At 39.3% G+C, this 129,179-nt stretch overlaps 7 protein-coding genes, 1 non-coding gene and 1 pseudogene across 17 annotated transcripts; 5 read left to right on the forward strand and 4 right to left on the reverse strand.

Moving 5' to 3' along the window:
• Nucleotides 1–688: 688 nt before the first annotated feature.
• LOC148059947 (translocating chain-associated membrane protein 1-like 1) lies at nt 689–27,923 on the reverse strand. 3 transcript variants are annotated; one of them, XM_087780752.1, is made up of 11 exons: nt 27,751–27,923; nt 7,320–7,547; nt 6,448–6,699; nt 6,104–6,220; nt 5,971–6,029; nt 5,806–5,890; nt 5,543–5,613; nt 5,175–5,279; nt 4,958–5,101; nt 4,705–4,865; nt 689–3,845 (listed from the first exon to the last, which is right to left on the reverse strand). In XM_087780752.1, exons 2-11 carry the CDS (start codon nt 7,437–7,439, stop codon nt 3,772–3,774), a joined length of 1,188 nt encoding a protein of 395 aa, XP_087636878.1. In that variant the 5' UTR covers nt 7,440–7,547; nt 27,751–27,923; the 3' UTR covers nt 689–3,771. The 3 variants fall into 3 exon arrangements, with proteins under 3 accessions (XP_087636878.1, XP_087636879.1, XP_087636877.1); XM_087780753.1 differs by lacking the exon at nt 27,751–27,923 and having other exon boundaries at nt 6,448–6,566; nt 6,639–6,699; nt 7,320–7,728; XM_087780751.1 differs by lacking the exon at nt 27,751–27,923 and having other exon boundaries at nt 7,320–7,728.
• Nucleotides 11,025–11,097, forward strand: trnak-cuu (transfer RNA lysine (anticodon CUU)). The gene has a single exon. It is a non-coding gene; the product is annotated as a tRNA-Lys (tRNA).
• LOC148059949 (MYND-type zinc finger-containing chromatin reader ZMYND8-like) lies at nt 11,353–27,474 on the forward strand. 8 transcript variants are annotated; one of them, XM_087780749.1, is made up of 21 exons: nt 11,353–11,555; nt 11,656–11,894; nt 15,809–15,879; nt 16,238–16,401; nt 18,103–18,246; nt 19,173–19,286; nt 19,364–19,456; nt 20,252–20,339; nt 20,415–20,470; nt 20,529–20,606; nt 20,689–20,804; nt 21,249–21,724; nt 21,799–21,927; nt 22,047–22,208; nt 22,732–23,235; nt 23,304–23,729; nt 23,819–23,952; nt 24,025–24,105; nt 24,168–24,246; nt 25,215–25,454; nt 26,534–27,474. In XM_087780749.1, the coding sequence occupies exons 2-21, from the start codon at nt 11,881–11,883 to the stop codon at nt 26,704–26,706; spliced, it is 3,342 nt and encodes a 1,113-aa protein (XP_087636875.1). In that variant the 5' UTR covers nt 11,353–11,555; nt 11,656–11,880; the 3' UTR covers nt 26,707–27,474. The 8 variants fall into 8 exon arrangements, with proteins under 8 accessions (XP_087636875.1, XP_087636872.1, XP_087636870.1 ...); XM_087780746.1 differs by having other exon boundaries at nt 11,354–11,555; nt 18,028–18,246; XM_087780744.1 differs by lacking the exons at nt 11,353–11,555; nt 11,656–11,894 and adding an exon at nt 12,333–13,245 and having other exon boundaries at nt 18,028–18,246.
• Nucleotides 27,924–28,219: 296 nt separating the features above from the next.
• Nucleotides 28,220–52,162, forward strand: LOC148059950 (uncharacterized). The gene is made up of 16 exons (XM_087780741.1): nt 28,220–28,301; nt 28,965–29,024; nt 29,102–30,191; nt 30,261–30,471; nt 30,944–31,210; nt 31,288–31,441; nt 41,057–41,537; nt 42,454–42,613; nt 42,688–42,804; nt 43,786–43,866; nt 43,932–44,061; nt 44,129–44,687; nt 44,750–44,903; nt 44,967–45,056; nt 45,138–45,333; nt 45,767–52,162. The coding sequence occupies exons 2-16, from the start codon at nt 28,991–28,993 to the stop codon at nt 51,877–51,879; spliced, it is 9,837 nt and encodes a 3,278-aa protein (XP_087636867.1). The 5' UTR covers nt 28,220–28,301; nt 28,965–28,990; the 3' UTR covers nt 51,880–52,162.
• Nucleotides 52,163–52,622: 460 nt separating this feature from the next.
• On the forward strand, nt 52,623–56,608 carry LOC148059951 (uncharacterized). The gene is made up of 7 exons (XM_087780756.1): nt 52,623–52,704; nt 53,072–53,562; nt 53,622–53,679; nt 54,920–55,019; nt 55,093–55,195; nt 55,860–56,001; nt 56,220–56,608. Exons 2-7 carry the CDS (start codon nt 53,078–53,080, stop codon nt 56,346–56,348), a joined length of 1,017 nt encoding a protein of 338 aa, XP_087636882.1. The 5' UTR covers nt 52,623–52,704; nt 53,072–53,077; the 3' UTR covers nt 56,349–56,608.
• A 104-nt stretch (nt 56,609–56,712) lies between these two features.
• On the reverse strand, nt 56,713–67,588 carry col9a3 (collagen, type IX, alpha 3). Its single transcript, XM_087780750.1, has 32 exons — nt 67,370–67,588; nt 66,899–66,967; nt 66,069–66,104; nt 65,916–65,987; nt 65,790–65,843; nt 65,259–65,294; nt 64,740–64,763; nt 64,609–64,662; nt 63,671–63,724; nt 63,556–63,597; nt 63,394–63,450; nt 63,265–63,318; nt 63,153–63,206; nt 63,028–63,081; nt 62,901–62,954; nt 62,736–62,789; nt 62,619–62,672; nt 62,505–62,558; nt 62,376–62,429; nt 62,258–62,302; nt 62,134–62,187; nt 61,994–62,047; nt 61,658–61,711; nt 61,505–61,576; nt 61,274–61,309; nt 61,137–61,181; nt 61,041–61,073; nt 58,985–59,131; nt 58,872–58,926; nt 58,615–58,797; nt 58,472–58,549; nt 56,713–57,519 (listed from the first exon to the last, which is right to left on the reverse strand). The coding sequence occupies exons 1-32, from the start codon at nt 67,433–67,435 to the stop codon at nt 57,335–57,337; spliced, it is 2,037 nt and encodes a 678-aa protein (XP_087636876.1). The 5' UTR covers nt 67,436–67,588; the 3' UTR covers nt 56,713–57,334.
• Nucleotides 67,589–70,331: 2,743 nt separating this feature from the next.
• ogfr (opioid growth factor receptor) lies at nt 70,332–74,511 on the reverse strand. Its single transcript, XM_087782129.1, has 7 exons — nt 74,232–74,511; nt 73,807–73,872; nt 73,637–73,718; nt 73,482–73,560; nt 72,414–72,480; nt 72,136–72,284; nt 70,332–72,070 (listed from the first exon to the last, which is right to left on the reverse strand). The coding sequence occupies exons 1-7, from the start codon at nt 74,361–74,363 to the stop codon at nt 71,104–71,106; spliced, it is 1,542 nt and encodes a 513-aa protein (XP_087638255.1). The 5' UTR covers nt 74,364–74,511; the 3' UTR covers nt 70,332–71,103.
• Nucleotides 74,512–78,533: 4,022 nt separating this feature from the next.
• LOC148059954 (potassium channel subfamily K member 15-like) lies at nt 78,534–81,646 on the forward strand. Its single transcript, XM_087781198.1, has 2 exons — nt 78,534–78,990; nt 79,064–81,646. The coding sequence occupies exons 1-2, from the start codon at nt 78,693–78,695 to the stop codon at nt 80,008–80,010; spliced, it is 1,245 nt and encodes a 414-aa protein (XP_087637324.1). The 5' UTR covers nt 78,534–78,692; the 3' UTR covers nt 80,011–81,646.
• Nucleotides 81,647–94,787: 13,141 nt separating this feature from the next.
• Nucleotides 94,788–96,143, reverse strand: LOC148059955 (uncharacterized; annotated as a pseudogene).
• Nucleotides 96,144–129,179: the final 33,036 nt, after the last annotated feature.

A 129,179-nucleotide genomic window follows, 5' to 3' on the forward strand; every position in this document is an offset into this window, starting at 1 on the left:
TCTCAACAGATTCATCCTCATTTAATCAACTTCAACATAAATTAGATACATTTTGACCCAATTCTTTTTAGAAAGATGAGTGTTTTTGAGGGCTAAGAAAATGATTGTGATATAAATGTGTCCTTACATTTAATTCAGATTGTTGAGTGTGTTGAACATTATATATTTAGGACTTTTAAAAGCAAAAAACAAGATGAATTCTTGTCGTTTCTGTATTCAACCCTGAAAGGATGTTCATCCGTGTTTTGGACTTCAGGATGTGTTCACTACTCCGTGTGTGTGATGGAGAGCATGTGTGTGAACTTTTGTCCTTGTGCTGACCCTGCAGAGCTCCAGTCTGCCTCTCTGGTTCACGCTGATCCATCAACCTGCCTGGGTTCCCAGGAAAGAGCCATTACACTGGAACAGAGATCTGCAGGTATTTCACCTTCCACCGGAGCTCAAATCATGCTTAAAGCTACATTTCAACCGTCCATTGATTTCACTCTCATCTGCCAACTGTCCTCTTTGTCCCGCTTTAGTTCGATCATATACACATGTTGATGTCTCTTTGTCTTATCATTTTTGGTTGAAACCGCATTTCCCCTTCAAAGTAGAAAGCTCATCTTTGCCCCCTAGTGGCTGCAGCTAAACGTACGCTGTGGTCATTTTTCAAGGGTCTTACACAGATGCAGAAATAACACCAAACTTGTATGTTCAACAAAAGATTTATTTAAACATGAAATAAAAAAATAGACAAAGAAAATATAGACAAAGAAAGGTAGCAGAGCTTACAAGACCTTTCATAAATATATATTCATATATAGCATTTCAAAGACTCTTTTGAAACGAGAACACAATTAACAAGCAGCAAAACGGTTAAGGAAGGTGCAGAAAAGTAGAACCAACGTGTCCTCTAATGATCTTTTTTTTAAGGACTGGGAGGACGAACAACAATTGTTTAAAATGTATTTTTAAGTTATTCCATTTTTTGTTTAGACTTGTGTGTCTTTGTCAGGCAGGAACAGTCATGAAAAAAATACAAAATGATCCCTTTTTTTTTTTTTAATAATCAAGTAGTAACTCCCCAAGAAACAGACAGAAAAGAAAACATGTTTTTTTTTTCAGTAAGAGATTTCTACACATTGATGTAAGAACCTGATTTTGGTTGTTGTGATTATTATAGAAATATCTAAATATTAACTAAGCTTCCAGACAATTTATATTTCTCATCAATCTCTGTATGTTAGTGGACTGTTGGAGGAAACCGGAGTACCCTGACACAGGGGTTGTAGCAAGCAAGACGTTTTTTCATGACTGTCTGTGGCTAATAATTGCAAGATATTGGAAGAGAATCGTTGACATGGAACTAACAGGAAATGCTACAAAGATAGAGCACAGATAGAAGTATCTTAGTTCTAGCTAGCTGTAGCTTAACCACAGCAACTGTAGCCCTCATAGATTGTCACCTGTTATGCGGGAGTTGCAATCTGGGAATCTCGTATAAGAGCTTTAACTGTTGCAGTGCCAGTAGTAGATTGGGAGCTACGATGATACATTATTCCAGTGTTTTTGTCATTACGACGACGCATTAACACGACCTCATGCTGCATGTCACCGCGACAGTTTGTTGTGACTCGTCAACGTGTATGTGCTAATAAGGCAATCAAGTCCAACAAAACAGCAGCTCAGAAAAAAAACAAACTATTAAAAGTGTTAACAGCTTATTTTTAGATGACAACACATGACAGAGTGAACTGCAACAGTTTAACTCACTAGTCTTATAAAAATAGCTTAGAAATCTGACTCTTTTCAGTACAGTGTGAGGTTAAGTTCTCTCCGTCTTCCGTGAAACATATTCAAGACCAAATCTTCAGCTTTTGCTCAAACGACATTGACGCACACACCTTCAGGATTTAAGCAGATGCCAGCAGTGCTAGAGATGAACAGAAAAGATTCCTCTCCTGCTTCCTCTGATAGAAACACAAGGGTTGGAGACTCGTGTGCGAGCGCGGCGTCACAATGTCAAGATCACTGCAAATCGAGAAGCAAGTAGAATTTAAAACATGCCGAGGTTTGGCCGGCGGTTATCACAAAAATCTCTCACGCAGCAAATATGACACAGTGAACACAGAAGCACTAGAAAGCCCTTCCACCACGCTGGAAGCCACAAATCAAGACGGAACCAAAGTGGGTTTTAAAAGACGAGATAGAAGTGTGAAACACAACAGTCAATAAATAGATTGTCACGTTTCATGCTCTGCAGACAAGCCGTAAATCTGATACAGGACGAGCATTAACCATCCTACACATCATCATCATTATCACCATCATCACCATCATCACCATCAAGAGCGAGAACTCACAAAAGGCATAACATGTTGCACCAAAGAAACTTTGTTTTGCATCCCCTCTGACACGGAGGAGGAATCATAGCCGACCTGAAAAAAGTGACACGAACCAATGACATCATAAGGGCACTTGAAGGACGATTGTAGTTTCAAAGCAAAAAGTGTGGCTGTGTTTGCTGGTTCTAGCTCATCAAAGCATATAAACGCACGAGTGATCCGTAGTGATGCGGAAAAGAAGAAAGCAAAGAACTCTTGCAGCAGTTGTAAAAAAGGCCACTGAATGCTAGTGTTTGTTTTCTGAACAACTCAGACCAACATGCAGTGACCGTAGAAAACACTCGCTGTCTTGCGCAAACCTTGCCTTTACCTAATGTACCCGTGCACAGAGAGCATCGCCGCCACGGTCACGGTCGTGAGAGCGAACAGATTTCGTCAAAATGCCTCAACCCAAAGACAAATTGGATTTCAAAAGCAAATGTTTGTGATTTGAACCTGCACTATGAGATTTTACTGCTAATCTTCTGATACAACTGACCTGCATATGAACATTTGAATCAGTCATAAAATGAAGAGCGACTCTGGCTACATCTACACTTTTATCTGACGAGAATTTGAGACTTCAAAGTGTTCTTTCCAATGTCAAATTCCTTTGATTGATGGCTTTACTAGATATTTATATTTTCAGCCCAACTCTGACCAAACTGCTACAAAAAATAAATAAAATAAAATAGGAATAAAACAATTATTTAGCTCTGCTTGGTATGCAGAATATATATATATATATATATATATATCATATAATTACTTCCATTTCTGCAACTCTAATTTAAGAGCTTAATACCTAACCTAAAATAACGAGGTTATACAGTAGTTACATTACATCGGCAGGGGGCGATAGATCCCCACTTTTGACAAACGACCATCAAATCTGAACGTAGTAATGTGAAGTAGTAACGGTGATTAAAAGGCAAATATAGTTTCGTATTACTGAATGAATGGAAGCAAGTTAAAGGAAAAATGTGTTATTTAAATAAAGAACTATTCCTGAGGCACCATACGCTTCATTTCCTCAATCATCTGATCTTGAAATAGGGTAGTTCAATCTCCACTTTAAACATACATTTAAAGTTTGTCCACATAAACACAAAGTACAATATTAGTTTGGTATGAGCTTGAATTTGACACGGAATGCAAAAATGCAATAGGCTGAGAGAAACTGTCGTGTTGATGCAGCCAGTGTCAGAGTCCTCCAGAAAAAAACCCCAATAACTTCATTAAAGCATCTGAACCAGCATGACCAACGCCCTGTCTGAACCCAAGCAAAACAAATCACAAGAAGCATATCTTGCTGACAGATAGACCTTCCAAGAGGTGAGTTATGTAAAGTCGCTTAGTTTGGACTCGTGTGTATTATTAATCCATTGCCTGACGTGATTTTGCTTTATGAGGTTTTAGGTTTTCTTGCCCTTGGTGATGTTTTATCCTCAGACTTCACAACGCCATTTGCAGAGCCTCCTATAAAAAAGGAAAATAAAGAAGTCTTGAATCAGGAATAAAAATGTTTGGTTACTAAATAAAGCTTTATCCATCTATCCATCCATCCATCCATTTCTAAAACATCCTACACAAGTTGGACCGTTTCCCTGTAAATAATTATCTTTAAAAACTCACAATTTTAGGCGTTTCATTTACTAAAATGTATGAGGTTTATGATCACATAAAAATTAAAACTTGGTGTACTGTATACATTTATTATTAATTGAATTCAAATAATGTCTGGTACAATTATTTTTTTTGTATTTTTTTTTTTAGTAGGTTAGAGATAATATCTAAAATTTCCCCAAGATAATAACCAACAGCTTTTACATTGTACTGACAAAAACAGTACTTTTAAACATTCCATGTCTTCTTTTCTGTCTCATATTATAAACAGGTACTATTCTATGAAGAAACAACAACACACACTAAAGTAATGATTATACTTATGTGCCGTTTTTGGTGGCTTGTTTAAATTTTTAGTTTGCGTCTATTCTTTAGGTCAAGATGTCATTTTATTTATGCATTTATTGGAATGCAGTGAAAGGTCATTCTTAGTTGTTTTTTCAAACTAGGTTTAATAGGCTCAATGTTAATGAAGACCTTGAAACATAGTTTTTATTTTGTAAATGACTTTGAATATTAGTTCTATTTGTCAAAAAATATTGCATTAAATATATAAAATGATTTAACTTTATGTAATTATTATCTTATGAACAGCTATTTACGCTGCATTTCTAACCTATTTTCTTGAACATGATGAGGATTGTTGACTCATTTTGTTATTATTTTCACATTTAAGAACGACAGTAATGACTTGAATACTTCCGGAACTTACCCTTTCCCGTGTCTCTTTTATGAGGCTTGTTCTTTGGACTGACTGACTTTTTCTTCGACGCTTGGTTCTGGCTGTGTTCCCGCCATTTTTTCAACTGGAAGTTGATAAATTTCCACATCATCCAGGCTTGTGTTAGGCAGATGGCTGCCAGACAAGTCATCCTGAAGGGTAGAAACGATATTTTAAAGTGACGGATTAAGAACGTCCATGTAAATGAGAAGCACAATTGATTCAAGATGATTCATTAGCTTGCCTGATGGTCAGCACATTAAAGTTGCCTTCTGCAAGAGAAAAGCCTTGGTTGTCTGTACGGGGTAACCCAAAAGCGAAGGTGAGAACGGACACTGTGAGGGTGAGCAGGCGAGCGATGACGAACAGCAGGGCCCAAAGAGTAAAACTGCAAACCAAACAAGGATTTTATTTGAATACATTTCACATCTCAAAAATAAAGTCCAAAGTTCTACTCTTACCCCTTTTGTTTGTTCTCGTCGCTGAAGTAGAAGAGGCGGGAAGCGTGGAACAGAAGCTCCACCAAGTAGTGAGGAACCAGCAGCACCAGACCCAGGCGGTGGAGACTGGAAACACAAGAAGAGAGGAAGCTTGGTCAAGGTGTCTAAAAATAGTCCGTCATGTAGATACTTCTACAGTACAAAGTAAAATAGAAAGCAATTGATTTCCCTCAAAATGACTTCATATGACAGGAGCTGCTTCATCTGGACTTGGAGATGAATTTGGTACACTTTTTTAAATTATTTTTAAATCATGCCTACGAAGGCTGCAGAGGTCATTTGTACCTTATGACACTGGATTCAAATGTCAGTGGTAGAAGATCACTTACTTTAAGATGTAGGCACCAGTGATGTGAACTACATAAAGGCAAATGTAATAAAGTTGACGTGGAATATCCTCCTGTGGACAGACATCAAAAGTGTGTTAAGGCCACATGTAGGAACATCTTTTTACTTTAGTTTAATATTTGAATTGGCAATAATATTTTAAACATTGAAATTGATTAATTCAGCAGGAAAAGGGGTTTCAAAGTTGTACACAAGTTCATTAAATGAGGATTTTATTTTGTGTAACATGATAAGTAACACGCACCTTTCGTATCTTCTGAAAGTAAAGCTCCGGAAGCGCGTGGAGCCAATAAGCAATTTGGCAGATGTAAAAGAACTTTACCTGAAATCTAGACCAAAAAAGAAAGAAATGAATCATTTTAATCACTAAATCTAAAATCTATTTATACAAGTTTAAATGTCTACATACACCATGCGAGTGTGTGGGTAATCTTCCCATAGAAATGTTGGGTTTGTTGCAAAGTCCTCCTGCCAATATTTAAAAAAAACAAATCATTAAGAGTCCGTCAGCTTTTAAAAGACGCTGATGTTGAACTGAATACCGCAGTGAGGATGCTGCAACCCCAGATGAAGGAGAAAAGGTAGAATGAAGCCAGTTGACCAGACTCATTGAACTTGCTGTGCTTGGTTTTCGACAGATGTAATCTCCGGTTCATTTTCTGCAAGAAGGAAAAAACTGAGAAGTCCAATTAGAGCACAAGCAAAAGAAGCAGCCACTAACGCACTTCAAAACCATGCCTCATCAAATATAGTGGTAATCTATAATACATTCATGAACGTAGTCTTTTTTGCATCATATTTTTCTTTTGAATTAAGCACATGTTTATTGTAAAAATGTGGATTTCTGTCCACATTTGGGAGTTTTCTTCTTGTGTTAAATACTCACATCAAGAATATATTCCTGTATCAAGGCATGAAGGATGACGGCTATAAGCAGGTAAAAAAACACGGTTGCCACATCTTTGGGGCCGTATTGGTAGAAGTTCACAGCGTCATGTTTGTTGTCTAAAAAAAAAAGGAAAGAAAGACAAACATTTAGAAGCAATATTTCCAAAAGAATAAAAGTAGCCTGCTCACCTTGAACTTGTGTAACGTTGTATTGGACTGTGATGAACATGATGGCAAACTTGGCTGTCACCTGGAGTAAAAGAGAGGAAAGAAATAAAGTAGAAACATTAAACACTACATTTTTTTCCCCCTAAATATCACAATATTAACTAAATTTATTTCAAGGGGCATGTTCAAAAAAGAACAAAGAAAACAAATAAAAAGGTTATCAAAGAACCTAAGAAATGTATATTTATATTAAATAAAGTCGAAGGCCACACTTTACCGAACACTGGTCTGACCTGTCTTGGGTGTTCATAAGGTGAATCATACATTTTCCAAAACATTCCATTATTGATGGATTATACAAGTTTATGTTTGGCTCCTTGTTTTGAAAGCATATCACAGGCCTATCTATGCCTTCGTAATGTATCGACTGAGAACTGAATGTTTATTGCTGGTTGGCGACTTGATTCTGTAATTTTAAAGGAAATTCAACCAGCTGCTAAATAGAATCCTGACAAAAGCACATGTCATCATGTGGCTAAAAACAGGTAGGAGTTAGATGATTGGAAATAAAGCTGGTAAAACGAGCCTGTGTCAGCGGGCCTCCTCACCATCTTCTTTAGAGACACATGAGAAGCGCCCCTGGAGCACCGCTGTCATCTTAGCTAACAGTTAGCACACGATGCTAGCACCTGCACACGGTACCTCAAACATCAGGCCGAGCAGGATGATCATCGCCAGACATGACACCATGTCAGCGTGGTTCTGGATCACGAACTCGTGGCTCAGCACCGGCGGGCTCTTGTTCTTCTTGCGGAAACCCATGTTTCCCGGTGTGGTTCTGGTCCAGTCTCCTCGGCTCGCTGTCCTCCCGACGCCGCAGAGAGGATGCACGACACGGCCCGGCTGTGTGCACTTGTACCGCTGCTGGTGCTTTTAGAAAACATTCAAGAAGATGCTCGCAGCCCCAGAGACTCGGTCACAACTCTATCCCACTTCCCTCCAGCCTGGTCCAGTCAGCTGGTGGATCCTCCCACTCCGAGCCCATTCATGAACCTTCCAGCGTCACCGACGTAGAAGGAAAGCCTTAGGCCCGTGCTGCGTTCACGGACCCACGATAGATTCTTTTATTTTCACTATTTCATTTTTGATTGATCCATTCCATTTTTTTTTTATTTGAATTTGGAAATGTTTTTTATTTCTAAAAATAAAAGTTGTGTAACTTTTGCTGATTGGATTTTCGATGCGAGAGCATATGTTCAAAAACGAAAAACGAGTGGTTATTCAATTTTCATTTAAAAAACAAAAAACGAAATACAGCGCGTTTTTTTAATTATTTGAATTCAAAACGGATAATCAGAATTGAAAAATCGGTCGATATTTAATTTGTAAGATAAACAAGAAAAAATAGAATTACTGACGCACTGAAACAAAAAAACGGGTCGTAGTTTGTATTACCCTGAACCGGATGTTAGGATTTTCAAAATAAGAGAATCCCAATTGAGCCAGTGCAGGTCAGCATTTGTGAAGTTAACGGGAGAGAGAATGACTCTGGAACCTAAAATGCCTACCCTCAGTGTGTCAACAAACTCTACCCATAGTCACCTTGACATTGATAACTTTGTGGGCAGTTTCACAGACTCGTTGCATAACATGCTTGACTTAATTGCACCACTAACTCAAAAGACTGTTCACAGAAGTAGTCGTGCTCCCTGGTATACTCAGGAAACACGTAAATTAAAACAGGATTCTAGATGACTAGAGAAGAAATGGCGTTCATCAAAACATAATGAATTCTGCCAGGACTAGCAGGATAAGTTAAAAATATACAAGGCATCTCTTCAGAAAGCCAGAGCTAGCTATTACTCATCACTTATAGAAGCAAATAAGAATAAGTTCTTATTCAGTACTGTAGCCAGGCTGACACGGAGCCATCAGTCCATTGAGCAGTCCATCCCTCCTCATCTCAGTAGCAGTGACTTCATGAACTTTTTTAATGAAAAAAATATTAACTATCAGAGGAAAGATTCAAGACCTCCTAGATTCTTCTAATACAACCGGTGCAGCCTCACCGGACACAGACACTATAACTGATCTATATTTTGACTCCTTTTTACCAGTGAGTCCTCGACAGCTGTCCCGGGTTGTTTCCTCCTCAAAGTCCACAACATGTCTTCTCGATCCTATTCCCACATGGCTACTTAAAGAACTGTTCCCTTTTCTTAGCACTTTCATACTTGACATTATTAACTTGTCAATGACATCAGGCTATGTGCCTCAGATTTTTAAAGTTGCAGTAATTAAACCTCTGCTTAAAAAACCCACTCTTGATCCAGATGTTCTCACTAACTATAGGCCTATCTCTAATCTTGTCTTCATTTCAAAACTTCTGGAGAAAGTGGTAACTAGTCAGCTCTGTGATTATCTTCATGACAATGATCAATTTGAGCTGATTCAGTCTGGTTTATGGAACACCACAGCACAGAGACCGCCCTGGTAAAAGTTAGTAACGACCTGCTGATGGCCTCTGATCAGGGCTATGTTTCAGTTCTTGTTCTTCTAGATCTCAGTGCTGCATTCGAAACTGTTGACCACCAAATCCTTCTACAGAGGCTAGAAAACTATATAGGCATATGTGGAACCGCTCTTAACTGGTTTAAATCTTACCTGTCGGATAGAACGCACTATGTACATGTCAACCACCTCTCATCGACACACACTAAGGTCAGCTATGGTGTCCCACAAGGTTCTGTTCTTGGTCCAATCCTATTCACAATATATATGCTCCCACTAGGGGACTTGATCAGAAGACACCTTATAAACTTTCACTGTTATGCTGATGACACCCAACTCTACTTGTCAAGGAAGCCAGATGAAAGGAATCAGCTAACACAACTACAGTCCTGTATTACAGATATCAAGTCCTGGATGACCAAAAGCTTCCTCCTACAGAACCCGGAAAAAACTGAGGTTTTACTAGTTGGTCCGCAACATCTCAAACAATCATTAACTAATGATCTAGCTTTACATAATGGACTTGCTCCTGCCCGCTCGAGGTTTCTGCCTTCTAAAAGGAAGTTTTTCCTCGTCATAGCTAACTACAGTGTTTCGCTCATTGTTGAATTGCTGGGATCTATTTTTCCTTAATCAACTATAGTCTTACTTCAACTGTAAAGTGTCTTGAGATAACTTTGTTATGATAAGACACTTTAAATAAAATTGAATTGAATTGAATTGAATTGAACCTCATCTGCAGAAATATCTGCACACATAATGCCTGAAAGTGGAACGCAAAGAGGATTTTCGGCCAGAATATATTTTAGTAAGTGCGTGTTTGTGCTAAGAACTATTCACCAATCTTCCCACGAATAAAGGCGCCAGGTATTACTTACTCAGGCTTCAGTTGTGACATCAATGTTGTGTAACTTTGTCTTTAACGACCAGTGAAAATGCGATTTGAAAGGGACAGAATAGGTATAGAAAACCCATCTGACAAATATTTACTCCCGATCTAAACGTGATGCATCATAACCTCAAATACAACAGCATTTCATTAAAGCAGTCTATTTTAGTCATGTGAAAATAATGTAATATATTTTTTTAAACAGTTAAAAAAAATATTATATATATATATATATATATATATATATATATATATATATATATATATATATATAAAACTGTTAAAAAAAATATATTACATTATTAAATATAATATTTTTTTTTTTTAGAGGAAAGATTCTAGTATCGGTTTTTACTTAGGTTGTAGTAACCGGAAGTTGTCATTGTAAACACAACTTGTTCTTCAGCCGCGTGGAATTAAAGCTAATCAGCTTTTGTCGAAAAGTGTTCTTGCGATAAAAGGGTAAGTTGTTCAACATATTAGCACATTTGCTGTATTTTATCATAGGCTTCCACTACGACTATGTGTGAAATACGAAAGAAAACATCAAATAAACAAGAATTGAGAACACGGTAAGATGAACATGTAATTGGACACACACCTGTTGACCGAGGGCTTCGCTGCATTCAATGTTTTTGCAGTTATTCTTAGATGCATAATGTTACTGTTTGTTTTTATTTATTTAAGGCAGCCGTGTATTTTACAGAGAAAGAGTAGCGAGTGAGACGGGTGCATGTCGAAGTAGCATTTCACATTTATCCACTAGAGTGCAGTATTGGACTTGTTGTGCCCCTCACGTGGCCATCTCCATTATTTATCTGTTACTTTATCAAAAATATTATATGAACTATTCATCAGTTTTATCAATTCGGACTATTATATAAACTAATATATCGAGTTATTTTATCTAAAGGCGACACATCAAACATAAATGCGACTGCCTATAATAGAAAAAGCATTTTCCAGCCTAAACGTACTTATAGACATCAGTAAAAAGGTGCATCCCAGCCCGGCTAGCTCAGTCGGTAGAGCATGAGACTCTTAATCTCAGGGTCGTGGGTTCGAGCCCCACGTTGGGCGCACAACTTTTTCACTTTTGTTCAATTCTACAAACATAAAAACTCCGACCAACATATTTTAAATCTATTCATTCGAGCTTGACAACAACAGTATGGGGAATATATGAATGTATATATTGATAACAATGTAAAATACCAGCTGTTAATGGCAGGTACACTAAACAAACAGGGCATTATTTGTATTGTATTTTGTACTCGTGTCTTTGTTGATATATTTGTAGTGTGATGATTGTGTCTGTGTTTTTGCAGAGTAGGTGAAGAGCGGCAGCTTCTTCCCTGAAGACAGCAAGGAGGAAGGGAGGAGTTTAAACAAAGGCCCTCTCCACGGGAAAAAAATGCAAGCTTGTGCAGTGAAGCCATGGTCTCATGCTTCTCGGCCTCTGCTTGCTGCCTTTCATATGTCTAGAGCCTTCAAATAAGACCACCGGCGCAGGATCCTGAACACAGATGTCATATAGGGTTAGTATGTCAAAATTGTTGTCATTGATTGTGTTCTTTTGGGGTTTTTTAAGCTGTGTTTCAACGCTCATTTTGCTTTCCTTGTGCCTGACACTCGCAGTGCTGCCCCTGCCTGCACTGAACAAAGATAATTACTCAGGAAACATTCTGACCAATCAGACGCGGCCTTACATCCTGCCTATGCGGAGAGCAGCCATTCAGGATCGGGCTGTCACCGCCGGGGCCTGATCGCCTCGCCTGAAGAGCGGAGCCTTCCCTCAGCTGAACACTGAGAGTGTCCTCCATGTTTTCTAAGTGTTGACATTAACAGTGTGTTGAGGCAGCCATGCATCCACAGAGGTAAGCTCTGTCTTTTCTTCCATATCAACTCTCATAACCAACATGGCGCCCCTACTCGTTGTTGTGACCGTTTGCGTCTCCTGACGACTGTATACACCTCAAAATCTCTTTAGTGTGCAGGAGGAGGAGCTGGGGTGGAGTGGAGGCCTCGGCAGGGCCGCCGTGCTGGGGGGGGAGGGGAGAGGGGTTGGATAACGACTCTCACCTCTGCTCTTTATCTGTGTCTCAGGGTCACATGGTGCCCCAGACTACCAGGCTGCCACACAGGGGACAGAGTGGAACCATGGCAAATCCTTGTCCTTGTTTTATAATGCTAATAGTTGGATTTAAAAATGGCAGCCTCCTCTACCACTGTTGCAGCCTGGCAGAGAGAGGATGGGGGATGGGCAGTGGAGGTGGGGGAGGAAAGGGGGAGGAAGGGTATCATGTACCCTTTGTAAGTCGGTGTGTATCGTGGATTGAACGCACATGTCACAGATGTGCATGTTGAGTGCACGTGTGACATTTTCTGCCACGTCATCCACAACCCTCCGTGTGTGCACAACTCGTCCACCTTAAGAGGAGAAACTCGTGAGAAAGACGTCCACGGAGCTTTCAAAACGCACCAGAGTGCGTCAGGGTTTCTTCCCCGGAGCTCGAGCGCAGTCAAGGACGAGGCAGTTGTTGTGAAACTGCTTCCTCCTCTTGTCAGAGCCGTGGCCATTTTATATTCACCCAGCCCTCGCTCTCTGATTCATAATGTCGTCTCCAGTCGTGGCAGCAGCTCAAATCACATTCTTTAGCCTTGTCCACGTAGATTTTTGGAGAGAAAACAAGTCCAGTGACTGTCTTGTGATTTGTAGAAGGTGTTGCTAGATGTGTAGAATCTGAAGTCTACTTGGTTAACAGTTTTTTTTTATGTTTAAATACCTTTTAAACTGATGCAGATATCCTCATGAAGCCACAAGACGACACTCCCCACACATGCCTCATGCCTGTGCATGTTTGGTAAATGCTTAATTTCAGAAAGAATGAGTTATAATTTAATTTAAGCGTCGACGTTGTGCCTCTTTCATATTAACACCGTACACGGACAAATGTCGCAGACGTTAAAATTAATACAAGTGCATGAAGAAATCTCTGCATTGCAGCAAAAAGTGTTTTAAGGGGAAGAGGGTAGTCTGCTCTCTGTGATCCGTGTGGCATAACTCGCTCCACCAATGACAACCCAGCCTGTTGGCCCTGCAGCCAATTGCAGCTGCAGTTGAGGTTAAAGATTGACAATCAGGGAGAGAGCAGCAGCGAGAAGGGCCTTCTGGAAAATTCCACAGCCTTCTTTGATGCAAGCTTTACAGCCGTGTAAACAATTAAGGTCAATTTTTTTCTTCCTATTTGAGCTCACGTTGTCCATATATATATTAATATACACATCGAGTGTTTACTGTTGTTGCTGGGTTTCTAAGGGTGGCATGCTGGAATCTGCTGTTTCATTTCCGCCTGTATTTGTGTTGAAAGATTTCCAAACATAATGATCTCTTCAGTGTCTGTGGCGCGGCCGTGGATCTTTCCAGTCTGCTGCATTATTCCCGAGAGCAGCTTCATCTTCAGCATGAAAATGACACAATGGCACGTTTCTGTCAGACAGAATCCACCCTCTTTGAAAATGTGCAGTTTAAGGTACAGTAGCTCCCTGGACACGGCAGCTGTGGAATTACTCGACGTTACTTGTAGAGGAGGTGGAAGCGGCGACGAGATCTTCCCTGGCATGGATTGTGTTTCACAAGCACCGGTCGACGTGGTTTTGTCTTGAGATGTTTCTCTATTTTTAATGTGGAACTGTGATCTCCACAGAGCTCTCTTGGTTCTCCCGTATGGATGTGCCAGTGCCTGAGTCTGAGCCTCGGAGTGGGGGATGGGGGTGAGGGGGGAGGGGAGCAAGCTGTGGCCTCCATTTTCTGTGACGAGGGAACCCTGCTCGGCTCTCACAGGAGAGGAATATAAAGAGTCAGTATTGTTCATTTCTGTCCATCAGGTAGCACTCGCCAAGAGGAATGCTGTTGAGGAATATTCCCCAGAATCTGCTGTGGATTAATTTTGCTGACTCTTCCTGTGTGATGGATCACATCTAATGGAACTGGGAATACTGTCTGGATAAATGGTCATTATTGTGTTTTGTCACTGCTTGTGTTGCACTCTACTCGCAAGTTTTGAGTCTCTCTCCTACAGCGTGTACTTTCTCTCTAATGGCGACGGCTCTCTTCTTGTTTAACTTCGAGAAGGACTTGTTTTCACGTGGGCCCGGTCCTAACTGTCCGGAAGAGGAAGGCCCTGAAGGGGTTTTGGATGTGTGTGGGTGTGTGTGACTGTTTGCGAGTTGAAACCAGACACCCATGCCTCAACGTCTTTAGATGAGACTCTGCTCAATCCACGTCTGCCATTTTAGAGCTGCCGGTTCATCCTGGTTTCAGTTTAAAAACAAAGGACTGAATTCAGAGCAAACATGGCGTATGTTTGCTCAGTTAGAGGAAGTGGTCTTGTTGTGGTTGAACCAACTGAGTTGGACTTGTTGATACAGTCAAAGTGAGCAGGATTGTCTTCCCGATGTGTTCACGTCTAATCTAGCCGAGAGGTGTGTTTGGTGTCATCAGTAAAATTACTTTAAATCAATATACAAGTTGATATGTTATCGACTCCATTCATGTGACTCTGGAAGTAGGTCAAATGTTCATGTCAAGAAAGGCTTGACCTTTGAGTCATGTGGCCAGTATGGCGTGGGGAGAGGCAGCAAAAGAACAGTTTCAAAGTAGGAATAAAAAACATATTTTTGGGCACTGTTACAATTCAAAGTTCCCTCTTGTTTCAACAAGTCTTAAAGTCTGGTCCACGCAGTCTGTTTCAGGAAATTCTTTAATCATTTCTGAATTGAATCAATCATAAGCCTTCATGCATTCCATTCCCTGACCTCGGTTTCTCTTTAAAAGAAATGAAACCGACTCTGCACTGCTGGATTGTTGTGGGATGTGTTTCAAACTCAAGGCCCGGGGCGCCAAATGATTTTTGTGGCCCATGAATGGTCAAAATGAAAGGTGAATAATGTTGATATGAGTAAGCTTTATTTTTACAATACCAGTGTCTAAGATAAGGGAACATGGTTATTGATTTTAAAAATACAAGTAAAAACTGGACTGACTAAATACAGAATTCATCATTTTAGCCTCAAAGAATGAAAAGACAATATGAAAATCAGACTCAAAAGTCCTGTAGTGTATTATATTTTGTTTGGCTTAGCTTTATTTACGCTTGTAAATTTATCTTACAGGTATAATGCATTTAACCGAGCAACTGTTAATAGACGGTCTCCAAAATCATTGAGGTGTTTCTTGCTCTCTGTGTGATTCTCAGCCAACAATGGCCTCAATTCCTCTGGGTGTGTTGTTGTTCAGAGACCTAGTCCCTTATAGTCGTGTGGATCAATCCCATCGTTCCTCTTGTTATTCTGGGTTGTTATTCAGCGAACATAAATCTAAGATCAGGACCTGTTTGTGACTAGACGTCCGTGGTGGTGTGCTCTTAACGAGGCAGTGTTGGCGACGCAGCCAATGTGTTGCTCTGAATATCAACTTGCCTTCAGCGATCACAGAGCGTTGCTATGGCGATTTAACCTCTACTCTTTTGACAGAAAAAATGTTGACTAATTAAATTGAGTCTTTCTCTTTTTTTTTTTAATGGAAAAAAAAAAATCAGAGCTGGAGAAAGCATTAATGATAGAAACATCAATCCCCACCGGTGGGCCATTAGGGACTTGTGCTTTCCGAGGTGTTCCACTTGTTTACTGTTATGCTGATGTGGTTTTTCAGCACCCTCTCTGACTTTGTGTTTTGCATCTCTTCCTGTGGTTCTGTGTGCTGCATGTGTGTGTGTGTGGCGCGCTGCAGTCTGGCTGAGGAGGAGATAAAGAACGAGTCTGATGTGGTAGAGGGGATGGATGCATCGGCGCGATCCAAAGGTAAGTCTCCAGGCCTGATGACATTTTGGAGTTGAACCTTTTCTACAGCTCTGTTTAAGAGGAGGATGAGACGAGTAGGAACGCGGTTTTTCTTTTTGGCAGTGTATGACTATAGTGTTGGCCTTTTGCAATGCATCATGCAAGATTTAAACACGTTAGAAGCTATACGTAAAATTCTTCTAATAGATTGTGGTTCAAATGTTGTTAATTAATCTGATTCATTTAACAATCCAGTTGATTTAATTAGCTTAATCTACCCATAATGCCTCTTATTGGTTGTGTTTTGGTGATGGGGAAATAGAAGAAAAAAAAAACCTTTTTGTATCATATTTTGACTTGGACCCATTTTGTTCCCAAGTCCCTGATCCACCGGGGTCAACGGAACGCCCGGTGGTGCCACAGAAGAGAAAAGTTTCAAGTCCATCCCATTCCTCCAATGGACACTCTCCCTCAGACAGCTCCCCCAGCCCGCACAAGAAGAAGAAGAAACCTGGAGCGCTGAACAGCGGCAGTAAAGACCAGGTAAGTGACCGAGGAAGCTAACATGCGTGGGGTCCAGTCTCAGGTGTGACTCGTACGACAGCGAGGCTACATCCACACGACCGTGTTTCCAGGGAGCAGAGCTTGTTGGTTTTTTTTGGACTAAAATGAATGAAGTTTTTGTGTCACCGCTTGTGTGTTAGTATTGAAAGAGCTCTTAAAGAAATTCATTTTTATAAGCGTCAGATGGTGCAAAGACCTGCTCAAGGTATTGCATGTAATTTCTTGCATTGGAGTTTCTAGGTCATCATCACTAGGAGAGTAAGAATAGCAATATTTATTGTAATGATAGTGAGTCCATATTCAACAGCACTGTACTGAAGTCATCACTGTTCTATATCTATATCAAAAATTAGAACATTTTATTTAAAAGTATCATTCAAGTATTCACAGCCTTTGATCATTTTTGTATTGCAATCGAACCTTTGAAAGAAACAAACAAACAAGAAATCCTGTGAGATCCTGGCTACGACCGGGAACGAGAGGATACAGATTGGACATATTTTAGTTTCAAAATAAATGAAAGTAGTTCAGACTTTTTCAAGAGTCATGAGGTCTGTAAATTCTGCAACACAAGAGTCATTATCAGGTAAATACTACAATTGTATCTTATTTCCTACAGTATCGCAATATATTGTATTGTTGCTCCTATATCGTGATGCTTATCGTATCGCCAGAACGTTGCCTTTTGGGAACACATTTGTTATAGACAAGTGTTACAACAGTAGCTCTTAAAGATATATACATACATTTAAAATAAGGATGTAGTTCAAACTCAAAAAAACCTCTACATTCATTTAAAAGTATTGTACAGATAAAAAATGTTATTTTATGTGGCTTGCTGGCTGAAAAATGTAAGTCAATAATATAATAATATAATACAATGATGATGCTTGGATTGAACATAAGCTATAAAGGAACTAGTATTATTGACGCCAGCGATCTTTAAAAAACTTTAAACACTGTGAAAGAAGGACATTTGATAGAAAATAGGTGAATTATTGTCCAAAAAACATTTTTTGTTGCACTAAAGCAAATGTACATTTATTGACAAATAAGACAAGGCCATCGGCATTTGGCACCAACAAGCCTTGTCTATTGTTGAAGAACTGTGTGACAGACACTGAGTTTCACGCTCCCTATATTAATTTTTAAAAGACAGTTACAGGAATACAAAAATATCTTTAAACATGTCTGCAAAAACAGTTTGCTGCATAGACGTTCTGAATGTGAGCTTTGGTTAGTAGTAGAAATGCAGTTGTGTGGATGTGGTCTGCGTTGTCTCAAGTACATTAAAGTCAGTTAATAAGAAGTTAGCTGTGTAAAGTCTAGTTTGATTAAGTTAAACATGTACATAAATGTGTTAGAAATTTGGCTGATTTTGATTGTTTAATTTGCCTTTTAATAGTGTGTTGGAAGCTAAAGATACTAATGATAAAAATCTAATTTCATTATTAAGCGTTTAGTGCAAACTAGTTGCATATATGTTGCTTTTTTTTTACCCTGCTGACCCCGCTGCATTGCTGCCTTGTTTTTGTTTCACTGCACCTTTGTGTTCCTGCGTGTTTTTGAAACCTGCCCCCTTTGTTTCTCTCACCTGCATTTCAGTCAGAGCTAAGACATGGTCCCTTTTACTATATGAAGCAGCCACTCACAACAGACCCTGTTGATGTTGTACCGCAGGACGGCAGGAACGACTTCTACTGCTGGCTGTGCCACCGCGAGGGCCAGGTGCTCTGCTGTGAGCTCTGCCCCAGGGTGTACCACGCCAAGTGCCTCAAACTACCAGCCGAGCCCGAGGGCGACTGGTTCTGTCCAGAGTGTGAGGTATCACATCGGAGAAGTGTTTTTGTGTGTGGATGTGCAACAAGGATGTGCAGGAGGGACACTCGACTCCTAATTATCCTCCATGAGGTTTAACTGGTTTTAAGTCTCCAGTCTGACGAGCAAAAAATCCACAAGACATTTTTATTTTTTATTGGATATTAATTTAAGAAAAATAATTAGCAGACACACAACACACACATTTTATGTTTACTGTATTGAAGGCAGATTTATTTTTCCCACTAAAGATCCAGTAGTTGAGAATCAAAGATCTGATTTTTCTGAGCTTATTCTTAGAGCTGAATCGATGAAAGATTAAAAGTGTTTAGATTATTTAATTTAAATGAAGATTATTAAACCATCTACGTGTTTTAAAATTGATTTATTTACTGTACTAAATTTGCTCCAAACATGAAAGCTGATCTTTTCAACTAACATGTTATTTTTGTTAATATAAATGTAATTAGGATGGGCTTGGTTGTAGAGAAAAGTTTTAAGATAATACTTTTGAATTTATATTTACTTAAACTGAATTAACTCCATCGCAATGAAAAAAAACATTTTTTAAATTCAAGACATCAATTGTTCCTCAGAAATGTTTAGTCTTGAGGTCATTCAAGTTGAGTGTCCTTGTTGCACGTCGTTTTCACACTCAAATCCTATTCTAATCTTCTGTTGATGAAGTGGGTGTCGCACTATGTGTTGTGACTTGTTAGCTTCACATCAGGAAAATGTTTGCACTCTCTTTTGTGCTTCTCCCAAAACATATTGGATCTTGGCTCAGTGCAACACATAATGTGACATCCTTTGAAGTGTTAATGATTTTAAACTCAGTTTGAATTTAGATTTAAAATCAACACTACTCAAAGAATATTCTCTTCACTCGACTTGTTATTGATCATTTGTGTTGCTTTTTTTTTTGTTTACAGAAAATAACGGTTGCTGAATGCATAGAAACTCAGAGCAAGGCCATGACAATGCTGTCAATAGAGCAACTTTCATACTTACTTAAATTTGCACTTCAAAAGATTAAACAGCCGGGGGTAAGAGTGCTCAAGCATGCCAACTGCTGATTAAATCCATGATGAGAACCATCTAAACCTTTGTTTCAACTCTGCAGACGGAACCTTTTCTGAAGCCAGTGTCTCTGGAACAGCACCCAGATTACGCAGAGTACATCTTTCATGCCATGGACCTGAGTACTTTAGAAAAGGTAATCCTTATTCACTGTGGCGTAAAACGTTTGTACTTCACACTCGTAATCAGTGAGGAACAAATCATGCAAGCCTGGACCTAACCCGTGAAGAAACTGGAATTAAACATGATGCTAGTTTAATAATGATTAATTTACTTGTTCTTATTGAAATCGTTTTGTCTTTTCCATAGGTTTACATTGCATTTATATTTTAAACATCATTGTTGTTTTCAATATATCCTCCACATATTTATTTTTTTAAACAAAAAAGTGTTCAACTGTAATCAAACAATTTTAAACTGTAATCAAACTACTTTAAACGTATCAACTAATTTACTAACTAATCTAAAACTGTAGTCAATGATAAAGAAAAAAATATATTTTTTTAAAGATAGAAAAGCTGCAAGGATAATATTTTTCCCTCTTATTTCTGCCCCTTATTCCTGATGTTCTTCTTCACTGAACAGAATATTTACTTTGTCCTTGAATTGACGTTTGTTATTGGTGTTACAGAATGCTGACTTTATCAGGATCCTTTCATCATTTATGTCTGTCATATGAACATTAATGTGGTCTTATTAATTGTATTAATGTAATATTTTTACACTTAAACTAATTCTAAACTAATTGTAATCGGTCCTTTTGACCAATCCGTTAATACATGTTGTCCTTAATGTATATTTATATTTTAAATATATCTAATATCTATATATCGAAATTCAAGATCTTGAGTATTCTCAATAAGTAGTTTGTTTGACGTGTCAAGGTGGTTGATAAGAATGAGTAACTAACAATGACTCGTCTTCTCGTCAGAACATCAAAAAGAAGTTTTACGGCTGCACCGAAGCGTTCCTGGCTGACATGAAATGGATATTACACAACTGCATCATCTATAATGGAGGTGAGATCCAGATCTACACATCCTCTCGAGTTTCCCCCTCAATACCTGTAACTTTTAAAGGTATTTTTGACACAGGTAATCACAAGTTAACAGCAACTGCAAAGGTCATCGTTAAGATCTGTGAACATGAGGTAAGATGTGAAGAAAACAATACTGTGGAATAGAAAGAATCATCATATTTCCCTCCAGATGAACGAGATTGAGGTGTGTCCAGAGTGTTACCTGTCCTCATGCCAAAAACGAGACAACTGGTTCTGTGAACCTTGTGTGAGTAACTCAAGATAAACCAATATTTATATGTGTTGAAGAGAAAAATAATACATCACAGACTCCATTTTACTGTTAACAGAGTCAACCTCACACGCTTGTCTGGGCTAAACTGAAGGGATTTCCATTTTGGCCCGCTAAAGCACTTAGAGAAAAAGATGGACAGGTGGACGCAAGATTCTTTGGACAACATGACAGGTGAAATTATTATTAACCTTCACGATATTCCCCTAGAATCATTCTCAGACCGGAAAATACCTTAAAAAGAATTCAACGTACGTAATGAAATAAACTTAAGCCATTTAGAAATCTGATTTATGTGGATTTATTCAATTATTAATCTTTTAAACTAAATGTAATGGGTAATAGCTTGTAATAATTCTATAGATAGTTTAGTAAATATTAATACTAATTGAACATGCACATCTGTGTCTTGATAAAAAACAAATTTTAAAAAACATTGGGTGGGGGGGTCAAATTATGCCATTAATTTACAATTGTCATCATTTCTCTATTTCAATTGCGTTATTGCGCCTATTTTTAAATTCTTCACCATTTGTCTTTTTGTCGTCCTGTGGGACTGTAACTGGATGGCTGTTTAATTAACCTGGTCTTATAAGTGTGTTGCTGTTTTTTGTGCAGAGCTTGGGTTCCGATCAACAACTGCTATCTCATGTCCAAAGAGATTCCCTTCTCTGTGAAGAAGACCAAAAGCATCTTCAACAGTGCTATGCAAGAGATGGAAGTATACGTTGAAAACATTCGAAAGAAATTTGGCGTCTTCAACTACGCTCCTTTCCGGACCCCGTACACGCCAAACAACCAGCTGCAGATGCTGCTGGACCCGTCCAATCCCAGTGCGGGAACTGTTAAAACCGAGAAGACGGATAAACTCCGCTTCAATTTCGATATCACCGCGTCCCCAAAGATGGTCCTCAGCAAAAACTCCACTCCCAGTGGTATGAGTCGAAGGGTCTCGATGACGGACATGCCTCGCTCTCCGATGAGCACCAACTCCTCAGTTCACACGGGATCAGATGGCGAGCAGGATATGGATAAATCAAGTAGGATTTCTGGCTTCCAATATAGCACTGGAGAGGAGTCAATGGACTGCACTGGTACAGTTCACTTCAAATGGTTCTATTGTGGCACTTTGCTGAAGTTTCCAATGAAATGCTCTCTTAAATTACAGCCTCTCCCGTGTCTGGAAAGCCAGGCCATGCCGCGAGTGTCACAGGCAGCCCGAAGCCTTTTAGCCCAGGACTTGTGCCTAAGCAGGAGAGAACTGGACCCACTGGTGGAATCCTTAACCTCAACCTGGGTCAGTGTCAATGTCAACAAAAAAAATGGATTGAAACGATCCTCCACAAGTTATCGCCTGGTGGCTTTTTCAAAATGTCTCTTTTGTTCCAACACTGAGTTCAGGTCTGTTTCTTCTAGACCGGGTCAAGGCTGAGATGGATCTTAAGGAGCTGAGTGAGACGGTGCAACAGCAGCAGCAGCAAAATCAGCAGCAGCATGGAGCCCCAGCTCCTCCACCAGCCCCCAAAAGACCTCTCAGGAGTCTGGACAAGACTATTGAGAGCTGCAAGGCTCAGCTGGGTAAGCAAGTGTCTCAGTGTATGACTGGCTCCAGCTAAATCTTAAGAACATGGCTATAGTGCTAAGCTAATGTGGTGCTCTATTGGTAAAGGTTTAAAATAAACATAAACCACACTTTTCTCAAGGAGGGCCACATTTGACGAAGTGGAAACGAGAGCGAGGCAATTGTGAAAAGTGACATCATACCATGAGTTAAGACATTCAGGAGGACGAAATAAAAGCGTTTATATCTTTGACCAGTTCAACTCAAAATTGAGAACTTCAAGCACATTCTGAAAATTTGCCTCAAAGACGGTGGATCTATCCATTAAAAAGTTTTAATTTTACTAAAGAATATTCAATATTACAGTATGTAACAGAGGCAGCAAAGACATAAGTAACATTAACCATCTAAAATGTAGATAAAAGTATATCATTAATTTCAACATAGTTATAATTAACATTTGTTGGCTAAATATCTGCATTATATGATGACGAATACTAGTTTAGTAACTGTTAGAAATGTTGCCTTGACTTCCTGCAGGAATTGATGAGATTTCTGAGGACGTCTACAAAGGTGTGGAACACAGTGACTCTGAGGATTCGGACAAATCTGATTCCAGTGACAGCGAGTATCTGAGTGACGAGGAGCACAAGCCAAAGAGCACCAACCAGGACGTCAAGGTCAAAGTGGAAAGAAAACGACGGAGGCCGAGCATCGAAAGTGACACTAAGGAAGGAGTTGCAGCCCCAGTGGAGAAACTAACTTCTGAACCCCAAAGCAAAGAGAAGCAGAGTAGCGGCGGCCAGGACAAAGAGGTTCCAGACAAGTTGCGGACGACCCAGGCCCACTCGGACAAGGCCAAGAATGATGAAGGCAGAGCCACTGGTGCATCATCAGTGGCCGAGCAGGACTCTGATTCTGAGAGGGAGCTTGTGATCGATCTTGGAGACGATCATCGTGGCCGCGACTCCAAGAGGACCAGACGAGATGCAGGAGCTTCTACTACAAAAACAGTGAAAGAGTCAAATGCTGTCAAATCTGAAGGTTTGATTTTGAAATATTTGTTTTATCGTTTATGTTAGTAATACTTGACAATTGTTTTTCCTGCTCAGGTAAATTGTCGTGTTCTTCTGCAGCAGCTAAAGACAAAGACTCAAACAATAAAGATTCAATACAATCTTCCATTCAAGCAGCTGTAAACCTTGTATCATCCGCACCGTCTGGTCAGACCAGTTCTCCCACAAATGCTAGTGCAAACGCTTCACCCGCCTCCACCCCAGTCCCTGCACCCACACAGGCTGCTACAAAGAAACAGCGCCCCCTGCTGCCTAAAGAAGCAGCCCAGCCTGTGCAGAGGGCAGTGGTTTGGAATCCCACCAAAATCCAGACGTCCTCACAGAAATGGCACATGCAGAAGGTGCAGAGGCAGCAACAACTGGGGGATCAGACACAGAGCCAGAGCCCGGGTCACGGACCAGGTTCTCAGCCACAGAATTCATCCTTAAGTAGCCGCTACCAGACAAGACAAGCAGCAAAAGGTAGACCCACCTGCAAAAAAAACAACTATATATATATATATATATATGAATGAATGAATGAATGATTTTTTTTCTTTAATCCTCCACAGGACAACAGAAAGATCCGAGTACTTCAACTTCCCAGCTCAACACCACTAGCACTTCTTTAGTTGGATCTAGTGACATACAGATTCCTACTTCCTCAGCAGATGTAGCTGCAGATATTGCCAAATACACAAATAAAGTAAGTAGATAATATTTTAAATCATTCAAAAACATAATATGTGGAAATAACAACTACATTTATTTGTTTCAGATCATGGACACAATAAAAGGAACAATGACAGAAATCTATAACGACCTCTCCAAAAGCACGTCAGGAAACACCATTGCAGAGGTGAGATGACCAGTGTGTTCAGAAATGTATTCAGTCATTCACCTGTTTTAATTTTTTTTTAGATCCGGCGATTAAGAATAGAGATCGAAAAACTTCAGTGGCTGCATCAACAAGAATTATCAGAGATGAAGCACAACTTGGGTGAGTTGATGCATCCAAGAGTGACTAAACCTAAGATATTATAACCCTTGTACTTGATTTAACATGCAGTAGTTCTTAGTGCTGTCAAGACATACGGTTCTTGGAATAATTACATCAATTTCCGATCAGGATTTATTTGTTTCTCAATTTGTTACAAATAAATTCATGAAATCATCAGATGAAAATATTGATAATTAATAGTGCAAGTTCATAAAGTCACATTGTTGTAAACAGACTTGTACACATTCAGTTCTAGTCGTTGACATTCTGCTGTATTTGAGACTCAAGCTTTGCTGCAAACTTAGTTTCATCACCGGGGCTGTATATTGTCTTGTTCTTTTGTCTCCATCATTGGAAAATGGATGTCAAATATCAGTTGGTTATAAAGTGATACAAGTGAACACATAAAGAAACGAGTATTATACATTCACCAGAACAAATAATGTCCACTTCATCCTCTTTTTAACCCTGACAAGTCAAACGCAATAAGACCAACACCCACAAAAAAAAAGATTTACAAAAAGGCAATTTGCAAACTGAGACTATGAAGAAAGAATAAAAAAACAAATGGATGAAAATATAAAGCATTAATGGACATATCAGTGTGGCTGTAATATATTAATTTCTTATTTTCATAGATGTTCTATTTCTTAATATTTGTTTGTATGATGTAGATCTGAGATTGTATTTTCATGCTTTTATTTTAACCACAAATACAAAAGTCTCGACAGCAAGTTTGGAAATTAATTTTGGATCTTATACTCGCATATTTAAACTCAAATGACACCATGTCATTTAAGATAAATTATGCTGACCATATACACTAAATTCAGGAGTCTATTTTGGAATGAATGCTTGTGTATAAACTCTTGTCAGACACTGCTGCATTTGGTCTTAATGAAATTCAACATACAAATGTTCCCCTCACAAGTGGGCTCTGAAAATTCTTGCTGTCCATCATTTGACAGAGCTGACCATGGCAGAGATGAGGCAGAGTCTGGAGCAGGAAAGGGAGCGGTTGGTTGCAGATGTGAAGAAGCAGGTCGAGATGGAGAAACAACAAGCAGTTGATGAGACCAAAAAGAAGCAGTGGTGTGCTAACTGCAGGAAGGAGGCCATCTTCTACTGCTGCTGGAACACCAGTTACTGCGATTACCCGTGTCAGCAAGCCCACTGGCCAGAGCACATGAAGTCGTGCACACAGTCAGGTAAAAAGGCTATTTATGGTCGACTAGGAAGTACTTCTTAGTCTTAGGAATCAACACTTTCTAAGGAAATGCTGTAGAAACGATGAAGAGATGAATGCATCCATACATCCTTCTAGATGAGGGGTCACCAACTTTTTTGCAAATACGGGCTACTCTAAGAAACCCAATGACCCCAAAGAGCTACCATCAGTTTGATATACACTTTTGAAATATCCAAGTATGTGTTCTTATAGATGGTAAATTATATTTCTCTAATACACTAATCACATTTTTTATTTCCTCAATCATTGCCAATAGGGCAACAAGAAGGGAACACAAAATCAAACATAATAAGATGGTTATTGTATGAAAACCTTTGAACAGGCCCAGGGGCTGTTGGTAACCCCTGATCAAGATCAAGAAATCTTCTATTAAGGGTCCATCACGGGGTCAACCAACTCTTCTTCACCTACAGTTTTGATGTGCAAAGGAAGTCTGTTCTGCTGCCACCTACTGTTTGAATGTGTTAATTGTAACAATGATATTTAAAAAGGTACTTTGTTGCTCAATATAAAAAATATCAAGTGATTTTTCTATTCATGTACACTTTTTTTTCCATCAACATCAAGATCTAAATGGTTATTTGGATAATTTGTCAATTATAAATGAACGTTTACATTTCAAACCGTATTTATAATATTAAAGCAGCACCTTGTAATATTTTGACCTTTTTTTTTCATATTATCTGCAATTTTTGCTTTGGTTGGTTTTTGATTATAGTCCTAAATACTGCAGTGAAAGACTAGTCATTATTTTAATCTTTACTATGTAACTTGTCTGGACAAATCCATCAGTCTGAGTGTCATGTGACCACCAAACTTTTTTACAGCAGTGGGTCAGAGACAGTGTTTTCATATGAAGAGCTGAGAGACATTTTCAACTTACCAGGAAGATAAATTGGGAAACCGACCCAACAAGGGTATGTGGTAAAAGTGCAACCAAGGTTCTGCAAAATTGCAGTTGCACTGTTCTTACACTTGGGGGAGCTAGATTTGATCAGATCATCAAACATACCTGTTGGATTTTTTTTTTTCTTACAGCAACCGCATCACAGCAGGAGCCAGAAACGGAATCTGTGTCAGACCCGAAGCCTTCTGGACACTCTCCAGCCACTCAGCCACCGGCCCCAACAGCAGGGACCATAACAGACAAAAACAATTCGCCTCCATACGTAGAGAAGAGTAAAGACAATGCTGCTGTTACTGTGACATAACTGGAACACTACACTCCTGTAGATATTGGCATGGATAACCGCTTGTCAAAGTGGTTCTTTTGACTAATCACTTTGTTTTTATTCCCATAATCATGGTGGACATGTGAGTTGGTTATTCTGGACAAATCTGTCTTTTAGTGGATTTATCTGAAGTGAAGTTGGTCTGTCTCAAGAAATAAAATGTGAGTCTATTTGTTCTTAACAGTTTAGTTGTGTGATGTTGATTGTTTCCACTGGAAATGATCGCATCCACCAACAAGTTACAAATCTTGAAAAATGCTCCCTTCTAAGCACTTCATCATTTTATGGGTGCCATCTGGGCAGTTCTAACTCTGCAACTTGTTTTCTTCAAACATGTCCTCCTCAGTGGCTTACACTATTGTTTTGTATTTCAGTTGTTCATTGTATAGGCCTTCATTTTTCAAGGTGTGATTTATTAAAAGGAAAGTTTTAAATGTACAGAGTTTTGTAAGATACTGAAACAATATTTATTGTGTTATATGTTTTTATAGTATGCAAATTCAAAATACATTTCTATGTGTCTAAAAAGTTATTTGAAAAGATTTTACTACCATGAATGTCAGTGATGAGCAAAGTCTGTTAACTGGTGATCCAAAGCTGACGTAAACTCTGGTTGTTCTGTGTCTAAGCGGTGCATAGACCTAAATAGGGCCTGTATTATTTCCTGTGAGCATGTCCATGTGAGCTTGTGTCCTGTTCTTGTTTACATATTGTAAACACAATAAATCTATATACATGTCATCAAAATACATCCTGACAATCCATCACTTTCTTTTCAATAATACAACAACTCATTTGTATAGACATTTATCAAAGAATGACAACATACTTGATTGTTATATGCTGTTATTGATATCAATCCAAGATCAATAAAAAATACTGTCTAATCAAAACGTATTTCCTTTTACCACTTACACAATTACAAATGATAGTTCCATATATTATATATATCCGTTTGTATTCTTATTTGGACTATTGTAACAGTTTATTTTCGTGTGTAAAAGAAAAAAGGAGCTTTCTCACCTGCAGTTAACGTGTATGTTTGTCACCGCGTCGTCTTGGCTGTTTTGTTGTTTAAGCAGCTGTGTAATTCAATGTACAAATAAAGCTTACTTGCGTAGCCGAACAATATTTGCAACTGAAATAAAAATCCAATCTTTGGATGTCAACATTTTTCGTTTTGGAGGTTTTAAAAAAGCGAATTAATTTGGTCAGGAACATTTGAAACATAAAGCATTTTGTCAGACAGTAATTCAACATCAACATCCTTCGAAACCAAGAATGGTATTTTCTAGACTGGGTCGTCATAAAAGCCGACTTTTAGTTTCAGATGTTCTTTCTTTGTTTAGCAACAAAGGACTATGCGTTAATAAATGCTATATATGATTTTTTATTTTGTGTTGTTCTTATAGATTTTGATCCTCCGGGTAAATTAAAAAAAAAAGGAAAACGTTAAATCTCGTGCCTGACTCTCGCGATACTGCGTGATCACAGGGTCGCAAATGGAGGGCAGCGCCATGTATCTATCCTAGCACGACAATTGCAGCGTTACATTTGAGCAACTGAATTATGAGGTATGGTTTGATTTGTACTGTTTTCATCACCAAAACAGCAAAGCGTAATATAGTTGCCACGTCTTGGTTTAAACGGATAGCTTCTTTGATGTTGTTTTGATACAAGCTCTAACACCAGCTAGCCGCTAGCTGCAAACAATGTCTGCTGTAATCGCCATGTTTGCATCCTTTTAAGAACTTGAGCGGGTCTGGTTTTATTGAAACCTTTTGGCCACTAAGCAGTCAATAATCATTATATAATGGAACATCTTCGATAAAACGCTTCAGTGCAATTTTAAACCGCAACAATCGAATAGTATTCGAATGAGCTATAACAACGTCGACATTAGCTTTAGATAATAGCCTTTAAAATGTTGTGTATCTATTGGAATTTAAACTGACAACGTTTTTTTCAATTGTCAAGTTTACCATTCATACTTATGATAACGACCCTGTTCTCCATCTTAACTTATTGTTTCAATCAATGACTCATTCGCCAAGCTTATTGTCACAATGTTGTAGTTAATAAGAAAAAACAAAACACAAAAACGTATAGAATCAAAGAAACGAGTTGCCTGACCCCAAACCATTTGAAGGCAAAAGCTTGTCTTTTTTCCTCTTGCACATCTCTTCGTTTTGGTTTATTGACAATGAGAGTCTTTATTATCACTGTTTGTTCGATAGTGATATCCAGAAAAACTGAATGGAGCATGGACAAGAGAATCGCAGTCGATGAGAACTCAGGTGTTTATATTAATTTTCAAGTTTTAGAGTTTTACTTTGGATGTGCGTTTTAAAAAAACATTTTCTTTTCTTTTTAGATGAGTCCCACAGCCAATCGGGGGCTACAGATTTGAACATTAGGCCATCACACTCGCACGTTACTAAGTCGTGGGGCTTCAGGCAGTCGACCATTGCTAAAAGAGAGTTCCTTGAAGAAGTTGGGGAGCTAGGCCACTCATCCTCACCTGTCAGGAGAACAAGAAGTCAACAATCCAATGCGAATGAAATGAACACAGCCGATGACTCAGATTTACAGCCAGGCACATTTCATAATATCATCAATGATCTTGAGTGGTCTGCACCATCCTCACCTGTCTCGGATGATGTCCAACCTGCCCCATTGGCATCTGCAGGGGGAGGTCTGGACCCCGTTATGTGGCAGGACTTTGGGTCTGCTTTTGACACAGCATTTTCCCTACTTGGTGGTAATGATGGCTTGGATATCTCTGATGTATTCACAGGCCCCAGCAGTTTTCAAACAAATTACATTAATAAGCCTAATTCTTTAGAAACTGCTCATCATCCCATCGTGCCTGAGGTGGTTGACTCTATGGATGATACTCCTAACTTTACTGTACCATACAATGTGACCAAGCCGGAAGTCGATGTAAAGAAGACCAATAGTCAAGAGGAAGACAGTGATGAAATGACTCTAATGGCTATAAAAGAAAGACTAGCATGTGTAGACTACTTGAAACCGACCAGGGGTAGGGGAGGAAGAGGCAGAGCTAGAGGCAGGGGAAGAGGGCGTGGAAGAGGAAGGGGCAGGGGTAGAGGGCGCGGTAAGGCGGTTGATATACAGCCCATTATTTTAGATGATGAAAATGGTGACAAGGAGCCATTATTGATTAATTTAGCAGAACAACCAAATGCTGATTCCCCTGACACATCTCATGAACCGCTACCTTTACACTCTAAGAATATAAGCCCAGACAGCATAGTCGTAGACACAGATTCAGACCAGGTTGAAGAAATAAATGCTGGCCAATTTGATGATGCACCAGAAGAGGTTAATGAGAAGATGCTTAATGCTGAAAAGAGCTTGGAATGCTGCTCAAAAGAAGTGGCAGCATTCAGTTTTGACCCGAACGCCTTGCACTGCATCTGTCGGCAAAAACACAATGAAAGGTTTGTTGGTCATTTTGTCAACGTGTCTTCAATCCCCACTGTTATATAATCAGAGTTATCTGCCTGTAGGTTCATGATCAACTGTCATTCCTGCCAGACGTGGTTTCATGGGGACTGTGTGGGTATAACCCAGGAAAAAACTACAGACTACAAATGCTCTTCCTGCATCATCAAGAAGCAGAACCAGTCTGAAGTTATCACTCTGCCAGAACCTGAACTGGACTTCCTCAAGTCATCCCATAAAGTGGAACAGGTTCACCCTACCCTGCACTCTGATGTGGTGAGGATTTTATTTTTTAAATAATAGACGGTCTGTGTACTGTTTTTTTTTTTACAATATATATTTTATTTATGAATATTTGTACAAATAATAACCACAAAAAGTTACAAAAAACCCGCAAACTACAAAATAAATAAAAGAAAGGAGGAACATTTTTAAAGTATGGTGCGATGGGAGTTTTACTCATGGTGGACAAAAAAGGTCCTGTTTACATCTCTTAAATTGTCACTGTAATAAAAAGAGATCATAAATCATGTTTTACGAATTATAGTGACACGTTTGTTATTTTAGACAATTTCGTATTCAAGAGCGGTTATAACTCATGCATATCATGAAGTCAACTATTGGTGAGATTTCTGATAGTCTGGAATGTTTATTTACAGAGAAAGCTTAATTTATGTGACTTTACTTTTTTTTTTTTTTTTTTTAGCTAGTCTGCACCTCTGATAAAGAATCAAAACTCTAATTTCAGGAATGCACAGCGGTTGTAAAGCAAGAGGAGCTTCCTGTTGAGATCACGAAACCTGCATTACAAGAAGAGATTGTGCTCGGCAACTCGCAGCCTCTCTGTATTGGGCCTGAGTGCTCCAAGTCCGCACTAGCAGGCTCGGTTTACTGTGGTAGTGATTGCATTCTTAAACATGCAGCTTTTACTATGAAATCAATCTCAGTTCCAAAAGTGCAGAAAACCAGAGGCCGGCCAAAGAAGAATTCCAGTGAGATTAAGGGCCCTGTTACGGTGAGAACACATTTACTTATTTCTTTTCACTTTCTTTATGTGATTTATTCATGGTGATTCTTTTTTTTCGTTGTCAGAAATCAGGTAGGATCTCCCAGAGGTTGGCAAAGACTGTCAAGGAGTTGAAGAATGAAGAAGCTGAAACGCAGGAGGCTGCGTCTTCAGTCTGTGACCCTTCTCTCACAGATGTTCAGGCCACTGCCATACCATCATCTAAGTTAAACACAGCGTGTATGTACCCAACACCACTCATACACTTTCTATTAATTCTGCAATTCAGACACAATTCTAATGACTATAGTGGATAATAGCCGATGGTTATTACAAGCATACACACAAAACACAATGTGACACATGTTTATTAGAAAGCTTCTTATTGCAGGAGTCAGCCATCGGTAAGTATCTGAACCTTTTTAATTGCCATTTTAATTGATCCTACATCAAAGGTCAAACGTTGCTGGGAAGAAAAAAACGCCAAAAAGAGCACCACACAGACACACAAAAGTGTTCTCTTGACAAACCTAAAATGCAAATACTCGCCTAAATGACACGTGTACAAAAGAGACATGTCTGAAAAATATGGTGATGTTGTCAATTCTGACGTAGCATCAATCCATACAAACTGAACAACGTTTTTAAATTAATGAGTATGGACTTGTTTGCTATATCACAAACCCTCAAAACGCCTGACTTGGTATCTGATTCACATTCTCAACACAATTTTCATACAGGCTTTTTTTTTAGCATCACAAACATACTTGGAGCCCAGTTCCCTTTTGATTTGATCACCTCAGACAAGACAAAGGCACAAAACATTTCCACGTTTCACTTTATTAACTTAACATTCTCACAATGCTTAAAATGACAGTTGATCAAAATGTTATTTTATGTTTATATACTGTATGTATGTATCTATATATACATATTATAGTCAATGCAAATGAATCTTAAGGTAAATTAATATGATTCCAAAATCTTATTTATAATTACCATAGATAAACTACAGAATCTAATATAATGCAGACACCAAAATCTCTGATCTCAAACTTCATGTGAACTTGGACTGGCTATGAAGGTTTTCTCAACAAACTGGTTTGTCTTGCTGCTTTTTGCAAAATAAGTGCAAAATACTCTTAACCAATATGTTCAAGGATGACCTCACCAAAGCACTGCAGCGTGATGGACAGATAGATGGATGGATGGATAAACTTCATTAATCAATAAGTTAAAGTGCAATAAAAAGATAAAGGGCAAGATAACTAAGTCTAAAGAACAAGAAAAATGACACAAAGATTAACATAGATCCATCATCTTCTCACTGCGCTCCTGCCCCTAAACTCAGAATTATACAATATAATGGCATGAGGAATGAATGAGCCCCTAAGAATATTATTGTTATGTGTATATATATATTCACTGTTGGATTAGATTCACTTTATTAACCCATCTGGAGCTCTTCTGAAAATTAGGTTTACAGTTCACAGCAGACAAACGCAAAGATCTTAAAAGGATAGAAAGATTAACCTAGAATAGAATGCATCCGTTAGGGGCACATTCTCATCTTCCCTCTTGTGCCAATGTGCATACCAAGTTGTTCCCATTTAACATACACAATTCACCTTCACGGTCCAGTTTCTCTTGTAGTCTGCACCTCTCATGGTAACCCATGCCCACTGAGTGAAAAACAAATCAAGAATCACTTCAATGCAAATTATGTTCAGTTCACTCCACAAAAACGCCAAAGCTTCTGGTTTTACTGTCTGAACACTTGATCATGGTAATGATTAAGGATGATATCTTTTAAATGAAGGAATTATATCTCTGCAAATATATGCACGTGTCGGGTAACTCTTGTTGGGCTCTTTCAAAGCAGATACTCTAAAGAACTATTTAAACAAGGATTCTTTTTCATTACAGAAACAAAACATTATTTTGTTGGAAAGCCCACAGATATTACACCTTCTGATACTGCACTATTAATTGATGGTTAAACAGACATTTTAATTATTTTGAACTTCTCTGTGCCCCTTATCCCTGCACGCACCAGATCTTCTTTACGTGAAATGATAAAACGATGAAGTTAAAGAAATTCTTAAATTAATTTATTCATCTGATAAATGTTCATGTTCTTGCAATATTATCACATATTATTAATGTAATTATTCAAATGTTATTACTCACCATATACGTCAAATTAAGTTGATTCACATAAAATCTGACCATTATATATATTACATTTTCTTTTCTTTTTTTGACATTCTATGTACCAGTACTGGAAATGGAGGCAAAATAGTATCTGATGCCTGGTAATGACAGCAATATATCAGCATAAAAATGGTTTCTTGCATTCACCCCTCACACGGATCATCGCCCCTCCTTCGCTGTTCGCCAGTCGTAGCATACAAATCCACGTGGGTTGTACCATGAATTTTCAGTTCTTTGTGTGTTTGTTTTTCAAACTATTTGTCTTGTATCATTGAACATTTATGAGGCTGTGAGGTCTGGAACTGACTGCAGTCCAACAGCACATCAAACAAAACATGGGCAACATCCTGGAGCAGGATGGAAGAAGTCCTGAAGTAGGCATCAGTCTATACAGGGGAGTGTAAACCGTTTATCCGGAAGAGTGATTCCAAAATGTTGTTAGTAAAGCAGGTTCCTTGTTGTTGAAAGCAGAGATTCTTGCCAGGATGAGTATTTGCCGCTCTGCTAGCATTTAACTTCTCTAGCAAGTCAGCCCTCTTGCCACTCTTTTGTCTCTTTGTGAAATAGACGAGAGTCTGCCAAGTTTGGTTCAGAGCTCATGAGGAGTTTTGTCCAAATAGAGTTGGAAAAAGTGAGTGAGCTGATCCGTATGTTTTTGTGGTCTGACAAATGAGGATCAAGATAATGCTGCCATCAACCCAGAATCTCAAGAAACCTCTGCACTACTGTGCAAAGACATCCTGGGGAAAACGGATGTTAATTCTAATAAGATTTTACCAGTGTACAGCTGAACATTAATCATGAGTTAAGATATTTTACTTTTGACTGACACTAATTCAATATTATCTTGGTCATTGAAGCGAGAGCAGTGTGCAAAGGTATATTTGGTGCCCAAACAATGAACCAGTCGCATACAATTTTTTTTTCTTTGGTCCTCGCGATGAAAGAACCACTGGCTCAGGCCTGGTGATGTCATGTAAGCATGCCAAAAAGAGGTATGGATCAAAGCAATCTCAGAACAATGAAACTGATTTCTATGTATTCAATCACAAGTTGGGAAAGCTGACCAGTTCCTCTAACTTAACTTTCTCACGCACTCTGCTGTTGAGTCAGTAAAGTTATTAGGCCTTGTGATGTAAACAAAGCAGACAAAAACATTGCCTCGAGGCTTAAAAGTCACATAACAACAACTGAGTTTCTGCTCAGTCCTGTCAAGCGATTATCAGCTTTGTGCTCCATCATAACAGTAACTGGTCCACCATTCCAAGTCGTTCTAAAGCTGATCACGCACGCAGTGCCTTTGTGAACTCCCAATGATCAAAAACCTGCTGGACATAAGGTGGACCACCAACATGAACCAGTGTCAGTGCATCTCTAGTCAAAGAAATGTCCTGCTGCTGAAACCCTCCATTCAAATACAGAGGAACTCTGTTCATGCATGGGCCTTCAAATACAACAGCCAAGTCTGGTCTTTCAAAACTGGACAGTCACGTGCAGCCAAGAAGTCTGCATGTGGTTTCATGGAGTCTAACAGGTTCTTCAAGTTTCATGGAAAACAAGGTCAACAGCACTTCCAATGGACTTTCTCACCTACAACTCAAAGTCTGATGGTTGTTGGGTCCACAGGCTGACATCGGTCTGTGTGAGTGGACCATGGATATACTGACAACCAGTGTACTGTGTTGTTCTCCTCCAGGAAACCATTCAATCACAGTTTCTGTAAGACAGAGAAGGATCATACAAGACTCTTACCAATCCACTGCACACATGTACTTGCATGTTTGCCTACCCTGGCATTCATGTGTGGATAACCATACGAGAACATTTTCCCCTAATTTCCTCCACCATTCAAGGCTTCCCACTAAAATGTCTTATTTTGGAGCTTACCAACAGCCTTGCTTATCCCCAAAATCTACTTTCACCTTGATTTCAAAAAAGGGAATCAAATTCAAACAAGGCAAAAAATATGTTAAATCCAACCTAATGCTTCACTTAAAATATATTCAATTATGTTTCTTTACTCTATCCTTGGACATTGACCAGCAAATCCATCACTTCCTTGTACCACCACTCAAGAATGAAAACATGGCTGCTCTAACTTAACAATGCTAATACCTAAAATAGCCACAACATCAGAATGTTGATGCTCTTAAACAAATTTACATTTAAATGCTTATTTATTTGTAAGATGTGGTCCTATGACTCAAGTGTGCTTTAGCTGTGTCGTTTTGACTATTATTGAATGATTTAAATTCTTGTCACCAACTCTGTTCTCCTTGTTGATGCCATTTTGGGCCAGCTCATCCTGTGGAAGAATATTTGTTATAGCTTCTGTTGATACTTAATTTCATTTTAAAGAATAACCTTTCAAATCATTGCAAAACATGTGTAATAACTCCCTTGTTAATGGCATCTAACATTCAAGCATCAAGATATTTTTTTAAAATGTCAAAGGTCATGAAGGTCCAGCTAAAAACTAATTTTCTAATTAGGGAAAATATAAAAAAAAAATTCCCAGCCATATTTGGGTAATGTTTTTATCTTCCTAGTTGCTGGTTGAATTTATGTTTTAATCCTTAAACAACAGTTATGTTGAGTAATAAAACTTACAGAAAACTATTTCTTAGGCTGGAATACAGTTCACACTCAGTGTCTTTTAATGGCCTAAAAAGATGGTAGATAAAGCTTGCTTTCAAAAGCTAGCAATATTTTATATATTATTTTACTTGGGTTGTAGATTAAACCAGCCATTTAAAATGTGAACGAATCAGACAATTTTGTTGAGTTTGCTTTCTTTATATGGCATGTTTTCCTTCTGCATCAAAATGAACATTGCTTCTACTGTGTGGTCATACATCAACACCTCAGAGAAAGAAAAGTCCTCTTTCTTACTCCGATCAGATGGACAAACACATTTTTGGTTTGTTAAATTAAAATAATAAATACCTGAACTGATTAGTAAAACGGATAGAAAGTCGTTTGCCGGGTGGAAAAAGGAAGCTGTATGCAATGTTGGTGTTGGTTGATTTGGATTTTGTTCTCTACCTGACCTTTATTTAATTATTTGGCGTGGTTGGGTACATGGATGTATTATTGATGTGTTCACACAATTTGAATTGTTACACCAACATATTCCGTATGAAAGCAGACGCCTGCTGGTATCTTACTTGTGTGAAGATGATTCTGACTGGTATATATGCTGAGAGTTAACAGTTTTTTACTGGTTTATTAATGAGCCAGGCAAGAAGGGCCTGTCACCAACATCCTAGATTATCTTGAACAACTGAATAATGTCTTTAGCTGTACCACCTTAACATCAAACTCTTCTACTAAAACGTTCTCTTGATCCTAATAACAAAAATTTTAATACCTTTTTGATTACAATTAATTAGCTCAAGCAAAACATGGGAACAAGAAATTATTATTTATGAAATTCCTTTAAAAGCCTATTTGCATTAGTTTAAACAGAATTGTATATATATATATATATATATGTATATATGTGTGTGTGTGTGTATATATATATATATATATATATATATATATATATATATATATATATATATTATATGTATACTTATGCCCTAGAACAAGGGTGCCCAATACGTTGATCGCGATCAACAAGTCAATCGTGAAGCTGTTGTGAGTAGATATTGGTAGATATGTTATTGCGCCAATTGATTGATTTGATTGAAATGCACAGCACTCTGCACGGCAAAGTTCATATGCATCAGGAATGAAAAGAGCACAAAGTGTGGACTTCCCGACAGGCATTTCACACTATATAGAAAAATGAGTAGGAATTATAAGCTTGTCTTTATAATATAACGAACAAAATCATGTGCGTTTGCTCGCGTCAGATCTCTACGAGAGAGAAACATCGTGTCAGTTCTATTAAAGTGAATTTGCAGGTTCAACTGAGCGTTACAAAAGATTTTTTTTCCTGATGTGATCATATGATCGGAGATACTTCCTTAAAACCATCGCACGATGACGATTTTGTCAACAAAGCACTTTTATCCTATGAATATAATGAATCGCGTTTGTTGCGCAGGTAAGCAACAAATTCTAATAAAGCTCAGAAAGCGCAGAGTAGTGATGATGTTAAGATTAATAAGTTACTGATCAACAGTTTTATTTTCGTTAAGCTTCATCTTATGATGTTCTAAACAGTCCACTGGTTGCCGCTGTAAAAACCGTATTCTTGTTTTTAACCATGTTTGTAAAATATCAACTACAATACAGGCTCCCGATCTTGTCTGTAGTGGATTTAATACTACAGGCTGACACTAAGATTAAAGCCGGGTCTCATGGGTATTTTTGAAAGTTGCTCTCAAAGGAAGAGAATCCAAATATGCTCCTTACTGACTGCAGTATTTGGATTGTATCCAAGTCAGCATTTTTATGAAGATTACTAAATCCACACATCCTTCCATCATGACTGATTATCAGTCAATTTAGTGCAAGTCATCTACTAATGTTGAGCAAATTTGATGAAGGTAGATCTTTTGGACTTGATCATTTTAAAAGTAGCTTGCGTACCGAAAAAGTTTGGCACCCTTGCCCTAGGATGATTATTTTTTTCTACTTATTTAAACCCTTTTCTAATACAACTTGAAAATGAGATCTGTTCCATCAACTAATTCATTACAGCACCGAAGACTTTTCATAGTTAAATTCAAGAAGCAAATACCCATGACTTCTTATCTGAAAATTGTGTTCCATTTATTTTTCTTTATTTCAATCAATCACTTATGATTTACCTTTATGTTGATGTGATAAATATGCATTAAAATGAGGTTTATCTGTTTTTATGACCTACTGGGACATGTTCAAGCTACACTACATTCAACAAATTATTTTGTAAATTGGTTCTTTGTCATGTAATAGAACTGTTTCAGGACACTAGCCAGCACTTTCTGTAAACATCACAGTAACAATTGCAGTCCTACGTATGCAACTATTTTTCCTTGTGTTAGTAAACCACTGCTCTGAAAGTACTAACTTTTAGTTTGCAAATGAAATGTGCATCTTTAATTTCCTTGCATAATGCTGTTCCCTACATGAAAACCATTTCTGGGAATATGGTCTGTGTAAGATCCAGTTTCATACAGTCCACCTTTACTGTTTCATATACTATATCCATGCTACTTACTTACTTTATCGCACTCAAATATTGATCCTCTGCTTGTAAACTTGAGCTACTGTAATGCATTGAAAAATGTCACTCTGGCTCCCCCTCCTGGTCATATTTCACAATGGCAACAAGCATGAATGTGCAACTTTTTGTCTTATTATTGATATGATTATACTATTGATTATTATTATATTATAGAAATGTACGCTTAAAAGTGGAACTACTCGTTTTAGCATTTGGACAACCTTTGACCGCAAAAGTAGTTGGAGAGGAGCTGGCATGTATGCCCCTAAACAATGAAATACTTTCATGAGGTTGACATTCACTATGACGTAATCCATGCAATTATAGTTTTGCAAATTGTTGAACAAAACATGAATTACGTTTTAACTATGATCTTGAGTTACACAAAAAAATGTTTTTTTAGAGACAAATGCAGTATAGTGTTAAATGAAAACCCAGAACAACCCAGTGATTCCCATCATAGCAATTTATTTGAAAATAATTAACATTAATTAATTATCATTTAAAATCCCTTTTCACATCAAAGACATTGTGTCATCATTACAGCACACAACAAACCAAAATGAATAATAATCTGCATCAGACTTTGTTCAGATAAAAATGGCTGGAACATTGACCTTCACTGTGTAGAAATATTTGCATGATCGAGGAGAATAAGATACGCTGTGTGCACAATTATTAGGTTGTATTTTTGAGAATTTGTTTTGTGTTAACAGTTTTATCTTGCCCTTTAAAGTAAATACTTTATTGAATAATGTTTTGATTGTTTAAGTGCTTTGTGACCCTGGTCTAGAAAAGCGCTATACAAATAAAAATTACTTACTTACAATCGACTACAGTGCTCTTGCTCAATCCAAAAATATTAATGAACGTGAACTTGAATGTGTAAGAAGATTTTCTTTTAAATGAACTAAATGAACAACTAAATGACTCACACCTCACTTGTTTATTTAAACAAGTTGACGATCAACTTTTTGTGCAGCAGCAACCACAGCCTCGCTCACACTGTTGAGAGAGCTGTACTGTTTTCCTTCAATGTAAATCTCCTGTTCAAGCAGGGCCCACAGGTTCTCAATAGGGTTGAGGTTGGGCGAGGAAGGCGACCATGTCATTATTATTCCATCCTTAAGGCCTTTACTAGCTAGCCAAGCAGTGGAATACTTCGACTTTGTCCTGTACCACTGCTTAAAGGAAGTCGTAATTGGCAGTAGATTTGTGAGTTGATATTTAGGCCATATTCAACCCGAAAAGGTCGAACTAGCTCATCTTTAATAATACAAGCCCATACCAGTACCACCTTCACATTGCTGGCATCTGTGTCAAAGTGGAGCGCAGTGTTACCGTTCCAGCCAGGGTTTCATCCATCTGGTCCATTCAGAGTCACTCTCATATTATTAGTCCATAAAACCTTTTTTTGGTCTGGTTTTAGCCTTTCTTACCTTAGCCAAGTCTCTAAGCACTGACACCTTGTATTTCTGGGCACTCTGTGTAGGTTGCAGTTCTGGAATAAGGCAGCACTGGAGGATAATGGGTTCCTCATAGCTTCACATTTGATTCTTCTCAAATATTTGGCGTCTTTTGTAACTGAATATACTTCTTGCTTCCCTGTTTGCTGCAAAAATGTTTGATTATTTTGTGGTCACACCCCAATATCTCCCCCTGAAAGACTTTATAAGTCTTTAAAAAAGTCTGTTTAATCTATTTTTTGGCCCATTTTGCCTTAGCTACCTAATGATTATCCACACCCTGATATTGAGTGTTGATCCCCTGAATCCACACCGTCACTCAATACACGGACACACATCACCTGGTATGCTTAAATCCAATCAGCACTCAAGCTTGAAGTTGGGAAATATGTATAAAAATGATGATGGCCAAAATATTCACTTGCCTAATAATTGTTCACACAGTGTAGATCCACTTTCATGGAGATACAATTTACAGGTCTAAAGTGTATCAGGGGTTACACTTCTTGATAGGGTGAAGGCTCCGATCTGAACCTTACTATAAGATATTGTCGTATTTGCTTGTATGGGGAAGATGACGCACAACTAAAACTTTCTGGTTTTAATGGATCAACTATTTGGAGGAAGAGGAAAGAAACAAAGGCCAAAAAAAAAACCTGCCTACAGTGAGGCGTGCTTGTGACTCAGAGAAAAAACATATTGTTTAGGAAGCTGATGCGTTGTCACCAAGACAAAATAGACACCAAAAAGCTGCCTGATAAATGCGATTCCATGACACAAACCCAACAATCCTCATGACATTAAGGAATTTGCCAATACGCAATGTACCCAAGTTTCTATCAAAGGGTTGGGTTAGGCCATCAATATTGTCAACTGGTCATAAAAGCATAAATTACTGAAGTTGAGTTGTATAGAGCTTTCTTTGTATCGATATTAGAGGTTTATTAATAAATTAATTATTATTATTTATAATTTACCCTTTTTTGTTTTTAATCCTTAATTCCATATTTCCAGGTGAAGTGAGTGGTCAGGACTGTGATCCTAAAAGTTCTCCCAATGATGTGTTGGAAAACTCTAAGACTCATTCTGCTGACTCGGCCAATAACCTGGTCCAGACAATTGGAGAACCACAGAAGGAAACAAAAGTGGAAGATACAAATCGAGATCCTGCAAAGTCTGAACCAAAATGTCCCCCTGGTCCATCAACGGACTCCTCAACCATGTTTGCTACCAAACATCATGAAATGGGGGCCCTCATCATCAGCAAGACCTCGTATGTGATTCCTAAAAAGCAGGGAGCTCCTCTGCCCTCGTTCCATGCGGCACACAGTGCTGTGTCTCAGCAGAAGACATCGACGTCTGCAGTGCTGTTGAATGAGGCCCGGAACCTGTTGGTGCCCCCAGCTCCCAGTGCTCCCTCTTCACGACCCTCACAACCCAATAACCAGGTCCGGCAGAGCATCCAAAAGACCCTCTCGGGCATCTTGGTGAAAAGGTACGAGCAAAATCAACTTCTTTACTTCTTGCAATGTTAGGATCTGTTTTCTTTTGGTTTTCAATTGTATTTGTTTAAATACAATATTTTGTAATTCACAGTGTGAGTTATTGAAGTTATGTTTTATTGTAAAGTTGTTTTTTTTTTTTTTTTTAATTATGACAACGCCGGGTATTTCAGTTTGTTAAATTTATATTATTTTTATTAAATATCACATGATTAAACAAACCTTCAATTAAGTCCCCTTTAAGAAAAGAAAACACAGAAAAAAATCACATATGATACAAATGGAATTAATAAACAATATGAATTAGGTTTTAGTCAAATATAAATTAAGTTCAAGTTGCACTTTTCGATAAGAAATATATTGTATAATAATGATTAGAATAGAGATATTATTAAAAGGATTAACGACATCACTTATCCAAAATGAATCAGCCCTAGTTGCCTATAGTTTCTTCGTTTCCCTTTTAGGCCTGATTTACTTAAGGTTACCACTGCAACTTCACTTTTCTACCCACTTTTTTATTTAAGCACCTGAACCCTTGTGATCATGATTTCAATTCTAATGATCATAATATAATTGTGATTATGATTCCAATGAATAATCATGATCATAATTTAATTAAAGAAATTGTGAGCATGAATAAACATTTTATTCATCATGATAATGATTAAAATTTGTATATTTGTGATAATTATTAAATTTGAATAATCATGTTCATAATTAAAATTGAATTTGAATAATCAAAGTTATAATTATAAATCATTAAGATGTGATCAATTGTCATCATTATTTAAATTATGTAAAAGGTGATTGTGATTAAAAATGGATTAATCGTGCAGCCCTTCATCATATTTCAGCTTTTCCGATCATCATCAATCCAATCATCATGTGCCTTTGATTTTATTTCAGGGTTGGCGACTGTGAAGATTTGCAGATTCCTGAGAGCGACTGTGGCAAACTCGTGGCAAACATCGAGTCTGAGATGTTTGACATATTTCGCAACACAGACAGCAAGTACATGAACAAATACAGAAGCATCATGTTCAACCTGAAGGATCCTCGGAACAAGGTCAGGTCAATTCTCAGTGTTCTATGTCAGTTATTTTCAAACTATTGTTGAATTGTCTTCTTGTTTAATTTCAGGGCTTGCTCTACCGGCTCGTACACGGAGAGATAAATCCCTTTAGACTGGTCAGAATGAGTCAGAAGGACATGCAGGCTGTAAAGGAACCAGAGCCGGTGCCCCAAATTACTTTGGAGGTATATCTTCATTTACAATCGTAGAATTTTCAATTGCAATCAAACAATTTCAACTGAATTCTAACAATTTTCAGCTCGTCAACCATGATATTTCTGTAGATTGAGAAGGGGGAGAGGGAATAACGGTCCCTATTATGTCAACCCCTTATTTATTATTTCTATTTTACTGAACAAAGCGAACAATGCTTCTCCATGTTTATCATACATACATTGTGTATATATGATATATATGACCCCCTTACAATATATTTTATACTGTAGGAACAAGGAACAATATGTTGGGTTTCTAACAATGGAATTTATATTTGTGTTTCACAAAAAAAGAAATGTACATAAAATACAGTGAATATTTGCATGTTAATTGTTGATTTAAAAATGAATACCGTGCTGTTGAATATGGTAACGGTATGTTAAGAAAACATCGGAACATACTGTGTAAGTGTAACAATATTTACTTACACCCCTATTGATCATTGTGTACGTCATGTTATTTATTAGTTAAAGTAAGTAATTAGTATTTATAGAGCGCTTTTCCAGACCAGGGTCACAAAGCTCTTAAACAATAAAAAAATACCCAATAAAATAAATACTTAAAAGGTCAAGATAACACAGAGACAAACACAAGAGTCTCAGAAAATCAAGGAAAGGCCTGCACGAATAAAATTGTCTTAAACTGTTTCTTGAAAGAGTCAGTAGACTCCATCAAGCGCAGAGGGAGAGCAAGATCGTTCAAAAGCTTAAGAGCAACAGCCTGAACCATGTTCGAGGAACCATCAGTAGATTCTGATCCACAGACCTTTTCATTTAAATGTTTGACATGTTTACTGTTTGAAAATGATCTCTGATAAGAGATTCAACAGTGCTTTATGCAGTATAGGGTGTGAACATTAATAAGGAAGTTCATATTGTTGTCTACAAGTAATTATAACATTATACTTCTATATAGAGCGTTTTTCGTCAATACTGATTTTTGGATTTCAGAAAAGGGATCCGGTGTCTTCTGTTGCCAAGGTGGATCTGTCCTGTTTAAATCCCACAAAACCAGACAGACGGCCCGGAATGGTTAGTTACTCATCTTATTAATGTAAGCTGTGCTTCTTGATAATTTCAATATGTTCAATTTTAAGGAGCAGAAGAAAAAGTTGCCGGCCTTTGATGTCAAGAGCAGCATGCCAGATCTTCTCACATGCATGCTCAAAGACACAACCTCAGAGCACAAAGCTCACCTCTTCGACTTGAAATGCAAAATCTGCACTGGTGAGTTACCTGTATTTTTTGTAGGTTTTCTATCATCCTTAAGTTTTATCCTCTTTTTTTATCAAAGGGCAAATATCAATTGGAGACCAAGAGGAACCTGCCAAGAAAAAAGTAAGAATATCTGAAGCTAAAGAACCACATTATTCACGTCGGCCAATGTCCGCGAGAGATGACTCCCCTCTGCGAGCTCCCCCCGACTCACCCGACATGGATTCCCCACCGCTTACGATCATGGAACATCCCTCCCGCTTGGTTATTGACTCTCCGACTTTAACTATCGTTGAATCTCCTGCCTCCTCTGTGTTGGAGTCCCTTGCCTCGCCCGTGTTGGAATCGCCAGCGTCCCCTGTCATGGAGTCTCCCGCATCTCCATCTACAGATTGTAATGTCACACAGCAGAGATCGTATGCACCGGTTGTGATCCCTTCATTCTCCACTGTGAGCATCACACGGCGCGACCCTCGCACTGCAGCAGCCAGACGACTTACTATTGCCTCAAACGTGAACCAGCCACCTCCAAAAGACGCCCCTTCTGCCACGTCGCAACAAGCCCCCAAATTGATGCCAAAATCCATTTTGATGAAGCCGCCTGCATTGACCCATCCAAGGCTTTACACACAGTCAAGGTAGTACATTTTTTATTTTATGCCTGCAGTTCAGGTTTAAAGTATCGTGTTTTCATTTTTAGGAATGTGATATCGGAGTCGCCAGCAGATGGCGACACTTCACAGTTCTTGTCAAAGCAAGAGGTGGTCTGGAAAGGTTTCATCAACATGCTCACTGTCACCAAGTTTGTCAGCAAGGGATATCTGGTTTCAGGGTCTGCCGAGAATTTAAAAATGGTAAATATATAGAAATTTATTTCTCTTAAAAAACCGAAGCTTAAATGTTCAAATTCATTTTAGGATTTGCCTGATACAATCCAAATTGGAGGAAGAATCATGCCTAAAACAGTGTGGGACTATGTTGCAAAACTAAAGACCTCCTTAACCAAGGCAAGTGTAATTCAAGAGATCCTTTCTCTATTCATCTTTTCAAGTGTCTGTCCATTAATTTATTTCCTCTTTGGCCTCCAGGAGCTGTGCGTGATCCGATTTCACCCTGGCACGGAGGAGGAAGCAGTGGCCTACGTGTCCCTTTTTTCTTATTTTAGCAGCAGGGGCCGTTATGGTGTGGTTGCCAACAACGCCAATTCTCTTAAAGACATTTACCTGGTACCACTCAGTGCAAAGGAATCCATCCCATCCATGCTTCAACCTCTGGAAGGACCAGGTATGATCTCTCTTCTCTCATCGTCACAGTTGTTGTAATTTAGATGAAGGAATAAAAAGTAGTCAGAAAAGCATTACTACCATTCTAGTCACCAAGGACCATTGTTGAACTTTGTCAATTTTGAGATTGTGTCCAATTAAGTTTCTGTTGTTAAACTTTGAGAAACATTATTGTGTTGCCAGAAATTGAAAATTGAATTTATCTTTGCCCCACAAAGCAGTGTCCTCATTTTTAGGTTTAACTATTTATACATTTAATTAAAAAACCCTCGAGGCCATAAAACTTGATGCCCTCTAGTGGGATATTTAAATGTTTTATTAAAATGCTGCATGAAATGTCTTGTGATTTTTCTTTTTTAATTATTTGAATTCCTCTTATTCTCTCTTTCTTGGTCTTAAAAGCTTTCATTTTCATTGACACTTTCTTTTCACAGGCCTTGAAAAGAACCGACCTAACCTTCTCCTGGGTTTGGCAGTAGTCCAGAGATCAAAACCAAACCTGGGACAGGAGATTGAAGAGAAAGGACCCAATGTTTCCATCTCTAAAGATCAAATGTGGATTCCAAAACCTCCAATCCTGTATGGCTCTGACAAAATGGATGATGATAGCCCAAAGTCAGCACTACCATCATCGGAATCTTTCTTTCCTAAATTGAAATCATGTATTACTCATTCTGGACCAACTCAAACTGTTTCTTCCATGGAACAAAAACCTAAGGTGTCTCCATCAACTGGTGGTGAAGCGGCTTCTAAGTCTATATTTAACACATTGAAAAACAAGCCTGCTGCGGGTTCTCTTCCCCCTTCTGATCCTCGTACAACAAAAAAGAGTCCTGCCACTAATGTATCTGCTTCAATGTTCGATCCCATCGTCCAGCAATACAAAGCAAAATCTAAAGTTAAGAAGGCAGAAGAAGGGGAGAATGACTTTGATCGACCATATGATCCAGAGGAGGAATATGACCCTGCAATGGGTTACGAGAAGGAGAAATCACTAAGAGTTGATCATAATCGGGTAAAAGAACCTCGCTTGACAGACACTGTGGACGACGATGTAGCTTACGATCCTGAAGACGAGACTTTGTTTGACACTGTTACAAAGCCTGTCTCAAGTCCGACATCAGGCCTGCAATCTTCAATTCCAACCTCCAACAAAGGTGATCAAGCATCCATAACTTCTTCTCCAGCACCCACTTTAAGTCAACCTGCAGTTGTCGAGACTCTTTCAACCAATACAGTTGTTGTGTCCGCTGCAACGCTCACTGAGCAACAGCGTATGCTTGAAGAACTGAATAGACAGATTGAACAGCAGAAACAGCAATTAAAGGAACAGGAAGAAGCCCTCCGTCAACAGAGAGAGGCTGTAGGAATGTTTATGGCGCAGTTCACAGGCTCTGATTCACTCAAGTCCTCTTCATCTCAGCCACTACCTATAAGTCAACTGATCTCTCAACAAGGCAGCACAACAGTTGAGACAGCCGGCAACAGCAGCAACCTTGCTGTGAAAACAAGTGTACCAACGGATGATTTGACTGTGAATAACAACATTGTGCAGGACACTGAAGTCCAAGATGGTGCGAATGAAGGTGACAAGTATTCTTCTGCAGGAGAGATTGATGATTCAGATGTAGCCTACGATCCAGAAGATGAAACGCTTCTCAATGAGATCCAGGAGCAGGTTTTCCAAGATGAGTCCATTAAAACTAGAGACTCCTCTTCATCGAGAACAAAGAGCAACAGCCCAACTCACCACCGAAAACGAAGGTCATCTCCAAAGAAACGCAGTCACAGAGAACGAGGTCGCCACAGAAGTCCATCAAAACGATCCCAGTGGGGTTCTTCCTCGGAACACAGGAAACATCGGGAAAGGTCAGGACACAGGAAAGGTGAAAGAGACAGGTCGAAGTATCGAATGAAGGACAAGTACGATCAAACTCGCCATCGCAAAGACCGTTCAACACACCGTCGCTCACGTGGCCACCGAAGATCTCAGTCACCTGAAGGGAAAATTGAGGCTGCAGCCATTCCTTCCGAACGTCTAACAGAATCTTCCCTTGTTGACATTAACCCTGACAATAACAATTTATCATTACAAACATTGTCAACAATTAAAAATGAACCCAACCAAGTTATTGGTGATACCACTTTGAGCGAACTATTTCAAAGAGACACTTTTGTACACGATAAATTGCAAAGTTCTATTCCACTGAGAGTAATAGATCCCCCCACACGTGATTCTCCTCAGAGCCCAGATCCCGAACCACAGTTCACCAAACCTTTCAGCATGGAAAAGATGGCCACCATAAAAACTGAGGTCGTAGAACCTGAAAATCAGTACAGTACATCAGTGACACAAGTTGAGGCGGTTGATTCCTCTGGTCATCCACTAAATGAATGTTCCAAATCTATGCCAAATGTTGCATTGCCTCTTGACAGATGGAATAACTTAAATCTTGTCATTCAAGATTCAGATCTTATTGAGAAGAAAATTAAAACTGAGCTACCAACTGAAGATTCTAAAAAGCCAATTCTTAATAGCCCTTTCCCTGATAGACATACATGCTCGATGATGGACAGGCCAAATCAAGTAATATCGGATGAAAATATTTGCTATCCAAATCAGTGGAATAATGATATAAATATGGAAAGAATTCCCATTGAACATGGCACAGGTAATGCCGTTTTCAACTGTATGCCAGGGGTACCTTGGGTTGACCCTAAAGTTGAAAAGAACATCCCTCAGTTCGACAATAGGTCTTCAGAACCCTTTCAAAAATCTGGAACAAGCAAAACTGAAAAAGAGAGAAATGAACAACTTAAAATCAGCAACTGTGAAAGACAATTTGATTCTTCATACTATAGGAATCGGAATCATAGAGATATTGCATCAAGTAATGCAAGTCCTGAAATAAACAGACAGTCGGGTGGAAAGGATAACCATGATTTATACCGCCCAGGTCTAATTCCAAGGGAGAATTCAGGATGTAAGCCAAGCAGAAGAACTGAACCATTAAAACAGGAATTGACTGAATTTTCCTCTGATAGGAGAGAACCCAGCATGGGAAGTCTGGGAAAAAGAAGCCACCAAGGGTCAGATTTTAGACAAAGACCTGAGACAAAGGTTCCACGCTTTCATGGGCCAAGGGGATTCGATGAAATGCCAAGGGATTTTGGAGAAAGTGTTACACAAACTGCCAAATTTAAAATTAGCAAACCTGATTGTCCTGATTTTAAGGAAGAAAGAATTGGACCAAAGCATCCAGACCATTTGCGACAAGATGCTCATAGAGGACATCAAATGATGGAGACACCTCAATCTGACAGTAGAGTACCTAGAGAATTCAGAGGTCCAATCATGGAGGGCTCAAGACAAGACCAAACTGGCTGTAGACCAGACTTAAGAGAAGAATGGTCTCAATTCCGAGGCAAAGCAATGATTGGTCCAGATTCACAAAATAGATTACACAAAAACCCTGACTGTGATATGGCTGGATCCAACCGAAGAGAATTGTACATTGAGCATCCAGAAATTGGTCACAGAAGTAGACCTGAAAGAACAGACTTTCAAGAAATCAGAGGACCTGGATCTAGAAAAAGAGTATATCCAGACATGAGAGATTATGGGCCTGATAAAAGAGAATCTCCTGATCCTAGAGGACCTGGGTTAAGGAAAAGACCAGATTCAGACTTTATTAAACCAGAATCTTTGGATAGAGGAAGTCCAAATTTAAGAGAACCTCACAGCTTTAACAGAGAGGACGTGGTCCTTCGAGGACCAGACTCAAGATATAGAAGAGGTTCAGATTCTCGAGAAGGAAATGAAGATTGGGATTGTCCTGATTTTAGAGTTCCCAGTTATGGAAATGAAGAGGCACCAGATTTTAGAAGGCAAAGCGCCAGGAATATAGATGACCCACATTTTAGAGTTCAAAGGAAAAGAGAAGGTCCAGAGATTCAACGGCCAGACATTGAAGGTAGAGAAGGTCCAAATATTAGGGGGTTATACCCAAGTAATAGAGAAGGTCCAGATTTTCAACACCCAGGCTTTCAAGGGTTGGATGGTGAACCTACTTCTGGAAATCGAAAAGGTCCTGATTTCATAGAGGCGGCTGCTAGAAATAGAGAATGTTCTGATTTTCAACAGTTCGGTATTCATGATCAAGATGGACCTTATTTAAGAGGTCCGGATACAAGAAATCAGGATTGTCAAGAGTTTAAAGGGCTAGGATTTAGAAATGGAGAAGGTCCAAATCCGAGGGGACCAAGTCCTAAGAATAGAAGCAGTCCAGCCTTGCAACAGCCAGAAAATAAAGGTAGAGATGGTCCTGATTTTAGAGGTCCAGGTTTAGGAGGACCAGGCATGAGGAAAAGAGATTGTCCAGATATTCAACAGGCAGTTGTCCCAAGTCAAGTTGCCTCTGATTTTAGAGGTCCAGGTCAAGATTTCCAACAGCCGGAAGGTCGGGATGTTCCTGATTTTAGTAGGGAAGAATCTAGGAATAGAGAAGGTCCACATTTTAGAGGGCCAAGCCCTAGACATGGTGAATGTCAAGATATTCAACAGTCAGCCATGGAAGGTCTGGATGGTCCTGATTATAGAAGTGAAGGTTCTAGATATAGAGAAGATCCAAATTTTAGAGGACCGGGCCCTAGAAAAAGAGAAGGTCTATATGTTCAACAGCCAGGTGTTCAAGGTTGGGATGCTCCTGATTTTAGAAATCGAGATGGTCCAGATTTCAGAGGACCAGGCCTAAGGAAAAGAGAAGTTCCAAGGATTCAAGGTGTGGATTTTCCTGATATCAGATATCAGGGTTCTAGACATGGAGGTCCAGATTTTCGAAGGTCAGGTCCAAGAGACAGAAATGGTCCAGATATCCAACAGGCTGGTATTCACAACCAAGATGGGACGGATTTTAGAGGTCCTGGTAACAGAGAAGGACAAGATCTTGGAGGGACGATTCCTAGGAATAGAGCTGGTGCTGAAATTCAACAGCCAGGCTTTCAATATAGAGATAGTCCAGATTTTAGAGAGCAGAGTCCAAGAAATAGAGATGCCCCAAACCACCCCCCTATAAATCAAGAACGTGACTTCAGAATCCAAGGCCAGGTTCAAGATTGCAGAAGGCCAGGTTATGCAAGAGAAAATGTATCAGGTGAACATGGTCGCTATGAGGGGCTGAATACCAGAGGCCGTGGGCGTGGCCAAATAATGCCTGAACCCATACTTTTTCGAGGAAATAACCCTGAAAGGCAATATCTGGACACGGATAGGCCATTGTTTGAAAGAAGTGGCCCAAGTAAAATGCCTGGCATGGGCATGTTGCCTGAGTCTGAGAGACCCTTTATGGGATATCCAACAGTAAATGAGGGCAGACAAATGGATAACTCTCATTTCAACTGGACCAAATCTGAATGTCCTACTTTTGAGGGAGTTGGATTAGAGAGATTAAACAATAGTAAAAGATGTGATGCTGGACCTTTGAATGATGAGAAATCTGTGCTGGAAAAACAAGAAGATGTATCAGAGGGACAAAGATATTCAGGAGGACCAAGTTGGGCAGTAGGTGAATATTTGTCCAACTCTGTTCAAGAAACCTATGAGCACAATTCGGAAACTTTAAGACGACACACTAACTACAGAGGCTCTCGTTCTGTGAGGGGAGATATTAGAGGACGAGGTCATCCTGTTAACAGAGGAACTCGATCAGAGTCAAGGAACTTGGACACAGATAACCAATGGCCCAATAAAAAAGATAAAAGAATGGAAGGAGAAGTTGACAGAAACCTTGGACATCATAGTCAAGGTCCTTACAAGGAAACGATAAGCAAGCAAAACAAAGAACAACCGGACGGTCCTTGTGATGAATGGAGGCACTCTGGAAATAGAGGAAAGAGGTCCTTGCATGGCAGGTATCCTGGCAGTACGGGAAATTCAAGAGTTGATTGGAAGGGTGTAGATGACAGGGGGGCTAGACCATACCATAAAGACTTGGAACAGATCTGTCCAAAAGCCTTTGGAGGACAACTTGGAGATAATCCTGCAGAGCCTGGAAGAAAATGTTCTGGTCCTGGCGGACAAGGACCTGGCCCATGTTTTAAAAAGGAGGGCGCTTTTGACTCCAGAAGTGCGCAACTGCAAATGGAAGCCGACTGTGGACCACCAAAGAGTCATAATGTAAGGGGACATGAGTCTGTAAGAGGGTGCCCAGACACTTTAAGGACCAGAACTGACATTCCCAATGAGCAACTTGATCCGGATAGAACAGTTTCTGATTGTGAAGGTCTAGCAGGAACTCAGCCGAAGACCTCTGAAAACAATCAAAGCAGAAGTGTAAAATTTCAAGCAAAAAACAATCCTAATAGATCAAATGGCCCAGGAAATATAGACGCCAATCTACTAAACAGACCCCCTGTTCCTTCTACAGGAAGTATACCATGTTTGGAAAATCCTCAGCAGCAAGCAGCATATTTGGCTCACAGGGCTGCTTTGCTGCCCACGCCTAAAGCCCCCCCACGTTTGTCTAATCATGCCATTAACAAGCGCTGAAGCACGTTTTCAAAATATGACTTAGTTAAACTAATCGGAATTAACGGAAAAGAGTTTTAATTTATATACATTTCTTTGGATTAGAAATACGTGGTAAAAATATACAAAATAATCGGCCACATATTTGTTTCTTATATTTTTATTCTGACCAAATGGCTGTTTGTTGAACACGTGTAAATATTGGTGTATATAGCTGTTTGAAAATGTTGTTGTGGAGACGTCTGGTCTTGGCTGTTGGTTTGTCATGACATAGCAAATCAATAAAAAGATAATTTATCTCTAAGTGTGTTGAGTTTGAATGAAGTCAAAAATCTTTGTAATTGCAATAAGTGATGTTTAATGAGTTCAAAAGTATCTCATTACTGCATATTTATGTGAAGTGGCAGCAACTGAAATCATATAATTTTAATGAGTATATTTATAAAAATATATATTCTAGATTTTAGATTCACACAGTTACACATCACTCACTTTTACAGCTTTGGGGTATATATTTTATTAATTATGTTATTTATTATAATTATTAAAGATACAAGACTTTAAGATTTTCATGAATTCGATTTTTAATTATAAACTTTTTTTTAATTTTTTTTTTTACTTCGCCTTTGCAATGTGTTCTTGTTTTTGTATTACAACATGCCGTTTCTACTATTATGGATACAATGTGTTGATGTATTGATTAAAACAATTTCAAGTGTTTAAAAGGCAACGAACAGTGAGCAGCATCTTCTAGTAATCCAACGTCTTCTATTGGCCGTTGATGACGTCATCAGGTCGTTACTCAGCAAATCTGTGGAAGTTGTAACAAGACGTCAAACTACACACGTGAGTGATTCATCCGTTTTCGGATATGCGAGGATCTTAATATTGAAAAAAAAATTCTGAAGCTTTGGTGGTTCAGATGTTTAGTAGTGGCTTATCAAACGACTTTTTAAAAAAGCTGCACAAATGTTCTTCAGTGGTTAACCTAGCTTGACAAGCTAACGCTAAAGTCATGTATAACACATGACTTTATTATGCGATCGCTTAGATTAGAATCCATTTTTGGATCGTTTTTGGATACAATTCATTTGTACATTGAATTTTGGTTTCATAAGAACTTGTTTTGTTTTAGTGTCGCAATTGTCTCATAAATGTGTGTGTGTGTGTGTGTACACGCATATACATAAGATTGAACCTCTTTATTTGACAGGTAAGCATGTTGTCAGTCCCCAGTAAAGCGGTCCATGCATCCCAGTCCCCGGTGACCAGTCGATTCCTGGACCTCATCAGGATGATTTTAAATCAAGATGGATGCACGGTGGCTGATCACGAGCAGATCATTGTGAGCGAAGCAGAGACGACAGAGCTGAGCCTAAACAACCTTCAACAATTTACAGAAGACTATACCATCCAGCCCGGTCCCACCCCTGTACCTCAAACTCCCAAAGGCTTCTCTGAGTCCTACAGGTCAGAAAACGACGCCATCGACTTATCCACCTGTGCTCAGGTGACACCAGCCCCTTATGGAGAAGTACCAGGCTTTGTTCTGGCCAAGGTTGAAGGACAACACGTGACCCCGAGCAGCAAGACGTCTTCACTTAAACTGCTGAGGTCGTCTGCCAGAGTTTGCCTTGAGAATCGCTTCCAGAACATGTTGGCTGACTCGCAGGAAACCGATACGGAGGCAGGATTTATTAACAAGTAGGTGTTGCTGTGAACGCAAGAGGTTTGATGCCAGATATTTAATGAATCTCTTGCAGCTTTATGTCGATGATTAAGACGTGTACAGGTGTTCCAGAGGCAGGGGTAAAATCACAGGTGAGCATCATTACTATTGAAGAACATTGTGATTATTATTAGAACATTATAATTATTATTTACTTATTTAAGGAGACATCCAGAGGGATCAATAAAGTTGTATCTACTTATTTTACTTATTATAGCTTATATTGTACTTTACATAAGTTTAAAGTATATTTGTTATTTCAATACAATCATACACTTTTTCTTTAGTATTTTGTTTTCATCCATAAACATTTTTTCACTTCAACCAAACAATTTTCAACTAAAATCATAAAATGTTAACCATATTCAAACTATTTTTTTTTTAACTGTAATCAAACTATTTTCAACTGTAATCAAACTATTTTCAACTGTATTCAAACTATTTTCAACTGTATTCAAACTATTTTCAACTCTAATCAAACTATTTTCAACTGTAATCAAACTATTTTCAACTGTATTCAAACTATTTTCAACTCTAATCAAACTATTTTCAACTGTATTCAAACTATTTTCAACTCTAATCAAACTATTTTCAACTGTATTCAAACCATTTTCAACTCTAATCAAACTATTTTCAACTGTATTCAAACTATTTTCAACTGTATTCAAACTATTTTCAACTATAATCAAACTATTTTCAACTGTAATCAAACTATTTTCAACTGTATTCAAACTATTTTCAACTGTATTCAAACTATTTTCAACTCTAATCAAACTATTTTCAACTGTATTCAAACCATTTTCAACTCTAATCAAACTATTTTCAACTGTATTCAAACTATTTTCAACTCTAATCAAACTATTTTCAACTGTAATCAAACTATTTTCAACTGAAATCAAACTATTTTCAACTGTAATCAAACTATTTTCAACTTTATTCAAACTATTTTCAACTGTAATCCCCCAAAAATTAAACTATAATCAAACTATTTTCAACTGTAATCAAACTATTTTCAACTGTAATCCCCCAAAAATTAAACTATAATCAAACTATTTTCAACTATAATCCCAAAAAAATTAAACTATAATCAAACTATTTTCAACTATAATCAAATCATTTTCAACTATAATCAAACAATTTTCAACTGTAATCAAACAATTTTCAACTATAATCAAAACATTTTCAACTATAATCAAAACATTTTCAACTATAATCGAACTAATCAAGAGATTTGATCAATCAGTTTCATCTGCTGTTTGATCCTCACCGATCATATCAATGGAGTCAGTAAAAGTAAGTCACATGAGGACTGTTGTTGTTTTCTTCTTCCAGAACACTGACTATATTGTCAAGGATCAGCGGTGCTCGTCTCTGCATCCAAAGAGACCCGTTTTAAGAGACAAAACCTCCAAGAAGCTCACAGTGAACAAAGGTAATTTTTGGGTCAGTGTTTGAATGAAAAAAAAATATATATATCACCAAGTACTTGATGCTATTTTACATAGATAAAGTTCATCTTGGTGCATCGAGTCAAACAAAAACCATTGGAACTAGTTCCACAATGAATCTGATGAAACAAAGACACAACTACAGGGAGAGGGAACGCAGGTGAGAAGTTGCTTCTTTCTCAGCCACGTGTCTCTTGATCTACAAAAATGTTTGAATCTCTGGAGCCAGTGACGATGGAGCCAGTTCACTTATCGAGGGGAAAAGAAAACTCTCTTACTTACATTTCAGGTGTTTCACAGGTTAAAATTGATCCTATTTGTTACAAGTCTTTGCTGTTATATTACTATTGTTTAGAGAATTGATTTATTTGACACTGGGATATAAAGTTATTTTTATTTAGATTTATTATTATTTATTATTTAGATGTATAACAATTCTGCTCACTTTGAATTCCTGGTAATACACACCTATTTGTATGCTATAGTCAAGTTTGTAATCTCTAAATCTAAACACAAAAATGCATGAACTGTAACTTTGGAAGTTATAGGGCTAATATTCTATTGGAGAGGCCGACGTTGTGACCTCAGGCTCACGATAGGTGTGTAGGTTTTGATCTCTTGTATGACGAAGGTTAATTTAATCATAATTTTATCGCTAACACAGTTGTGGGTAATGCTATTTCCACGGGGGCTGGGCTTTACACAGTGTAAGGGGCCAATAAGCAAACAAGAAAGGGATGAAAAACCTAAATAAAAATACACATTTGCACACAACATTTTCTGATCATCAACTGAATGAACGTTTGGTCATTTTTGTCACTTAGAAAGTTGATCCGTTCCTACTGTGATGAACTCAACCTGCTGGTTCCTTTCTGTAACTCGGACACCGACAAAGTCACGACCCTAAGTTGGACCACTGCCTTCTTGAAGTACTTGAGAGAAACCCATGGAGACACCCTCAAAGAGGTACGTGTGATCCTGCCTGTGTAGACTTCTAGGAAGACGTTTCAAGAGGCTCATGAACCACCTGAATAATCATGGATAACCTGGATAAATAAGAACCTTCAGTCAAATTGTGTTTTGTGTCCATTTCGATACATTGTTTGCACTGTGATCAACACTGACCTCGTGTGGTGTTGAAAAAGAAGTGCCAAGTATTAAATAATTTCAAATGTACTTCACAGGAGTTTCGACGGGTGTTCGAAAGCGTCACAGACCCCGTTTCAAAATCCAACTCAGAAGGACCAGTGAGTGTTCCTTCTCTCACGGCTGAGCAGTCGACTTTGATCGATTCCTTCGATAACTTTCACTAGAAACATTAACATCATCAGTTTATTCATCTTACTTGTTACACTTTTCTCACAGTTCCAGGTCCTTTTTCAGTTAAATAATTTATGAATTTACTGGTTATTTATAAATGCTAGTTGTGGATAAAAAAACAAAACATCAAAGGAACATTTGTTCTGGTCACTCCTAGTCTGTTCAAAAAGTTTATTTATATAATTTTATTGTTCCACCTTCTGGATCAGAACGCAAGACTAATATGTATGTAAAACTGTCATGATGTTGTGGCTGACGGTTGGAACGTCAATCCTTTCTGACGTTGACGGTGATGCAGTCGTGGCCACGCATACGAGTTAGGAGTTTGTCGTTCACAGTGTGTAGAGAAGCGTAATGTTTTACTTAAAAGTGGCTTTATTTGTTCTTTCTTACAACATGTCGCTGTATCAGCTTACTGTACATACAACAAGTCACCCACAAATAATAAATAGTATTTAAAGTCATGTATATTTAATAGTTACAGCACCGACAGATGTGGTTTACGGTTGAAGAAAAGATTTTAGAATGTGTTTTACAATCTCTGAATTTTCCATGTTTTATTTTGTTTTAATTCGCACATATTAACAATAAAAGATGTATAAAAAAAAAGGAAACTATTCAAGAATTCTAAACACTTTCTGGGACCCTGCTGTTAATACACGGCTGCTTTGGGAGATAAACTGTGAGCTACCTGACGGGTGATGCATGATGGGTGTGCATGTTCAGAGTCTCTATTGTTCTCAGGGGGAACACACGCTGGGGGCTGGGAAACATGTACAAAGTTGTATACACAAAAGGACTTTTAGTTTGTCAGGCTGACATCGTCTTCCTGCTCTTTTACGTGTGATGTTAAATCGTCTCTCAGTTTGAGGTTTATGGTCGTTCCTCCGTTTGAATGAATGTTTCCAGAGGACGCTTTCAGAATCCCCCCCTTCCTTCTCTTCCCTCCTCTGTTACTCCACTCCAGGGGGTCAGAGGCCTAATGATTTTTGGGGTTTGACGATTTTCCTGCGGCCACTGCTCCCTGACAAGCTGTCGTGTCACAAATTCCCGGAGGTCCTTGGTGACCAGTCCTACCCATCCTGCCAGGCTCTCCAGGCTCACCTGGGTCTCCTAGAGACCCATCGCGCCCGTCTTTGATGATTCCTGGCACACCGGGTAGGCCTGAGAAAAGAAAACAACAGTGTTCCCTCATTGTCTCATGAATATTTGACACTAACTTTTAAAACATTAATGGTGAAAACAAAACTGAAATAAAGTGTGTTGATAATGTTGTTTTTTAATATTTAACTTCATTAATCTGTGAACATAATACACTCTTATCAAACAGGCTCTCCATCCTGCGACATGATCTGCTTTTGACAGTATATTCATCTTTGTGTCAATTATTGTTTGAGCTCAATGTTGAATCATAGATCGTTGTCTTCAGTCAGTAATGGTGAGCTAACACAATTGAAAATGCTTCAGCATTCCACAAGAAATGTCTAAAGAGTTTCATAGGTAGTGACAAAATACACAAGATTTTAATACTTGTTTATGTTTCCATAGATTCTAGTTTAGATTGTTGTCACTGCAGAAATATATATATATAATACACTCAATTCAGTAACATTCTTCAAGCCCCTATGTGTAGCCTGAGATGGAGATCTGCTGGAGAATTAAACCACAAATGTCATGAGGTTCTTTAATAGAAGTAGGTTTGATGCTGTCCAAAATCTACTGCAAACATCAACGACAAACCAACTATTGTAGGAAGGAAGTCCACAGTCAACATGGACATCTAGCAGGAGGATTAAGAACACTTTGTGCTTCCTTTTGCTGAAGAACTTCCGGAAGAAAGTGTTTTCATTCTCCCGCTTGAATTGGCCCAGAATTGTCTAGTATCTCACTCAGTACCAACACAAAAAACACAACCTTTATTCCAAACAGGCTGAAGATTTCGAGAATAATGTCAGGTTCTTTTGATCATAGACAAAAAATTACTGACTCGGGATGAGAAAAAGTAAGAATGTCGACTGTGGGAGCATCTTTTGAGACCAGTGAACATAAAAATAATATGTTATGAATTAAAGTTGACGTCACTAGCCTCAAAGTCAAAAGGTTGTAGAACACATACCTTGATACCCTTGGTCTCCTTGGGGACCGTCAATAGCTTTGCCGATGTGTCCCTTGTCTCCCTGCTCGCCAAGGTCACCTAGTGAGTAAACCAATGTTTGAATCAAGTCTGATGGTTAAAGGCTACGGATTGTGGCTGCATACCTCTGGGTCCAGGGTCTCCAAGCTCTCCGGGGAGCCCTCTGTACCCAGGTGGACCTCTTGATCCGGGATGGCCAATGGAACCACCGACTCCAGGTAGACCCGATGGTCCTGCTGGTCCTGGGCGACCTACCATGCCTGGAGCTAGGGGTCTCCTCAGGTTAGCAGCCAACTGTGCAATCTGATCTGAGGGATTTATGAAAGTATGTGTTTAATTCACCAACAGTGGCTGACCTTGAAGTTCAACTCAGATCCCTAACCATCGATCATGGAGCCACACAGCTCTCTGATGTGCTGTTCACTCGCCAGTTTACCCTTAAACAAAACAAGAGTTATTGAAGTCGAGTGGAAGTTTTCTCCTGCTTGAACTCACCGGTACACCAGTCTTTCCAGAGATTCCAGGATTACCCTGCTCTCCCTGGAAGCCCATGATTCCTGGTTTTCCTGGGGGTCCTCGAGCACCAAGCTCTCCCTGGGGCCCAGTCACACCTTTTGGCCCAAGCTCTCCTAGTTTTCCAGACTAAAGAACATGTGTCAGTGTTTGTGTTCAGTGCAAAGCTGTCACCTGATGATGTGGATGTGCATGAAGATCATGACTGAACTAGGGTGCTACAGTCCAGAAGTTCTATACACCAAGGGGCACAGGTTTATTTTTTTTAAATGTCTAAAGCAGGTCAGCATTTAACACCTGAACACAGGTGTCTTGATAGCAAATGTAACTTAAAAATAGGGTGAGAAGCATGGCCATCAAGGCGGAGATCCAGGATTCACTGGACTCCCAGCTGGCCTGGACCACATTGATTGGAACCACCTTCCTACTGAAGCTGCTGCCCTCGCGACTAGACTGGGATAAGCGGAAATTAAAAAACAAAAAAACAACGTGACTAGAACTGTGAAGTGTTATTTGTTCTTGATCTAATCTGTCACAGAAGATGTGGATGGAGCAGGAGAAATTATTATTATCTGCTTTGAAAGACTGATATAAAGTTTTCACATTGTGTAATCCAGTTTTTCTTACCAAAAATGTGACGCTAACTTTGCATAACAACCATGCTTTCTTAAGAATAATAATTTGTAGACTTAAGTTCAAATCCATTCCAGGCTCTGTTCAGCAAGGTTTCCATTTATAAGGGAAAAGTACATCTAGAGTTGATCGACAGTTGTTGCATTCTTTTAAAAAGGTTGATCCTCAATGTGTAGACCACTTTCCCCTCCAACAATAACTGGATCAAACTAACTCTGTACATGTAATCTTTAAAACGTGAGTCTGTAGGTGCTAATCCTCAACCTGTATCATAAATGCGACCAGAGTAAATGTCCATGTATGAAAGTTTGGACAGAGCAAGTGACTCTGAAACCCTTTGGTAGAGTCAAGCATGGGTTCAGTTCCCACTTCTTCGTCCCATAACGGTATCAAACCACCTTGACAGCCTGCAACGTAACTGCAAAATGCATCATAAATGCACCCGAAACACAGGTCAAAATGTTAAAAGTTCTGGGGTGGAGTGAATAGTGAAAAGTGACTCTAAAACCCTTTGGTCGGGGTAAGCGTGAGTTCGATTCCCACTCTCCACCTCTAACTAGATATAACTGAGTGGGACACAGAGAGCCCACTGATTTGTGTAGTCTCTGGTAAAAGTGGAGTGGGTGGAGCTTGTGAGCATGTCTTTCAGCCATGGTTAGCATGGGTTCAGTTCCCACAACTCCCTACACTGGTTGCTAGTTGAAACTGAATGGGACATGGTCAACTCACTTAAAGTGTGAAACCTCTGGTTAAAGTTACCAGGTTGAGTTTGTTAAGTGAGTGGCTCCCAACACCTTTCTTCCCGGTCAGCATGGGTTCAATTCCTACTTATTTCTTCACTAACCTGGGGCATGTGCCCATGTGATGAGTGAAGCCTCTGCTGAAATTGACCTTGTGGAGTGGATAGAGCAAGTTGGTAAGCGTTGGTTTGAATCTCCACGACTAACTGGATCTAAGTGGATGAAGCCTCTCGTGAAATTTAGTGATCATGATCACTGAGGCTTTGGTTCCCACAACTGGATGAGACATGACTTTTGTCATATCCAGTGAAAGTGAATTGGTGACCTTGGGCCATGTTAGCGAGGGTTCACAGATACCAAACAAACCCCCAAATAAAATCACAGATTACAATAAAACCCAAAGGCTGCTGCATAAAAACAACACAGGGCAGTAACAAGTACAATGGAAAGAGACTATGGGGGGTATTCAGTGTGAACCAGGTGAGTTTTCTGACCCTACACCATAGTTGAACCCACACAAATCTTAATATCATAGAAATATGATATGATGAACTGAAACAAATAAACTAATTTGTCTGAGGGATGTCTGATAAGACTGCACCACCGGAGAAATGGTTGTCATTCAAAGAAACATCAGTAGATAACTATTTCAACATTGTTCTTACCTCTCCTTTTTGTCCAACTGGCCCAAAATAGCCCTTCAGAAAAGAAAAGAGTTAGAAATGTGCTAGACATAAACAAAGTGAAGAGTCAAAACTTACAGGTTCTCCATTTTCACCTGGCAAACCATCACTTCCTGCTACACCCTAAAAGCACAAGAGTTTGTGAGCTTCACCTTTATTCCCACCTATTCTAGGACTTTGCTAAGTTTCGAGATGAATTTGGGGACTAGTTTTACCATGTCTCCTTTTCCTCCAGAAGCTCCGATGGGCCCCTGTGGGGTTAAAGAGAGAGAATGTGGTGAAGCAGGTAATGCAGAGGGGGGTGAAGGCATGTGGGTCGAGGTAGTGGTGGGGAAGAGGCAACGGGATAAAGAGCTTCTTTGTTCCATCCTTACTGAACACAAGGTCACTTTGACCCTTTCCTGGTCAGAATGTGGATTTCAAACTACATGGTTGATCACACTCACCCGGTCTCCGAACTCCCCTCTGATTCCAGTTGGTCCTGGAAGACCTGGATCCCCCAAACCTCCTTTAACGCCCTGCAGAGGCAGAACAACAGTGTTTCTTAATATGTACAGCACTAAGAACAATTGTAAGTATGGTTTGATTTGGTTGCTGACCTGGAAGCCTTTCCCGCCCAGTGGACCTGGGTTACCAATTGTTCCGATTCCACCCTGTAAAAAGAATGAGTGTTATGTTGGATGGACTTTCAGGTGTGAGATGTGGATAAAAAGCTCAAAAGCAGATTTTAAATCCTACACAAGGCACAAAGCAACCCACAAGAATAGTACAGTATGCATTTAAGCACTTTGTGACCCTGGTCTAGAAAAGCGCTCTACAAATATTACTTACCTACATTATCTAAAGTTTATATTTTGGTTTTCCTGATATGATGTGCTTTCTAATTTTGATTTATAGTTTATCAGAAAGGGGAAGTGTAAAGTTAGACCGCTTACAGCGACTCCTCTAGGGCCGGCATTGCCTCGTTCTCCTGGGACGCCAATGTCACCCTGATTAGACGGAGATGAAGAAAAGCATATTAAAAAAAAATCATCTCAGTAACACTGTGTGATATTGCCGCCTGTTTGATACCTACAGGAATACCTGGCTCTCCAGATGGTCCAGTCTCACCCATTTTTCCAGAGTCACCCTGGTTAAAACAAAATGGAAGGTGTTGAGTCATTCATATCGACTCATTTTGACCTTTCACTCATACTCACTCCTTCTCCTTTAGATCCTTTTGTTCCTGCCTTCCCTTGTAGACCCTAAAAGTTACAAAAACACCTTAAAAGTCCTGATTTCAGACAAGTATTCAGGGCCAGTAACAGAAACACTTACAGGTAGTCCATTCGGTCCTTTCTCACCAACTACCCCATGGCGTCCAGGGTCTCCCTGTTAAAATAAAGACCATAGAATCTGTACCTGACGAGGTTTTGACATCAACTCTTACGAAAAAGGCTGACTAACCTTCTCACCATCCAGACCAGGAGTGCCGTCCTTGCCATCTCGACCCGGAATTCCCTGAAAAAGACATCATGCCTGAGCTTTAAAGTTTCAGAGAGGTGACAGAGACCGACTCACCGGTTCCCCCTTTATCCCGGCTCCACCAACCGCTCCTTTAGGTCCAATTTTACCCTGAATATAAAGTCAAAGTCAGATCAAGTTTGTCGAGTTCATTGATTTCAGTGTTGGACATACAATTTCTCCCTTAGGTCCTTTAAATCCCTGAGGTCCCCTTTCTCCTGAGTCCCCCTGGGAAAATCAGATAAAACACAAGCAGATACTCACTGGTGGGGCCAAAAAACTATTCCAACAATTAAAGGGAACATCATTAGGCCTATACTTTTAGAAAATAAGACTCACTGTCTTGCCGATGAGGCCAGCAATGCCCGGCTTGCCCCTGAATCCCGGCAGGCCCTGGAGATGAACAAAATCGAGTTGTTAACTTAACGTTGACATGACTCTTGTTGCAGCGATAGGATCCACATACCCTGTCTCCTACTGCTCCCATTGGGCCTTGTACACCTCTGAGACCACGGGGCCCCTAAAAAAAAGGTCAAAAGGATTCACAAAATTGTCATTTTTTTAAAAGGTGACAGCGAAAATCCAACTAACCTGCAGACCCACTGTACCGGGGAACCCTGGCTGTCCGGGTGGGCCACTATCACCCTATAAAAAACAAACACATTATAATCACAAGGGCTTCATCGTCAAATCATAAACTCACCTTCTCGCCGATTTTTCCGACTTCCCCTTTGTCTCCTTTGTGTCCTGTGTGACCCTGCAGGAGAGACAATACACATTGTCAGAACCCAGAGCACACAAATGAAATATAAAAGACTGAATGTTTATTTACCTTAAATCCAGGCATTCCGGGTGGACCAGGGGGGCCAGGTGGGCAGATGGCAGGGCACTGGAGAGAATAACATTGGTGTTGATGATCAACTCTTTTAACATTCTTGGAAGAATTTCACTCATGAGTTCAAAACACTACGTTTGCAGACTCTTGGACACTCACCAGTAGGTCACCGCTAAGATCCTGGAGAGTCCCCGGAAGACCCTGGAAACAAATCACTCACTGTTTTAGAAATTATACAATTGTAGTTATCCTAATGTGTAAGGTGATGACTCACTGGGGGTCCATCTGGACCAGGAGGTCCGTTCAGTCCTGCAAGACCCTCAGGCCCCTGATGGACATTACGAAGAAAATCGTCATTCACCCACAGACGTATTCAACCAAATCAGATTATCTTGTTATATTTTTTTAAGTCAAGCAACATGTTCAATCATCCATATTTTAGCATATCATTAGGCTCAAGTTAGAGGCAGACATCTACAAGATGCCTCCTGCAAACCATAATAAAAAATATTTGTTTTAGTTCGTCTGAGAAGAAGAATTATCTTTAATTATGTCTATGAAGTAGACCCCTTCAGACTCCACTTCATGGCTATTCTTTCAAGATGGAGTACTTCATGGAGAGTCGAGAAGGTATTAAGTTTCACCAATTTCTTTCTCCAAATTATAAGGGAGCGTTTGACTATGAGTTTTTATATATTTATCTACTTGGAGGTGTTGGCAAAGTGGAGCCCAACATCGCTGAAAGTGAGATTTTGTTTTACTCTGGAACTCCCAACACCACCCAAAGAACAGAGAACGCAGGCTTGTCTTTTGAAGTTGAGTTATGTTTGCTGATTAAATGAGGGAGGATTAAGGAGGATTCACAAAAAGGCAAAAGAATTAAGGTAGGATCCTCATTTTCACCCGTCTATTAAGTGACAGTCAGAGTGGGTACCACCTGGTCAACAAGAAAAAAAGTTATCTCCTGTATATTAAGAAAAGTATTCCTTTCTTTTTCTAAGATTTAACTTGAGCTAATGTTGAGCCTCATTTTCTTAAGTCATTGACCACATAGGGTTACCTTTATTATTTGAAGACTCACTGCTCAAATATCATCTCAGTGGTCATTAAGTCCAGCAAAATAATCTAACCCCAGAGCCCACGATTTCAGTTTAACATTAAATACATTTCAGATCCGATTAATAAATGGATATAGCTGTGGCTATTACTCACCGCAGGACCATGAGGTCCAACTCCGCCCGGCAACCCATTCGTTCCTGGCAAACCCTAGACACAAACGCAACACTGAGTAAAGCTAGTCAACAAGTAGTGATGGAGTTTCTGTGGATGTTTCAATTACTCACTGCAGCTCCTGGTCTCCCTCTGCCCTACGGAAGACACGGGAAATCGAATTAAGTCACCAAAATACAAGCAGTGGGACCCCGAGATTACAAGCTAACATGGTTCTCATACAAACAGAGATGCCCAGGTTGGAGATAAGATGCTTTCCAAAAGTAAGCCCTAAAGACCCCTGCTGCTACTCTTTTAAGGGTGTGGAATCAAGAAAGAGCTGAGCCAAAACCCTTTATTCAGTGGTCAAGAATTGTCCCCAAAAAATAAACATGTAAGTTGACAAAGTAAGAGAAATATTTTGTCCAGATAGTGCTAGTGCATCAGGTTGAGGCTCAAAGTAGAATCCCTTCCTGCGCATAAGCTCTGGGCATCTTGACCGGTGGATGCCCCGGGGCAGACCTAGGATGTACTAGAGCAATGGGGTCTGTCAAGAAGAGCTGGAGGAAGTGACTTGTACGTTAGACTTTTCTCATGCAGGTGACGTCTAAGCGTGATCTCATTTAGGGGTCACAGCGTGTCTGGGTACTTACAGGAGGTCCAGCAGGCCCGGGAGGTCCAGCTTCACCCTGGTAGTGAAAGACAACATTAAATTGTGCAAGATGATGAAATAAGTGCAGCTCTTTGTGTTCATAATGTGGAAATTATTTTGCCGTTATTGACCATTGTTTTTTTTTTTACTAAACTAGAGAAACGTCTCTGTTGTTTTAACCCTTCGTGGTGATCCGAGCTCCTCTTTGTTCTGTCACAGCTGTATTTGTGTTGTGCAGGTCAGACAAAGAGACCACAAAGTTTGACACACTGAGTCCAATTCAAACATATAAGCTTATTATTATTTCCATTTAAAAAAATAAAACCCTCCTGATTGGTTAAAAGAGGTCTCCTAGCAACAAGTCATGATTCCTGAGCTAAAGTAAATTCCAGGCAGGATTAGAACCAGAAAAAAACATCTCTCATTAAACAGAAGCAGTGGCCGTCTGACAAATGGAGGCCGACAGATGAAGGCACGGGGCTCGTCCTGGTCAGGGATCTTAGCGATCAGCAGCATCATAAGACACACGTACCGCCTCCCCAGGGGGTCCATCCTTGCCGGCAGGACCATCAGGACCCGTCAAACCCTGAATGAGAACATGAATCATATGTGTGTCGAATCTTGAGGAATTTTATTCGACGACATTTCAATCGCTTACATCTACTCCTGGTAGTCCTGGCAAACCAGGCTTCCCTGCCGATCCCGGGATTCCCGCTTTACCCTTGGTACCCTAAAAAAACCGAAGAATTTAGGCAAAAGAAAAAAAATTCAAGACCCATTAATGACTTCTTGTTCTCAGAGTCAAACTTACTGCTTTTCCTGGGAGTCCCGCAGGCCCGTCTTTTCCCTGTTAATGACAAGTGGGACTCATTTACAAACATTCTCTTTAGACCTGAAGCTGGTCTATGTTGGTGGACTTCAGTGGACTGGTTTGTTTAGTTTCTGCACCAGCTCTGGAAGAACAAACAGCACTAAAGTGACCCGGCCGAGTCACATGATGAAAGCCTCTGCCTGGTCCGAGGCGGGGGTCTGGTAGGTGCTGGGAGGAGGTGCGAGCTGAAATCCTAGATGCTCTCACTCAGATGGGGAATGCATGAATGGACCCTCTGTGCACCTTATTTTTACCCACTAACAAGGATCCATTTGATTTCAGCCGAGAATTCATTTACGTATCACAACACTCACTTTTAACACGATTACTTTCAGTTTGTGGAACCTTTATTCTCATTTCCTTATTTTGCTTGTTTCAATTACTTTCCCCATTGACTTTGTTACTCAAGAAAATATTTTTTTAAAAGGTATAAAAATTCAAGTATAATTCAATTTAACTGTAATCACAAATTAAACATCTTCTTAGATAAATTGAATTAACAGTGTCTATGAGCACGATATATTCCTTTTCTATCTTGACCCAGCCCATCTGAAGTATTGATAATTATTCATTTTTGGGGTTGGGCGGAGCTTCAGGAGGAGTCAAGGTGATCAAACGTCAAACGCAGTCACATTAACAGACAGACAGATAGACAAAGCAGTTGAAAAATCTCATCAAAAAACGCTCCAGCAAAACAACAAACTCGTTCATCTTCTATAAATTCTGAAAGGATGATGCCCTTAAGCTTCAGACTGCGTGACGTCACTCACATCAGTGCCATCCCTTCCTGGGGCCCCTGGAGGTCCGTGTGGTCCGCCGGCACCTCTCGGTCCTGGCCTCTGAGAAACAGCAATAATAGTAAGACTTAAAGTGTGCCACTCGTCCATCACGTGACTGCCTCAGAATGAAAGTGGAGATTCAGCAAATACGTGCAAAGATTCGTGCGTAAAAGTTCATTTTACGCACAATATTCAGTGAGAAAAATAACAGTCTCGTGTTGAAACAACAGTGACAGTAAAAGGCAACACGTTTGAGCTGAAAATCTGACATTATCCTGGCAAGTGTGAGGGGACAGAGGCGCTATTGTGCGCTGATCCCCAATCTGCGCATTCCACAGGTGTATAAACAAAACACGCTCCTGTAGTAAAAAACACTAAATGTCACTAAATGAAACTCGCACCAGATCAACGATCAAACCCTGCAGACCTTAAATCCTAAATGAAGAGTGTGAGGGACGTTACCTGGGCAGAGGAAGATGTCAGAAGCTGGCACAGCAAGAGAATCCACAGAGCCGAGAACACCGCCATGTCTCCTCCTGCCCGCGCGCTCCAGCAGAAAGTGCGGAATTAAAAGGTTGCTGGTTCAACTCCCCCCGCGGTCCGCTGTTCCTTCACCTGACGGCGCGTAGTTCCTGAATGTGTCCCTCTTTGCCCAGATAAACCCGAGTCTCCAGTCGAAGGGGCCGAACTCAAACTGGCCCTCTGTTCTCGGGGTGAGGCGAGGGGGGGTGTGAGGGCCCGGGGGGAGGAGGGCCCAACTGCACTAGTTCATACAGTCATGACGACGCATGATGACGTTTTTTTTTTTGGTGACCAATAAGTCATTGAACACGTCCTGTAGGTGCTATAGTGTGACGCCACTGTATGAGTTTTAATTTCAGTTTAAACTTAACACATACAAACAAAAACAATGAATTGAATTATTTCACGTATGAATTAATTATTGATGATTTATTTTTTCTGTAAAACACTGATATGTTTTTTTCATGAATCTATCGTCAGTGTTCTGGCTGGAAAAACAATTTCCAGAAGCAGACCCCTAGAGCATACCTGGGAAAGTGCGGCCTGGGGGCCACATGCGGCCCTTTGACTGAATTTATGCGGCCCTAGTAATTTCAAAGTATGATTATCTATAAATGCATTTATTATTAATTTACATTTTCACATAACACTTAACTCCTTTTTGAGTGTAATTTTTCGAGTATACATTAATCTTCCCTGTGTTTCTTTTCAAGTTAATTGAAGAAATGTTTTGAAAAGAAATCATGTATACAAGAATAAAAATGTAAGCTTATTTAGCTTAATAAATGTCACGGCCTAATGACGCATGTCCTTTTTTTTAGGGATTTTTTTCGTCTTTCTTTTTGCTTGACGGCCCCTAAAAACATTCACAGAATTTAATTTGGCCCTTGAAGAATTTTAATTGCCCACCCATGCTCTAGAGCAGGGGTGCTCACACTTTTTCGGTTCGCGAGCTACTTTTAAAATTGTCAAGTTCAAAAGATCTACCTTCATCAAATTTGCTCAACGTAAGTAAGAACATACTTCACTCAGATGACTAGCACTGAATGACGTGAATGGACTGATAATCAGTCATGATCGAAGGATGTGTGGATTTAATCATCTTCATAGAAATACTGACTTGCATAAATAACTAGATTCAAATAGTTCAGTCTGTGAGGAGCATATTTCCTCATAAGATACTTTTCCTCTGAGAGTAACTTCTAAAAATGTCCATGAGATCCATGAGATCCATGAGATCCATGAGACCTGGTCTCAGTGTCAGCCTGTGTTAAATCTCATCCTCCACTGCAGACAAGTTCAGACTCATATGTACTAAGAATTGCATTGATTTCCAACTAAAAATGGTCATTCATTCGAACTCAAATGGTGCACAAAACATATTCGTGTGTAAGAATCTTTGCTTGGCACGAATTCAAGCCTTTTTCCTTTGTTCATCAAAATCAAAAAATAATTCAGACGGGTTCATCGCTTTCCATGCCTCCATTTCAATATGTCAATCATATTCAAATGAAGCACAAGACTTACATTTCTCCATTTCTGTGATCATGAAAAAACAAAAACAAACGAAAACATGAATTCAAACTAACAGTTTATATTTGTTAATTTTAAACATGTCTGATATGAATCACACAAGTGGATTATTTAAATTTTAAAACATCTTCAGACGAAGTTTAACGAGAATAAAACTGTTAATCAGTAACTTCATATCATCATCGCTTTGTCTGATCGTCTCTGACGTCATTAGAATGTGTGTCTCACCTGCACCTGTTAAACGTGTTTGTGTTTCAGCGTATTCTTATTACGTTCGTGAGATAAAGGTAATTTACAATTAGTCATCATGTGATAGTGTATTAATACAAGTGTGTTTTAAGGACGCGATCACAAAAGGAAAACCAGCATTTGTTGCGCTTTCATTGGAACCTGCAGTTTAACTTTGATGGAACTGACGTCATGTTTCTGTGACTCTCGTAGAGAAGAACCTGAAGCGATCAAACGCGCATTATTTTGTTCGATATATTATTAAAAAAAACAAGCTTATAATTCTATATCGTTTTTCTGAATTGCGTAAAATGACTGTCGCACGTTTTGCTCTTTTTATTCTCGATTCATATGAACTTTGCCGTGCGTTCAGTGGAAGAGGCGGGAGCTCTGATTGGCTGCTGTGCATGTCAATCAAATTGTCAACCAATCGGCGCAATAACCATTTGATTGACATGCACAGCAGCCAATCAGAGCTCTCTTTACTATTTTCTTATATATTTTATTTAATCACGCGATCGACTCGCAACAGCTTCGCGATCGACCGACGTATTGCCCACCCCTGCTCTAGAGGGACCAATAAAGTTAGGCTATCTATAGCATTTTCTTTTTACAAAATTTGGAATTTAAATAAAATGTAGGTAAATGGAAATAATCATTAAAAATATTATTTTTAATATAATTCTTAATGTTTGTAATTTCTTTTTCCTTTCTCCGTGTTTAACGTTGTCCTCGGGAAAGTCACCAACACACGAGACTCGCACTGAGTCACTAAGCAGAGGGGGACTTCATTCTATCCCAGCTACTTCGGGACTGAAGCAGGGGACACCAAAAGCAACCAGTCTACAACAGAAATTAGTTGAATTATTGTATAATTTTTAAGGGGCCCCATGCCAGAGTTAACTGCCCAGATCAAAAAGAGTAAAAAGATGCAAAGGCTTCTTATTAGCACCTCAAAAACACAAAACACGTGCGGCCCATCCATCTTCACTTGTAACCCCCAGACAAAAATCCCAGGCAGAGCTGTGAAACCACTTTCCTTCTGCCATGAGTCATATCAGGGTGCAAAAATAAATCATCTCTGGCCGAGGGGGACTTGGAAGGATCAACAAGTCAGGAGTAAAAAAAGCAACATGAAGGATTGATCAGAAAATAGAATAACTTTATTCTGTTGTCTTCATGTGGGGACTAGTCATGTGTAAAGAACTCATGTGGAAATGATGGAAATCTCTCCTGAACGGACCTTCAAGTGCAATTATAACAAAGGATCAGTATAATGCCGAGGCTCTATTTGTTTATGGAGCACTGGAATAAAAATACATAAGAAATTTCTTATCAATTCAGTAAACACTCAATTTTACAATCAATTAGTCCATCACATTTTTTTTGGCAAGTCGAGGACGAACACTTCCAGAATCTGCACGTAAACCTGCAGACTGTGCAACATTTTTAAATACAAGTGACATTCACACACACACACACACACACAAACTAAACATTAAAATCAGTAAAGACAGCCTCTAATTTAGTGCTGAATTGCAATATAAAGTGATAAAAATGCTGATTTAATGTTGCATCTTGAGAATAAGTGAGGTTTGACCAGATGTGGCAAGGAATTCAACGTTGGGGTTTACAAGTAAATTTGAAATATGTATTCAGAACCACTAAAATGTATATTATACGCTCCCTTACATGTTACATTGCTATTGTAATTAATAATCCCGGACTGACACTGAAACACTTTGAGGCGTTCCTTGACATCATCCAACATTAAATCTCACGTTGAAGTTTGGGAAAGTGATTAATGAGTTAGAAAGTAATAATTTAATACCAAGTGGTAAAAGAAAATTAAGGCCAGCTGAATTGGAATGTCCCTAGACTAGCTTGGTAGAGGTCTTCTCCAGGGATCTAGCTTAATCGGAGTTGTCATGGTTGGATTCCATGTCAACGTCCTCCGACTTCTTCTCGTCCAGGTGATCGTCGATGTTGTTGTTCGTGCTCATCTGTGAGCCATTTGTGTCCGACACTTGGTCAAAGTCAGTTCTCGGTATCTTCTCTTCGCGCCCCGATGAGAGAGAAGGCGAGTGTTTAGAGTTCTTGACTGGGGTTTGTGCCGAAGGACTTGCTTTATTAGCACCAGGTTTCTCCCCAGAGTCTTTGGCGGAACCGTTCATTAGCGCACCCCCATCTTCTCTTTTCTTCTTTGACAGTTTCTCCGCGTCGCCTTCAGTTTGCATAATGATGTCTGGTTCCTGAATAGAGTTGTTTACAACTCGGACCTCACCGTCAGCGGAGGCGTTGCTCTTCGAAACTGTGTCGGGGCTCGCCGACTGATCCATGTCATCAATGCTGTCCGTGGAGTCGGTCCCGTTTCCTAAAATGTCTTTGCCCGACTTGACGGCCTCGGAAGAGTCAGCTTCCGCTTTCGACTCGGTGGGCGACTCAAAGGGCTTGTTCTTGCCTTTACTCGTTTTCTCGGCTCCTTTCTGACTCTTCTCCTCCTCTTTTTGACGCACTGCTCCGTCACCGTCTTTGTTTTTAGCTCGCGTCTGTGCATCCTCTTTTCCCTCTGCGTTGGCCACGGCTTCTGACCTCTTCTCCGCCTTCCTGAATTGTTTCTGGATCTTCCTGGGGCACCACACAAATTTATCCTTTGGCTCAAAGTGATGGTAGGCGAAACGCAGCAGCTCCTGGCGTTTCTGCTTGTCCAGCACGGCGAACAGGAAGTAGTCGAGAACGCTGCGTTTGACGCTGCTGAGCGTCTTCTTGATCAGCGTCTCCTCCAGGAAGAAGCGCACGAGCGGAGCCTGATAGTGCTCGAAGCCCAGCTCCCCCAGACTCTTCAGGATGCGAGTGATGCGCAGATTGTTGTGCATATTTCTGGCCAAGAAGAAAGGGGAAATATATGAATTGATGTCCATCTTATTAATAAAATCGTGGCTCACCTTTCAAGGTTTCCAAAACGCTCCTTCCAGTTCTCCGCTCGCTTCACCTCTCCTGTCTCTTTGTTGACCAGGCGCATGCCGTAGAAGCCCAACATGAGCTCGTAAGACTCCACCAGTCTTCTCTTGGCATCCTCGCTGCTCTTGAAAGCCTGGCGAGAACAAACACAGCAGGATTAAAAATAAATGAGACTTTAAAAGCTAAAAAACAAATAAATTGCGCATTTCAAATATTGATGAGGCTGCTGAATGATTCAGAGGTCGGCCGTCTCGTGACTCACCTCAATCTCCTTCTTGGTGAGCTCTGTGGCCATGTAGTTCACACCCGGCTCTCTCAGGGGGAACAGCCTGGTATTAAAAGACGGTAAAGCAATTAGTTTTTTCAAGACATGACTGAAGAGTCAAGACAACTCTTACCATCAACTCTGTGTGTGTGACTATACTACATCCGAGTGCTCTCTTTAGGGGCTTTAAGGCTATTCCTAAAGGTTTCCTTTTACGTTGAATTTATGACAACTTTTAATCGACTATAGCTTCAGTGGATGCGTGACATTATGAAATACCCAACAATGTGGCACATGATCTTCACTGTATTATTCAGAGATTTCTTTTAATCCTAAATGAATAAAATGACATTTTCTTTCAAATCATACATTACTTTTTCCTCAGTTTTGTGTTGCAGTCTTTTGGAGGCTAGATTACACTATAGCATAAGGAACAATGAAATAACGCAAGATCAAACTGATAACTGAGGACAAGGGGATACAGCTGACCCCAGCTGATTTTTGGGAAAATTTTAGTTGCAAGCCAGTTACGGCTTTGTCAAAAGTCATGTGGTCTGTGAATTATGAAACGCCAGAGTCAAGTGCTCGGGCAATACTACAATATCTATACATCATCATCATCCCTGCAGTATCACAATATATTGTATTTTGATACATATCGTATCATCAGATTCTTGCCTGTGTCCCTGAATGTCAGACAATATTTATATCTGATGGTAGACAGAGTGCATGATGAAGGACACACACCTACATACTATCGCACATTACAAATATATTAAAAATATTATTGTGTGTTCATTTAAACGCTGCATTGAAGGGTTTTTTTTAAAAGTCAGCCCTTTTGGTAATAATTCAAGTAAAATTGTAGTGACAATATATTTACTAATGGGAGGTTGTAAGTTTATTTTCTTAAATGCACATATATGCACACATATTCTAGAAATGGAAAACAACTTGCAAAATGGGTTTTCCTCCATTAAGAAAGATTTTCTTTAGAATTAATTAAAAAAAAACATCCTATTAACCATTATATATTTTAGGGTGTAAACATGGGTGGTTGTATACCATTGTATATAGGAATGAACCCTCTCCAGTCTCTTGTAGTCGTTCTTCCACTCCTTCAGGAACGACTCGATGAAGATGTCTATAAAGACACAAACGTTACTCCAATATACCAGCATTTAGCAGCATATTTTGTCAGCCCAACGAAAGAACGGTACCGTCCGGAGCAGATGGAAATTTGTTGAGATAGAATTGCAGATTATTCATTTTGTCCTCTGGGCAGTCGTCTTCAGTCTGATTCTACAAAAAGGGGGGTAACAAAAAAATGAATTGGATTTTCTTTTTTCCCCCCCAAAGAGAAAAAGGTTGGAGATGTTGCAACACTCACCGGGTATCCTCGCCTGTAGTTCTGCATGTCCCTGGCTGCTCTCATGTTTCGGGGTGTAGGGTGCCACTGCGGATCAGAACCACAGTCAAAACTCCAGAGAACCGTTACATAAGCGCCGCTACACCACTCTTGACGTCCATTACAGTCAGTGACGTGACAGCAGACGTTGCCCTCAACAAGTCCTATATTTCATGACTCAAGCTAATCCTCGTTTCTGACCACAACACTTCCGGCCTTCACGACGGTTCAACATTTACGTTAAACGGCTGAGTGCGTTAAAGTAGGTTAATTTAGCTAGGCTAGTTAGCACTAGCATGAAGCTAGCGTTAGCTTCACATTGGTGGCTCAAGTGGTGCCACAAGTCGCCGTGTATCCCCGTGACGTGACTCTACCCGGTGGTCCAGATCCACGTCCAAGTCACTCACCGTCACTAAAGTCCAGCTCGACTTGTTTTTGTCCTGGCTTGACCGGTGGGTTTGGCTCTCTCCGGCCGGGTCGTCTCCATCACTCTCGGTGTCCCACGTCGAGTCGTACTCGCACGCACAGTCGTCCTCCATGGTCGAGAAAACCGACGAGCAACGTGCATCTACAGCGAAAACGAGTCTACCGGTGAATATCTCCGGGGGTGAAGGAGTCACACCTGCATGTCGAGGCTGAACGGGGGCGGCCCGGACTCGGCGACCATTCGGCTCACAGCCGCACCGCTGGCTGATGCAGCATGATGATGCGTTCACGGACCGACCGAGATAAAAAAAACAAAAACGTTTAACCGTTCACCGCCATCCCATTGAATCTTACACATTTGACAGAAACAATGCATTTATATAAAAACAAAAAAATATAATTATTACACACTAAAAATTAAGTAAAATCGAATGGAGGGTAAGCTCGGGACACATGCAGACATCTCTAATATATACTGTATATTTAAAAACAAATACGGTTTCACACAGCCAATAACATAAATAACCCATTTATGTTTATGTCAAAAAACTAAAATTGAGCTTTTTATTCATACGGATGTCAACCTTAAGTCAAATTATACTTCTAACAGAAAACTCTCAACATTGTTTTCTCAGTTAACGCTCATCATTGGGGGATACATTCAACTCTTGACCTTTATTATACTTTAATGTAATAAAATGTATTCAAATGTATGTCATTGTAAGATGTTACAAAAACCAAGATAAGACACAAATTGTTATTAATACTCTAGACTTTGCCAAAAGTATTCAAAAATATTCTCACCTGGTTTTATTTACTTACATCTCTGCTTGCGTTTTATAAAATAGTATAAAAAGAAACGAGGTCAAGCCCACCAAGAACGAGCTTCCATGTCTTTATTAAAAGAGAGAGAAAGAAAAAAGCTGTGCTTCACGTATACAACTATTCAGAGGTGTTGGGGAATTAGTTTGGATCTCAATCAGATTGAGAATTGAAGTGGTTGCATTGCACATTAAATGGCATAAACATAACCCTGAGCAGTAAGAGCTCTCTAAAAACACACAAATGTTTACACAAGTATTAAAAGCAAAGGCACATAGCATCTGTATTTAAACATTAAAAATCCTGAGTAATATTCTTATTCATCTTTCTATACTTCAATAAGATTTGGGCAATAGAGATTTGAAAACAGAAATGCACCCACGCACAAGTCCAGGGAGTCACAGGTGCTAAAATTTAATTAGAAGACATTTCCCAGAATCTGACAGTAATTGGATGATGCATTTATACATGAAGGTATAAATAGAGTCATGTATTGTCACAGGGGAGTCGGTGTTGTATGGCCGCTGGCGCTGGCTGCTATTTTTGGCCATGGTTACTGTGGAGACCAGTGAACTCTGCAGGCATTCACTATTTGCTGTTTCTATTTAGTGCCTCCGTTTTGTTTATTTTGATCCTCACATTTCTTTTTTACCTCGACACAAAAGACGGATTAGAACAATAAAAATTGTACTGCAAAATTACAACAACTATGAATGTTTCAATCAAAATATTTAAATTGTATTTATCTCAACTTGTCCATTATTTGAATATTTTGCTCTCTAAGAGGAAAAATAATCTGAAAACGTGATTTAAAACATTAACATATAACATTTTAGCTACTAAAAGTGTCAGGATAACGAATGAAAGACTGAGGCATCGCACATTTAAAAATGTTGCTGGTACAAATTTGCACAACCCAACCTTGTGAGCATGTAAGGCCCCCGAGGTATGTCAGTGTAAATTAAAAAAGGTTTGGATTAATTACAAGGAATTTGTAGAAAAAGAAAGAATGAAAAGCTGTTTTATAAGTTGACCTTCCAGTGACATCATGATGTCGGCTGATTCGGGTCAATACGCTGTTCTGGTTCTCTAAGGTCTGTCCTCAGCCTTTGACACAGTTGATCACCAGATCCTGCTGAGAAGACTAAGGGATGAAGTGGGACTGTCTGGGTCTGTGTTACTGTGGTTCTCGTCATACCTTTCTGGGCGCAGTTTCAGTGTATCTACCAATCAAATAAGGTCTGAATCAGCGTATCTGTTGTGTGGAGTCCCTCAAGGTTCTGTTTTAGATACTTTATTAATTTGTTTGTACTTAATTGTTGTAAAAGTAAAATGATTTCCTGATGTTTTTTACCACATTTTTGCTGATGACATCCAGCGCTACTGCTCTTTTGATTCAACTGAGCCCCAGAGGCTGAACAGCTTAGTCAATTGTTTGCTAGAAATCAAACAATGGCTGAGTGAAAACACTTTGCAGCTAAATGTGGACAGAACTGAAACTCTGGTTATTGCTCCTGATGATAAGGTTCCAGGGTTGAGTCAGTACTTTGGTGACTTAGGTCAGTCTGTCAAACTGAGCCTGAGAAACCTGGGTGTTGTATTTGATAAAGACATGTCTTTGTTCAACTCCGCAGAAAACTGACCAGAAACTGTTTCCTTCAACTGAGAAAAAAATTAGAAAAAAATTATGTCACAAAACAAACTTGAGTTTATAATCCATGCGTTTGTGTCTTCTCTTCTGGACTATTGTAATAGTTTATTGTCATGTCTAAACAAGAAGGAGCTGTCTCGCCTGCAGTTAATACAAAACTCTGCAGCGAGAATTCTGACTGGCTCTAGCAGAAGAACTCACATTTTCCCGAACCTTAAAACTTTTCACTGGCTGCCGGTTTCTCTCAGGATCAATTTTTAAATTCTGGTTCTTACTTTCAGAGCTATTCATGTTTTGGCTCCACCTTACATCAGTGATCTGATGGCTCCGCACACAAGCTTCCAGACCAGAGGAGAGAAATCCTTCCAGGCTGTTGCTCCTAAGCTTTGGAACGATCTTCCTCTCTCTCTGCGCTTGATGGATCTACTGACTCCTTCAAGAAACATCTTAAGACATTCTTATTTGTGCAGGCTTTTCCCTGATTTTCTGGAACTCCTTTGTTTGTCTTATGTGTCTTGACGTTTAAAGTATATATTTTAACTGTGTATTGTTTTTGAATGTTAAAGCGCTTAGTGACCCTGGTCTAAAAAGGTGCTTTACAAATAACCTTCACTTACTTATTATTATTTTAACAAAATCAAAACACTCCTCTGATCTCCCTAAGTTTGTTTCTGCAAAGACAAAACCTAGTTTTTCTTGTTACAGTTGAGATATTGGTATCTCTTGATGGAGTAGCTGAAGCTCCACATTAAAATTGTAAATGGTAAGTAGACCTTCAGGGAAAACATTTGAATTCTAAATGAAAACATGCAACTTTGGCATTGTCAATTTAACCCACTCATTTCTAGACTAGTATTAAAGGGCCAATCTGTAGAATTTAAATTAACGTCACGTATCTGCCTCTTCCCAGTGTCCGAATATTGTAACTGAAATGTCAAAAATGCTGGGTTACAATTTTCTTCATCAGCATTCATATAAATCCTGTTTTTGTTTCAGTTGCTCCCTTAATCTTTCTTGTAACTGCTAAAAAAAACAATTGGATGGTCCCGTGGACACTGTCAGGGTAGGGTGCTCATAAGGTTGTTAAAATAAAAATCTGGAGTCGTGACTGTTCAAAATGAAACCAGCCATTACAGAAAATACATTTTAAAGAAGATAAATAGTGTCAGAATGATGAGTAAAGTTGAGGAAACCCTGACCATCAGGGATGTTGTGATGCATCAACATAATTCAACTCCTCCCTGAACAAGACTTGCGCAGCGAGCGACTGTAACCTTGGCAACCATCTGATTCTCCTCTGAGCGCACCAGTGTAGCAATGCTATTGACTTAGCTCCTCTACTTGCATGCTTCAACTGCCTAATGTGCAGAGATCACACACGCACGCACGCAGGCGCGCTCACGCAAACACAGTCTGCCGCTCAACGCATCTGACGTTTTGTGTTGGAAACAACGCAGTGTTTCCCACTCACCTGTCGAACCTTTTCTTGTCCTCATATACTGATGACGTCACTGACATGACATGTGTGGTCAACCTTCGTTTCTACAATCTTATCAAAGTCATCACCATCTACATCTCATAACCTGACACACTGTGACGTCATCTCCTCTAAGGATCAACACTGCATTACATATCAACCTGTTGCGCACCTTTTGACAAGTTTTCTCAATGATGTCAGAGGCGCGTGTCACGCGGAAATTACACGCACGCTCTTTTGTCATTGGCGCCCGGTCTGCGCATGCGCGAAAGACTCACTGGCCACTTTCCAGAGTGTTTGGCTGGATCATAAATCACGAGCATCGCAGAAAATGCGTCTTCTTTATGTGAAATCCGAACGCGGATCTGATATTTCCCGGGTTTGTTCTTCCACTTCCACGCCGATCCGTCTGCCCCGATCCACGCAACAGGCTGCCGCGGTGATGTGGAGTCCGCGCTGAGGCGAGCGCCACCTGTAACCCGCCAGACGTTCATGCCGAAGCCGAGGATGAAGAAGCAGAACGTCCGGACTCTGTCGCTCATCCTCTGCATGTTGTCCTACCTGCTGGTGGGCGCCGCGGTGTTTGACGCGCTGGAGTCCGAGTCGGAGAGCTCCCGGAGGCGCATCCTGGAGCAGAAGCGCAGCGAGATGAAGAAGAAGTACCGCTTCTCCGACGAGGACTACAGGGAGATCGAGCGAGTGGTGCTGCAGGCTGAGCCCCACCGGGCCGGCAGACAGTGGAAATTCGCGGGCTCTTTCTACTTTGCCATCACGGTCATCACCACCATTGGTGAGTAATTAATCATTATTCTTTCCCACTCTTTGGGGACTTTCATGCTAACACCACTGGTCCTTCCATGAAGGTTACGGCCACGCAGCACCTGGTACGGATGCTGGAAAGGTCTTCTGCATGTTCTATGCTGTCCTGGGTATTCCTCTGACCCTGGTCATGTTCCAGAGCCTGGGCGAACGCATGAACACGTTCGTTCGTTACCTTCTCCATAAGCTGAAGCAGTGTCTAGGCTTCCATCACACCGAGGTGTCCATGGAGAACATGGTCTTGGTGGGATTTCTCTCCTGCTTAGGGACTCTCTGTGTAGGAGCTGCAGCTTTCTCCCACTTTGAAGGATGGAGCTTCTTCCATGCGTACTACTACTGCTTCATCACTCTCACCACCATCGGTTTTGGGGACTTCGTAGCCCTGCAGAAGAAGGAGGACCTCCAGGAGAAAACGCCCTACGTGGCGTTCAGCTTCATGTACATCCTGGTGGGCCTCACAGTTATCGGGGCTTTTCTGAATCTGGTCGTGCTCCGCTTTCTCACCATGAACACGGAGGACGAGAGGAGGGATGCTCAGGAGAGAGCGTCCCTCAAGAGAGACCGTGGGTTCGTGGACGGCGCTCTACGTTTACACACTGTGGGAAAGAGCCGGGAAGACTTCGGGCCAAGAAGCAAAAGGCCAAGCAGTCCCAGCCACAGCACGCTCTTCCTCCCGATTGAAGAGGGAACCAGTCGTACCAACTTGATACCCTCTCCTGCAGAGGATGCACAGAGGACACCATGCGGCTACAAGCTGCACGGATGCCGGTCTGGATCCAGCCTCAGCTCTCTGTGCTCCAGTGTGTGTTTCCAGCTCGGCATTCACGATACACACCATAAACACTGCAGCTGCAATTTAAATTCTGTGTACTATAATTCAGTCTCCTACAGGATCCAAGGTGGCTCGCCGGTGTACAGGGGTCACGGTGGAATCTCCTCCCCGGGGAGCAGCTTCCAGGAATTTACTCGGTTCAGGAGGAAGTCAGTATAAAGTTAGTCAGTGTTGCACTATTTGCATCGTATCGTGTGTTTGATATGCATGAGACAGGAATCTTGTTTTAATTTTGTTTTTATCCAACAAGTATGATGATTAAGAATTCACTTACTGAGTTTCTCTTTTACGTCAAACACTTGTAAGTAAGTAAGTACATTTTATTTATTATGCGCTTTTCCAAACCAGGGTGACAAAGTGCTTAAACAATCAGAACAATACTCAATAAAATATATACTTAAAAGGTCAAGATAACACCGAGAACAACACAGGAGTTCCAGAAAATCAAGGAAAAGCCTCCACAAATAAAATGAACAAATAAATTGCTCTGATTCAAGACAACAACACACCTTTTTCAGGTCCAAACATAGAAGAGACCATTACTGGTGGAACCACATCATTCCCCATGACTGCAGTTATAGGGCATCTAGTCAGCAAAAAATAAAAAGTGTCACGTTAAGTTCCTGACAGGTGTAATTCGTTATTATTATTCAATAATGTTGAAGTATATAGTCAAAGTGCTGTGAGGAGCTGACAGAAGCGAGAAAAGATGCAGAAGATCATGACCACTTTTATTAATTTCTAAAGACACTATTTTAAAAAAATGTATCTATCAAAAAAGGAGATACATTTTTTTTAACACACATTAAAAATGCATTCTTTAAAATGACCACTCTGAGATTAACAAGATCATTCTGGCTTTATTCCATAGTGTCCAGTATTGGCCCTCGTAATCCTGATTCATATAAATAATATGGTATTATAGAAAGGTTTGTCCACGTAAGTCGAAGAAAAATAACAATTAATACTAAACTCTCTAAAAAAAAATAATCTTCGGACAAAATATTTTAACCTCACAAATCAAAAAAAAAAGAAAAAAAAGGAGGATTTAAAAATGTTAATACTTCAAGATGCTCAGTATAGGGATATAAGGGAAGTCCTGTCTTAAATTGCAAATTAATAAAACCTTTTAATCTGTTTTTGAATGATTTAAATAAAAAGAACAAACATCGTCTTGTATTGTATTTTGAAACCGGAAAATTATCAGAACACAAAATAATTCTTAACATTTTATTTATATTTATTCACAACAATTTGAAGAACTTAGGGTAAATAGGTGGAAAATTAAAAACACAGAGCCCCCTCACAACGCAGCCCTAACCTGCAAAGTAATCCATTTATAACAAAGTCAGCATACTTCCCTTGTGTGCCAAAAAAGCTGAGTACACCAAAGAATTGAATGCTACATTATTTATTCCAACATAACAAAAGTTGAGACGCCCTCGAGGCCAGAAAAAATTGTGACACAAATGTGTTACAGCCTCAATAAAAGCCTCTTAGATCTCTTAATGATGAGCTGATGAGACATGACGCACAAAATCTACGACTATCTTCCTCCTTTGAAAGCCATGACGTGGTCCTTGCATGTGGCCAAAGTGCAGCGCATGCTTCAGAGAACGTGGCGATTTGCATGACGTCTTTATAATTTCACCGTTGGCATGAGATCCTTATAAGAAGCTGCTTGAGAGGAAACAAACGAGCCTTCATGAAAGAGCTCAAAGATGTCATAGTTTGAATCAGTGTTTGATGATTAGTGTCTTGTTAGCTTTGTGGATTTAACACGGTTTGAAACATTTTTGTGATTTGTGATAAGGTTTTCTACACGACTGAGATGAAGAATGTAGCACAATATCTGATATGTAGCAGGTTTTCACTAAATCTTCCTGCATTTTCAACCAGGGAGTTTTGAGCATTGGTTTATCTTTAAAATTATATGTATTTTGATTAAAATACATGAACCAACATGTCATTGTTTTTATTGTTCTCACATCTTATTGATCATCTACCAACTAATGTCAAACTACAACTTTCCTGGCTTGTCCTCACCTGTTTCAAATGTTTAAAGGGCAATGTTAGGGTTCACCATCAATCTGTGTATCTGTTAAACTTGGCCATGAACAAGACTAACCAAAAATTGGAGCATTAAAGCTCTTACACTAATGTGTTGATTCAAGTGTGTCTTAAATAGATCTTGGACTTCTATTGTACCCATCAGTATGTGTCTGTTTGTACAATAATTGAAATATTTACATTAGAAAAGGTGCTCAAGCCCCGCCCACTGAAAACAGTTGGTTTTTCTCAAGCTAAAACCATGTTTACCCTAACCACACCCACTCTGCTGTGATTGGTCAAGGATCGAGATTTGTCAAAGCGCGTCATCAATCAGGGAAGTCTCCACCTCCAAGGGACTTGTTGTATAAACAAAGTGGGGTGTGATTACAGCTGGCTGGAGGAGGAGTGAAGAACATTATAATGTCATTATGGGCTTCCCGTCACTACTACCTCTTAATCTTGCTGCAAGAGTAAATTCTGTTAAAATGAACATTTTATCCAAATTCTCATATCTCTTTCAATCCATACCAGTATTTCTCCCACAGGCTTTATTTTTTTTCGTAAAATAGACACATCAATTTTGGAATTTATTTGGAATAAAAAGAACCCAAGGATACGTAAAGAACTTCTGCAAAGGTCAAAGTCACATGGAGGGTTGGCTTTACCCAATCTAAAACACTATTATTGGGCCACAAACATCCGTATGGTTGAGTACTGGATCAACTTTGAGGGGTCTCACAATCCCCCGTCTCGGATAGCTATGGAAGCTGCATCTTCCAAACCAGTTTCACTGTCTGCCCTGGCTCATTCTTCTGTTAACTGCCCCACTTATGCTCCTATTAAGAACATTATAATCAAAAACATCTTAAAGATTTGGAATCAGTTTAAACGTCATTTCAATCTGCAGTCAATCCCCATCACTGCTCCCATAATTACCACATATTTGCCCCCGCATTAGTAGACGATGCATTCTTGACCTGGTCCAGATGTGGGATCAACACTTTTAAAGATCTGTTCAAGGACAACACATTTGTGACCTTTGAAGAATTATCAGAATCACACTCTCTTCCTAAACAACAATTCTTATGATATTTACAAATCCGTACTTTTGTCCAAAAAACATTTGATCAATTTCCAAATTTGCCAGAAAAACTCCGTTGGATATATTTCTTTCACAAACCCCAGTGATGAAGAGCTTCATAACACATAACTATAATAGAATCCAAAATCTCACTTCAACATCTCTGGATGGGACCAAGACTCTCTTGGAGGAGGAGATTGGAGAGATCATTTCTGAGATCATTTCTGAGGACCAAAAGTATTTGTGCCATAATGGAACAGCTAACCATCAACACATGTTTTGGTCATGTCCCTCTCTGACCATCTTTTGGGAGAACATCTTTAGGACATTGTCAGAGGTCACTGAGACCAATATCGGACCGAATACTTGCTTTATAACTGCTTTATTTGGTATTTCTGATCTACCTCTAACCAAACTCCAAAAAGATGTAGTAGCCTTTTCACCATTACTGGCCCGACAACTCATCTTGACGAGTTGGAAATCACCAGCAACTTAAAATTAGAGAAAATACGTCACACTTTAAGAGGGTCTAGCACTCAAAAGGTAGTTCAAAGGGATGTGGGGACCTTTTCTGGCATATTCAAGGACAATGCACTTGACTGTGTCCTCATGAAAATCTTTTCTTTTATTTCTTGTTTATTTTAAATGTTTCTTTAGATTGACAATGTCATTATCTACAGGATGTAGATAATGACATGATAATGTGGGGTGGGGTGTGTGTATGTGCGGACCAGGCATGTTTTGTTTTGTTTGTGTTTTTCTTTCTTTTTTTTGTTGTTTTTAATGTAAAAAATCAATAAACAAATATCTAAAAAAAAAAAAAATGGGCTTCCCTATTTATTGATGACACGTTGTGACAAACCTCTATGCTTGATCAATCACAGCAGAGTGGGTGTGGTTATAGTAAACAAGATTTTATCTGCAGAAAACGAAGGATTTTTTTTGGGCATTTTCTAATGTAAATATTAGAATATTAGAATATGACTTTTGTAAAGAGTTTTGTACAAACAGGCACATACAGATGAGTACAATAGAGGTCCAACATATATTTAAGAGACACTTAAATCAACACATTAGTTGACCTTTGACATTATCTCAGTTATGGTCAGTGACCGATTATCTGGGCAGTTCTTAGCTATCTTGCCAACACTTCCTGAAAAAACGAACACACAACTATTTTATAAGAAATAGCCTTCCTGGTTTTAGCATTCTTACTAATTACAATGTCGTTTATAAATGTCCCCCTACAGAAGGACTGGTGGCAAAACCTTTCTGATGGTATAAAAATATTTTTATTTATTTATTATTTATTTGTAAATCTTTACAAATATGTATAAAGCGGTGTCCATCACACCAGGAATCTCCGGAAAAAAAGAATTGGACATTTAATACACATAAATATGTGTATGTTTTAAATTATTATTAAAATAATCAATATTTAGAACACTTTTACAATTTAACAGCTTATAACATATGTTATCAAGTTTAACTACAGTAAATAATCTTCACTGATGAATTAATAACAAAAACTGGAAAATACATAAAACATATCAAGTGGCGGGATGTGGCTCTGAGATAACACGGACTCGTTGTAAAAAAAAAAAAAAACTTGTTAAATAGATGTGCAATGGATTAAGGGCCAATATCCGAGGCGAGGGAGACCTCTACTGGAAAAAGTGGTTAACTTTCACTTTGGAGCAGCCGCACGAAAGTGTTTTTTTTAGATGTCCTAGCCAATCCCTAACTTGCTTCTTTTTGTTTTTTACTTTGACTTTTTTAGTAATTACAAAAACAACAATACTTACCTATTCCTTTGAGAATCTTGAATAAAATATTCTTCATTAGAATTAAGACTTAGCTTAAGATAGTTATAACAACATATTGACTGTTCAAACTAGATTGAGAAGGCGACCAAAGAAACCCAACACAAGATAGTATAAACACAATAAATGCTTTATTCAGACGTTGTAACAGGTGAAGCAACATTACAAGGGTAGAATGTGACATATAACATTAGGCTTTGAAGACTCAGTTTAGGTTGAATGTGCTTGATATTAGAATATGAAAGTAAGTAAGTAAGTAAGCAAGTAAGCAAGTAATTGTTATTAGTAAAGCACCTTTCTAGACCAGGGTTACAAAGCGCTTTAACAATCACAAACAATATACAGTTAAAATATATCCTTAAAAGATCAAGACACATAAGACAGACACAGGAGTCCCAGAAAGTCAGTGAAAAGCCTGCACAAATACAGTGCCAGTCTATTGTGTCTCACATCAAAACAGCTCAAAAAAGTAAGGGAGGCCTAAAGCACTACTTGAAGCCTGAATGATAACCATTCTTTGATGGAGGAGCACTTATGCCATGGATGGATATTGAGGCATCAGCCTGAAGCAGCTGGAGAAGGAACCTGTTGATTTCACGACACATTGGATTTCTGCCTTTATCCCGAATCTTCTGCAGGGTCTTTATGCTGCCCTTCTGGTAGAAGTATTGTACTGGTATCTCAACCGCTTTAATGTGATACTTTATGGACCCTCGGCGATCAATACAATTAAAGAATAAATGCTTTCCATAATTGTTGAAAAGCACTCGTTTTTCTGGTGGCTTCATCTTCCTGGCCATCAGATCATTGTAGATCCCATTCGCTTCAGTGTTCTAATACCTCTTTATACAAGTTATTAAAAATAATAAATCTTTAATGGCTGCTTGTAAACTATAAATGAGACTTGATTGCAGATTTGCATTTATTCAGAATTCAAACAGGTACTTGTAGTCAATGGAAGAGAGCGCTTTATGGTTTTGTAGTAATGTTTGGGGAAGAGCATGTTGGTTTTTGTTGGACTTTGATTCCTATGTTATTGGCCATTGATGATGACATTGTGTTAGTTATTAAATGTGATGTAGGAACATGGTTACCTGCTAAAGTAGAAAACTATCATGTTGTTGAACCTTTCAGTGAGTCCTGCCATAAATTAACTACATCACAAAGAATGAATAACTAACTTGTTGTAGAAAGTTAGTGACATGACATGGGTCCAGGTTAGATAAAAGTTAGACATTTGGTCATTAAGTGACGCTTACAGTTTTTCACTTGATATATAATCCATTAAAAGGCACACGCATACAGACTGCCTGCTGGGAGCCTGGTCCTTTCAAGGTTTCTGCCTCCTAGAGGCAGTTTTTCCTTGCCACAGCGATGTTGTTATCACAAGCTCTTGGCAGGGAACTAGAGCTGAACTGGTAGCATAGAGCAAGTTTGAACTAACAATGTAAATAATAAACCATGAATCCACATATTAAATTTTTGTAAATAATACAAAGATTGCTCACTTATACACGTGTAAATGTAGGCTGTGCACCTCTGCTTCTATCAGGTCCAATATTTAATGAACCACAACAACAACTAAGCTTAAATTAGCTATCGAAGAAAAATTGTTGCTGGACAGTGGATACCTCACCACAGGATGAACACAATACTATTATACCCTGTATTTGTTATTTTTGTTTTTCTTATATCTGTTTGTAACTGGTGAAGGTATGCTAATACAAAAAAAGAGAAGAAAAAAGGAGTTAAAAACATAGAACGTATGACGTTTCTGTGGTTGGTTGTGAGAGTGATGTTAGTAGCGTGCATGTGTTTCCGCCAGTGAGGGGTCCGATCATAACCTTGTCCACCTTCAGTCACAGTACATTCCTCTGGTGCAGAGACAGACTGTGAGCACTATGACAATCAGGAAGTGGACACCAGCTGTGGAGGACGCCATCAGAGCGGAACGATTACAGACCGGTGGCACTGACTTCACAGCTGATGAAGACATCCCAGGTGATGGGATGATCACTCAATTATCCCTTCTACTCTGTGTCAACTCTGTCAAAGACGTCACAAAATAGTGTCAATCTAATTAGTGGTAAACAGGTTAAAGTTTTTTAATCAGAGCGACCTGCGTCAGAGAAATGTGCATGATACAAACACTTTTTTTCATTTTCTTTTTTCACATTTTCCAATATTTGATGCGTAAATGGATACATATTAACATGCAGCATTTTGACTTTACATAATTGTGAATAAGATTTGTGTAGATTTTCTTCAGGTACTCCGTTTCCATCCACATTCCAAAAACATATGACAAAATGATTGCATAGAGGATTTTATCAGCTATTTCTTGCAAATCATAAAAATTAGATTGGATTAAAGGCCTGTTTTTATAATATAACGAACAAAATTATCAGCGTCTCAGTGGTTCACGTCTTCTCAGTAAGAGCCACAGATGTTCTTGTGAAACAACGCGCTAGGCGTATATGTCTATTAGAAGTCTTGTCTAAATTTAAACCAAATTCAGACCTTCTATAATCTGTCTATTTAGTCGATAGAACTTAATCCATGAATATCATTTTAAAATAAAAACCAAATACAGTATGTTGTATAACTGATAAGCCAAATGTTAAATTAAACTGTAGTCCAAATATTGGACTTAGCTCTAATGGCCATTGAAGGACAGCAGCAGGTTCAAATAAAAGGACAGCAATAACTGGTTTCTCCCATGTGATCACACGAGCGGAGATAACCGCACAAGGAATCCAGGGATCCACCTCCAGAGCTGCTGCTGATCCAGGATCTTCACCACGTCATCAGATCCCGAGTTCTCTCCAGGACCCCCATGGACCCTCCTACACTTTCCTCTTTTCTCTCACTATATCCTACCTCACTCCTCTCCTTATCCATCTGTCTACCCCCCCATCCTTCCTCCCAGCCGGTCAAAGCGGCAGGCTGTCAACAATGAGTCTGGTTCCGCTCGAGGTTTCTGCCTTCTAAAAGGAAGTTTTTCCTCGCCATTGCTCACTTTACAGCTCACTGTACAGTGTTTTGTTTCTTGCTCTTTGTTGAATTGCTGGGATCTATTTTTCCTTAATCAACTGTAGTCTTATTTCAACTGTATAGTGTCTTGAGATAACTTTGTTATGATAAGACACTTTAAATAAAATTGAATTGAATTGAATTGAATTAGTATTAATTTATAAACAGAATCAGCAGATGTGCCACAAATTCTAATGAAGCTCAGAGACAATCTTCCCATCGCCATCTCTATTCATTGCTTTAAGTTACCGATTTACAGTTTTAGTCTCGTTAAACTACATCTTATGAACAAGCCACTAAATGCATTGTAAATAATGTAAGTATTCGTGTTAATAACCCTATATGTAAAATATAAACATTTACAGAGGAGCTGATCTGTAATAAACAACATCAGTATGGGATCCATGTCAGTAAGGTTTAAATGTAACAAATGGAACGGTTTATCTTCTTTGAATTCATGCTATCATTTGCTTTTTTTCTGATCGCTCAGAGGAGAATCTCTAAGGGATGAACACATCTGCGCTGAATTCTACATTGATTTGGATAAACAAAGGAAACGTTCTTTGAGTTGTGTAACTCACAGATTTGAACAACCAAAATATTTTTGTGCATCATGGATTTCAGTGTACCTCCGTTTTTAGTAGGAAATCCACGAAGGCCCCTGAAGTTGTCTGCAGTGGAGCATGATATTTTGACACTACAGGCTGACAATGAGATCAATGCTAGGGCTCTGGACAATTTTGTTATTCATAGAGGGAAAGTATTCAAATAGTAAAAACTATACTGTATCGTTTGCAGAGATAGCGTGTGAGAGGTTTACCAACTTTATTATTATTATTGATGCCTTCACAGACCTCTGTAACATCCTAACTTAAACGGTTCACACACTTCAAAACCCACCGTTACAATACTTATATGCAGTGGCGGCTGGTGAATATTTTTTTAGGTTGGGCTCTTTAATGCAGACTTGACCTTCCTCAACAGAAACATAATAGTTAACAACCTGATATTCCAAACCAAGCGGGCAGAGCTGCCGCTGTACATCCAGTACTGATCACTGTTACCCAAATCAAAATACACCAAAATATATATATTAAAAAAAACTATAGGAAAATTATTAAAAACATTTCCTACGCACCAGGACATGTGAAAGTAAAAAAGATTAGCTCAAGGTTCCCTCTGCCTTGAAATCCTTTATTATCACAGTCATACTCTTTACTGTTTATAATCCAAGTTTTAAAATAGTTGTTTGACGGACAAATCTCACTTCACTCAGCCCTGTTGGTGTCACTTCTAAGCTTTTACATTTTACATAACATTCGCTTTTGAAACTAAACCAATGCTCCCTCTAAGTGGACAGAAACGGTATTGCATGTTTAAAGAAATGTTTCAAGTGCAACAGCTGACTTTGATCATTGGAGAGCGATAGTTCCACACGTTCAAATAACGACCCAAAGAAGTATGAGCCTAAAATGACAGCCATGAAAAGAAAAGTGAATATATTCAGCTAAAAAAAAAAGTAATTTCGTTAAATATTCTATGTTAATCTTTGTATCCCTTGTCTTTGAGTTATTTCCCTTTAGATCTATGTTCTTTATTTCGATCTATGCTCTTTATACTTTCACATAGTTATTTTGTTTGCACTTTGTTCTTGTTCTGTTTTTATGAAACTTGCTGTGAACTGGAACCTAATTTCCCGAAGGAGATCTCCAGAGGGATTAATAAAGTCTATCTAATCTTATCTAAAATGTCCCAGAAAAAACACGTTTGTTATTTAAAAAATGTACAGACGACCCCATAGATGACACCTTATTAGAGAGTCCTGTTATTTGAAAAACCTTTGGTCAATACACAGAAAGACGATGAATTCCTTTTTGCAGCATTGTTGATGAAGAATATGTACAACCAAGGCAACCCAGATGTGAGCATTATCCAGACCCTCTGATCGAAATGGCAATACATTGACCATCTTTTTAAAATGCTTCTGTATACATTGGTATGTCCCAAAAATTATGAATTTCTTTAGCAACCTATAGAAGTACCCAAAAGTGAGTGAATAATGTATTAAGTTAAAAATAAATTGTCTTTTGAAAACGTGATTCAAACACATGATTTTAAATATATTCTAATGTTATGATAATTGCCGTTTGAGTGTCTTTCTCACTGAAAAGCCCCTAGATCTTCAGAGTGCCCCGGAAAAACTGCAGACCTGATGAAAGGAAAAGCTGAGGGTGTAACAGACCATGACCGACAGAAGACTCCACATGTCCGTAAAAAGATAATCAAAGACCAACTAATATTTCAAAGAGATTTAATCAAATAAATGATTACAGATGACCGATCTCACGTAGTGATTACAGTTGGATTTTCATTGAGAGGTTTTGTCTGCATGGATGTGGAAACAGAGTCATCTGAGTTCAACAAGAAGTGAATTGGGAACAGTAGAGGATAGGCCCTGATATTAATGACTTCAGACATTCATTGGTCTCAATGCAGCGTCAACAACATTACAAATACAAACTAAACAGATGATGTCATGAGGATATTGTAAATAACCAATATACTGATAAACACGCAACAAGAAGAACAAACAAAAATAAATGATAAAAATACACATTAAAGTTATTAAATAGTTAACTAGTTACAAAACAAAACCTATGAAGATGATATTAGAAGATGATTACTAGTGAACATGTTGCCTCATAAAATGCAGCATGTTAACTTGAGAGGGCAATTCAGTGTATACATGTTAACAAGTAAAGAAAACAGAACTCACTAGTTAACTAGTTAGGGTACATAGTATGTAAGACTTTTAAGTACATGTCAACTAGTGAGAGCCACCGTTCATGATATCTTTACATTTCTGATTTCACATGTTAACATGTATGTGCATTTTGTATTTCAATTAAACTAGATTGGTTTAGTAAAATTATGAAGTTAACCAGTAGCAAAGAGATTTCAATGACATGTTGACTAGTGGGAAACATTTTTTCATCACTAGTTAACTAGTCATGCTAAAATAATTAACTAGTCAACATGTACAGCAGATAACTAGTCTATTTTTTTTGTCTAACTAGTTAACAAGCAAATAAAATGTTTGTATTTCTTGTTAACTTGGGTATTACCAGTTCACTAGAAAGACAGAACCTCTCGCACTAGTGAACTAGTAAGGTCCAGTTCTCCTTCGGGAAATTGTTTTTTTTCCAGTTAGCCACAGCAAATACAGCAATTTTTCATAAAAAAATAAAAAATAAAATAAATAAAATAAGAATAAGAACAAAGAGAAAAAGAGAAAGAACTTGTTCACTAGTTAATGATTTGACCCTTGAATGTTCACTCGTGAGATCAAATGAGGAACAACTACATGTGCCACTACTTAAGTCCACACCTGAGCTTACCTAATGAAGATTTCAGTAGAACTAGTTAACTAGTTAAAATTCGGCCCTCTCTAGTTCACTAGTCAACATGTATGGCATTAAATCGATCACAATGCAAAAATTGCATCTGATTCACAGCTCTGAATTAGATCCGCCTGAAACCTGGTGAAAAAAATACACTGATATGAGTGTTATGCACAGCTTGGTTTTAGTCTAAAATATAACAAACCCTCTAAAACAACTAATAGAAAGAACTTAATTCAGAATCGCCATCACAATTGCTATCTATCTACACATGAAAACTCTGAAGAGTTTCACGGCTGTTAAAAGCAAGGAAGCAAAAAGTTCTATATTTTCAAATAGTTCCATATGTTTATAAAGTGATAAAGAAACTATAAAAACTTAACTAGCAAGGCCAAAACTGGTTTGAAGTAGTCAACTAGTATAGATTTTGAATTTCACTAAATAACTAGTGAACTACAATTTATTGCAGCTCACTAGTTAACTAGCATTTGTTTTTAACATGTCATGTGAAATTATATCACCCTGTGACGGTCACACAATTTGACCCATTCTTACACCACACGCAACACTTTTCTCACGCTTAAATTTACCCACGACTGTTTGCTTATGTCACATCGCTTGACTTTCTGATAATGAATTATCATTCCTACTCTTCTAATTTCACACACATCTTTTTCTCAGTCTCCCACATCAGAACCGGGTGCCAATTATTCCATCTCCTGGGATGCAGGAAGATGTCACCTAGGTGACTGTTGATTAATCATCTGCGGGAAAATCATCCTTCACACACGTGGTTCATACATTGCATTGGTTACCAAATGTTAAAACGCTCACATTTAGTAAAAATTTGGAAAATGCAAATTTTTCTTATGTCCTCTTCAGTAAGTCATCTAGTCATGTTTTCCATACTAATTATATATTCAAGCGTCAATGTGGTGGCACAGAATTACACCATCATCAAGACGAAATGGAATCTTAATAGTAAAAAATTGAGTCTTAATATCTTTCATAAACGTACCTAACTCAATGAATTTTAGATTTTTTAGTAATTGCAGGTTTGATGGAGATTGATCCCAATGAGTTTTCCTTGAATATAACACAAAGTCTTTTTTTCTTTTAGTTTGTATATACATTTAGTCCCCCTCTTTAGTTTTCCTGCAACAATGGCCATATTTCCACACCTTGCTTGATTTGGAATCTCCATCACCCTTCATCCAGCTGTCATATAACTGACCTGGTATCTATACATTTTCCTTTATAGAGTTTTCCCTGATCTTATGCACCTTGTGGACGGAGTCAAGTGCTTCCTTTACTCCAATGATTTCCCGTTTACTCTTTTTCGCAGTGACTCAATGAGTTAAACAGATTTTCTACATTTTGGTAAGTGTTTGGCAGTGGAGGCGTAAGGCCTGAACACGACCAAGTCACGGAATGTTGGATTTAAGAATAGCAGTAAGACTAAAAGCTAAAGAAGAGTTGAAGAAAATGTTATAAATCTAAAAAGCCAAGCTGAAAGTTTGAACACATTAAATGTCAATATCAGTTTGCTGTCAAATCACATTTTGCTGAGATTTCTTTGAACTTTCCATGGTTTAGTTTCCATTCTCACCACATTTGCTCAAGAAAAGTCTTCTCAGTTCATCTTTGGTAAGTGCATACTAGCGTACTCAAAGTTAGTATTTTTAGTGCGTAAGTGCGTCTCAATTTTTAGTACGCCAATTTAGTGCACCATGCACACTAAATTGTCGTACTAAACTGAGTATGGTTCGATGGATACTATCTACCCTAAACGGCTGCCATCTTAGTGACGTTGTAAACGGAAGTTACGTCATATATATGCATATATATATATATATATATATATATATGCATATACTTACAGGTGCATTTTCAGCAGCAGTAAGATGATGAGACGTATTCGGTGCTGATACCGGGGTAAATATCTCACAGATATTTCGTTTCTCATATTTTTTCTTTATTCCTTCTTCCAAACTTTCAAATCGTGCTGCCAGCATGTGTCGGCTATAGCGTTCAAACAGCTGGTTGCAACCATTGTTAAATAGAAGTAGAAGAAGCTGTCGCGTCATTTCCCGATAGTGCGTAGTGGCAGTGTTTGATTTGAGACATACTATCTGTTGAGAATTTGCCTACTAGTTAGTATGTACACTATCCTGATGCATGCTAACTTCTAGTATCCTAAGATAAGTATGCGAGTTGAGACACAGCACTGGATTAAATCAACAGCATGGCAGATAAACAACAGTTTGAGAAAGCATAATGAGAATTTAGTTACTGACTAAATGCGACATGTTTTCGCAGGTGGTCTATAGTACTCTATGACTTATTTACAACCATATATTTAAATATATTATCCCAATCATGTGAAGTATTGTTGCCATGCCTGATTCTCATAAAGACCTTGGCTGTGTTTCAATAATTATGATTTGCCCTTGCTGTTGTTTTTTGTTTGTTTCTAAGGAACAAAGCAGATTTTCATCAGGGCTGTCAAAGACTGGCGTTTAGACCACCAGTCCTGCTCGCACTAATAGTACCAGACGGGTATTTGGCCATCAGATCACATTATAAGATTGTACTGTGTTTTTGTATATTATTGCTTTATTTGCAAGTGATGTATTATGTAAACTGTCTGCATCTTTGTTGAGGACTACAGATGGAAAGTAGCATTTTGCTAAATCTGGTACAGCCATCTTTTTAATGTAACTGCACATTGTCCTTTTAAATAAACTGAACTGAACTGAACTGACTTGCCCCGAGACCTTGTTATGATGTCACACTGAAGGCACTTGGAGAATGGAGGGGATTTGGGTGGCAGGATTGGAATAGATAAATGTTCTACATTCTAAAATTATTTTAAGTAGCTAATAGTGCCGGGATCTGTCATGAGGTAGAGGAGAGTAACAGACAAGGAGGGGGAGGTACACTATCAAAATAAAAAGGGAGGGGGAACAGTAAAAAACCTATAAAGATGCCAGTGTTCAAGAAAAGATAAGGAACAGTGATGATTGATGTCTACAATTATAAGGACACTTCCATTAAGAGTCAATGTTACACTGAAGGAAAGTGTTGGCGTAGGAGGAAACAACAGAGATAATGAGGATAGATTGAGCCTCAAAGAATGACAAGAAAATGTCAAAATATGACTAATACTTACTGTTAAAATAAATTTTGATAGATAAACCAAAAGATAATTTCCAAGCATCATTGGAAAAAATCCCTTCATGTGTCAAGTAGTGCAGAGATGGCAGGGACTGGAACTTGTTTGCCTTTCCCCCATCGTGTCATTGCAGACCTTTTAGGTCCTTGATAAGTCCCTAAAAATAAGTGAGCTGTTACAAGAGGCTCTAACATATGCTGAGATCATGTAACATGATCAGAATGTTCTTTAGACGTACAATGACACAATTTCAGTAGAAGTTATGGTAATTGTGGCGGGAGGTTCTGGTCCTGATCTAACGCAGTCTCCTGCCTGATGGCATAGGTTTGAAGAGTCTGTGACCAGGGGGAGAAGGGTCAGTTTACAGCCGATCACATCCCAGATGTGTGCACAATGCGCTGCAGTCTGGCTTTGCCCCTGGAGATGGAAAAGGTGAGGATGGACTCGATGATGGCTGTGTAAAACTGCACCAGCATCTCAGTCGGCAGAAAATGTTTCGTCAGCTGACGCAAGAAGAACATCCTCTGCTGGTCCTTCTTGGTGAGGGAGCTGATGGTCTGCTCCCACTTGAGGTCCTGCGAGATTGTAGTGCCAGGGGCGCGGAAGGAGTCCACGATGGAGAAGGGGGTGGAGGAGTCAGCGAGGGTGAGGGGCGAGGGTGTGGCAGTGACTTTTCTGAAGTCGACAATCATCTCCACTGTTTTCTGGGCGTTCAACTCCAGGTTGTTGCTGCTACACCAGGACACCAGCCGATCCACCTGCCTCCTGTAGGCGGACCCTTCCTTGCCGAGTGCTGAGTCCACTGAGGGTGATGTTGTCTGCAAACTTGATTAGTTGAACAGGCTGATGGCTGGATGTGCAGCTGTTGGTGTACAGGGAGAGGCAATCTTTAAATAAAATTGAATTGAATTGAATTGAATTGAATTGAATCCATTGTTGAGGGTCCAGTTGTCAAAAACAGTTGTACCGAGCCTCACATGCTGGTGCCGGTCCGTCAGGAAGTCTATGATCCACCTGTAGAGCGAGTCCAGCGCGTTTAGCTGGTAGAGGTTGTCTTGAAGCAGGAAGGGGAGGATGGTGTTGAATGCAGAGCTGTAGTCCACAGACAGGATCCTAGCATAGGTTCCTTGGGTGTCCAGATGCTGTAGAACGAAGTTGAGGGCCAGCTTTACTGCGTCGTCGACAGACCTGTTGGCTCTGTTGGAACTGCAGTGGATCCAGGAGGGGGGCAATGAGGGTTTTGAGGTGCGGCAGTACCAGGCGCTCAAAGGATTTCACGACTACAGGCCCTCGATCCTTGGTTTCTTGGGTACAGGAAGGATGGTGGAGGATTTGAAACAGGACGGAACGTGACAGGACTCCAAAGACGTGTTAAAGATGTCTGTGAACACGGGAGTAAACTCACTGGCACAATGTTTCAGGGTGGACGGGGAAACATTGTCTCCTTTAAAATGATTTTTTTTTTTTAATTAATGCATTTGTGTTACGCATAGATTTTGATATTTAAAATCCAAAAATTTTAACCCAGTTTATAAATCCAATATTATGGAATACGTGGACTTTTAGGTTAAATATAAAAATGTTGGTATCGTGTTGGATTAAACAAGTACCTCAGTCAAGTTTCAACATTTGAACATTGAAATGTTATATTCAACCATTCAATATTCTGATGGCTCTAAACATTCTCTGGTGATACACCTTTGAATACGTTTTTCCACCTGATCCATACGCTTAGGGGCCTTTGAGCTTTTGACCTATGGAGTATAAGGGTCACCAGTGTGATGTATACACAGCAAATACTATCCCACAGACTTATTGATTCATCTACTAGGCTTTACTGTCAGAGTCGCTGCAGGCAAGACAATCATTTCAGTGTTCATTTCAGCGTTTGCTCAATCTCACGCCCACGTGAACTGTGAACAGGGCAATAATTCATAACTGAGGGGGGATTTTGGGCTGATATACCCAAGTGCAGCAGACACTGTGAATAAAGTATGAAGTGGTGGCGGTTGTAGTGCAAGTCAATATATACCTATTTACTAAAATCCACTAAAACCAAAATAATGAAATAGTAGAAGACAGCACATTTTTATTAATATTATTATAATAAATTTGGAAACATAAGAACTATGTGAAAATAAATATAAAATATTTACATAAACACACGAGAAATAAAAGAATAACAAAATTAAATGGAAATTAAAACTTGCTACATATGTTTATGCAAATAACTATGAATATTGTAAACTCATTACTGCCAGAAGAAAAAAATTAAACATTCCTTGTATGGTTTCACAATAATAGGGGGCGAAATGAACAAGAGTGGATGTCCAAATGTCACTGAGGCTGTACTTTGCCAAGGTCTGTTTTTTTTTTTTTAGAACTTCTGTTTTTTTGTGGGGACTTGTATAATGCCAGCTTTTATAACGTGTTTGTTATTTGGAAGGACATCTGTTAAGTTGTCAAAGACAGTTATAGAGCTTGTTCTTTATGCATTTCGCTCCAACAGTGTGACTCAGTGACAAAGCTCAACACTGACAGAAATTATCTTAATACTTGCTGTGATGGATGATTGCTAACAGGGATGTCGGTGGAATCACGGATAACAGGCAGGGCCGATTTTATGTACACGTTTGGACACCAAAATATTTCTTTTGAATGGTTACATTTGATTTTGTTTTTAAGGTTGTGCGTCAAATACCTTTTTCTCATGGGTGCTACAGGGGACCTACAGAGCCTTTCTTGGACTTAAAATTACCTCTATCAACTGGTCTGTGTATAAGCCTGTTTTCTTCTTTTTGGCCTTTTTGTCCGCAAAGGCAAAAAAGAAAAGAAAATGTTTGTACTTCATGATTATCGTCTGTTAAAGTAATCAAGTTTGGCTGACCCCCCCACCCCCTTCTCCATCCTGGACTCCTTCCACTTCCTGGGCACCACCATCACACAGGACCTCAAGTGGGAGCAGACAATCAGCTCCCTCACCAAGAAGGCCCAGCAGAGGATGTTCTCCCTGTGGCAGCTCAAGAAACATTGTCTGCCCGCCAAGTTGCTGGTGCCGTTTTACACCACCATAATTGAGTCAATCTTGAACACATTCATCTCAGTGTGGTACGCCAGCGAATCCACCAGGGACAAAGTCAGACTGCGGTGCATTGTGCACGAAGCTAAGAAGGTGATCAGCTGTAAACTACCATGCCTTCAAGACCTGTGTGTCTCCAGGACCCGGAGACGTGCAGGTCAGATCACAGCAGACCCTTCTCACCCGGGTCATGGACTCCTTACACTCACTGTAGGAGACTGCGGTCCATCAGGACCAGTTCCTCCCCCTGTTTAAACGTCAAAATTTGCATAACTCCTACTGCACAATGTAAATATTTGTAAATTGTAACTATGGTCATTTCATTCTAAAATGTATGATGTTTCAGAGTGGACCAAAACAAATTCCTAATTAGAGGACCCTCTCAACTAATAATGGCAAAAATAAAGAATTCTGATTCTGATTCTGATTATTATTAGGAACAAAAGCATATGCCTGTTTTCATCTTCTCATACCAAGGCAGGTTAATAGAGCTCTGGAGCTCAAAATCTAATGAAATTACAGCCTTTAAAAGTCACAAGACCTTCAACATATTCGGCCTTTAAAAAAAAAAAAAAAAGAAAAAGTTGTTCATTAAGTCATTCATCAATTAATCATAACCTCTGCATATTTTTAATAATTATTTTTTAATAATTTTAAGGTTTAAATCGTTTTGCCACATTCACAATTGACATTTTTTCATAATTTTTTTTCAGATAATGTTCCCTCAATATGACCATCACAAATTATAGATGCAAAAATACAAACACTGATTGCTGGTCGGGACACAACTGTAGCTGCCAGAAGCTTTAACAAATAAAAAGCACATTAAGTGATAAAAGTTTTTTTCCAGCCAACTGTGAAAAAAGGAATTCAATATTGAGAGGCTTTGAAATAGCAGGGCTTTGTACCAACCTGATGCATATTTAGAATATTCACTATTTTTAAATGCATTCGCAGAACTGATTTAATCCTTATATAAATCTGTTTTACTTTTAGTTACAAAATAACACCCACTGAAATATGCCATCAATACAAAATATTGATCCAGACACCATTATTTCCCTAGTGTCAAATGAGCTCCTTGAATGTATGTGGAGGTATGTTCTGTCTCGGTGCTTTTATAGTTAAAGCTGACATTTGGATAAACATAGTCCTTGCAAAAAATTCTCACAGATGGTTTCCTCTTTATTAATTGGATTTGCATGTCTTGCCCACTTAACCCCCCAACCTTTCTTTGGCTTCATCTCACTGTCATCTGAGATAAGCTGAGTGGCAGTGATTGTGCGCTTCTCCACAAAGTCTTTAGCTTTTATTGCTCATACAGGTGAAAGACAATCCATCAACATGATGAATGTTGACCCGTATATTTCAGTGTGTTTTTTTTGTGTATGGATGCAGTTGTCTAGTTAGTATGGTTTTATTGTATTGCCTGACTAAAATGCCAACACCAAAAATATTGTCATTCCCAATGAAAGTGCTGGCCTGTCGCCCGATAGCTTTTCAGACTTTTCCTCCACCCTGACATGCACTAAAAAACTGTCTTACAATGCATCAAATTTGAAGTAATATATATTTTTTTGAGTACTAGAAAATAGTTAAGCCTCAGCTTTATTCAACATTCATGATTACACCCTCGAAATTATGTGAATCCATGGCAGGAAACACAGAGACAGTCAATCGATCACACCAATTATCCCCTCAATAGATGGTTTATGTTCACCAATTATCAGTCTGCAGCACTTCAGAAGCAATAACAAAACTACAGAATTGTACTGATGTCGGAGCCTTCAACTGTGTTTGATAAAAGATAATCATTTTGTTGCTCATAATTCCCAAAAGCAATTCAGCCATTTCTCTACACTACAAGTATACAAAATGATTATGTGTTAATCAAAATGAAACAGTGATTAGCCAAAAATAGCCAGGGTATTTTCAGCACGAAGTTGAAAATTAAACATATAACATTTACTGTATATCGGAGCTAAAGGCTCGAAATCCTTCTTTATTGAAAGTCTTGCTGCTGCCAGTGAATAGAGAAGAAAATGAAACCATATACACATTTATTATCTTGAGCAATACCAATTGTGGATTTATGTTATTTACTTAAGTAAAATTCAAAAGGTTACATTCACAACCCAAAGGTACTCTCTGTGGCACCCGTTTCTTTTAGCCTCCCTAAAAGCAGATATTGCCGGGCTTATTGTGACGGAGCTCAAAGCGGTGTTTGCTGAGGAGTTTGATGGGATTAAGGCAGAGCTGCAGGCCGTGAGGGTGGAGGTTACCAGTCCCGCTGCATCTATTCACTTTCAAGTTGGGACAATGAAAACAACGGTATCAGAAATGGAGCGTTGTCTCACGACTTGTTCCTACCATAACATGGTCTAACGGACTGGATGGAGAAGGAGATCACATTTTAACCCAAAAATATGTTGACATGGTAGGATGGCGTGACGCTGCAACATCCGTATAGTGAACATTCCAGAGTCCCCGCATCCGTCATTAAACTTCTGAAAGAAGCTTTGAACACGGATAAAGAGTTTATTGTGTACAGATCACACAGAGAAACCCATGACGAGCGGGAAGCCCTGGGTCATCGTGGCCAAAATGCACTATTATCAATACTTTGTTGAAATCTTTCCCCGTGCAAGGGAATCCTGTCCTCTCAACTATCAAGGAAATACTGTTTCCATCTTCCTGGACTATCCTCAGAGTGTGGTGCAAGACAGCGCTGCATTCTACAAAGTGAAGCAGCTGCTCCGTGAACGGGAAGGAGTTTACTACGGACTTTATTATCCATCATGCCTCAGCATCACTCATAACGGCTCAGAGAAAGTGTTTAACAAGCCAGAAGATGCTCTAGCTTACACCAAAGCCAAGATTCTACCAGCAACTTAAACAATCGGTGACATGGTGGTGAGCATATTTATTGCTTCTAATTGATATATACCTCCATCTGCTGGTGGCGTCTCTATAGTTCACAAGGTTCAACTTTTATTTGCTTCTTAAATATAGTTTTTTCACCTTTTACATTTAGGAGAAGTCTCTTAAATATTCCTTTTAATGTTCCATGGGTTCTCACTTACTCAGGTTTAGCGTTTCCTTTTAATAAGCACAATGATTTGTGGATTTATTTGTCAGGGTATAAGATTGCCGATTGTTGTTTTTAAGGGGGGGGGGGTTTCTCGGGGTCACAGTTCAGGAAGTGACAGGGGTGGGAAGACTGCACCCAGTTTTTGTGTTATGTTTGTTAATTATATATTATTGCTTTCTGTTATACATGTACAGATTCATCAGGTGATGAATGTAAAGCAGAAAAGGGAGGATATACAGAGCTCGGTGTCTAAAACTATCCCAGCAATCTAATCCTATAGCAGCTTAAGAAAAGCAAAAAGGACTGATTCAGGCAGAGCCCTTCACAGTTTTAATCACAGGCTTTATTCCAGAATAACGGCAGACTGGATTGGACAGACATATCACTCAAGTTTCAACTCTAAATCAAGGGGTACTGCAATTCTCATTATTAAGAATGTGTCTTTTGTAATTAGAGACCTTGCTGGTTGATATATCAACATAACATACCAGTCATTTTGGCTAATATTTACACACCAAATTGGGATGATGACAAATTCATCAGGAACATTTTTTTCCATTTTGCCTAATATGAAAACTCATGCCCCTAGTTAAAAAATGTGACTATGAAGCAATTTTAATATCTTACCATGCAACTTGATTATGACAATCAATGTTTCACAAGTACCAACACCGCCCATGGAGACTAAATACTGCACTGGTATCAGATGAAAATGTTGTACATGTATCTTTGTAACATATCTCTTCAAAAATAAAAAAATAAAAAAATAAAAAAATAAAGATAGTAATGGAATTGTTATTGTTATAGGTATTATCATGAGTTACACACATCAGAATCCCCAAACAGCGAGTGAATCTTGGCCACCTTTTGTGATAGCATAGATATAATTGGCATAGACAACATAACACCAAAAAACGTAGACGCTCCCATTTCAATAGAAGTGTTAAACTGTTCAGTCAAAGCATTTTTTTTTTCAACATTCAGCGTATTTATAATATCCTCTATAATTTCTCTCCACCTGATGTCTTGGAAGTTTTTATCTCTTTAGATGCTGAAAAGGCCCCAAATTTGTTTCATGGATTAAGCTCCTCTATAACTCCCCAGTAGAAAGAATTAATATAATAAAAATGATAATATTAATTCTTTCTTCCAACTCCATCGAGGTACTAGACAAGGTTGCCCACTATTACCTTTCCTGTTCGCTCTCGCCATTGAGCCATTTGCCAAACGACTTCGGGGTGAGACACTTATTCAGGGCATACAGAGAGACTGTGAGCATAAGATATCGGTCTATGCAGATGACATGTTGCTTCTCCTCTCAGACCCCCTAAAAAGTATACCTAAAGTGCTGAAGGCAATTGGGGAATTTGCAAAAATATCTAGGTATAAAGTAAATGTGGAAAAGAGCAAGCTAACGCCAATAAATGACGCAGCAAGAAACACTAATCTTGCAGACATCAAACTTATTTTTTTTATATTTGGGAATCTGGATAACATACATATTTAAAGATCTAAAGACTTTCTTCCAATGATGATATGTTTATTTCGTCTGTCATATGGGACAATAAGAACCCAAGAGTTTGCATGAACATTTTACAGAAACATCGTCAGCAGGGTGCACTTGGACTTCCTAATCTGAGATATTACTAAAGGGGAGCAAATATTAATATCATGTTGTTCTGGATGAATACACAATTGGAAAGGGATCCTGAATGGTTGAAAATTTAAACTTCTACATGTCATCCAGTTTCTTTACAAACTTTATCATTTACCAAACTACCACTTAAAAACTCTTTATCAAAATATCCCTCAAAGCCTGTAATTAAACAATCCCTAAAATATGGATGCAGTTCAGACCTACTTTTAAGATTAATGTGGCAACTATAGTGAATAATGACAACTTTCCTCTTTCTCTTATCGACGGAGCGTGGATGTGGAATGCAAAGGGAAAATCTTGTTTCAAAGATCTGTTGCCACATTCAAAATGCCATTTCAACAACTTCAAAGAAAGTTTAATATACCAAGAAACCCTTTTTTTCCGATTCCTTCAATTGCGAAACATGATATCATCTTCCTTTGTATGCTTCCCTTCTTTACCTCCTGAAAATCTTCCTGATTTGATTCTGAAAATGGATCCCTATCAGAAAAAGCCTATTGGAAAAGTATACTCCCTTGTTAGCATACTTGATACAAAACACCTAGATATTCTCAGGAACAAGAGGCAAAATTATCTTAATATTTTATTTACAGACTCAATGTGGCAGAATATTCTAAACAACATTCACATATCATTGTTTTGTTTAAGACATGTAGTCATTCAATTTAAGGTTGTCCACAGATTTATTTGGTCTAAAGATAAACTTTTGAAATTCAAACCTGACATTGATCATACATGTGAACAATGTAAACAGTCTCAGGCCACTCTTGTTCATATGTTTTGGTCCTGTACACAAGTGTATCATTTCTGGCATTCAATTTTTAACTTCATTTCGGACGCTTTATCTGTACAAATACAACCTTCTGCAACACTTGCCATATTTGGTGTCTCACAGGACCTAAATCTAAACAATAAATTAAAAAAGATTGTTGTATTTAGCACATTATTGGCAAGACGTCTTATTTAATGACAATGGAAATCTCCACACTCTACAACTTTTACACACTGGTTAAATGATCTAATCCAACATCTGCTTTTGGAGAAGATTTGATATGCCACAAGGGAAAAGAAAAGCAACTTTTATAAGTTATGGCAACCAATATTATTGATTTGCAGAAAAGTGGCAACAATAGCTGCGAATGTTGTTATACGTTGCTTATTTATTTACCATGTACACTGGTCTTCTTCTGTATTTGTTTGAGCTTCTTATTGTCTTATTCTTTCTCAATTGATCATTATTTTCCTAACATTTGTTTGTTCTTTCATCTCACAGAATTGTAATTAAGGATGCAGTGTGGGGTTTTTGTGTCTTTTTTTGCCTTTGTTTTTGAGGGAGGGAATGGAGTTTTTGTAGAACAAAAATGAAAATGGAAAGATGGCATTTGTATTTGATGAAAACACGTTTTGGTGTACCTGCTATAATACAAAAACTTGGAACAAAAATACCTTAAGTTCCTCTCTTCAACATGCTAATGTAAGCTTAACTGACCCAAAAAAAAGCACTATTTTGTATATGTACACTATAAACCGAAAAGTAACCCCTAACATCCTCAGACACACACAACTGTGTGTACAACTCTTACCACGTCAAAATGTCTTTTGGTTAAGCTCATCAAATGCTTATTCAAGTGCTATCATTTACCCGACTATAATAAAAAAAGTAACTTCTTGGTCTCAAAGGATGTAAACAAAACGTGAAGTGTATCCCACATGTGATGTCAAAGATACCACGGACAATCAGTGCCTGTCGGAAAAACCTCCAGCATATTTTTGAGGTCATGTCCCTGACTGTCATTTTTAGAGGAAAAATGATATTAAGCTTATACTGGAGGTGGTTTTGATACAAATGACTGCGAGTGAAAGTTCATAAAAGCGGCCAGAAAAAACTCTTTAAAGGTTGGACCTCATCTTGCTCCCAGTCATTTTAATGGTCATTTTCATCCAATTACTACACAACAATTAGGATTTTAGCATAATGCATGCAAAAATCCGACTAACAATGTCAACTGCTTATTTCAGCCTACAGTACTGAGAAGCTGGGATCAATCTCAGTAATTTTCATGACACCGAGGCTGACACTCTGAGTTTATAGTGAGCTTCCTGATTACAAACAATGTTTTGGGTTGTCTCTGGACCTTTCGAGTGCACACAAAGCTTTAATTATATTATTCTGTATTTGACTCTTGTATGGTTCAACCACTCTCTTTGTAGTGTTGCAATGATTTTCCACTTATTTCTAAACCATTTTTCTCATAGAAAGATTGAATGTTTAAAGGTGCATGCAGATCAAAGAGTTGATGGTTGTTGCTACGTGGAATTCACAGTTCATGGCACTGGAAGTCTTTATATTTATGTCCAACCTACGGTGTGTTCAATTTGTTATTGTTTGTTATTAATAATTGAAAGTTGCCACCTAGCTAATGCACTCTAGTAGTTAAATATTTACATACAATTACTAGTAGGAGTAATTATATCAATAATATACGGTACTATTATGTCACATTTTCAGTTTTATGACATGCAAGTATAACACTTGGTCTAATTCTAAATGTAAGTGTAAATAAATGTAAGAAGAACATCATGTTTGTAAATTGGTTGGCTTTAAAATGTTATTTTTGTTAACTTTTATTTGATTAAAAATATTAAAAACATGTTTTAAATCTTATATTTAAACATTTCCCAAGATTGAGCAGCTGTTACTGGCATTTACCATGATAATCTGCACTACCTTGAAGAGAAGATATTTCTAATGAGACGCATGCCATCACTTTGTCCATCACAGTTGGGACGACCATCCTCTAGGAACTTAGGGCTACATAACCAGCTGTGGGAGCTCATCATTTACATCACCCAGTTCCAGGACCAGATAGTTCAGAGGTATGTGTCAATTATGTGATATTAACTAATCATTTGGTTCCTCAGTGAAGATAAGTGCAAAGTTTTTTGCATTCTGTATACTGTTACTTCACACTACCTATTTTATTCTCTACATTTGTAGGTCATGGATATTCATCGACTGGGGCTTCCTAATAATGACCAGTCAGGCATCATGATTTTGAATACTGCATATGAACTGTCTGGTGGACACCTAACATCATGGAGAGACTCAGTCGAACTAAGATCTGCATCTCAGTACTTTGGCAGCAGAATTGACGTTCAATATTGTGAACAATGTATTGCACCTTGAGTAAACTGAGTAGAAAGACTTGAGTTTGAATTGATTTCAATTTGATTTTTAACCTTAAAAAATCCCTTAATTTTACAAATAGAGATATGCTTATAAAACATGGTTATCTATGGCTGAACTTACTACAAACAAATACGCTATATAATGTATTTGTCTAAACTGATGGCAATGAGATATGTTTGTAAAGGTATTTCCTTTATATTTCATACTTGTGAACGCAGTTCGATGTGTGCAAGAAGAGTTCCAGGTGAAGCTAGTTTGGCTGCAGATTCACTCACTCACGTCCATCGACCACAAAATTCTGTCAAGAGTTAAACTGTCAGTTCAATGTCAGTCTCATCCTCTCAACCACAAAACACAAAAGTAGGCTAACTTAATGCATTTTCTAGGAACTTCTGTAAGTTGAATAAAGAATATCCATGGCAGTCATTTGTTGTACCTTGGGATACTTACTTCGTAGCACCATAAACCTGTCATCTTCAACAATGACATGTATGAGACAGAGCTAAAATTGTATGTTTTAATTATCAATTTCTCAAATTTTACATCAAAAACCTATAAAATTGTATTCTTTTTACTTTTCAACCTGCCATTTTAAATATCTGAAACCTATTAATTTGGGTGACAATCTGTATCTACATTAGTTGTAAACGATCAATAGATATTGCAAAAATGAATGAACTGCTGAAAAATTTGCATTTTAAACACTTTAATATTAAACGTTTATGGCAGTGATAATGAAGGATTACAAGTAAGACGTAGCTAATGCGCTGCTCTTAATTTGAAAACCGGAAGTTTATTTCCTATTTCTAAATTGCGTTTGGGGAATTTATCATAAAGTTCAGCAAAATCTCTCCACATTTGAGTTTGGCTCACAACTGGAGAAACCCGAACAACTGATAACTTGACCGCAGTAAGATGTTGTTGTAGGTGCTGTAATGAAAGATAGACTCTCTTGTCTCTTGTTGCATCTGATTGTTATTATATTGCGCAGTGTCTTCTGTGATTGGCTAGATTACGCAAAAGGAACTTGAAAGATACAGCTCCTGGATGCACTTGGACACATCCTCAGTGATGTATCCTGGATTCATTGGGTGATTCGGGTCTTGCAACATCAGTTACCCTCGTCCAGGTGACCCAGCCAGGGTGATCAGGTCCCGGCTTGTTTCCAAGTAGCAACCCACGAATCTGACCTTTTCAGCCAGCTTATGGCTTTCTCTGCGGCTTCACTTGTGGCTTGAATGGCCCTCTTCTTGTGACTCCCAATTGGCCAAGGACTCTGCAGAGGGAGTGTCCTGCAAAGCCTTGACAGCCAACTTCTATGGACTTGTAGAAAGTCTTCCAGCCCCTGCTCCTACACTCCTCCACCAAGTCCCTATACTTGGTGCACTACCTTTCATTGGCATCCTCCATTCGCTCCTCCCAGGGCACTGTTAACTCCAGCATGATCAATTGTTTCAAAGCCTCCGAGATAATGATCATGTCTGGCAGTAGAGATGTTGTTTCAATGTTCTGGGGGAACCTCAGTTGTTTTCCCAGGTCAACGTGCAGCTGCCAATCAGGGGCTGTGTGGAGGAGTCCTGTTGTTGTCTGTGGGCGTGCACTTGGTCTCACTGAAGCTTTGACTAAGGAGATTGCATTCAACTGCTGAGGAGATGTTCCATTGAGCCTCTTCTGGAGCAAAGGGGGCAGGATGGTGTCGCACTCTTCCCCCACACATGGCAGAGTGCCTTTTGCCTAAGGTGTGACTCAGCCACCTCCACTGCATTTTCTGCCTTTCACTTCCTGCTCATCTTCCTTTCAAAGGATTCCACGGTTGATACTGGGACTGCATACACAAGGAGAGGCCACAGGACTCTGGGGAGGATGAAGTATTGGTAGATCCAAGCTTTAAATCTTTCAGGCAGACTAGACTTCTCTGTCTTGGTGAGCCATCCTCCAATCTTTTCAGTAGGCTTCTGAATAGCAGCAGACTCATTCTGGTGTATACACTGGTTTCTCCGTGATTGACGTAATCACCGTTCCTGAAATTTGGAACCGGGACTTGTCGACCACCTTCTCCTTCTTCAGCACCATGGCTCTTGACTTTGCGGGCTTGAAACTCATCCTGGCCCATCCGATTAGTCTCTCCAGTCCTTGTAGGATCCACTTGCTCCCCGATGTTGTTGTGATAGTCAGGTCATCCGTGAAGGCTCTAATGAGGCCCTCTGCATTCCACCTCGGCAGACTTTACCACCATGTTCATTGCCAGAGAAAACAGGGCAATGGAGATGGTACATCCTGTTATTATCAAGTCGTTGATCTTGCTGGGAACATGTTGGAGTTGCAGTGCAAGCTCCAGTAGCTTGTGTGGGATGGACCCGTAGACGTTAGTAAGGTCCAACCACAATACAGCAAGTTCTCTTCTACTCTCATGAGCATACCTAATGACCATTCTTCCTTGGGGATCCAGACTCCCTCTGCACACCTCCATTGCCACTCTCCCCCTTCGCCAGATCACCTTCAAGATCTTACAGATGCTACAGCGCTGGGGCTGATGCTGAGCGGGCTGCCTTGATGACCTCTTCAACCTCCTTTAAACTAGGCTCTGTCAACTGGAACTCTGCTGTTGGTGGGGCCGGGCTGATGAGCGCTCTATTGGGACCTAGGTCTTGTACCTTCAGTGGGTCGCTCATTGTGTTCTGGAGGAAGGGATTAATTTCCTCTCTTGGGCACTCAAGCCTGCTACTGAACTTGTCCCGAGCAGCTATTTAGCAAACCGATAGGTATTCGAAAGGAAGGCTGCTCGCTTCCTAGCTCTCTCTCTTCCACCCCTCCTGTACCACCCTGCTCTGAGAGGGGTTTTTAGTTTCTTCCGCAGGATGTTACACAGCTCTTGCTGTCTCCTGTCTTCCTCGGTGGCCCTCTTGAACTGATTCTTGAGGTTTTTAGAAGCTCTGGTCGCAGTTGGTGCATCTTAGTGGCCCTACGGTTCAGGGAATAAGGGGACTGCCCTTCTCCATCAGCCCAAATCACTCTGAGCCGTAGCTGACGATGATGGTACTCTTTGCCTGGAGTCTGCTGTCGACATCTCCTTTGGCTGTGGCTTGGATGATGTTGGACACGTCCTCATCGAACTGCAGCCACTCACTCTGCTTGCTTGGGGCCACTTTATCCGCTGCTGTGGAACTACTCCGCGGGGGTTGGCAGACTCCGGTATGTGCAGGGACTGGAATCTGTGGGGTGCCTCCTGTCCGGGCTCACCAAGACCTGGTGAGATGCACAGAAGAACTACATTACTCAGAGACTGTTGCTATCCTTCTACAGGTGGTCCATGGAGTCCTTTGTCACATACTGTATAACTGTCGGTTCGGTAGCTGCACCTCAGCCTAGAAAAATGCTCTACAGCGGGTCGTTAACAGGGCACAGAGGGTAGTCGACTGCCCACTCCCCTCACGGTAGAAAAATGTTTGCTGTAATAAGAGCACTGATCACTCCTTGTTTGAGTTGTTGCCATCAGTCAGATGATACAGGTCAATAAAAATAAGAAAAAAATACAATAAAAAATAACTCTCTACACAATATTATATGGTGGGACTGTGCAATATAATATAATAGTAGGACAGAATAAAGGGTGATATGCGTGTGTTTAACTGCAGTACTGTGACTGTTTTTCTGACATCTAACATAACATGGTCTTTTTCTGCTCATTTATCAGCATCATATCCTTTTTAATAGTTGAACAGCTAAAACAAAACATTCATTCAAGTGAGTCAACATATCCAAAATCGAAATAGAACAAAACATTTTACAAATGCCATTTCTCGCTTTCCAGCACTGAAAAAACACAGCCATTTAACCATACTGATGCACACAAATGATATCAGTTTATCTTATTTACCTTTCAGTCTTGTATGGATCTTTTTGTCAACATCAGGTGTCAGAGTTTGTTTACAAAGCCTAATGGTGGAGAGAGTCAAGCGTGTCTGACCTTGGATAATTAATATGTGAGCCCTTGCTTTACACGCTTCATCCATCTGGATTGTACCTCTTTCTGATTTACTTTTGAATTCAAAACAGAGTCACTGGACTCTGGTGTCAGACTGCATCTGCTGTAGGAAAAAAGCAGATGAATAAAACTTTGTTACACAGATATATTTAGAACATAGTGCTTAAGGAGATGAAGTATAAATAATATTAACTTATCAATGCAACACTAAAGTAGGCTGCTAACAAATCTTTGTTATAGTAAAGGCAGTATATACCCTTTCCCCTGTTGCCTACACCTATCTTTTTCCCCATCTCCAAATGTCTCATGTTGTTGCCATAGTGACACACTGGTCCCATGAGACCACAACAGGCAGAAATAAATTGACTCACGCTCACACGAGCAAACACACACTTGTTGTGCAAGACCGCATACAAGTGTTTGTTAACTTTTTTTATTTATTTAATATTCTCAATTACCAAACACACTAACCCTTGTGTATCCTCTGGGTCAAGGTGACCCATTGGTCGAAAACAGCTGTTTGAAGTATCCCTTGTGTTGCCGTGGTCCATTTTGACCTGATGCAAAGAAACTGGTGTCCTGTCCACTACCTCTGGGCCATAAGGTTGGTACAATTTCAGGAATACAGGAGTAGGGTCTTTAGAGGACACGGATAACACTGATGTGTCGACGCATACAGTAAACTCGTGTTGGTGCCTTCAAATGAATCACTTTAAGAAAGTTATATGGGTACTGACGTTGATGCACCAAACTGTTTGTAAGATATTTTGAGAGAGAGTTTTTCTGATATTTTACGAGACAAAAAAAATATCTCTGGATTTTTTTTTTATCTCGACATAATAGTATCAAGAGATCATTTTTTATCTTGTGATAAAAAAAAAATCCATGCCACCTACGGGACTCCGTATATTACTACTGTGGGTTTAAAAAAAAAAAAAGATTTGTAAAAAAAGAAACCTCGAGCGGAACCCGACTCATTGTTGACGGCCTGCCGCTTTGACCGGCTGGGAGGAAGGATGGGGGGGTAGACAGATGGATAAGGAGAGGAGTGAGGGAGGATATAGTGAGAGAAAAGAGGAGAGTGTAGGAGGGTCCATGGGGGTGCTGGAGAGAACTCGGGATCTGATGACGTGGTGAAGATCCTGGATCAGCAGCAGCTCTGGAGGTGGATCCCTGGATCAGCAGCAGCTCTGGAGGTGGATCCCTGGGGCTCCGGGAGAGAAATAAAAAGGTGTGGGTTTGGTACAAATGTATACAATACACAGGTATACAGACTCCGGTGACGGGTGAAGATATATAGAGGGGAGAGGGGGGGGGGGAGGTTGAAATAGCCAGGCCAGAGGGCACATACCTAGCACAGCAGGATCCAGACACAGGGGCCCAAGCCGCGGCAGGAACCCGCGGGAGACCAGGACCCGTCAGGCTGCCACCAAGTCCATAGCAGGGGACTGGGTCAAGGAAATAGGGATCCACCACAGCAGCGGCGGCGGAGCCCCCCCCAATACCCTGCGGACACGGCCAGTAGCCGGGTCGAGTGCCACCGCATGAGCCCGGGGGAGCAATGGCCAGGCACCGGCCCAGGTCCCCCGGGTCACAGGCATTATTGAGAATAGCTTGGTGAAGAAGAGCATATCCTAATAATTTGGTGCATAAATACTTGCAAGAATAACTGGAACATTATACAGCTGACTAAAACAAATCTTCCTCGAGTGTCAGAGATGACTTGAGAAGAGGAAAAATGGCTTCCCCTCTGGATTTGAAATGAAATTTTAAATAAAAACATTGGCCAACCCAACCTTTACGTAACATATATCTTGGTTCCTATCTTGGTTCCGAAAGTATCTCTCCTTTATATATACTGTATCAGCCTTATGATTTTTTAAATGAGCCAACATTTTCCCCCTTTAAATATTATTATTAAGACCTCTCACGTTCCTGCTTATATATTGTACCAGACTATCTCCCCTTACAATCACATCAGTCATACCTTCTGATGAATTAATATTTATTTTTTGATGCGCATTTTAAAGAAAGCAAAAACAAACATAAAGAACATGTAATGAAACATAAGAACAGGAAAAAAAAAATCCCATCCATCCCCACTAACCTTTTCCCAACTGAAAGGCAGAGCAAAGCCCCAAATACAAATGAAACTGTAGTGATTTAACACTAAGGTAGCCTAACTGACTCATGTTAAGCTTGAACTCCCGTTGTGATAAAATTAAATAGACATATAATAACGTATAAAAAATTAAATAGATATATAATAAACGTATAAAAATGAGTGTCAGTGAACGCATCACAAAAAGAAACTCACACTGCTGTCCCTGCGTAGCTGGCAGCTCTGCTTCAAGGATGATGGTTTAGATGAATAAAGTTTGTGCATCACACAAGCAAATCGATCACAGTCAAAGATCCACTCAGCACACTACATTTTAATGTCACTCTCCTTGTGACCAGAAAGCTTTAATGCAAAAGTATTCCTCAGCTGCGTCAGGTGAATCGAACGCGTGGCGCACTCCATTCAGAATGACGGATAGTAGAACCGGATAGTAGAGGCTGTAGTTGACATTGGCTGCTCGAAGTTTGGCTTTGAAAATACAATTAAATGTCGCAGGAAGTTTACTCACTTCTGGTAGAAGGTCCAGGAATATACTGTATGAATCTATTGACAAAAAAGATCCTGAACGCATTTTCATTTGGACAAAGGACTTTTCTTCCAGTAAGTTTCGGTACTCTCAATGAAAGTTTAGGGGGTTTGATGCTCCCCATACAACCCTTAGCAGTGGAAAACAGATGGTTGGAACAACACAGGCTTTTCTTAAACAACCAAATGAAACCAGAGCATGATTACATTTCATTGAATACATATAGAATTGGATTGGGTAGCAACACAGCTTGTGATATGAGGATATGAGTGGATCTTCATATTACATTTGTTCAAGGATTCAATTATTGTGAACGCTACATCACTGTCTGGAATTTAACCTTGAAGTTACCATGTTGTGTTTACACTCCAGAGTATTTATAGCAGCAGCACATCAATGCCCCTTTGAGGGTTGCTACTTGACTCTGCAAATCTCCCCACCTCTGGTTGTTTTTTGGAAGATTATTAGTGGCATGGGAATCACCTTTCCTACTACTAAAAGTCTGTGGGTGTTAAGCTGAGACGGCACATTTATCTGCATTTCTGTGTGGGCGTGATCAAAGAAGAATCAAGACATTTGTTTAGTTCATTATTTCAGAAGGATTGTCAAGTTGATAACATTATGAAATAATGCCACAAGCATTTTCCAGCTGTATAGGAAACATATACCTATTAAAAATATTATTTAGAGTTATACTTTATTATTAATTAATCCAACACTTCACCCACTGATCATTTACTTAAGGAAATAATAAAGTTGTCAGACCAGCAAGGGACTTGTTAGCTTGCTTGTTAGAAAGAAGACGTGTTTACAGAATGGTCGCTGCGTTCAACTTGGTTGCCATTTCCTCACGGTTGCTAGGAAACCATGCCACTACCAAATGGCTCTCTGTAGTAACACTCAACATTATAGCCCTTGAAATAGCAGCAATAGCAATAAATGTCTGCTTTTTTTAATTTATTTTCAGTCTGCTAAAAAAATTATGAAGCTTATTTTGTTATAAAGGAGAAGAAATGGCTAGTGTAGTCAAGGATTGGTAAATGTAGTCATACAAAAACACGAAAATGTGCACTGAACTTTTATTATGCAAGTTTGCTTATTATTATCATTATTCCAAAGTTCAATGCTAAAGCAAAGTAGCATTGACTTTCCCATTTTATTTTGCAACAATTTTTCAATGAAGTTCTATAAGCCCCTATGAGTATTACAGTAAGTGGTGGAAGATATTGTATTCTCTTCTTTTTATCCAATGCTACAACCCTGTCTTCCTCTTTGTGACAATCTATCTAACTGCAGTATTCACTAGACAGTCTGACGTTGTTACCTGAAAAGTTATTGTGGTCAGTAAAAGTGAATGACTGATCATTGATATTGATTGGTTCTGTGTCTCAAATCGCATACTTCTCTTAGTGCACTGGCAGTTAGTATGCATCGGGATAGTGTACGTACTAACTAGTACGAAGATTCTCGATTCTCAAATCAAACACTGCCGCTACGCACTAACCTGAAATGACGCAACAGCTTCTTTTTCTACTACTATTTAACGATGGTTGCAACCAGCTGTAGGAACACTATCGCCGATGCCTGCTGGCAGCACGTTTTGCAAGTTTGGATCAAGAAATAAGAGAAACGAAATATGTGCAAGATATTTACGCCGGTATCAGCACCAAAGACGTGTCATCCTCCTTCTGCTGGCTGAAAATGCACCTGTAAGTATATGCATATATATATATATATATATATATTTGTATATATATACTGTATATATAAAATATAAGATGGCGGCTGTTTAGGGTAGAAAAGTGTCCATCAATCCTTACTCAATTTTGTGTTAGTTTTAGTACGCCAATTTAGTGAAGATGGCACACTACATTTCGCAAGTAAGTAATTTATATTTATAGAGCGCTTTTCTAGACAAGGGTCACTATAGCGCTTTTCTATGCTCATTTAGTACCTGAGGTGCTTTACACTAAGTAACGCTTTCACCCATTCACACACACAATCACACACTGATTGGTAGGCTGCGACGCAGCGTGCCAGCTGAACCATCAGAAGCAATTATGGTAAAGTGTATTGCTCAGGGACAACGACACAATCTCGTCGAGAGATGGAATTCAACCCGCAATTTCTCAGGCCACAAGCCAATCACTCTATCGTCTAAGCCACGGCGGCCCCAAACAACTAATTAAGTAAGTAATATATGGACATTTCGCGGCTTTACAGAGCATTATAATTCAGCTTATTGTCTTGTGGCAGTGAAGCCAGGTTAGCCCGTTCACCACTACGTTGCTACGAAGAACACGCAACAGAAAGCAATCCACGTGATAAAAATGTCCCCCTTTACTGAACCTAAAGGGCAACGTAAATGAAAACCTAACTCTTCTGACTTACTAACATGTTTCAAATGTTGAAGTCTTCCCCTCCAAGATGCAGTAAGTCCCCCATTATGACGATGCTCCATTTGGAAGTAATTACTTTATTACTTTATAGGTCCCTGCCTGACTGAAGTTGTCATGGTTTGTGTTGTCTGTCATGTTTTGATTATTGTCTCGATTTCCTCCTTCATGCTTCATCGTGTGCGATTGTATCCTACCTCTGGTTGCCGAGACCTCACTCTCACAGAAATCTTAAAAGGTAATTGAACAGTTGCTATATTTTGCTTGGCTAACATGTTGGCATGCCTGCCGTCTGAGACGTGTGAATGTTGTTGTTGTGGTTCCAGAATAGTAAACGTAAACTAATTAATGACTGAACATCACTTTTCCATGAGTTATTTGAAACACAAGAATAACATTCTTCTCATAATCTAACCATTGTCAAAGGTATTTAAAAAATGTGCACACTACAAAGTGGAGAAAATAACAAAATTAAACATGTTTTTATTAAAGTACCTGACCACATTTGGCAGGAAGGAGGGACAAATTGTAGCACAGGTGTATCAGTCTGGCACTGGACAGTCTGGACTTCAGAACACCTTTCAATAAACAAATTGCAACATGTGGTGATCCTTAAGATACTAAGACACTTTTACTCGTGCAGGCTTTTCCTTGATTTTCTGAGACTCTTGTGTTTGTCTCATGGTGTCTGACCTTTTGACCTTTTAAATATATATTTTATTGAGTATTGTATTGATTGTTTAGGCGCTTTGTGACCCTGCTCTAGAAAAGTGCTCTACAAATATAAATTACTTACTTTCTTACTCTCTTTTAGTAGGTGGAATTACAGTTCCGGTTTACAATCTGGATCAATTAAATCATTTTAAAGCTTGTTATGTTGTGATATGATTCCCCTATTGCTCGGGCTATACGGCACACCGAGTTAAAAAGCGCAAATCCATGAATGGGCAGGTTTTTTGTACACAAAATTTAGCAGATTAAAAGGTGCATTATTTGCTTTGTGACTTTGTAGCATCATGTAGTGTTGAGCTGCACTAATAAAATGGCGCCTTGCAGATTAATACAATGGTGCCTCTGGGGATACTATGGCGCCTTGCGTAGTAATACTTCTGCAGATTTTGGAGCGCTGTTTACCACATGAAATCGTGCCCTTGAAGTAGCCCTTGAGATAGCTAGGGCTAGATACAGAATTCATAAAGACGGTGCACCGGATTATAGGGCATACTGTCGATTCTTAAGAAGATTTAAGGATTTCAATGGCCTAGTTCGTAAAATACTGTAAAAAAATATATAAAATAAAAATAAAATGAAGATACTGCAATTAAGAAAGTGTACAACATCTAATTAAGCAGAGATAAACCGTAAAATAAAATCACATCATAGGAGGAAAAGCTCTTCTTGCATAGTTGAGTGTGATTCGTTGTGATGTGAAATCGCTCCAAAATATTTGGATAGTCGTTGCACAATTGACAATTTCGTAAAGAGGTCAAGTGAAGAGGAAAAAAAGTTAGCCTGGATAAGCATTAGACCATTTAATTCAGGGCCAATGATTCCCGAGTAAATAAAACAAAACCAGATTATTTATTTATGCTCTTTACACATGTGGTCATCACATAAACGACTTTGCCCACATTTCACACATATTTCATTTTGTATCCATTTACAAGATAAGTTTTACCATTCTTGTGTTTCTCTCTGTTGTTATTGAAAAAGCAAGTTTTTGTGAGAATGCAAGTGTACACAACCTACTTTGAAAGTGGAAGATGGAGGGCAGGGTGTTTTAGCGAGTCAGTGGATTTAATTGCACTTGAGTTTTTTGGTCCCCGGGGAGTCATGATGATGAAACAATTTACCGAAGGAGACCTTCAGTGAGATCAATAAAGTTTTCTATCCATCTATGAGAAAAACATCCATTAACAACAGCATTCACTACACAATGTCAACATTCAGCTCCAAAACCTTTTTTTTTAAAAAATTTATGCAGTTTCCTTTGATCTTACTTTTTTATATATTTCACAATATACTGCCTTTGTATTGGTAACATTTTTATTTTATTTTTAGCAGAAAAATTAGATAAAGTTCAATGAGGATTTATACAAAATCGGATGCCTATGCATCGTTATTGATTTGTTTTCTATAATTTATCTAAAATTTAAAATTGATGAATGAATGAAAATACATCTTCAGATACAAAGCTGTATTTCTGATAACCCTAAAAAAGGAAAGGAACTAAATCTAATCAAGCTGAAGAGAATGTGACTGGAAGGCAGTTTCTCAGACATTTCTCTATTGTTTTTTGTTCTATATTGCTCTCTTCCTCAAGCGGGATTGATCTTTGGGGATTTGAGTAGATATTTTATAAAGCAAGATGAAAGCTGATACCCCAGATGAGGAAGAACAGAATTTATTTAATTATTATGATCCTTTTTGTGGAAGTCTCATTCCGCATTATAGTGCCCTTCAACGTGTTTGAAGTTTTGTGGATGTATATATTTTGTTTTCTCTGCCTCACCTTCATCATACTGCTTTTTTAATGTAAAATATCAGCATCAATGTGCCTATTCCCGTTGTGTGCTTGTTTAACCCTCGATATCTCAGTGTCAAGGTGACCTGAAGCCCGGAAAACAAATGTGTTTATGGTATCCCTTGTGTTGTCTCTGGGTCAAAGTGAGGGTTCTACTTCTTATGGTGCTACAACCTCTAACCGCTTCGCTGTTGGTTTATACTGACCTCGTCTGGGAGAAAGCTTAATGAACTTTCCAGCTAACTGGGTGCAGCCTGCTTTAAGAGATGGAGAATACCAACCACACTTCCTCCTTAGCAACTCAGCGAGAAAGCAACTGACAGACTATCTCAGCGATTTAAATGAGAGATGAAATGATGAACATTTGATGAACAATTCGCCAAATGTGTGTGGCAATGCCCCCCTGGAGAGGGGACACACATGTTCTCTGCTTTGTCTGTCTAGGGCAGGGGTCGGGAACCTTTTTGACTCAGAGAGCCATGAAAGCAAAATTTTGTAAATTTATTTCAGTGAGAGCCATATAAATAATATTCAGATGTAAGAATCTGTGCTTGACACGAATTCAAGCCCTTTTCCTTTGTTCATCAAAATCAACAAAGAATTCAGACGGGTTCATCCCTTTCCATGCCTCCATTTCAATATGTCCATCATATTTAAATGAAGCACAAGACTAAAATTTCTCCATTTCTGTGATCATGAAAAAACAAAAACAAATGAAAACATGAATTCAAACTAACAGTTTATATTTGTTAATTTTAAACATGTCTGATATGAATCACACAAGTGGATTAATTAAATTTCAGATGAAGTTTAACGAGAATAAAACTGTTCATCAGTAACTTCACATCATCATCGCTTTGTCTGATCGTCTCTGACGTCATTAGAACGTGTGTCTCACCTGCACCTGTTTAACGTGTTTGTGTTTCTGCGTATTCTTATTACATTCGTGAGATAAAGGTAATTTACAAATAGTCATCATGTGATGGTGTATTAATACAAGTGTGTTTTAAGGACGCGATCACAAAAGGAAAACCAGCATTTGTTGCGCTTTCATTGAAACCTGCAGCTTAACTTTGATGGACCTGACGTCATGTTTCTGTGACTCTCGTAGAGAAGAACCTGAAGCGATCAAACGCGCATTATTTTGTTCGATATATTATTTAAAAAAAACAAGCTTATAATTCTATATCGTTTTTCGGAATTGCGTAAAATGACTGTCGCACGTTTTGCTCTTTTTATTCTCGATTCATATGATCTTTTCCGTGCGTTCAGTGGAAGAGGCAGGAGCTCTGATTGGCTGCTGTGCATGTCAATCAAATTTTCAACCATTCGGCACAATAACCATTTGATTCACATGCACAGCAGCCAATCAGAGCTCTCTTTACTATTTTCTTATATCATATTTTATTAAATCACGCGATCTACTCGCAACAGCTTCGATCGCGATCGACGTATTGCCCACCCCTGAAACAAATGATAATATTTTATGTTTTATCTGAAAAGCCGAAATCTGCGAGCCAGATGCAATCATCAAAAGAGCCACACCTGGCTCGCGAGCCATAGGTTCCCGACCCCCTGGTCTAGGCCTAATGCGATGGCTGATTGTGTGGCCTGCCGATCACTTCCCTGTGGACAGCAACGGGAAGCGTTCGAGGCTTGTCGACCCACGCCACCTCGTCCAAAGAGATCATGGGCCGGCTCCAGGATCACCTGCACGGGCAGCAGCAGTGGCGGCGGACAGTGAGCCAGGGAGCCAGCAGCTGCAGCAGTGTTGGCGGCCGCTGCGTCAGCAGCAGCAATCACGAAGCAGAGGTGGCGAGGCATCTTCCCGGGGACCCCCTACTCATTCAATGGCGTTTACGGTTTTAAAAACATGAAGAGGCGATGACGCTACACTGAGGAGGAGGAGATGAAGCTGTGATTCCCATTCTCACGAGACACCGAAATGAGTGACTAAAACACTCCAGACGAGTCTCACTGTCAGTAAAAGAAAACAAACTATTCAGCTATACAACTCGACAAAAGTCATCCAGCAGGAACCTCTAAAACCTGATAAAGACTCCTCCAACCCAGCTAACTACTGCCCCCTTTCGCTGATCAAAATAGACATCAAAATAGTAAGTAAGTTGTTAGCATCTAGAATAGAACATCTCATCCCAGCTCTAATACATCCAGATCAAACTGGCTTCATCAAAGGTAGACAGTCCTCTGAAAACACAAGAAAACTATTCAATCTACCACAAATCTCAAATCAAAGTAATTCGGATGACTTAGTATTATCACTAGATGCGGAGAAGGCGTTTGACAAAGTTAATTGGAAATTCTTGTTCTCAACGTTATCAACATTCGGTTTTGGGGAATTCAATTTTTTTTTTGATTAAACAATGGCACTAGGCAGGGGTGTCCGCTGTCCAGTCTCTTGCTCTTTGCAGAATTAATCGTGGAAATTAGAAGAATTAAAGGTATCCCAACACAAACCAAGGAACACAAAATAATCCTTTATGCAGATGATGTGCTGATCTTCCTTAGGAAGCCAGATTCATCTCTAAAAGAATGTTTTAACCACATCCAAACATTTTCTAGAATCTCCGGCTACACTGTAAACTGGTCAAAATCAACTATTTTGCCACCAGTAAAGGTGTATATCGTATACCGAGGGCTCAGCATTGAAGCAAGCGAGAGACCCGCTGTCGTGCTGCTATGGCCTAACCTGGGCCAAAGGAAAATAGAATGTTGTCTGTAGAGACAAAGAAAAGAAAAAGAGAATGTATTCGGATGAAAGGACGGTCAAGGCTACTCACCTGCTTTTGCTCGCTGGCTTCTGGTCAGAGACGAGGAAGGGTTCACGACTGACTCAGTTCTTGCAGATGTTCGAGTCAAAATATTCATTTTATTGATCAAAAAATATTCACCACATAGTGGTGTAATAGTATATAATGTAATCGTTCACAGTTCCACACTTACACGACCAGACACGCTACGAACCCAAACATTTAAAAATAAAAAAATGATGAATGAAGACAACAAACGTTTATCTTAAATATTTATACTGTGTAAAGATGAGTGATAATGAGTCAATGTGGTTTTATTGAGTCTTGTATGTGACATTAGTTTGCGATGATTCATTCTCTGAGAGAGACGTTTATTGCCAGTTTTGTAAATACAACAAAGGATTTGTTATGTTGTTGAAAGAACAATAGATTCATGACTGATTAGTTAGCATTATTAACTTTTCTTAGTCAGGCCTGATGTATATAGTTCACTTCAGTAGCTCCTACATTTTAAGTTAGCCAGTAAAAATGACATCTTCAAGACATGGTCTTACTGTTAGGTATGTCCCCAAAACTTTGGGGTTTTTGATATTTGCTGCTACCAATTTTCTGATGTAATCAGATCTAGCAGTTTCTACCATCTCATTGTAAGAAGTCATCAGATCCCTGAGGTGAAGTCTGTGCACCTGAAGTTTAGTGGACTTCCAGAGACGCTCAGTCTTTCGACAAAGTCTCTTCAGACTCAGGAGATCTTCATTTGTCCAAGGGCACCGTTTTTTCTGAATTTTCAAGTTCGATTTAACAGGTGCCACTTAATCCAGTATTTCAACACAATGATCAGTGAAACTGTGAACCAAACTGTCCACGTCTAGGCAGTCATCAAAGGAAAGAGCGTCAAACATAGCAGAAAAACTGTCTGCATTATCGGCTGAGATGACACGCCTCTGAGACCTAACTTTCAAAGGCTTAGGTTCAGGGATGAAGTCCAGGTTAAACAAGACAAGAGAATGATCACTCAGATGGACATCATGTACAGATACATTAGAAATGTCCAGGCCAAGAGTAAAAGCTAAGTCTAAAATGTGGCCTTTTTGATGAGTGGGTTCAGAAACATGTTGCTGAAAATTAAAGGCTTCTGTTAAAGTTAAAAGTTCTTTAGCAGAACAAGATGTGACGTCATCAACATGAAGATTAAAGTCTCCAAGAATAAGGACAGATTCCATTTGAATAATGGAAGATAAGAAGTCACTAAAATCTTTCAAGAACACCGTCGCAGGACCAGGCGGACGGTAGATTGACACACAATAGAAAGGTCTTGTAGAACCAACCAAGATCATCTTAGACTCAAAAGAAGTGAATTCTTGTGAAAAGATCATTAAGAATAAAGGATTTATTAGTAATGGAGCGAAAATTAAGAAGTCCCACATTCAGCACCGTGACGTCACTGACGACGCCGCGTCACTGACAGGCGCACAGAGCGGGATCTTTTGAAGCGAACAGCGGTCACGTGGGTACCAGCTGTCACTCACGTTCAACTCGGTAGTAAAAGCCGAATTAAAGAGAGGAAATGAAAAAATCTTACCACCTTTCGTTGAGGTCTGGACAGACGGCAGCGCTGATGTGTCGTCACGCTCTTCAGCGAGAGGAACGTCTATCAAACATCGATGTTGTCCGATGACGTCAGAGTTGTTCCGAGCGATCGCGACTGCACGTCTCATCCTGACCTGAACTCCAGACTGACTCGATCGCTTGTGGAAATCGCCCGGTACCCGAGAGATCAAACAATATCCCACAGAGTCCGAGTCGATGAGAAGCGGAGCCGGAAACACACTTGCTGGAGGTTGGAAACGGTCGCGATTATAATCCTCCATCGACTCTCTGATGTTGAAAAGAGCATCACGATCATAGATCCGAGATGCTTGAGACATATCTTTAGTGATATGAGCATAATATCAGGACAAGTAGTCGTTAAAACGAGTGTTTTTGGCATAATATCCGGACAAGTAGTCGTTAAAACGACTGTTTTTGGCAATTATTGCAGGAGCTTACGTTCAAGCAGCCGATCAAAGGCTCACCACTTCCGGTTAGAATTGTGGTATGAATGAATATCTCAATCATACCACAACTGCAGAGAGATATTGCAAAGTGGATGCGGCCTTCCTCAGAAACAAAGTCTTAGGCCAGATGACCGCCTGAATTTATGGCTTCTAGGTTCTGTACCACCGCACACTTACAGCGGAGCTAGTGAGGACACATGTCAGACAGGGGGATGTTTGATGTGTTTAATTAAAAAAATTACAATACTAAAGTTTTCTTGTTTTACAGAAATGTTGAAATATATTTAAAACACAAACACACATGATATACTGTAAACTCTTATACTAGTCTGTGGACCTGGAAACCAGTATAATTTCCTCTTGGATCTGAAAAAGTGTGCCTTACTTTCAGGAAGCAACAACTAGGAATAACGGCCCTGTTTCCTACACCAGTCCATGTTGCCACAGCACAAACTGTCTATAGGCTGCATGCATGTTTTGTCTTTGCTCCACTCCCGGCTTGTTCGTCATCTATAGCCAATACCGGTATATCATTCCATAACACATCATATTTCATTATCCACGATCTGATTCATTACCTCATCGATATCCATCCTTCATTCAGCCAATGGAAATTTGTCCAACTGCTGCAAACCGGGACATGGCAACTTTTGCGACGTTTAGCGAGTGCTGCCAGTGCTGCTTTAACAAATTTTATTGGAAAAATAAAATTCCGTTATTTCATGATACTTCCGCTTAGCAATTTCGTGATTGCATTTGTAGCATTATAGGTCTCGGGTCGTAGTTGGACAGTGATAGACAGATGAAGAGGTCAAAACATTTGATCAGAAAAAAGCTTCGGATGCTTCGGCCTCGTTCTCATCCGTTTTGTCAGAGAATCTCAGCAGCTCACTCAACTCCAGGTGACACAGTTGAGGCGGAGACCAGAAGCAGCAGGTAAGAATGAGTCACCGTATCCATAAGATTATCTGAATATTGAAGCCAATTCATAAATAATTGCTCATAATAAATATAATTACTGCTACATTCGTCTAGCCGTGAAGTATACACTTGTTTTCCTAATGTTGCTAAGTAACAGCTAGTTGTGACAACACGTTGTTTTGTACTATTATGATATTGTGTTATTTGCATGTAATCTAATGATGTTGTGTTTTTATATCTCCTCACAGGTGCTCTTCATGGCTGTGAACATCTCCAAAGATTCCTCCTTGTTGTCATCTTGTCCTTCTGCACGTTTTTATCCTTTACAATAAAACTTTTCATCCTTTAAACATTTTTTTTTTTAAATTTCCAGCTTTAAATCATTGCACAATTGCAAACCAAATTCAATGTTTTTTTTATGAGGAAATCTAAATTTATTCCCATGTTTTCTGGTTAAGGATCAGGCATATCCGAAACATTTTTTATTTTAAATCTTACAAATGATCATTGTGAAAATCTATTTTGGTTTAACACACAAATACACATGCATTATGTTTCGTTTTTTGTTTGTTTGTTTTCAATACAAAGCTTGGCATCATTCGTGCAATTGTTTCAGGATATACTCCAGGAAAAGATACAACTCGACAGCTTCATTTGCATTTGTAGGAGGGCCTAAAAAAGTATTCTTTCATTATCAGGCAACAATTGTTGAATATTGTTTCATCACATGGAGTGGACCCTCGCTGGGGATGGGGTAGTGTGTACATCAAGAGGGGATGTCCGCTTTGAGCAACCGGTTACTGGTGGCGCAGATGGTTTGAGAGTTCCATAAATGTGCATCCTGCTGCAGCTCCTCCTGTTGATTAAAGAAGCTCTTTAAATGTTCCATGCCCTTCTTAGAGAGTGACAAAATGAGACATACCTCTATGATTTTCAGACAAGTAAATAAAATCAGCTGATTGTCCAAGAAGTCACCAGAGAAGTGATCATCCTCCTTAAGTTCTTGGAAGCGGTTCATCCATGTCTGAGAATGGTGGGTCCTCAAAACCCCCCACCAGCTTTCAATGCATTGGTTATGATTACTAGAAACGCTGATGTAAGAGTTGGTTGCCTGCCTGTCGTGACTCCAGGGCAAGAATCTCTGCAGGTCTGCCACTGCAGGTTCCCATATCAGCTCGGATTTTAGGTGCTCTTCCCATCTTTTTCTCAACCTCCGAGATGAAATAAACAGCAATTATGTACGGATTGCTGTTCGTTGAAAAGGCGTGAAGCCATACGAAGTGTCAGGTATCATCAATAGCCCCATTAATGCAGATGCCAAATGGCTTCAGTTTGTCATAAGAGTCAATGTGCCACATGAAATTGCGAACAGGATTCCGATAAACACGACGTGCAAGTCAATTCCTTTGTTTTTGCTCAACACCTCGAGGATCGAAACATTTTTACAAGAGTCTCACCGTATTCTGAGTCACAACAAAGCCGGCTTGGATGCAGCTGAGATGATGCATGTCCTTCAAGTCTATCGATGGGAAACAAAGCAACTTCGACACGGTCTTTCTGATTTCTTCTTCTGCACAGCCGCAGGTCTCTCAAAATACGTCTCAGTGTTCTCAGACTGATCTTAATGTCATCCACTGTAACTAACAACTACAGAATTTCACTGCGCCGCAACCCTAACATGAAGTAGACCTTCATCAATTCCCTTAAGTGATCCATACTCCTTCATCGATCATTCGTCCATGGAGTAAAAATGTTAATGCTAACAATATGTCACAAAAGTATCATATAATAATATAATAGTCCAGTATCATGTAATAACATAATAGTAAGTAAGTAATTAATTTGTATTTATATAGCGCTTTTCGTATTGTCTAATAACATTATAATTGAGTATCATGTAATATCATGATAGTTGAGTATCATGTATTCAAATAATAGCTGATTATCAGATAATAACATAATAGTTGAGTATCATGTAATAACATAATAGTTTATTATCACGTAATAACATAATAGTTGATTATCATGTAATGACATAATAGTTGAGTATCATGTAATAACATAATAGTATCATTCGGAACACTGCTGGTTCACATCAACGTTGTCTTGGTGACCTTACCTTGTTCCAGAGAGCTCTTGTTAAGATGTTGTAAAGATTTAAAAAACAGAAAACAGAACTGGTCTGATCCCAGACGTGGTCATCTGGAAGATCATCTTGTGCTTCTCATCATTTGATGATGTTTTTAAAAGAAGGACAAGAAAAACATTTTATAACAAATGCTTTGTTGTTTGTCTGATGACAACGGAGGAACCATTGGAGATGTTCACAGTCATGAAGAGCACCTGTGATGAGATATAAAAACATAACAACATTAGATGACATGCAGATAACACACAATCATAATAGTACAAAACAACGTGTGTTGTCACAACTAGCTGTCACCTAGCAACATTAGCCAAAGCAGTGTATAGTTCACGTCGAAACGTTTGTGGCAGGCGAACATCCAAACCACAGACGTGATCCAGTAGCAAGTTTAAAACACTTGCGCTTTTGTGAGGGTGTTACGGTAGTGAGAGAGAAGTCACACGCGGAAGGATCTACAACACTATTACTGATATATTCTCAAAAATACTCTGTAGTAGTGTGTAATAGTGTGTGAGACTATTTGAAGTATAGCGATGGAAATATTTTCTGATGATCTGTTATAATTTCCCTTTATTCTCTTGTTTTCTTGCAAAAATAATGAATTTACGGTTGTTTTTTTAAAAATAATTTAAGTACTGACTTATGACGTTCTATTTGCTTGAACAGCTGTTTGTGGACAATGTATTTTATTATAAAAAAGAAACATTAATAGTTGCAAAGATCTGACTTTATTTTCATGTTCAGCAGGTTTTGAAGTATAAGTGAACAAAGTGTAACTCCATTAACTCCTCTAAACCTCTGTAGAAACAAATAAGGAGCGACTGAAGCAGTAACATTATATTTATTATGAGCAATTATTGATGAATTGGCGTCAATATCCAGATAATACTATGGAAACAGTGAATCATTCTTACCTGCTGCTTCTGGTCTCCGCCTCAACTGTGTCACCTGGAGTTGAGTGAGCTGCTGAGATTCTCTGACAAAACGAATGAGAACGAGGCCGAAGCATCCAAAGCTTTTTTCTGATCAAATGTTTTGACCTCTTCACCTGTCTATCACTGTCCAACTACGACAGCAACTTACATTGACCTATGATGCTACAAATGCTATCACGAAATTGCTAAGCGGATGTGTTTGCACCGTTTCCATACTGAAGTATTGCGTTATTACATGGTAGTTGAGTATCATGTAATAACGTAATACTTAAAAAAAAAAAAATGTTAGTATTTTTTTTTTTAGGTTTGAAGCTCCACGCTTCCGTAAAGACACAAGGTGGACTTGAGGCTCCAAATTTGTCATCCATCCTGTGGTGTTAAGGGACGATGTTTTCTATAGCGCACGGCGCATGGATACATCGGGAGTGACGTGTGTGTTGTGTTGTTCTTGGTTAGTGATATTTAGTCACAAATAAACAAGCGTGGAATATCCGTGTAGGATCCGCTTCCGGTGAGCCTTTGATCGGCTGCTTGAACGTAAGCTCCTGCAATATTTGCCAAAAACAGTCGTTTTAACGACTACTTGTCCGGATATTATGCTCATATCACTAAAGATATGTCTCAAGCATCGTGATGCTCTTTTCAACATCAGAGAGTCGATGGAGGATTATAACCGCGACCGTTTCCAACCTCCAGCAAGTGTGTTTCCGGCTCCGCTTCTCATCGACTCGGACTCTGTGGAATATCGTTCGATCTCTCGGGTACCGGGCGATTTCCACAAGCGATCGAGTCGGTCTGGAGTTCAGGTCGGGATGAGCCTTGCAGTCGCGATCGCTCGGAACAACTCTGACGTCATCGGACGTCATCGATGTTTGATCGACATTCCTCTCGCTGCAGAGCATGAAGACACATCAGCGCTGCCGTCTGTCCAGACCTCAACGAAAGGTGGTAAGATTTTTCGGCTTTTACTACCGAGTTGAACATCAGTGACAGCTGGTACCCACGTGACCGCTGTTCGCTTGAAAAGATCCCGCTCTGCGCGCCTGTCAGTGACGCGGCGTCGTCAGTGACGTCATCGGTGCTGAATGTGGGACTTCTTAATGTTCGCTCCATTACTAATAAATCCTTTATTCTTAATGATCTTTTCACAAGAGTTCATTTGGATTTATTATGTCTTTCTGAGACTTGGCAGAGAGAGGAAGAGTTTATTCATCTGAACGAACTCTGTCCAGTAGGGAGCGCTGTCCTGGGGAAGCCTCGCCTCTCTGGTTGTGGAGGAGGTCTTGCTACTGTTTTTAGGTTTTTAGTTCTTGCAAAGTGATTCAGACACAGGAATTCACTTCTTTTGAATCTCAGATGATCTTGGTTGGTTCTACAAGGCCTTTCTATTGTGTGTCAATCTACCGTCCGCCTGGTCCTGCGGCGATGTTCTTGAAAGACTTTAGTGACTTCTTATCTTCCATTATTCAAATGGAATCTGTCCTTATTCTTGGAGACTTTATCTTCATGTTGATGATGTCACATCTTGTTCTGCTAAAGAACTTTTAACTTTAACAGAAGCCTTTAATTTTCAGCAACATGTTTCTGAACCCACTCATCAAAAAGGCCACATTTTAGACTTAGTTTTTACTCTTGGCCTGGACATTTCTAATGTATCTGTACATGATGTCCATCTGAGTGATCATTCTCTTGTCTTGTTTAACCTGGACTTCATACCTGAACCTAAGCCTTTGAAAGTTAGGTCTCAGAGGCGTGTCATCTCAGCCGATACTGCAGACAGTTTTTCTGCTATGTTTGACCGTCTTTCCTTTGATGACTGCCCAGACGTGGACAGTTTGATTCACTGTTTCACTGATCATTGTGTTGAAATACTGGATCAAGTGGCACCTGTTAAATCGAACTTGAAAATTCAGAAAAAACGGTGCCCTTGGACAAATGAAGATCTCCTGAGTCTGAAGAGACTTTGTCGAAAGACTGAGCGTCTCTGGAAGTCCACTAAACTTGAGGTGCATAGACTTCACCTCAGGGATCTGATGACTTCTTACAATGAGATGGTAGAAACTGCTAGATCTGATTACATCAGAAAACTGGTAGCATCAAATAGGAAAAACCCCAAAGTTTTGTTTGACACGATTAATTCTCTCGTGTCTCCTGCTCCTCAAATCACGCCTGTCTTCTATGAAGCTGACAGCAATGCATTGTTGAGATTTTTCATTGACAAAATTAAATTGATCAAAGAGAAAATCTCTCCCCCTTTGTTTGGAACCCCTCATGTCTCTGAGCCCCTCTCCTCCTCTTGGTCCTCCTTCACTGCTGTATCTTTGGGTGATATTTCGGCACTAGTGAACAAGATGAAACCCTCCTCTTGCTCAGATGACGTCCTTCCTTGTAGGCTATTTAACAAAGTATTTGATGTAATTGGCCCCTGGGTTACCAATATGGTGAACCTCTCCCTTTCCACAGGGGTTTTTCCCGATGCATTTAAACATGCCATTGTGGAGCCTCTGCTCAAAAAAACAGGCTTAGACCCAACTGACCTCAGTAATTTTAGGCCTATTTCTAAGCTCCCTTTCTTGTCCAAGATCTTGGAGAAGGTGGTGTCTGAGCAGCTGTCTTTGTTCCAGGATCAGAGCGACATCCATGAGAAGTTTCAGTCTGGCTTTCGTAAACATCACTCTACGGAGACAGCTTTATTGAAAGTGTCCAGTGACATCATGATGTCGGCTGACTCGGGTAAATCCACTGTTCTAACATCTTAAGACGTTTCTATTTGTTCAGGCTTTTCCTTGATTTTCTCGAACTCCTCTGTTGTTCTCAGTATTATCTTGATCTTTAAAGTATGTACTTTTTTTGAGTATTGTTTTGATTGTTTAAGCGCTTTGTGACCCTGGTCTCGAAAAGTGCTATATAAATAAATATTACTTACTTACTTACTTACTTACTTAGTACTATAAAACAAAGGGTGGTGCTCCAACTTCAGGTAAATTTTACCTAGAGGCAATTAAAAAGTTAAATCGACCAGAACTTAGATGTTCTGAAAATAAACCTTTTTATAAGGCATATATAATTACTACACCTCCATCTATCCAGTCATTCATCCATCCATCCATCCATCTATCTATCTAATGCTAAGCTAACATGCTCTGCCATTCATGGACGGTGAGAGCTTCCTCTCACAATGCAGTTCGAAGGGTATTTCAAACCCCTTCATCCAGGTCATGCCGAGACTATAATAATGGAGTCTGTCCACACGAATGAGGGACTGACTCCAACCACATGTGTTTTGTTTGCAGATAAGAAGATGTCCACGAGACCAGCTCAGTCAGCTGTGTTTACTTCCACTTCCATGTTGACATCTGCGCC

The sequence above is a fragment of the Callionymus lyra genome, chromosome 19 (genome assembly GCF_982586985.1).
Source record: "Callionymus lyra chromosome 19, fCalLyr1.hap1.1, whole genome shotgun sequence".
Taxonomy (NCBI): Eukaryota; Metazoa; Chordata; class Actinopteri; order Syngnathiformes; family Callionymidae; genus Callionymus; species Callionymus lyra.

Coding starts and splice junctions, on each gene's coding strand:
- LOC148059954 (XM_087781198.1), top strand. CDS start 78,693: ATGCCGAAGCCGAGGATGAAGAAGCAGAACGTCCGGACTCTGTCGCTC. Junction 78,991..79,063: donor CACGGTCATCACCACCATTG/GTGAGTAATTAA, acceptor CCTTCCATGAAG/GTTACGGCCACGCAGCACCT.
- col9a3 (XM_087780750.1), bottom strand. CDS start 67,435: ATGGCGGTGTTCTCGGCTCTGTGGATTCTCTTGCTGTGCCAGCTTCTG. Junction 65,844..65,915: donor CAGGACTACCAGGAGTAGAT/GTAAGCGATTGA, acceptor GTTCTCATTCAG/GGTTTGACGGGTCCTGATGG. Junction 58,927..58,984: donor CTGGAAAGACTGGTGTACCG/GTGAGTTCAAGC, acceptor GTTTTGTTTAAG/GGTAAACTGGCGAGTGAACA.
- LOC148059950 (XM_087780741.1), top strand. CDS start 28,991: ATGGACAAGAGAATCGCAGTCGATGAGAACTCAG. Junction 29,025..29,101: donor CGCAGTCGATGAGAACTCAG/GTGTTTATATTA, acceptor TTTTCTTTTTAG/ATGAGTCCCACAGCCAATCG. Junction 44,688..44,749: donor AGGCTTTACACACAGTCAAG/GTAGTACATTTT, acceptor TTTCATTTTTAG/GAATGTGATATCGGAGTCGC.
- ogfr (XM_087782129.1), bottom strand. CDS start 74,363: ATGGAGGACGACTGTGCGTGCGAGTACGACTCGACGTGGGACACCGAG. Junction 73,561..73,636: donor ATTTCCATCTGCTCCGGACG/GTACCGTTCTTT, acceptor GTGTCTTTATAG/ACATCTTCATCGAGTCGTTC. Junction 72,071..72,135: donor CGTTTTGGAAACCTTGAAAG/GTGAGCCACGAT, acceptor CTTCTTGGCCAG/AAATATGCACAACAATCTGC.
- LOC148059947 (XM_087780752.1), bottom strand. CDS start 7,439: ATGGGTTTCCGCAAGAAGAACAAGAGCCCGCCGGTGCTGAGCCACGAG. Junction 5,614..5,805: donor ACTTTCAGAAGATACGAAAG/GTGCGTGTTACT, acceptor GTCTGTCCACAG/GAGGATATTCCACGTCAACT. Junction 3,846..4,704: donor TAAAAGAGACACGGGAAAGG/GTAAGTTCCGGA, acceptor CCTTTTTTATAG/GAGGCTCTGCAAATGGCGTT.
- LOC148059949 (XM_087780742.1), top strand. CDS start 15,711: ATGCTGATGTGGTTTTTCAGCACCCTCTCTGACTTTGTGTTTTGCATC. Junction 18,247..19,172: donor GGTTCTGTCCAGAGTGTGAG/GTATCACATCGG, acceptor TTTTGTTTACAG/AAAATAACGGTTGCTGAATG. Junction 21,725..21,798: donor GGAGTCAATGGACTGCACTG/GTACAGTTCACT, acceptor CTTAAATTACAG/CCTCTCCCGTGTCTGGAAAG.
- LOC148059951 (XM_087780756.1), top strand. CDS start 53,078: ATGTTGTCAGTCCCCAGTAAAGCGGTCCATGCATCCCAGTCCCCGGTG. Junction 55,196..55,859: donor TACAGGGAGAGGGAACGCAG/GTGAGAAGTTGC, acceptor TTTGTCACTTAG/AAAGTTGATCCGTTCCTACT. Junction 56,002..56,219: donor ATGGAGACACCCTCAAAGAG/GTACGTGTGATC, acceptor TGTACTTCACAG/GAGTTTCGACGGGTGTTCGA.